The following is a 142,760-nucleotide window of genomic DNA, read 5'->3' on the forward strand; positions in this document are numbered from 1 at the left end:
TGAATCCAAGGTGTTAAAAGGACTTCTCTGTCTTTGTTCAAGCTCCTGCCTCTAACTCAAGACATCATCATCAACAACATCATTATTACCACAACAACTCGCTATGTGTTTAGTATGTAAGACCACTCTGCTAAGTGCTTTACATACATATCTTAGTTAGTCCTTGCAAAAGTCCTACCAGGCAGGCACTAGTAATCACTTTACGAATAAGAAAACTGAGGCTCCGTTCCCACCCTCCCACACACCAATGTTACCAATTCAAATTCTTCCCTTCAGCTTTGCCTCAGGCATCATTTCTGCTAGGAAGTCATCCTTGATCTCCAATTTGAGTTTGGTGGCACCTCGAAATTCCTGTGGTAGCATCTGATTATGACACTCACCACACTGTAAAATCTGGGTGATGTCTTTCTACGTCTGATGGCTGTTCCCAGACTCAGAACTCCTCAAGGGGATGGAGCACTTCTTATCCATCTTCGTAACCCCACTGTGGCAGGCAGATCCTGGTATAACGTGGGTGCCCTACAGATGTAGAACTTTGCTGAAAAGGAAAGAGATGACACGGAGAACTAGCAGGCCCAGAGCAGGTACACACATGCACAAAACCACAAAATCCATGACGGACCAACTAAAACCTGCAGTCTGATGCCTTTTGGCTCTAGCAAGCAGCACAGCATAGATCTCCACAGGCTGACCACCTCAGATCGGAGGCCGTGGTCCCCGTGCGGGGCCTGGCTGGAAGATACTTAGACATTATCTCTCTTGGTACCTGGCCATCACCTGCATCCCCAGAAAACCGAAGGATGCTACACTCATCTAAAGAGACTCCCTTCACTGCACTTGTAAGTTCGAGAGCTTTTAACAAGATGAAAAGTGGCCAGATTGTCCATTTGCCACTGGAAAGGGGAAGGAATTTGAATGCTGATTCTGTGCTAGGCACTGTTCTACATATTTTTATTTCACTTAAAGACAAGTATTGCTACACTTCCTTGGAGGAAAAGCTGACTGTACTAATTGTAGAGAATAGGAGTGTGTTCAAATTTCTTATTAAAGCCTTCCTCTGGCCTGGAATTTTGTGCAACAGCTTGTTGAGAACAACTTACAACAATGATAGCTCACTGGACAGTAATTCTTTCTCTGACTTCACCCTCATACTCAGTTGGGTTGTATTTCGATTTTATTTTTTTTAAAGATTTTTATTTATTTATTTGAGAGAGAGAGAGCATGAGCAGGGGGAGGAGGAGAAGAGGGAGAAGCAGACTCCCCGCTGAACAGGGTGCCCGATGAGGGACTCAATCCTAGGACTCTGGGATCATGACCTGAGCCAAAGGCAGACGCTTAATCAACTGAGCCACCCAGGTTCCCCTACATATTTTTTAAATCAATATATTCTGTGCCAATTTTCTCCGAATCTAAGTTGGAGATACCTTTCCTTTGTATTTTAATTTGAGAAAAGAGAGTTTTAGGTATTAAAAAAATTCTAAATGACTTAGCTTTTTAGGATAACATATCTACAGATCATTTTATTTCTCCTGGTTTAATTTCTCAAGTCCAAATTCATTTGGAATAACTGCACTTCCCAGGTTGAAGTATTTCCCAATATCTCACTGGACCTTCAAAGTGTTTTCTCCTATAATCTTAGATCCTAGGTAACTTTCTCTTTGAGTTACCAAATTGGCGCAAGAAATCGGCACAAGAAAGTTCAGAAGTTGGGGTCATAAATATATGAGGATCTAGCTAATTCCTTTGGCTAACTGGAGCCAAAGTTGCCTTGACTCTTCCTTTTGCAACAGGAAACCACATGGTGTTAGACAAGGCCAATGATAATTCAGTGGGAAATTAAAGAAGAGTATCTTTTGTTCTTTTCCTTAATATTTTTTCCCTTGGATTTCTGCCTTTTCACTATTTAATAGATATGTAAAGGATTGTGTGTTGTGTTGGAGGAGGGGTGGTAATATCCAAAGAAATATACCAAATTCATTATCCTTTCCCTCAGATGAAAGAACTTTATCATTTTTTTTTAAGATTTTATTTATTTATTTAAGAGAGAGACAGTGAGAGTGAGAAAGCACAAGCAGGGTGAGGGGCAGAGCGAGAAGCAGACTCCCTGCTGCAGGGCTCGATCCCAGGACTCCAGGATCATGACCAGAGCCGAAGGCAGACGCTTAACCAACTGAGCCACCCAGGCGCCCCAGATGAAAGAACTTTAAAAATTTTAAATATCTGGTAATTCACAGGAATGAAGGTTAAACAGGGACAGATATCTGACGTCATTAATTTTCTTCCAAAGCAACGAAAGTCATCTTATCAAAAAATATAGAAAGAAAACAAATGAACATTTATTTTTGTTTTCAAAAACTTTTAGTAAGATTCTCTGTCACAAGCTATTTTTTTTAACACACACTTAAAATTCTCAAGCAAGTTATATCAGGGATAAAGAACCGATATTAACCATGAAATGAGTACGTGAAATGGTTCTTTTATTGTAGAAAGTGGGGAAGTTTCAATGCTGGCTATATCCTACAGGTCAATACCAAGATTGATTACTTAACATTTTATATATTAATTATGTATAACTCTTCCAAGTGATGAGTGCTAACTGGATGGGGATACACGACAGAAAGTGCTCTCGAAGCTATGAATCAAAGTATGTTTATAAGATGGTGGCCTCAAAGGTATCAATTATAAAGAATCTGCCTCTCTGATTCTTTTTTTTTAAAAGATTTATTTATTTATTTGAGAGAGAGAGAGAGCATGCACACATGCAAGATGGGGGAGGGCAGAGGGAGAGAGGGAATCTCAAGCAGATTTCCTGTTTATCTCGGAGCCCAACTCGGGGCTTGATCTCACGACCTTGAGATCACGACCCCGAGCCAAAATCACGAGTCTCACCGACTGAGCCACGCAGGCATCCCTGCCCCTTTGATTCTTAGAAAATTCAGCTGAAATTTTTGCTTCTCGGGACAAAGAGACCAATACAAACAAACAAACAGACTATTATGAGATGTTTTCATATAGGTATTGAAAATAAAGCAGAGAGTATAATCTTACTTTGTCACAAAAATACGGTACTTTTACCAAACCTGAACAGAAAGCTCTCCACAGCTGGATTCTAAAACTATCTGGGTTCAAATCCTGCCTCTGCCACTTACAGGCTGTCTGACCCTGCACGGCCCTGTGAAGAAAATAAGAAATCTGCCTCGGAGGGAGGTAATATGTGTCAAGAAGCTAGCATAAAGCTTTGTACATAGGAGGTTTGCAATAAATATTAATCAATATTATCTTATAGCTGCCTGGTTCCAGGTGAGAGAACGAGGAACCACACCTGCAGTTCAGAAAAAGACAACGCAGCAGTGTGCCCAGAGAGGAACAGGAAACAGCTGAAGATTCCAAGGGGTGAGGTTGAAACAGACTGAAATATCTGGGTCAGTTCCGGGTAACCTCGAAGGAGAGACAGGAAAGCAGAATGGGAAACGTGACTGCAGGGGGGATGAGCTCAGGCGCTGGAGCCTCCGCTTGCAGGCTGAAGGCAGAGATGAAGGGGGATGGTAAGATCATGGCAAGTCGTGTCTCAGGAGCCCACCTACGTAGTTAGCAGTTAAATCTAGGAGGAGGTGCCTAGACCGCTTCCCCTCTGAGGCAGTTCCACACCTTCTGCTGTTGAAAACACCAAACCCCCAAGGCGCCTGCCTGGGTGGTGCAGTCAGTTGAGCGACAGACTCTCGGTTTCAGCTCAGGTCATGATCTCAGGGTCGTGAGATCGAGCCCCGTGTCAGGTTCCGCACTCAGCGCAGAGTTGGCTTGGGATTCTCTCTCCCTCTCCCTCTGCCCCTCCCCACCTCACTCTCTCTCTCTAAAATAAATAAATAAATCTTAAAAAAAAATTAAAAAACAAACAAACAAAAAACACACCAAACTCCACTAGCTCTGAGGTCCTAACGATTTTTTACACTGAGGCATTTCTTTCATTGAGATGGCATAGCTGGGCCAGAAAACATTTAGGGGAGAAAAACAACCAAAATGATTCATGGCAAAATGATTAGACATCTTCAGTCTGCCTAATAGATGAGAAAAATATGGCCATGTGGGTACCTACGAATAGGGTAAATAAACTTATTTACCAAATTGAGGATATTCGTATTGTGTCGATCAGGCTTCTTAAACTTTCTGTGACAAAGAGCCAGATTTTGTTTATCTGTGTGATGCTTTGTTTTCCCAATCAGTTCTGGACTATGATGTAGCCCGACCACACATGACCAGTAGGCAGCTCATGCTACATGCAAGTCACCAAGTGAGTTCAGTAACTCCTAAAGTTGTCTCTACTCTGTTCAAAAACAGGAGTCCAGGGACACCTGGGTGGCTCAGTCAGTTAAGCGTCTGCCTTCGGCTCAGGTCATGATCCTGGGGTCCTGGGATCGAATCCCACATCAGGCTCTCTACTCAGGGGGGAACCTGCTTCTCCCTCTGCCTGCCACTCCCCCTGGTTGTGTGCTCTCTCTCTCTCTCTGCCAGATAATTAAATAAAATCTCTAAAAAAGTTGAGGAAAAAAAAAAAGAAGGGTCCACTGATCATGTGTTGGATGTCTCAGAAATGTCACACTCTAAATAAAATTTTCTAAATGCTCATTCCAATTTTCTGTATTTGCCTTGTTGTGGACTAGCAACCAATAGTTAACAGACCAGCAACAATCTATGGACAACATGCAAATAAGCCCTACTATGGAGAGTTTGAAGTCAAATAATTGTGGTAAGAGATAGGAAAATCTCCATAATTTAGAGGCATTTTGACCTCCAGTTCAATATGGCTGTGTTTCTTCTCACTCTCAATATCCTGTTAGAATGATAGAAGGAATCTAAACAGAAAAATAACTTCAGGTAAACACGGAATGGAAAGGAGGGTGTTGCCAGACCCTCTGAAGAGTGAAAAATTATTGGAAGACATAAAGCAGGCTGACAGTATAAAGGTGACACCTCCCCTCCCCCAAGTGAGTTTCCCAAAAGGACCGTGGAATGACTCAAGATTAGAGATAACAGGATGGGGTAGAAAGAGTGGACTGAGAGCCACCAGCTTGGAGACTGATTAACAGTGGTGCGGTGAATTGTACGGATTGCCTACCTGCACTCACGTGCTCCTCCTTCCCAAGGAAATCACAGTTCTGTTTCACTCCTCCCCTAAGTAGAGCACATGCTTCTGGGAAGACCAATCCTCTCACCTTCAAGGGTGGGAGACATTGGCCTAAGTGCAACCTCACGTCCCTTGCTGGTGATTTGTTGAGGAAGGGGCCTGTCACTCAGGACTTGCCAATGAGATAGGGGAGTATGTGCTGGGTAGAAATGAGAAAGTACGCAGCCCTGGTGTGAAAAACAGCCTACCTATAACACAGGGGAGGGGAGCCAACCGTAGGACGAAACCAACACCATATACAGAAAAACTGAGAAACCAGCAGAATCTGGGCCTTTGATGACACGGTTGAACCTCTCAGCCAGCCAGTTCTGGGGCCCACCCTCTGGTTGGGTTCACTCTCAGTGAGACAAGATACTTCCTTATTCTTTAAGCCAGTTCATTTGAATGCTGTGTAGCTGCAGCCAACAGCATCTTAACCGACGTAAGCAGAACTAGCTAGCTAACTCTTTTCTCTCACAGTGATTACAGCTTTTGCTCCACAGTTAAAGACTCAGAGTAGAGTTTCTGAAGATAGAAACTCCCAGAGAAGATGTTGGTTCCTGAGAGGTGAACCCATTGCCCCAGTCAACTGCTGGCGTCCACCTCTGCACCCAGAAGGGAAGGCATTACAAACTCCGGGGATGGGGCGGGGGCGGCGTGGGGGAATCCTGCCCTCATCAGGAGCTGGAAAAAATATCTGCAAATCATAGATCTGATAAGGGATTCGTATCCAGAGTATATAAAAAAAGTTCTACAACTCAACCACAACAACAAAAACTGGGCAAAGGACTTGAATAGACATTTCTCCAAAGATACACAAGTGGGCAATGAGTAAATGAAAAGATGCTCAACGTTACTAGTCATTGGGGAAACGCAAATCAAAAACACAATGAAACACAACTTCACACACAGGAGGATGGCTATAATAAAGACAATAAATTTAATGGAAAAGAACAAGGGTTGGTAAGGATGTGGAGAAATTGAAACTCTAGTGCATTGTAAATGGGAATGTAAAATGGTCCAGCCGCTGTAGAAAACAGTACAGCTGTCCTTCGAAAGTTCAACCCAGAACTATATGATCGAGCAATTCCACTTCTGTGTATATAGCACAGGAGGTAAAAGCAGCGACTTGAACAGATACACACCAATACTCACAGCAGCATCACTCACAACAGCCAGAAGACTGACACAACCTAGTGTCCATCAACAGATAAACGAATAAACAAAATGTGATCTATACATAGGACAGGATATTATTCAGCCCTAAAAAGGAACGAAATTCTGATACATGCTATAACATGCATGCATACTGAAAACATTATGTTAAGTGAAATGATCCAGACACAAAAGGACAAATACTGTATGATTCATCTTATATGAGGTACCTATAATAAGCAAATTCAGAGACAGAAAGTTTAATAGAGGTTAGCAAGGGCTGTGGGAAGTGGAGTTATTGTTTAATGGGTATAGAGTGTTTGGGATAGTAAGACAGTTCTGGAAATGGGTAGTGATGATGGATGCACAACATAGCACATCTCCCAATCCTGCCTCCCACCTCAGCTGGAGGCAACCTCTAATTATTTTCTGTCTTTACAGATTTGCCTATTTGGGACATCTCATATTATGTATATATTACATTTCATGTCATAGATTCATTTTAAAGACTGAGTTATTTGTCTTGTAGATCTGTCCTGTAGATTTGACTGACATTTTGGACTTGGCTAAGTGTTTCCTCTTGGTCTTCCGGTGTATTTGTGCACACACACGTGCTTGTGTGTGTTGGGGTGTGCGTGGGAGGACTGATAAAGCAGTTGATTAGATTAGGTGTTAATATAATAGAGAAGAATACTTCAGGTAATGCCGTATACTTCCTATCCTATCATGGAGCATGTAATATCTGGTTGTTCCTCCTATGGACGCCAAAGTGATGAGAGGGTTTAGGTGGCATCAGATTGATCCCTCCATCATAAATTCCTCCACTAAGTTTTCTCTTTAACAGTCATTGGCCAACATGCTGCTTAGTTCCAGTAGGGTCACAAACTGGTGATTTTCTATCGTTCCTTCTGCATTTATTCATTGGACTTCTCCCATTAAGAACTTCCATCAAGGGGCGCCTGGATGGCTTAGTCGGTGAAGCGTCTGCCTTCAGCTCAGGTCATGATCTCAGTGTCCCGGGATCAAGCCCTGTGTTAGGCTCCCTGCTCAGTGGGGAGTCTGCTTCTCCCTCTCTCTCTGCCCACCCCCCACTTGTGCTCTCTTTCTCAAATAAATAAATAAAATAAAATAAAAAAGAACTTCCATCAATTGTTTGGTTACCCTGAAATGAAGTTTGAAAGGCAAGATAAATACTTGATTCTTTCTTTTTAATTTATTAATTTGCAGGTAAATTGGTGCCCTGGTAATCTCCAGTGGTAGACAATGAGGTTTGTTTGCTATATTTTGAATTCTTATTTAATTTTATGTATCTGATGTGATTTGGTGAATTACAATTATTATTCTTTTTCTGCTGTCTAGATTTTCCTCATTAGTCTTTGATAGCCTGGTTGTTTTCTGGTACAGTAAGATGTGCCAGGTTCACCTTAATATATTTCTTATCCCAAACCTGCAATCAGCCATTTTTCCAAGGAGTCCAGGTTACTTTTAGTTGAAAATCCACAATTTGGATACTTGAGTGCTCACTGCTACTGCATTGTTAGCGCTTTTAGGTCTTTTCAGAGTTAGGAAGGTTAGGACAGAATTAGAGAGTATGTACTGGTTTTTGAAAGAAAAAAAAAAATCATAAATTATACTGGTGTTTCTATTGCAAAGTTAAAGACTACTATGTCCCTTTTCTCCTAAACTGAAAATCTTGGTTCTAACATTAACATCATTACTTATTTTTTTATCCTGTAATAGACCTATAATAGTTTAAAACCAGCAATATCAGTATTATTTAAAATAGCAAGGGGGCACCTGGGTGGCTCAGTTGTTAAGCAACCAATCTTGGTTGCAGCTCAGGTCCTGATCTCAGGGTGGTGAGATCAAGCCCCTCAGCAGGCTCTGCGCTCAGTGCGGAGTCTGCTTGAGATTCTTTCCCCCTCCTTCTCCCTCCCTCTCTTTCTAAAGCAAATAAATAAAATCTTCTAGAATAGATAGGATAGATAGATAGATAGATAGATAGATAGATAGATAGATAGATAGATAAAACAGCAAGAGGGCTCCTGGGTGGCACAGTCAGTTAAGCATCTGACTCTTGGTTTCAGCTCAGGTCATGATCTAAGGGTCGTGAGATCGAGCCCTGAGCTGGGCTCTGCAGGGAGTCTGTTTGGGTTTCTCTCTCCCTCTCCCTCTGTCCCTCCTCACCACCCCCATGCATGTGCTCACTCTCTCTCTGTCTCTGTCGTTCTCTGAAATAAATAAATTAATCTTAAAAATAAAAACAGCAAGACTACTGAATGCAATTTAATATTTCTTTGTGGGTTTTTGTTCTTTGAATATACCACATTATGGATGTAAACTCAAAATACTGCATATTAAAGTCACTTCTAGTAATGATTTTGTGTGGTTTTAGCATCTTGATATATAGTTGATACACAGGGTCATTTGTTTCCAATTCTGGGGATTTCTTTGTACTCCTTTTTAATTTATTTTTTTTAAGATTTTATTTATTTATTTGAGAGAGAGTGAGTGACAGCACGAGTGGGGGGGGGGAGGGCCAGAGGGAGAAGGACAAGCAGACTCCTTACTGTGTAGGGAGCCTGATAAGGGGCTTGATCCCAGGACCCTGGGATCATGACCTGAGCCGAAGGCAGATGCTTAACTGACTGAGCCACCCAGGCGCCCCTCCTGTTTTAATGTAAAAACATTTACATGGTTCCAAAATCAAAACTGTAACAAATTAACTTCACAAAAGTTGTGTTTATCACTGCCCAATGCCCTGAATCTTGTTCTCCCACAGAGAATTTTATTGTTTTGATTTGTATTTTGATTTATTCTTTGAAAATATAAGGCATACATAGAGATGTATATGTATGCCTCTTACACAAAGACTGTGTAAACAGTACTCACATCTTACTTTTTTCATTTAAATTATATCCTAGAGATATCTCCATATAATGTACAGAAATTTTCTCACTCATTTGTATAATTGCATGGTTAAGAGACATCTTTAAAAAAAAAAAAAAAAGATTTATTTATCTGAGAGAGAGAGAGCACAAATTGGAGGAGGGGCAGAGGAAGAGGGAAAGAATCTCAAGTAAACTCCCTGCTAAGCGTGGAGCCAAAATCAAGGCTCAATCTCAAAACCCTTGAGATCAAGACCTGAGCTGAGATCGAGTCAGGAGCTTAACCGACTAAGCCAATCAGGTGCCCCTTGTAGACTTCTACTTCTTCCTTTCCAATTCTTCACAAATTCTCCTAATACCCCTCGCTCTTTCTTTGGCTTCATCTCTAGTCTGCTTTTCTTCTCTTCTGTTTCCCTCCCCCTCCTTCCTTTCCTCTTTCCTAAGACCAGAAGATCCTCCTTTCTCTCCCATGAAGCCTGGTGCGGGAGGAGGATGAGGAGGCCCTGGGTTTCATGTCTAACTTGGCCGTGTCCTCTGTGGTGTGGGAGTGAAGAAGTCACAAGTGGTCAAAGAGTGAACATTTAGGAACTAAATGGGTTAAAATCAGGCTCCACACTTAATAATCTCTGTGCCTTAGTGTTCTCATCAGGAAAAAGGACAATAATAGCAGCTCCCATAGAGAGTTCTTGAATGGATTAAATAAGATACTGTTCGTACAATGCCTCCTTCAAAGTAGGCACTCAGCAAAGAACATGTATTAGGGAATATGGTTGAGACACAAGGGAGGGAGTAGAAAGGCCACACTCCAGTGTTTTCTCCCACTTTCCTCCCCTCTGGCCTAAAATCATAGGAATGGGGTGATGGGAAAAGATGGGGAGACAAGGGTGTGGACAAGGCAACATACTAAATCTTAAATCTTAATCCCCAATTTCGCTGCTGGATCTAAATCAAACACTTTGACATGACAGTTTTTATTTCATATCTCTGATTTGATGGTTTATTCCAAGCAATAACTTAGAGTATTTGAAACAAAAATCTCGAAGAGAGAAATGCTCTTAGACGGAACCTCCTTGAAAGGGACACAACTAGATTACTCATTGGCTTCTCAAGAGAAAGGGAAACCTGATGTCATTCCTCCCCTGGCCCACTCCAATAGCAACACAGTTTCAAATTCTCAGAAGGTAATGAAAGTTCCGGTAAATAAAGCAAACTCCCAGGGGTGCCTGGGTGGCTCGGTTGGTTAAGCGGCTGCCTTCGGCTCAGGTCATGATCCTGGGATCCTGGGATCGAGCCCCGCATCGGGCTCCCTGCTCCGCAGGAAGCCTGCTTCTCCCTCTCCCTCTGCCTGCCTCTCTGTCTGCCTCTCTGCCTACTTGTTCTCTCTCTCTCTCTCTGTCAAATAAATAAATAAAATCTTTAAAAAAAAAATAAATAAATAAATAAAGCAAACTCCCCAAAACTCATAGGGGTAGTGTGGTGAACGGGGCAGGGACAGTTTTATCTAATTAGCGACTTTTCCAAATATTGTATCTTTTTCTGCATAAAAAATATGTAGAGCATTTATTCCTAATGGTAGGTAACTGCAGCTCACTTGGACGGCGTCTTCCATGTAGGCAGACAGTTTTCAGAACAGGTGTTCATTGTATCACTATTGCTATCCTTATAATCACTCCTCTGGTTTATAGAGGGGGGTGGGGAGCAAGCTGTACCGTAGTCCTCTACGAAAATGCTTCACTTCCCTGTCATCGGTCAAACTTGATCATATCCAATTTCAGTGTTGGTGAATCTGCACTTTTAAGTAATAAAGAACACATTCTGGTCACTGCTAAGAAGATACGTCATCAGTCTTCCTGTTAGTATGAGTCATAACACAGAAGAATTTGATGATTTGCAAGAAGAAACCACAGTTCACCAACAAGCACTCCAAGTCTTTAGGCCACAAAAGAATGGAATGAGCAACAAATTTTACTCTAAATTTTTTTGAGCACCTACTGTATACCTGCACTAGTCCAGGATTTGTGAATATGCTCTTAAAAAAGAAAATACAGGGGCACCTGGGTGGCTCAGTTGGTTAAGTGTCAGACTCTTGATTTTGGCTCAGGTCATGATCTCAAGGTTATGAGATGGAGCCCTGCATCGGGCTCCGTGCTTAGCGTGGAGTCTGCTTAAGATTCTCTCTCTCCCTTTGCTTCCTACCCCCCCCCCCCCACCCTGCTCACGCGCGTATATGCTCACTCGCTCGCTCTCTCTAAATAAAAGAAAAAAGAATATTATGTGCCCACAGCCAGAAAGCAAGCAGCAATACACCCGAAATGATCTGCTTAAGGGATCTTAGAGACTGAACACAGCAATTTGGATATAGTTCAGTTTCCAAAGCCCCAAGAAGATGAAGAGCATGAAAAGTAATGTCAGCTGAGCCATTTCTATGTGCCAAACATCGTGCTGAGTTATTTTCACGCACTGTCTCACATGTTCGAGGTAGCTATTATGATTTCTACCCTACAGAGAGGAAAACCAAGATTAAGAAAATGTTCTAAGATCCTGAGCTAGTAAGAGATGTAGCATATGAACACAGACATCTCACTCTGCCACCTCTGTGCTCATGACCTGTTGGGCTTCATCGGGGGGTTGGATTCTGCCAAGTTTGGCTTCTAACCGCATTTCTCCTTTTAAAGGGTCACTTACCCTCACTACCTTGACTTTATAATGGGGCAATAAAGTCTAGTTTCCAGGATGTGGTGAAGATTCTCTGAGCTAACATTTACAAAGATCCAATGCAGGGAGGGCAGAGTTCAGCCCTCATGATATGGATGGGGGAGCAGAGGACCCCATCAGCTATGCCCAGGTGCATTTGAAGAGGGACAGCATTGTTACCACGGGTAGTGATAATGCGACTTGAGGCATGAAAAGAATTGGGGCACTCTAGTCACACTGCTGACCTCGCTGTCACTGACTTCTGAAAAAGGAGGTTCACACACACTGGACTCACTTTAATTCCTACCCAGATTACTTCTGCCTTTGTCCAAAACTGCTCATACTGGGAACACTGGAATCATCCACTTCTTTCATTGTCATGAAATTTGTGTCAACAACCACGGCTGCGTATTTTCTATAGATGCGGTCAGGTCTCCTACCACAATGTGTCAGAGCACAAAAGCTCAGAGCACTCACACCTATGCAGGACGCTCTTTTCTAAGGCTTGCATTCTCCTTCCAATGATAAAGATACAGCGAGTCTATGAAATACCTATTCTGTTCCTGGTTTGAAATTCTTACAGAAGGTTTGTGATGAGATTCTCCATCTACAGGAAGCCGGACACAGAGCTACTCCAGGCAGCCACTTCCGCAGTTTTGTGCTTATAATCAAGTGTTATAAGGTAAGAGGAAGAGGGGAAGGAGTTGAGCTCTTAGCAAAAGGACTGCGCCTTCCAGCCAGCTGATGTCCTGCTAGCATTTGCCCTGAAAGGTAACTGCAACAGGAGAGCCATCTGCTACCATCCGCCTGTTTAAGAAAGCCAAATCTCTCTCCATATCCAGTCCATTCTGGGCTGAGCACTGATACTGAATTTTTATTTCTGAGACCTTACATGCCAGCTCATAATTAAATCTATCATTTGTCACAGACCTGTATCCTCTGAAACAAATAATAAGTTATATGTTAATAAAAAAAATAAAATAGCCAAGACAAAAAATAATAAATAAATCTATCATTTGTTAATTGAATGCAATTCTCATTTCTATTGTCAATCAGCGTAACTAAATTTTCAGGTAAGAGTTTGTTAGTATCTTATACATGCCCCAGGAACCTGGAAATCAGTGGAAACCAAGTAGAGTCCCCTCTTTTCATATTTAATTGTAGGTAGTTTCCATTGGTGTCTCCTGGGTCTTCAGGGTTCTGTCCACAGGACTGCCTCATGTTCCCTTGGACTAGACTTCCCTAATGGCCACCCTCATCATAATGTCAACATATATCGAGTCCTTACCATGCTTGAGATGTGGTGTAATTAACACACACATACTTCACATGACTGACCTCGCCCAATCCATACAACTCTGTAAGGTTGTTCTTGTTACCCCATTTTACAGCTGAGGAAGTTGAGCCATAGAGCGGCTTCTTGCCCACAAATCAAAAAACTAGAAAGGGATGGACCTGGGATTTATAACCATGTTTTGTGTGGCTCTAAATCTTGAGCCCTCAACCAGTCTGCCATATATGCTCTCCCATGACTAGGACCTGAAAAAAACTTCATTCCCATCTGTTTCACTAAAACTGTGGCCCAATAAATTGCAAGTTACAGACTATTTATTAAATTATAAGAGCGTGAATTCAGTCTAAAGTGAATGACAGCTGCCTGAATGGGGATGAGTCCAAATTGTCTAAATTAATCAGGTTCAGAAATAACTGAGCTGCATTTTGATGGAAAGCGATAGATGTGAGGAAATATGGGTCTCTCTTCTTTTATTCTTTTCTGTGTGCCTTTGGGTAAGTAGCTGAGTAGCTTCTCTGCCTCTGGAGTTGTACTGGATACAGTTTAAGTTAGTGTTTTTCAAAGTGCATCTCACAAGCATTAGTGGGTAATAAAATCAATTTAATGAACCATAATCATTAAACTTTAAGAAATTAAATAGGATATGGGATGCCTGGGTGGCTCAGTCAGTTATGCATCTGCCTTCAGCTCAGGTCATGATCCCAGGGTCCTGGGATTGAGTCCTACATCGGGCTCCCTGCTTCTCCCTCTGCCTCTGCTCCCCCTGCTTGTGCTGGCTCTCTCTCTTTTTCTCTCTCTGGCAAATAAATAAATAAAATCTTTTTTAAGAAAAAGAAATTAAATAGGATAGTAGAACATAAAGAATAAAAAAGTTACTCACATATAGTAAGAAGTACCTTTGATCAATTTTTTGTTTCAGTTGTGTGTGTGGGGTGTGTGTGTGTGTGTGTGTGTGTATGTGTGTTAGATAATAATGTAAAATATATTTCCTTTTTTCTTTAGATTTATTTATTTGAGAGAGAGAGCACACACAAGTGGGGGGGGGAGGGGCAGAGGCAAAGGGAGAGAGAGAGTCTCAAGCAGACTCCCTGCTGAGCACAGAGCCTGATTCGGGGCTTGATCCCATGATCCTGAGATCATGACCTGAACTGAAATCAAGAGTCGGACACTTAACTGACTGAGCCACCCAGGCACCCCTGAAATATATTTCTTTTGGAGGATCATAGTCAAAAAGTTTGAGTAACACTGGTTTGGTTCTCTACCTCAAAGTGAAGGATTGTATCCAAGAGTTATGATACTTTAGTCACACTCGAATTTGCAGACTGTAATTCTCTATAGTTGGTTAGTGACCAACTCACTGGTAAAATTCAGCAGAGAAAAGAAAGAGGGAAAAAGAGAGTCAAATGGAATCTAATGATGTTCAGTGTCTCCTTGATACCCAAAGATCTTTTTCTCATCAATAAGAAGTTAAATATATTCCGATTGTGAAATAATGTTTTTCCTCTTTAATTCATGACTATTGTCATATTTTCACTGCTTTAACATAGTCACAGAAAGGACATCTATTACTTTCTTTGCTCAATAGGATTCCATGAGTGATAAGAAACCAGAGTAACACAACTAATCTAAGGTCTGCAGGTCATGATTTGTCAATACTTAGGCAAAATCCTCATGAGATACTTGGTATATTCCTCTGATTCCATTTGCTTCACAGCTGCACTCCTCTCATTTGATCCAATATGACAAACTAATGTAAAAACACGACAATCTAGTCTCCTAAGTAAACTAGACCACATCCACCTCTTGATCCATCCCTCTCCTTATGTAGCTGAGAAGAGTCTGTTTCTTTTTGAGCAGGTACCAGATCAGACCATGGTGGTCAGTGTTAGTAGGCGGCCAATGGAGTACTTGGAGGGTCTCCATAATGAAGCCCTAGGGCATTAATGGTCTCCACAAAGATCCCTCCCCAGTACAAATGAGATACAAGGTCTTGGGAAGGAGAACTAATAAAATGTCCTCATAAAAGCAGCAGTTCTCCAAAACTCAAATCTAAACGCACCAGAATCCTCAGGGAGCTTTTCAAACATAGATTCCTAAGCCCCTTACATAGACAGTTACACTAGGTACATATCTAATTTGGTAAGCCTGAGATAAGGCTTAGAAATCTGTATTTTTTAAAGGACAAACAGCATATATATGGGAAACTGTAAAAATCATAACTGTATGGTTGGAAGAGTTTTTACATAATGAACATACCTAGGTACCCAATCATACGAAGAAACAGAACAGTCACGCATGTTTAGAATCCCCTTCATGTTCTTTTTTGAGACTCTGCCTCTTCCCCCACAAGGCTGGCCAGTATCTTGACTTCGAACAGCATAGATTGGTTTTGACTTTTTTTGAACTTGGTATAAATGGAACTATACAATATTTACTTTTCCGTGTCTGGATTTCTTTGCTCAACATCATGTGAGTTTGTGAAGTTTATATTTGTGGCCTGTTCATGCTCATTGCTGTTCTGATGGTAGACATGCAGGTTCTTTCCAAACTGGGGCTGTTACAAGTAGTGCCACAATAAACATTCTTACACATGGCCTTTGGTGCACATACATATGCATTCTGTTGGGTACCTACACTGGGCCAAAGACTAGCCATGTGTTTACCTTTAGTAGATACTGACAAACAGGTTTTCAATATGACTGTATCCAGTGTGAATATTTTAAACTATTTCGCAGTTGACTTAATGCCAGGTTTGGTAACCACCGAACTAAAGCATGAGCATTGGAAGGCAGCCACTACGCTGACCTCTTTCTACCACCCCCAACGTATTGGACAGTATCTTACACATAGTAAGAGATCAACAAATAATTGATTTAAACTTGACTTAGATTGATTGCGCTACATTTTCCCCAAGTATTAATCAATACTTGAGGAACATCAATGCTCTCACTTCACTTTATATTCTGGTCATCTTTTCTTACAGTTTTACAGAATAGTGTTCTAAATGGGACAGTAAAAGGAGACATTATCTTACCAGAGCTGTCATCTGTTTTCACTTTATGGAGCTCCCCTGGGGCCAAAGTCCCTCAGATCCAACTAGAAAAAAATTCTTAGGGCTACTCCTGGCTTAACTACAGACACATTCTGTCATGGACTGAATGTCTGTGTCCCCCTAGAATTTATACGCTGAGGCCTTAACCCACAGTGAGGCTGTGTTTGGAGAAAGGGTCTCTAAGGAAGTAACTAAGGTTAAATGGGGTCAGCAGGGTAGGACCCTGATCTGATAAGATTAGAGTTTTAATAAAGAGCTCCTCCTCCCAGCCCACTCCCACCACACACACAGGCCAGTGCACCACGAAGAGGTCACGCGAGGACAGCGCGAGAAGGCATCCAACGGCAACCTGCGGGGAGAGCTCTCACCAGAGACCAAGCACCCAGGCACCCCGGTCACGGACGTCCTCCCCAGAACTGTGAGAAAATACATTTCTGCTGTTGTGGAAGCCCCAGTTTGTGATATTTTGTTACGGCAGCCCGAGCAAACTAAGACACACCCCCGTGCAACTTCACAAGCATTCACTGAGCCTCCTGGGTTGGAATGCCACCTGAAAAATTTAACTAGGTTCCAAAAGAAAAATGAAAGTTAACTTTCAGAGGCACGCTTTAGCAAACGATTGCAAAGCCACCTGTTCATTGATTTCCAGGGAAGGAGCTTTCTCATTTCTGCCTCCATCCAGGAGACAGACCCTTAAGGGGCAGGTTTAGATTGGTCCAACCAAATCCCCAAGTTCCAATACCCACAGTTGGCAATAAGAGCAGATGATGCTGGCAAGAGCTACCAGAAAGAACGATTCTATACAGAAAGTCTGAAAGTGATGACCAAATATGCTTATGTCTAAAATACTAACGGGCGATTTCAAAACAATACTTACAGTACAATCCCAGTTTTTTAAAGCCTATTATCTATCTATGTATTTCCATATACTCATACCTTCAAATAAGAAAAGAAAAAAAAAGCTTAAATGGGGAAGCAGAGAGTCTCTTATATGTCAATAAGCCTGGAGCTCTGTTAAGCCTTTATGGAAGGCAACTTGACCAATAGCTTTCAAATTTTATTTATTTATTTATTTATTTTTTAAGATTTTATTTATTTATTTGACAGAGAGAGACACAGCGAGAGAGGGGACATAAGCAGAGAAGTGGGAGAGGGAGAAGCAGGCTTCCCGCTGAGCTGAGAGCCCGATGTGGGGCTCGATCCCAGGACCCTGGGATCATGACCTGAGCCGAAGGCAGACGCTTAACGACTGAGCCCCCCAGGCGCCCCTAGCTTTCAAATTTTAAAATATGTCCTTTGACCCAGTAATTCTAATTCTGGGATTCTTCTTACAGATGTATTAGCATATAAGCTCAACCCCAAACGTACAAAGATGTTTATTTAAAAAAAAGAAAAGAATGTAAATGCTCATCAATAATGGAATGGTGAAAATAAATCAGGATATACTCACACAGTGGAAGACTGCACAGTCTTCAGTGAGAATGCAGGAGGACGTACTAATGTGGAAAGCTGTCTGGATATATTGTTAAATGAAAAAAGCAAGTCGCAGAGCAATATTTATAGTATGATCCCATTTGTATAAACTGTATAAAGAAACTTCCTGTGGATGACTCTGTGTGGGCAAAAGCACAGGATGTAAGTCTGGAAGAACAGCGTCGGTCATGGTTACCTCTGGAGAGAACAGTGGGATAAAGGGTAAAGGGTGTGTATTAGTTTGCTAGTGGTATCACAAAATACCACAAGCTGGTGGCTTAACCAACAGTAATGCACTTTCTCAGTTTTAGAGGCTAGAAATCCAAGATCGAGATGCCTAGGGGTTTCTTCTGAGACCCCTCTCCTTGGCTTGCAGATACAAGGACCTCTTGCTGGGTCCTCATGTGGCTTTTTCTCTATGAATGCATCACCTGGTGTGTCTCTACGTGTTTAAATTTCCTCTTCTTCTAGGGACACCAGTGAGACTGGATTAGGGCCCACTCTAACAGCCTCATTTTAATTCAATCCCCTTTTTAAAGACCCTATGTCCAAACAGTCACAGTCTGAGATACTGGGGGTGAGGACTTCAACATAAGAATTTTGAGGGGGACACAATTCAGCCCATAATAGGGGGATGTCCACATTTTGTCTATATTGTCTCCGTTGTTTTTTTTTTTTATGATGAGCACATATTTCTGTTGTAATTTTTTAAACAATAAAAAAGAGAAAAAATTGACTGGAAGACAAATGTTAACAGCACAATATTAATAGGAGTTACCTCTAAGGATTATAGGTGATCTTTATTTCCCCCGCCTGTGGTTTTTAACGTTTCTCTCTAATGCTCTTCAATGAACATGTATTACTTTCTAATTAGGAAGCAGAATAAATGTTCTATTTTATGAAGTATTTTAATGAAATAAATAAACCCAACAGCTTCCCCTTCGAAAGCCTGGAAATCAGACATATTCACAGACAGTTTAGAACTGGCTAGTGATCTTCAATAATTTACAGCGACACTTGGGTTGCGATAAGCTATTTGAAACACAGGATCATTCAGGGATGGCGTGTGATTCTTAGGTTGTGCAAACTGGCACACCTTCTCTCAGTTTCCTCAGATACAGAAGCAAGGTGAATCTAGTCTTCACTTAGTACTGCCTTTTCAAGCAGTTATTCAAATTACAGATTTTCCAAATGAGTACTGCATTATGCCTAAGGTAGGAATTGCACACTTTTTTTTTAATTTACTAAATTTCATTCAGTAATGAGTCTTGTTCCCAACACCAACAATGTCCTGTTTTTTTCCCAAGACATGTACAACATAGTCACGAATTAAATAATCCCATCCTGTTGTGAGACCACCTGTGGAGAAAGGTGTCAAGAATAAGAAAATAGTCTGTGACTCCAGTACTAGCTATTCAGCCTCTGGGTTTAGAGCTCCATCAGAAACACCCGTGGGATGCGCGGACTTCTGAGTTCTGCTGCTTTTCCTCACAGCCTACGGGAGCGACCTACCGTCAGGTGATGGGTCTGTCAGTCTAGCTCTCAGGGAGTTCCAGTCTGCAAGTGGAGAAGCACAGGATGCTTTGAACAGAATTTCCTAACAAGGAAATTGCTGCATGTTCCCCATGCGGTAATTTGAAGGATGAAGCAATGATGTCTTCCAAAGTGGCATCTTCTTTCTTTTTTCCTCCTTTTTTCCTGAGAAGCTGCCTCTAGTGCTGATAATAGTGGATCTCCCAGAGGTGGAAAGCAATCTCAAGTAACAAATAACTGGAAATTTTGATAGTTTTCTTTTTGTGGTCAGTAATATCAACAGTCTTCTTCCGACTGGGGAACCACTCCTAATTCCCAACTGTTCATTCATCCACTGGAATGGAGCAGACTTGGAAATTCCCAACCTCCAGTGTTGTCCGGGATCAATTTCGTCAACCATGCCAACTCTTGTCAGCCACAGCGATTCCCATTTACCCGTGCCTTTTGGAAATGGGCAGGGTTTCTTTTCCCTTCACATTTTTAGGAATGGTAAAGTCAAAACAAACATTTTGGAGAATGACTGTGGATGGAAGATGAAGGAGTGAATGGCATCCGGAATTACATCACCAAATATGATGTTCCACAAACTCTTTGGCAATAGCAACATTATATTTACAAATCCTTCCTTCCTGTAAAACTAAGCTAAAAGTTGGCTTACATTAGCAATCTCCTAAATGCCTATTCCAACTTTACCCCAACTCTATTCAAGCTGTGAAAATTAACCATGTTTGTCTACCTGCTGGGTAAAAAGAGTGGGACAGAAAGAAAAATGGCAGATAGCCAAGTGATTAAGAGCTACTGTTTGTTCTCTTCCATCTTTCAGGTGTAGAACCTATGCCACTTTGTCCCTAGAGAATAAGAAGCAGGCTCTTTGCTGAGTTCTCTGGCAAGACTGGGGAGGTACCCTGTGCTGCTGATTAGCTGAGGCGGTTCCATGTGGGCAACTGAGCAGCACAGTTTCAATGAAAGAAGACAGAGCGAGAAGGAGAGAGGAGGCTGCTGGACAGAGTGGACTGGACCTTGGCTGCTCTTCCTGGTCCTACCCTGGCAAGCAGTGAGGTGAGCCCCTGTTCACCAATACTAAGTAGTTCTGTACAGTTTTCCAAGCACTTGTACATACAAGAACTCATCTGGTTTTCTCAACACCCCTGTGTTGAAGCAATGGCCAGTATATACAGTAAATATGATTTTGTATCATATCCTATTAGGTTTTCAGGCTTTGGAGTCCCACTATTGGGCTTCAAATCTTAACTCAGTCACTTCCTGGCTATGTGACCTTAAGTAAGGTAATTAACTTCCCTCTGCCCGGTTTTTCTCAGTCATAAAAGGGTGATAGCAAACATACTTACTTCATAGGATTGAGGTGAGGATTAAATGAGATAACACAAGTCCCCAGCACGTGGTCCAGCACCATAGTAAACCCTTAATAGATGTTAACTATTATTTGCAATCGGTGTTTGCTTGTATGGTTTCTGTCTTGGGTATCATGCCTAGAAAGTTCTTTCCTTCCCTAAGATTAAATATTCACTCATATTTCCTTTGATGATCTTATGTTTTACATTTAAATCTTTTTAAAATTTTATTGTGCTAAGAACATTTAACATGAGATCTACCCTCTTAACAAATTTTTAAGTGTAAATACTGGATGGGTAACAATAGGTACAATGCTGTACAGCAGATCTCTAGGATTTATCCATCTTGCTTAACTGAAACTTTATGCCTACTAATTAGCAACCCCCATTTTCCCTTCCCACATTCCACTCTTTGATTCTATGACTGTGACTATTTTATGTACCTCTTATACGTGGAGTCATGTATATAGAAGTACTTGTCCTTCTGTGACTGGCTTATTTCATTTATCCTAATGCCCTTAAGGTTCCATGTTATGGTCTTAGGTTTTATATTTCAATCTCAGAACTTATTTGGGTATATGGAATAAGGAAGGAAACCTATTTTACTTTTTGCCAAAAGGTCACAGGGCATAATATTTTAAACAACAAAACCGTGTAATACACAATTTACAGCAAGAATAAGGACAAGGGGATATTCCTTCATAATGAGAGCAGATCAATTTAATCTTTTAAAGATAATTTCTACATAGAGTGCTCTCTTCAATAATTTCAAAATGAAATTAGATTTTATTAGTTCATCTTGATTTCCATCATTTAAAAAAAACCCACATTTATGTATCTTCTCTAAATATTAGCAAAAGAAGAATACTCCAAAAGGGAATGGAGGTAAAATGAGAAAATTATGGCATGCTGGTGGCACCAACTAACTTCTGTCTATTGCTGGCAGGAAGGAGCTATAAAAAATCGGTACTTCCATACAAATGAATTAGAAATGGACCAGAAAGATAAGGTAAAAGAAAAATAAGAGTAAGAGCATAAACAGGAAGCAGCAATGAAGTTAATCTAAAAATATCACAGTATTTTGTGCACTTGCTATGAGTGGGCCACAAGTTATCTCTTTCAACTATCAGTACAGGATCCAACATAATCTCAATCACATAATGCAATGATCTATACAAAAAAGAAAAAAAAGAGCAAGGCAATTTCTTAGAGCATAATACACAGAGGTGGATATTGTTGGTTGTCTTGCCAGAATCTATTCTCCCCTTGATTCTTCCTAAGAGAAACTCAATTTTGTTCCGGTCTCTACCCACTCCTCATGCAGCACTCATAACTGAAGGAATCTGATCCCAGAGGTGGACCCACAGTACAAGCCAACCAGTGATTGGCTCAGGAATGAACATGATTGCATTTCGGCACATAAGACACAAGGAGATGGTCGATGTAGACTTTGGGGAATTTCTTTCTTGGCCTTAAGAGAGAGCGGTGAGAAGCCAGTGTCTCTTTCTTGCTAAATGTGAAAAGAAGCTGCAGTTGCTGCTGGCATCCATCTTGAAACCATGAGGGAAACAAGCCTGAGGACAGACCAAACATATGAGAAGAGCCAACAAGATGGTTGAAAAGAAATGGACTGAAAACCCTGATCACACTGCACCTGAAATCTACACTATTCTAGCCATCTACCCATAAAAGCCTCATTGTTTACTAGTTGGATCCTGGTGTCTGACACCTGCAATCCAGAATGTGTTGATACATACTCCCTCAAGTGTATGAAAACATGCTCTTTTTCCTAAACTAGCCCTCTAAGTCAAATTGAGAGCGCATAATAACCATCTCCCATTCAACCATCCATACCACAAATAATTCTTGAGCATGTATTATGTGCCTACTGTGCTAAGTTCTGGGAATGTAATGATATAATGGTGATGTAATAAGGGCTATGAAAGAGTACTTTCTACTGAGGGAAGGGGGTCTAACCTATTCCGGGAGCAAGAGGCCTCCATTTAAATAGAAACATGAAGGAGACATTTGCCAGAAGACAGAAAATGGAGGAGGAAGGCTGTTCCAGGCAGAAGAAAGAGCATACATCAGACATACTGGGAGTGAAACGAGTCCAGTGGAGCTGGAGCTGAGAGAATGAAGTGGAGAATAGGATGAAATGAAGCCAAAAAATAGAAAGGGGCCTCCTAAGCCATATAAAGGCCTTTGAGCTTTAGCCTAACGGTGATGGAATACCCTACAAGAATTTTAAGCAGGAGTGATGTAATGTACTTGCACTAAAAAATTCTGACAAGGGGTAGACAGTGGAAAGTGGAAAGGGGCAGTAGCGGATGCTGGAAGTCACGTTACGAGGCACAAGCGTGGTCAAGGTGACAGATGATGATGAAAGGGACGAGATTGGCAGCTATGACCAAAAAAGAAGTACACTGACAAGAAAAATGTATGGGAAATGTAACCTACAATATTTGCTGATAATTTAGATCTGAGGGATGGGCAAAGAGGGGAGTAAAGAACAACCCCAGGTTTGTGACTTGTACAACTGGGTCAAAGATGGTGCCCTTGGATGAAACCAATAGGCTTGAAGGAAGTAAGAAGTGATAATGAGTACAGCTTGGAGGTCTGTTAATTTTGTCCAATACTTTATTATGGAAAGGTCCAAATATATAGAAAAGTTGAAAGAACTGCACATTTTACATTCATATATCCACCACCTGGGTCCTCTAGTTAACGCTGGATTGCATTTTGTTTATCACATCACAACCAATCCATCTCATTTTTTGATGCATTTCGAAGTAAGTTGCAGAAATTAGCATATTTAACCTTTAAATTCTTCAGCATGCATACTATCAATTAAATATTTGTTTACCACTTTCTTTTGTTTTTTAAAGAAAGGCAGACTGCCACATGCAGCACCTCATTTGGATGTGTCTGGAGTCTCAGAAGCTTGACTACCCTACATTCTCCTACAAATGGACCTGGGGAGCTTGTTGGGAGGTTCTAGCAGGGGAGCATAGCTACTTGTATACCCTGGACCTAGGAACGGTTGTCCTCTATCAGGGAAGGTCATCCTCTTTGACAGAGTTTGCAGTTTTGGGAGGGACGCACATGGAGCGGTGAGGGAGGAGGGGGACACCCGCCTCACCAGCCAAATCAGCCGAATCAAGCCTGGTGATCAGTTGGGTGACAAATGGTGCAGCTGGAGAGCCGTCACATCCTATGGCTCTTCTTGAAGTAAAATTTACAGGGAGTGAAATGCACGTATCTGAGTGTACAATTTGATGAGTTTGGTAAATACACATCTGTGTGACCTAACCTTATCAGAACACTATCATCACTCTAGAAAGTTCCTTTATGCAACTTCTCAACAATTTTACTCCCCAATACTCCAGAGGCAACCACTGTTCTGATTATTTTTCACTACTGATTAGTTTTTTGTCTGTTCTAAAATTTCATTAAATCAAAATTTCATTAAAAATCAAAACACAGTACTTAATCTCTTGTGTCTGGCTTCCTTCACTTAGCATAATGTTTTTGAGATCCATCCATGTTGGCACATGGATCAGTAGCTCATTCCTTTTTATCACTGACCGGTATTCCAGTTGTATGAAGATTGTGGTTTATTTTCTGTTGCCCTGTCTATTGTACCTCTTTTCCTCTATTCTTGCCCTCTTTTATGTTAATTGAATACTTTCTAGAATTCCATTATAATTCATCTATTGGCTTCTTACATATACTTCTTTGCATCATTTCCTTAGTGATTGCCCTAGAAATTAAACAGATATCCCAAACTTCTCTTAACTCTATTTAGACTTAATATAATACTACTTTATGTAAAATGTGTGATTCTTATAACTCTATATGTCCACTTACCTCCTTTGTTCTTAATGCTATAGTTGTCATTTGTATTCATCTATGTTGACATTTGTTTTTTTTTTCTTTCAGCACTTTAAGATGACTGGCCTCCGTCATTTCTGATGATGTGTCCACAGTCACTGGAATCTTTGTTCCTCTGTATATAATGTATCATTTTCTTCTGAATGCTTTCAATATTTTCTCTTTATTTTTGGTTTTCAAAGTTTGGCTATGATATAGCTAGACATGATTTTTTTTTGTATTTATCCTGATTGGAGTTCTTGAATCTCTAAATAATGTCTGTTACCAAATTTGGGGACATTTTTGCTATTTATTTCTTTAAATAAATGTTAGGTCCTGTTTTCTCTTTATTCTCCTTCTAGAGCTCCAATTACCGATGTTAGACCTTTTGATACTGTTCCACAGGTACCTATGACTAATTCATTTTAAAAATATTTTTCCTCTCTTTCCTTCAAATTGGATAGTTTTGATTGCTATATCTTCATGGTAATTACTTTTCAGCCATTTTTATTCTGCTGTTAAGATGTCCAATACATTTCAATTTATGATAATATATTTTTTAGTTCTAGAAGTTCTATTTTGCTTTATTTCATAATTTATTTCTGCTGAGATTTTCCATCTGTTGTTCTATAATGATGAGCACATTTCCTTATCTCCATGAGTTACTATAATAGTTCTAATAGCTGTTTTAAAATATTTAGCAGCTAAATACAACATGAGTCATTTTAAGGTTGGTGTACATTGATTCTCTTTTTTTCTTAGTATAGAATCACATTTTCCTATTTCTTTGGAAGCCTAGAAATTTTGGATTTTATGTGGACACTACGAACCTTGTAGAGGCTCTTGATTTTGTTATATTCCTCTAAAGAGTGTTGATCTTTTTTGTTTGATCAGGCAATTAACTTAGCTGAGCTCCATGTCTAAACTCTGCCTTTTCCTTCATAGACAACAGCTAAGGTCTCTCTTCAATACTTCTAGCCTTGGCTAGTCTTCTTGGAGTCTACCTCAAGTGAAGAGGTCAAGTAGGTGGTTAGTTGAATACACGGATTTAGATCTCAGGAGCAAAATTTGGACTAGAGATGAAACATTGAGAGGAATAACCATATAGATGGTAGGTGAAGCCAAGGGCTTTCATAACACAGACTGGATAGCTTAAACCACAGAAATTTGTTGTCTCACAATTTTAGAGGCTAAAAGTCCAAGAGCAAGGTGTTGATAGCATTTGTTTCTTCTGATGTCTTTCTCCTTGTCTTGTAGAGGGCCATCTGTGTCAAAATTTCCTCTTCTTATAAGGACACTAAATTCCCAGAGTTAGCATCAAACCCCACAGCCTAGTGGTCAGTCACTAATCAAAGTTCCAGGGCTCCCATACCTCCAAGCGACCTGCTACAAATTGATAGTTCCCACAAACCCCTCCTCAGGTTTGATAATTTGCTAGAATGGCTCACAGAACTCCAGAAAGCACTTTTCTTACTATTACTAGTTTCTTATAAAGGATACAAATGGCCAGCCAGATGAAGACATACATAGGTCAAGGTCCAAAAGGGTCCTGAGTACAGGAACCTCTGTCCCCAGGGAGTTGGGAGTACAGCACACTCCTGGCATATAGATGTGTTCACTAATCTGAAAGTTCTCCAAACCCCATAGTTAGGGGGTTTTATGGAGGTTTCATTATATAGGCATGATTGATTAAATCACTGGCAATTGGTGATTAACTCAACCTCTAGCCCCTCTCCCCTCCCTGGATGTCAGATATAGGTGGGGGGAGGCTGAAATTTCCAACCCTTTAATCATGACTTGATCTTTCTGGCAACACATCCCCATTCTGAAGCTCCCCTGGGGTCCCCAGCCATCAGTCATCTCATTAGCATACAGAAAGACACTTATGACTCAGGTAAGTTCTTATGGCAGGAACCAGGGACAAAGACCAAATAGATATTCATTATATCACAATATCAAAACCATGTTCATGGACTGGAAAACTCAGCATTGTTAAGGCATCAGTCCTCCCCAAATTGGCCAACAGATTCAGTGTAATCAGAATAAAAAAATCCTAACAGGCTAATTTTTGTAGAAACTGACAATCCACTTTTAAAGTTTATATGCAAATGAAAAACTTCTAGAATTAGCCAAAATAATCTTGGAAAAAAAAAAAGCAAAACAAAGTTGTAAGACATCAAGTACTGAATTTAGAAACTGACTGTAAAGAAACAGAAATATTACCCTTATGTGCACCTGAGACTTGACATCTGTTCCCCACACACCAAGGCATCTTTTGTGCAGTAAGAGAACATCATTGAGATAACCTAAGTCAAAGCCTTCCCAGAGATGCAAGTTGTGATGTTATCGTATCATCCATAGTAGAGAACATAGCCAAAGCAATAAAAAGTTCTTGATCTCAGAAGAAAATCACTGGCCTACTGTAGATTGATTTTCAATTCTGTTTACCTTAATCCACTATTTTTCAAAGCATATTACTTGGTAATGGTGTTTCACAAAAAGGAAAAGGAAAGAAGGGAATTCATTTTTATTTTTTAAGATTTTTAAAATTTATTCATTTGAGAGAGACAGAGAGAGCACACAAGCGAGGGGGAGAGGCAGAGGAAGAGGGAGAAGACTCCCCGCTGAGCAGGGAGCCTGACTCGGGGCTCCATCCCAGAACCAGAGCCCAAGGCAGACGCTTAACCAGACTGCCACCCAGGCACCCCGAGAAGGGAATTCCTAACCAAATAAATTTGGAGATTGCTGAGTTCAACAAATCTTAATTTACTGCCACAGAACTTCCCAGAACCTTTAATATGCTAATGTGCACTGTAAGTCTCCAAGATGGCAGAGAGTAGACCTTTGTGCTTGAAACCCTTTTAAAAATTGACTAGTGTTCAATGGAACAACATACTTTGAGAAATCTACCTCAGGTCAATGGGAAAATGCTACAAATATAAATTATTTTTTTCTGACTCAAGAAGGAAGAAGTAATCCTCAAGCTTATTAAGGCAAGCCTTATATTTTAGGTGATATGAAGCATCCACTTTTTTTTTTTTTAAGATTTTATTTATTTATTTGAGAGAGAGAGAGAGAGAGAAAAACAGCACGAGAGGGTCAGAGGGAGAAGCAGGCTCCCCGCTGAGCCAGGAGCCTGATGCGGGACTCAATCCCAGGATTCCGGGATCATGATCTGAGCTGACGGCAGTCGCTTAACCAACTGAGCCACCTAGGCACCCAAAGCATCTACTTTTTAACAACAACAATAACACCAAACCATAGACTAAGCAGCCAGAAGATGTGCTTTCTTCTAAATATCTCTGTGAAGTTGGGCCAGTATTGCTTTAATCCCTTCTAATCCAATTTGTTTCCTAAAGCTGTAAAAGCAGAAATCCCCTAGTCACAGAGTTCTTTGTGGTGGCCAAATATAAGCATATTTGAATAACACAAAATTAAAGAGAATACAAATGTTAGGATGGAAATCCCCGGACTGTCTCATTAGAAATTCCCTGCAATTGTCCTCGTTCTTGCTCTTTGAGTACTGACCACAGTATGACCTTGGGCTTGGTTCCAGTGTCCCCACAGGCAGAGAAAGCTGAAAAGTGCATGTTGCTGGGCAAAGCCACCAGGGATGGGGCAAATCAGCAAAGACAAAGAAGGGTCCACTTTGTGGGCCTTCCCACCCACAGCTGCACTCCCTCACACGTCCCCTCCTCAACCAGGCCTATGGGAATAATTGTGTGGGAAAAAAAGCAGGGAAGGATCTTTAAAGCACCTACAGTTATTATAAAACCCCAAAATAATCCAGATGATTAGCCCTAGAGGGAGAATTTGAAAAAAGGCTTTACAGTTGGTGAGAGTACATGCTCCAAAATATCTTTCACCATATTTTTTTTCATTTTATCTTGTCACAGTGAATCCCAGTCATTAAACACTCATTCAATGCACACTCATTTTAGAAAATTGGAAATATCTCTAGTAAGGCTGAAGTGTGAATTTATTCAATGGGGGCACTTTCCTCTTAATACTTGAAATTACTTGCACTGGGAATAGGACTGTGATTGGCAGTATAGGGAGGGTAAGACCTTTGGTGGGGAGGGGCTTGCATGTCACTGGAGGAGGGCATGGTGAACAGGTACAGAGTAGACATTCATACAGGGACAGAGAAGTACAAAAATGGAAGTGGGAAAGGAAGATGCTAGAGACAAATTATCCAATTCCAAATGCCTACTAAGGCTTATCCTTCTCCCATTTCTTCTTCCTCCCTCCTTCATCTTATGCTGTCCTGCTCAAGGGAACCAGGAAAGTTGGGACCAAGGTTAGGCTACATCGTGAGTGAATTTAGTTTTTATAAGCTAGTCTGACAAGCTAAAACCCACCTCCCATTATGATGGCCAAGCACATTCCAAATTCCAAGGGCCTCCTCACAAGAGAAACCTTTTGGGATATAACCTGTCCATGAGCTGGGAATTTCCAATAACATCCAGTCAATACATATTGACTAGGTGCCTACAATGTGCAGGCCTTGCTAAGTGCTGAAGGTACAATAGAGAGTAAAAGACACCATCTCTATTCTCACAAAGTTAATCATCATATTCGTATTACAAAGGTTATTCAGAGGTGCAGAAAGTGGGTTGGAGGGAAACAAGATTGGAGCCAAAGATCAGTTAGGAGACCCCTTCAGAAATGCAAAGAAAGATTGGTCTTCAACCTTCATTTCTGAATGAAAGGGTATTAGCAAGACAGTAGTCTTGTGTATTTTCAGTGGAACTTGTACTTTGATTAGTGGAATAATGGGCACTCTGTGCCTCTAGGATTATAATGAATAATTGGTTTGGTTTTAATATTCTACACCAACACCTGTCGGTCTTTGGTTGAGGACTGCTCCCTCTCTAGCTCTCAGGCAGAACGTCCAGGTGCTATCAGTCAGAGGCTCTGTCCTATAACTGGAGTGATAAGGGGAGGACAGTAGGGTTAGGGCATATATATCTGCTACCCCCCCCTCCCCCCGCACTGGGGTGGGCAGTGACCTCTATATCCCTCCGCAGTTTACAGGAAGACCATGAAACCAGGGACAGTGTCTTAGGCCCAGCTACTTAGACACCTCTCTCAGCCATTTCTTTTTTTTTTTTTTTAAGATTTTTATATATTTATTTAACAGAGAGATAGAGAGCACAAGTAGGCAGAGAGGCAGGCAGAGGAAGAGAGAGAAGCAGGCTCTCCGCTGAGCAGGGAGCCCGATGCAGGGCTCGAACGCAGGACCCTGGGATCATGACCTGAGCCGAAGGCAGTCGCTTAACCGACTGAGCCACCCAGGCGCCCTTCTCTCAGCCATTTCTAACCATCTACCTGGGTATTCCACATGCTCTGGTGACCCACATTTTGTGAAACACAGCTCCAGTCCTTTGCATAGCGCTTAGCAAAAGTAAAAATTGGCTGAAAGAACTTAGAGTTTGTTTATGGAACAGCATGTGTTCATATTCTCCATCATGTCTGTCTTTGTTTTAGTTTTTAATTTTCTCTCCTCTTAATCATGTGACTTGGTTTTGGCCAGTGGACATTAGCAAACACGACTCAAGTGGAGACCTGGTAAGGGTTTGAGCATTGCAGCTTTCTCTCTTGGAATACCGCCACTGTTGTGTGGGGAAGCCCAGTCCAGACTCCTTGAGGATGAAAGATCATGGAGAGAGAAGTCCAGCTGTCCCGGTCATCCCAGCTGAGTCCAGCATGCAAGGGACCTCATGAGAGAGCCCGGGCAAGACCAACAGAAGAACCACCCAGCCCTGCCACAGGATCAGAAGAAATAATTGTTTTGTAAGCCAAAGTTGGGGATATTTTGTTATGCAGCAACTGGTAACTGAAATGTATGACTTGTTTTCAAGGTCCTCCTCCAACTGTCATGGAAGAGCTCCATATCAGTCCTGAAGGTCTTTGGCCAACTCTTCACACTGCTATACCTAGGTCTACCATGCAAGAAGGAAGAGCATGAGCTCTTGAATCCACCTTCTGACATCAGAGCCTTCTGGGCTATGTAGCTTTGGAAATTTACTTGACCTTTTCATGTATCAGTTTTCAGCCTTAGAGTGGTGTTTCTCAAAATGTGGTCTACTTGCATCAGAATTACCCAGGGTTTTGTTAAAAAGTAGGTTAAGGAGCTATTCTTATAACAGCCCCAAACTGGAAACAATGTCAACATCCATCAACTGGTGAAAGGATATAAATATTCATACAATGAAATACTTCCCAGCAATAAAAAGCAAAAAACAAAACAAAACATAAAAACCACTATTGATATACTGAGCATGATAGATTTCTTACCTGCAAATTTAAACTGGGCTAGTTCCTTGAATGAAGGAGATTAAAAACTGGGAGGGTGTAGGGACACCACTTTCTTCCCACAGGGTAGACTAAGAAGCAAAGAAAGGGGGATTTCAGAGAGGGAAGACTGTAGGATCTCAGCAGAAAGGAGCTGCCGGGGCCCGACTGCTTCAGGTTCCCTCCAGAGGCCCAGCTCTATGCCTGCCTTGCATTCCGTGAGACACCCCTGCATCCTTATGACAAATTCCCCGTTTTCTTTAAACGGACTTGACTTACATAGTGGAGTGTAGCGCTGTAATGTCTAACACTGTGTTTCCCTACTCCCTCTGTAGATTTCCCTGAGAAATCCCTGCCCCAATTTTCATGAGGTTCTAGTAGGACAACCCACCATGGACTCTCCTCCCAAGGGTGAGTGCATAATCCAGGCTGGCCGATCTGGGCACCCTGTTTCCCTGGCCACGATGACTGGCTTGTGTATGGGAACAGGACCCAAGCAAGGCCAATCAGTGTCTTCACTAGAACTGATAGAGGGAGCTGGAAAGAAGTTCTTTTTCTGCTAAGGTGGCTCGACTGAGACAATGTGAGCTTGGGACACTCAGCCACTATTTTACCCTCTTTGTGAAGAGAGCTTGCCAGGAGGAAGAGAGAGAGAGACCGAGACAGAGACACCTCTGAAGACATGAAGCTTTAGATTCCATCCTGCCTAAAGTCAGATCCATTTCTAGAATGTCCAGTTATGTCAGCCAATAGATTTCTTTTATGTCTTTGTTTAACCCAGCTGGAATTGGGTTTCCATCCCCTGCAACCAAAACGACCCTGGCTTATATAAGTTCATTTGTATTACTTGCCACCAAAATCCCCACAATGGAACAATATATACAAATATGGGATTTTATAAAGCCTCAGAGTTTAGACACTTGTCCCTATAGAATTAACAAGACCACTGTTTTGGCAGGGGTTTTCAAGTAACCTCCACAACTCCTCCAGGTCCACCTGCGGCAGGTCCTTCAGCCTTTGGTCTCTCTTATGGGTTGAATTTTGTCTCCTCCACCCCAAAAAAGAGATATGTTAAAGTCCTCCTCCAGTACCTCAGAGTGTGAGCTTATTTGGAAATAGGATTATAGAAGAGGTGATTGGTTAAGATGAAGTCATACCGCAGGAGGGTGGGTCCCTCATCCAATATGAGGGATGTCCCTCCATGAAGATAGCTACATGAAGACAGAGACCCAGGGACAACAGCAGGTGAAGATGGAGGCTGCATCTACAAGCAGGGAATGCCGAGGACCACCAGAGCAAAGAGAGAGGCATCTGGAAGGGATTCTCCCTCGGAAGGGACCAAATCTGCTGACACCTTGATTTTGGACTTCTAGCCTCCAGAACTGTGAGTGAAGAAATTCCTGTTATTTGAAGTCACCCAGATCGGAATAGTTTGTTACGGCGGCGCGAGGCCACTGATAGTCCCCAAGCCAGGAGGTGCTGTCCGGGGGATGGCTGCCGGTACACAGGTGCTGCCTTCGCTGCCTGATAGGAGGCTTGTGATTTTCTTTAGGTCAGAACAACTGTCCTTAGACCACCTTCCGACTTCACTACTCCCCTTTCCTGCTCTAGGGTCACTGGAGGCCTAGATGGAAACTCTGATAAGGTGGCCAGAGTCAATCCAAATGGAACTGAGTCCAGAGCCCAGTGTCCAAAGGACTCAAACATGTGAGGAAGTGGCATTCACGACTGGCTGCAAGGTGGGGATGAAGACAGTGAGAACCACATGCCTCGACAGAGCCCGCGGCAAGACCGGCGCCCCATGGCCGGCACCCGAGGCCCCATTCCCTGCCTGTGTCTGGGCGGTGTGTATGCTAACCAACCTGGAGAATGTGGGACCCTCCTTCTCTTTTCCCAACAGCCAGCCCCACAACCCAACACTACCTCTGGACAGCCAACCCAGGGCACAGGAAAGCGCGGGAGACGGGGGGCCGGACAAGAAGTGATGCACGCACAGAGCCTGGCATCTCCGTCCCAAGGACAACCACCCAGAAGACCCCAGCCTGGCTACCTGTTCTCTGCAGCAAACTCACAGAAGATGGGGATGACTTAGCACAGCGCAGGATGAAAGGCACCCAGGCTAAGAGCTATGCGGTCCTGCTGACAATGGTGTCTCAACAAGCTGCAACAGAGATTCAGATGAGCTGGTAATGGTAACCCAAGTATTTTCTCCTCTAGAGTGTTTCTTCTGAAAAGACCATCATCTCCCTTCTCACTCACAAACTCCTCACTCTGCCTTCTGGGAGGCCCTTCTGCCCTGGACACTCCTGGCCCTCCGGCTAATTGTGGGAGACGCTGCTGAGTGTTTTCAGGCCTTTGTGGCGGGGAGGAGAGTGGATGGGGAGCCATTTTCCTACAGACAAAGAATAACCTGAAGAGCAACAAGGGGCGAGTTGTGGTTTTAGAAAAAAAAAAAATCTCCTCCTAGGAGATGTCAGATACTTGATTCCCGGCAACAGCTCCATTAAATTGGCATTTATTGATTTAATGTTCAAGTGAAGTCGGTGCCAAGGAGTAGAGCAAACTGTTCTTATCCTTTAGCCCACACAGGTTTTAGTGACCGGAATTCCACAGGCAAGTGAACCGAGGTCAGGCTTCTCTGTATGACGCAAGCCTCCCCCAGGCACTGTGGGTGACCAGCAGCTTCGTCCCTCCTCCCCTCACCCCAGCCCTTGCCTTGCCCCTGCCTCAGTGTCCTGTCTAGCCCCCACTCCTCCCTTCACTCAGCTCGAGCCCAACCTGAGCTCTCCGTTTCCAGAAATCTCTGGGTATCTGGATCTAGGGAAGATGTGGAAAGGATCACACCCCATCAAATTCCTCCCCAGCTTAAGAAAGGTTAGTGTATCCAAGGACACCAAAGTGGAGATTGTCATGGAGGAGAGAAATGAAATCCTGGGTTTGGGATTGTTGGGTTTGTTGGGTTTTTTGTTTTGTTTTGTTTGCATTTCTTTCAGCTTTGGATATAGCACTTAAAAATGTGTCAAACCTTGAGACTGGAATTATCCTTAAGGACAACCCACTCCCACACCATAACCATGTGCCAACATTGCTGTAGGCCCAGTGGAAATTCAGTCAAAAGACCCCAGGGGAACACATAGTAGAGTTCTTGCCCAGATGCTCTGTCCCCAGTGTTCTTCCACACTCCTGTGCCCCATCCCTGTCCCTCTGGGCATCTCCTTCTAATGCCCACCCCTTGATGGTTTAGAGTCTCATCTCACTCCAGGTACATCTCTTTTGCACTTTTCTAAAGGAAAGAAGAAATAGGAAAGAAAAAAAGGACTCCAATTTATGCCCTTCACTATCTCTTTTTTTCTTGCTGACTCTCTAAGAAAAAACTCAGTGGCCCAGAACCATCAGTGTCTTTAGTGGCCCAGAACTATAGTGTCCAGGTAGGAATGATTCAGAAGTATACATCCATGGCCATGGTCAGTCCAGTCACTGTCGATTTCACTTAGTGCAAGAAAAAAAGAAAAAACTAAAGTAAAGGCGGGGACAGACCCAGGCCCTTTCTGGGAAGCAATCAGTAGAGGGAGAGAAAATCAAGAAGGGGAATTCCAAGTACAACTGGGGCCACCAGACATTCTCAGGTCAGTGGTGTGAAGGGCATCCCTGTTGATGCAAATGAACAGCATCTTCTTCCAAGTAATCACCTGGGAAGGCAATAACCTTATTTCAACAGAGAAACTCTTTGTAAGCTCTATGTTGCCTTTAGAATTTATACTTTATTATTCCAGACGTTCTCAGCAACTGCAAATCCTTTTAGGACATATCTGATGACAGGAAGGAGTTTAAAGTCATTTGGAGTAAAGCTTAACTAGTAAGCTGGGCAATTGCCTTTTAGGTCAACATCCAGGTGTGGCTGGTTTAGTCATCATTTTTCTCTTATGCCCTGCAAAATTGCCCAGAAGGGAGGCCAGGCTGGTAGGGCAGTGATCATCATGCCCGCCGCCACTCAATGGGGCGTTGACAGTGTTAGATCCAGTGTACTAAGTACCACTGACTAGCAGGGTCAGTGCCACTGGGAGGAAAAAGTCATTACCCTCTGAAGACCTTTACTTTTCTGGGTGTGTGGCAGCCTTGCGTTTGGGTCCTGAGTCTTTTCTCCAACCCCCATCTCCCACGCAGTTCCCCATCAGAGGTACTTTGCCAGTCTTCCTCAAACCTTGCGATCAAGGCCAAGAGTAATCCCCCCCACATACCCTCTATTCCCCTGCAGCTCAGAGCCCCGCCCCCTTAAGCCGCCCTTAAACCACCTCAACAACAGAAAATAGGTAAAGCAAAAAGCGAACATCCCCTCCCCAGTCTCACATGCCTAGGCTACTCCTGTTATCGGCCTAATGTTTCCTTCTGGACGTTTCTCTTGGGGGACTCTAAAGCATGCTCTTTTACCTAAATCAACACACATACCGGGAATGCTAGACGGAGTCCCTTGCAGTAGCTACACAGGCACATCTCCGCAGAGCCGTCAGCAGGTTGTGAATGCCTCGGGCCAAACTGCCTTAAATCCTGAGTGTGGAGATCTCTCGGTCCAGCTCCAAGCCATACCAATCTCAGTCCCAGTGGGACCCAGGTGGGCCGTGGGACAAGCAAAGCTGCGCTGCTGGGCTTGCCCAAGAGCCGAGTGGCCGTGCTTGCTGGCCAACAGCCAGGAACGTGGGGCCGGGCTCTGCTCTGAACTCTGTCCTGGGGTGAGCTCCTCTGCTCTCCTACCTACTCACCTGGTGAAGACAGAGCTGGTGTAAGAGGGAGCCAGCTGGGAAGGTGCCCGGGGAACCAACCTATACTGTAATGAAATAGGGAAAATTGTACTGATCAGCACTCTGCTCAGGGAGTGGCCTGAATGTTGTTTAAAGCAATATTCTGATTAACTGCAGGGAGCTAGGGGGGACATAAGGACATTTCTATAGTATGTGTCTGTTGGCTTGGTCTGCCCAGCATCCATTTCCTTGCCTTTTGGCACAAGAAATCATAGTTTCCTTGGGGAACCACCTCCCCACGTTCAGTGCACGTGGTTTGGGAGTGGGACTACTCCAGGCTCTAGGTGTTGGCATGTGACCCAAGCATGGCCAATCACAGCAACCAATCCCTCTGGTTATAGTCATTGATTACTGTTTGGGCAAATGACCAAAGTCAATTCCATGATACTCAACTCTTTGGGGATACTTCTGAGAACTGTTAGACTCTTTCTATTGGAGCAGCCAAGAACTCCTAACAGCCTCTTGCCACCATCGGTGGGGAGATCCTGCTAGAGAACAGGGAAGGAGAAGGACCCAGGAGAAGGACCAGAGATACGAGAGAAAAGTGATGAGTCTTGATGACATCATTTAAGCCTCAGGACCTAGCTAGGACCAAAATGAGATGTAGCCCTGGCCTTTTCCTTTAAATGAGTCAATACATCCCCATTTTTGCTTCAGTCTGATTGTTTCCAGTCATTTACACTCAGGAAACACAAAACATCCTGGTTAGTATGGCTTCCTAAGTCAACAAACATGATAAAGCTGGGCTCTGGTTCCACTGAGATGTGGAAATCTGGGGTGCTCCTTTTCTACCCTCCCCTCACAGAAGGTTCATCTGCTCATCTCTAAATAAATACTAAACAAATATTTAAATAATACCCATTTAAAAAAGCACCAAGGTATGGCCAGCTAGAGAAATTCATACATCATGGTTCAGAGCTAGGAAGCACAAGTCCTGTGTGCACGTTCCATCTCTCTACTCATTGTGTGGCCCTGAGGACGTCTCACAGCTTCTATAGGTCTGAACATAAGTCCTGTGAGGCTGACATAAGTTTGGAGAAGTGTTTAGAAATCCATATGGCAATGACAATTGCAAATCAAGGCACTGGCCAACTTGGAAGGCTGAGGCTTTGTGGAGGAAAACATCCTGAGGGAAGAAAGTATCAACTGATCTCAAAGTGAGGAGGCTTAGCTTGGACGACATTTCACCACCAGCAGATCAGTGATGCCAAATGGAACTTCACCTGTTTGAGTGACAACTGCGAACGTCCCAATAACTGAACTGACCTCCAGGACCCCATACTTCTCTCTCTCCTCACCTACCCCGACACAAGCAAACATTCCGGAACATTCCAGAATAATCACATGACCAAAGTAGGTTATCGACAGGAGACCACTACTGGGAAGAACATAATTACACAATGTAAGAGTCATTCCAGCCTTTTCAAAAAAATATGGGAATCTCAGCTCTTTTAAACATCTAAAATTTTCACAAACCTGTTTCTCCACAATAGAATCTGTTGGTTGAGAAGGTATTTAATGGAATAAGAACGAATTCAGTAGGGATGCCTGGGTGGCTCAGTCGGTTGAGTGTAGGACTCCTGGTTTTAGCTTGGGTCAATCCAGGTCCTAGGATCGGGCCCCAAATCAGGCTCGTGCTCTGTGAGGAGTCTGCTGGGGATTCCCTCTCCCTTTCAGTCTCCCTCTGTCCCTCCCCCACCCCATCCCCCACTCATGCACACGTGTGCTCGCTCTCTCTCTAAAAATGAATAAATAAATCTTTTTTAAAAAGAATGAATTCAGTAATCTTTACACAATGAATTTATACACTATTCATAATAGCAGTAGTGCTTAACATTTGGAAAGAGAGCCACACGAGATCTGCATCAGTTGTATTATGTGTTCAGTGTTCACAGTCCTTTTGGGGCCAAGGATTCCTTGCAAACGGATTAGACAAGTAGGACAGCCCCTGAGGCACTGGGGCCGCCCACCCACTGCTGTTCTCCCCGGAGTCCCCCTGGTTTTGCCAAAGCTGTTTTCTTGGTATTGTTAACAGAGGCGCTGGCCGCATGCTCCTTCAGCCTGAGGTTCAGCTGTCTTCCACATCCCTTTGCACCCCTCTTCTTCAGGTAGGTGGACAGGAAGTTCAAGTTCTCTTCGCTACCTCCTACTGTGGGTCAAATTCAGGGCTCTGATCGAACCTTTGCTGTCTCAAAAACACTATCTTCCACCTGCTAGTAGGTGATGACCCCATCAGAGTTCTTTCAAAATCCAGATGTTTGGGAGCTCAGGCTGGCCCTAAGAGTACCGCCAACCATTTCTCCATGGACCCCCTCCCCTGACCTATTACCAAGACCTGGGCTAATCAGCCACAAGGCTCTGGCACTCTGGACCCCCAGTCAGAACTTCTACACACATCTTCTGACCTCTTCTTCCTGAGAGCTCAAGAGCTCTACTGCCATGTTAAGGTTCTGAGCCAAGAAGTAAGGAACTGTCAATGCAAAGCTCAGGAAACCAGGGACACCGTAATTACGACATGATGGGAAAAAAGTCCCCGCCTATCCCCATACTTGACCCTTGTAATTCTTCGAAGCCCTGACAGGAAGAAAAGATGGTACAGGGATGGGTGGGGCTGGTGGTTGCTGCTTTGAAGCTCATGTGTGTGGGTGACTGATGCAGTAAGTCTGGGGCAAGGGTTAGACATGACTCTGGATTTCCCACCAGGTTCCCCAAACTACTCAGCTTCTCACAAATACTCCAATCAAGAATGGAAGAGTTGAAGCCAGATGTCCACCAATAGATGAATGGATAAAGAAGATGTGGTGTATACACACACACACACACACACACACACACACACACACACCACAATGGAATATTATGCAGCCATCAAAAAAAATGAAATCTTGCCATTTGCAATGATGTGGATGGAACTAGAGGGTATTATGCTAAGCGAAATAAGTCAATCAAAGAAAGACATGTATCATATGATCTCACTGATATGACAAATTCTCAATCTCAGGAAACAAACTGAGGGTTGCTGGAGTGGTGGGGGTGGGAGGGATGGGGTGGCTGGGTGATGGACACTGGGGAGGGTATGTGCTATGGTGAGCATTGTGAATTGTGTAAGACTGATGAATCATAGACCTATACCTCTGAAACAATACATTATATGTTAAAAAAAAAAAAAAAGATAGCAGGAAGGGAAAAATGAAGGGGGGTAAATCGGAGGGAGAGACAAACCATGAGAGACTATGGACTCTGAGAAACAAACTGAGGGTTCTAGAGGGGAGGGGGGTGGGGGATGGGTTAGCCTGGTGATGGGTATTAAAGAGGGCACGTACTGAATGGAGCACTGGGTGTTATGCACAAACAATGAATCATGGAACACTACATCAAAAACTAATGATGTAATGTATGGTGAGTAACATAATAAAATAAAATTAAAAAAAAAAAAAAAAGAATGGAAGAGTTGATCTTTTCCAAAAAAATAACCTTAAAAAGTACCAGAAGACCAGGAACACCCAAAGTCTGATCTGCAGTATAAAAGCACTATGTGTTTTATATATATATATATATATATATAATTTTTTTTTGGCAGGTATGGAGAGTCCTGTGGTCAAGTCAGCTTGAAAAGTGGTAGGATGAACAAAGACAGTTTCAACTGTCGGACTTCGCAGAGCCTTTGCTAAGTTAACGCACATTGTGATGCTCAAACCTGAGCTGGAGATTATAGCGATGTCCACACCTCTAACAATCCTTTCCAGGGGAAGCATCTGATGATGCTAGCGTACCATACAGCATGCTCTGGAAAGTGCTACAGTGGACCAGATCTGGTCAATCAAAACACTGTGTAGTCAGGAGAGGGAGACACAACTCGGAGGGATTTTTTTTTTTTTTAAGTATTGGGCAGAGACAGTCTCTCTGTCCACCATGGTTGCTGAGAGAATAGAATATTCAACAGAATGCCTGCAGGAGGAGGACAGCACTGAAGAAAGCAGGCTGAGGTGCGAGAGAGCTGAATTCTAACGACATCGTAGTTCCTCAGGTGGGTCTGGTGTATGCAGTAGCTCTAGGATCCAACGGCCCTGAGGCAGAGCCCGCCTTTTCAGTTCACCCTGACTGGACAGATCCTAGCACTCTGCATTGGAACAAGGTGAATTTCATGGAGATGCCTGCAGGCCCTCTTTTAAACTCCAACATTTGTCATGGGGCAGTTTGACCCCAAGCCCATGCGGGTGCCACCATCTCATCTCTGGCCTTCTAGCTGAGCACATCCACGTACCAGATGTTAAAGATAAACCCCGTGACTCATGCTGATGCTAACCTGTTAGGCTGAAGCCTGCTTTGAACCTTCACCAGGGACCAACAGCTAGCATTTAGTACATAACCATTATGTTTAAGAAATCTTCTCTATCCTAGGGTAGATGGTAGACAATTCCCATTCTGCAGGTGAGGAAATGAGCCTCAGATGCAGGCCCTGCCCAAAGCCACACATCAGCTAACACAGCTAGGGTTCACACAGGACTCATTCCTACTGTGTTAGCTGCCCAACGCTCTACTGAAACTCGAGAAACCAAAAGCTTTCCTCAGAAATTACTGAATTAATCTTTTTAAAAATAAAGGCTTTCAGGGCGCCTGGGTGGCTCAGTCAGTTAAGCGTCTGCCTTCAGCTCACGTCATGATCCCAAGGGCCTGGAATCGAGCCCCGCGTCAAGCTCCCTGCTCAGCGGGGAGTCCGCTTCTCCCTCTACCCCTCGCCCCTGCTTGTGATCTCCCTCTCTCTCTCTCTCTCAAATAAATAAAATAGTTTAAAAAATAAAGGCTTTCAAAAATAGCTTTAAAATCATAGCCATATCAAACCTTAAAAGATGAACTCACTCCATCCCATCACAGGTTGACAGCGGGGACAATTCAGGAACAAATGACTGAGGGTGGTGAGTGCCAAGACAGGGGAGGCCCCCGGGGTCTGTGAGAACATGTGGCTGGGGATGCATCATGGGATGGGGTCCCCCTCAGGAACTGCTGAGGCTTTCGGTCTAAGAGTGTGGCTCAGGGACAGGGGAGGGCTCCCACAACTTTTTACTTTCTAGGCCTCTTAGGAACAGCATTATCAAACCACACATATTAAAATGTAGCCACATATAATTTCTGAAGCTTTTTATAATTTTGTCTTTTAAATTGCTTAGGGAGCCAGCAACTCACTTAAAAGATGATTAGCTATGGCTCCTTGGCAGTCATGTCTGCTTAGAAATGCTTGTGAAGAAAGAAACTCTCATCTCTGTTGTTCTCAATATTTAACAATTTAGCAAGGAAATGTTTCATTTTGTGGGTATTTAATAATTTTTGCTCTTTTCCTTGCATCATTTGGAGCCAGGATTTTTTTTTTCCTGGTATTTTTCAAACATTTCCATTCGTTCTTCAAAGCTTACAGATCTTAGGCAAGACGACTTCAATTGCCTAACAGGTAAAATAGCAGGAAGGTCAAAACAGAGCGTGAGACTGAGAGAGGAGTATGTAGAAGGTCCAGAACCAAGTGAACTCAGCATTTAAAACAGCCTGAGGTAAGCTGTCACAACCTGAAGTTGGATCCCTCCATGTAGCATGCCAGGCACCATTTGAAAATATATGGTGCCCACCAATGTCTTTCCTTGAAGACCTATGAAGAGCTTCAGGATGTTCTACCATACCCCTTCCTTTAGGGCATCATCTGCTCCCCAAGACCAGTTGCCCAAATGGACACCAGTGAGTCCAGCAGCAGGGCCGACCATTTTCATGGCTGTGGGGACAGGGTATTCAAGGAGTGGACACTCAAGATGCGTCTCCTTGCTGGGCTGGTTCCTTATCCTTTGTCTTTGAGCTGGCCTCTGATTTGTAGAAATTCATAGGTTTGAATATAACATTTCCCAAATGGTAGCAGACATTATTAACAAATTAATCAATCTGAATATTTTTGGGTGCAAAGCTCTTTAGAAGGTTGGGAATGGGGAGGAAACAGAAACAAAGTGTTCTGAGACCTCAGGGAAAATATCTTGATATTTATAAAACAAAAACTCACACCAACTAACCTACCTGCTGCCCCAAATAAACATATAGGAGAATGGGGGAGGGCTGGCGGGATAAGTAGGCAATGGTGGGCATCTTTCTGATTTTTTTTGGCACCATCTCACACATTGACCTCAACTCCAGAGAGGAAACCAAGTGCGGGGACGTAAATTATTTAATGTCGTAACAGCTGGTCAGCAGCCAAGCTGAACCAGAAAGCAAGCTGCGCCCCCTTACCTCCTGAGATTACCACCACATCCCCTGCAGACCCCACGGAAGGGTCTCAGCAGAGCAGGAGCCACAGCCAGAACCACCAGCATCAGAAGGACCAGGAAGAGAGGGAGTGGCCCCTCCACCAAAACTCTTGACCTGGTCTGGTCAACAGGGCTGACCCAGAGCCTGTGCTCAGGTTTGGGGTCAGACTATCTGGCAGGTGTGGGCCAAATATGACGAGGAATTACAGCAGTCCCCGACAAAATGAAAGCTTTTATTTGCTTGAGAAAAGGAGTGATGTGGCTTGGCCTCTGTAAGATGCCAAACACTGATAAATTATTTCACTCGAATGGCCTCTTAGACTTAGTCAACTCGAGTCCAGAAAGACTCGGCTTGCCTATTGACATTCCCATTAACCATCAGTCCTTGTGAAGAACAAGCTAGGGTGGTCTGATCGTGGATACTCTGACCGAGCGCAAGCTGCTTCTCATCTACCCTGGAGTCAGGTGAGGAACGACGGAGATGTGGGTGGGGCATCTGGTCTGTGGTGCTGCCTCCTATTCATCACAGACTGGCAAACATTGCCCACACTCTCATCCACAGCTCTCCAATTAAGTACCAACAGGCAAAGCCAATGGAAGCCCACATCCTAATCCTCACACCATGACCAAAGCCCCCAGTAAATCCATTTCATCAGCCCGCCTTGGTCCCTGACCTCACTCAGGTGAGTCCACCCCCACCTTAGGCAGGGCCAACCCTGTGGGAAATTCCTTATTTCCCTGGTGTTTCCTTCTCTCCATCTACCTTTGATCTTATCCACTTCTCCCAGACTCCTCTACTCCATCCTGCCTACTTCCGAAGGTTCCACTCAGCATAAAACTATCTGCCACCATGGGCCTCACTGAGGAGGCCCCCAAAACAAAAGACCGAGCAGGAATTGGCCACCTCATGGGGTTTTGTTGTCCAGTGACAATGAGAAGACAGGCACCATGATGCAACTTAAGCTTTGGGGTTTTCTTGTTGGGTCTGTAATCAGTGATGTCCTTCACCACTTTTTTTCATAAAAGATTAAAAACAAACAAACCATGAGGTTCAGCTGGCCTATGAGGGCAATTTGGATTTCCGCAGAGCCTCCTGTTACTCTTTCCCCATCAGTATGGTATGCTGCAATATCCTGGCTTCCTCCCACCCCTTATCAACTGCCTTGATGAATACGGTAAAGTAATTATGATCAAGGAGGCTGGCTGGTGTTTACACAGAATGTAGTTGAAGGGTGTTGAAAGACAGAAGTAGGCAGATGATAGGCAAAAAGCAATGTTCTGCCATGACCCCCGACAAGGTCACAGGAGCATATGCCCTTAAAAAAAAAAAAATCACTAGCCTCACTGAATTCAGAATGGTCTGTTTCTGTCCAACAGGGAACAGAAAAACCAAGCCTAAAATGCTAAAATCTCTCTTCAAACTACCCCAGGGGCAGCTGGGCCAACCAGGAGCGAATCTAAGAACAAGGCAGAAACTGGAGGGGCCCAATGTCAAAGACGGACCAGCCACCTGCAGAGAATGGCTTCTGCCCAGTGAACGGTATTGCTTCTCAAGGGCATTTGAGAAAGGGCTGGGAGCGCGCTGTATAAATAAATATTACATTTCTCCTCCTTTGGCAATATCATCACCAGTACCAGATATTCCCATTGCAGAAGGAGGGCTGGAAACACTGGACCCTCCCGTGTTCACAGCAGAGAGCAGCACACACCCCTTCTACTGTTTGCAGTGATCTGCCTGGAGTCCACATGCCACCCTAAACTGACCAACAATACCATTTCCAGAGCTTGCGACAACAGACAGAAAGCCCCTGAGGACAGTATCTCTCGTGTCCAAAGCAACGTGGCCCCTCAGTTCCGAATTTAATCATGGGCAGATCTGGGTTCAAACGTCAGCAGCAGTAAATAAGACGGCAGCAGCGTGTGTGGTAGGCAGAATTCTCAGATGGCCGTCCAAGATTCCCAGCCCCCGGCTATTCAAACACAAACTCAGGTACTGTTGTGATCAGGGGACCTTCAAATAGAGAGATTATCCAGGTAAGACAGGAGGCATGTAAAAGCAATTAAAGCCATGAGTTTTCTTCAGCTGGTACCACAAGAAAAAGTCAGAGTCAAAGCGCGAGAAAGACTGGATGCAACAGGATTCAATGTACCGCTGCTGGCTTGAAGACAGAGGGAACCAAGTTACAAGGAATCCAGGCCGTCTCTACAAGCTGAAAGACGTCCCCAGCTGACAGCCGGCCAGAAACAGGAATTCCAGTCCTAGAACCTGAATTCTGCCAACAACCTGAATGAGCTAGAAGCTCATTCTCTGCCAGAGCCCAGCCCAGCTGACACCCTGACATCAGCCTTGTGAGACTCTAAGCAGAGAATCCAGCCAAGCCCACCAGAACCTCCAATCTATGTAACTGTGAGAGGGTACATAGGTATTGTTCTCAGATGCTAAGTTTGTGTTCATCTCTTACGCAAAACACAAAACTAAGTGGAATGCCATGATTCAAAATGGCCTGGCTCTCTGTAATGTTAGGCTTACATCTCCGCAACTTCCCACACCCTGAGTCATGAGAGCGCAGACTTCCTCTGGTCCCTTTTCCCCGAAAAATAAAAGGGTACAAAGATTAGGGAGGCAAAGACCTTTCCTTACTTCAAACTACCCACCGCCCCCAGACGGAGAATACCATTTGGAATTCTCGTAGAAAGAATTATCTTTCCCTTCCTACCAACTGCAGCCGCATACACGTACCAAATGTAGACTCTGTTAGTTGTCAGGGGCAACCCACCATGGGCTGAGTGTTCCTGCATGTTCCTGCTGAGGAGGCCCTTCCCTGGGCCCTTTCTCCTAATAGTGTTCACAGCACGCAGCCCTGAGCGATGCAGTAATGTCCCCATCTGGAAGAAAGAGCAGGCTTGCTGGAGAGGAGCAGTCCCCGAGTGTGCAGACTCCTTGGCCGTGATGCAAACCCACTGCATGCTCGGCATCTCCTTTCCTCTCCTCCCTGCACATCATCACTGTGGGACTTGGGGGGCAGGGGAAACCGATACAAACATGAGGCCCATGCTGCTCGCTGTGCTCTAGGTAACAAAGTTCTCTGTCTCTGACCCAAGATCCGCAGGTCTTCCGCTAGCATCCACAACACAGTAATAATCTGACTTCGTAGCTTGCGAGTAGGGTCCAATTCCAGACTCTGACACTATTACATGCAGCACTTTAAATGAGGAGATGTAATGTCTTTACATTATAAATTTCAAAGGGATAAAATACCCTTTGTGAATTTTCTTAAGAATATAATAAAACCTACATCGAAGAGCTATATGAGGATAAAGAAAATGTACCGCACACGTTAGATAGAGAAAATATCCAGTAACTTTAATTGAGCCCTGCCCTCCCCAGGCACTCCTCGCCCCACATACACATACGATGAGCCAGACAGGGGGGTAGCACCTGCCTTCCTGATGTCAGTCCATTCAGAAGACGAGGGACAAGTGAGCTTCACAGACCAATTCTGACCTGTGTGGAGCAGTGCACTCCACCCCGTATTATCTCACTTAATCCCTACACAGACACCGAGGCTCAAAGCAGTCAGTCCTCGCAGGAGGAACGCTAACAGAAGCCCAGGGATGCAGGTGTGAGGCTGTTTGAGCAGCACAACTGTGTCCTGAAGGCACACTCTTCATCCAGGTGAGCCAAGGGAGCGCTCGTCACGACTGGGCCTCCTGAGCAATGTCCGGGCCACTGCAGAGGTGGCTAGAAACCACATGATACAGAGATGTCTTTTATTTAAATATTCTGATTTTTTTTTAATGGGAAATTAAGAAATCCTTGATGCAGAAGCATATCCTGTCCTGTATGAATGTGGACTTGGTCCCTTTGGGCATCCGTGGCAGCTTCTGCTTGTCGGTAGGCGCTGGGGCCTTAGCTGGTGACGGTCTCACTTGAGGGTCTTGCTAAGGTTGGAGAAACCAACACCAACACAGGCCATCAGCACTTTATCCCCACCCTTGAGTTCTTCACCACATGGCTTGGTTTCAATTTTAAACATAATCTGGAAAAAACTCTTCAAATGCCGCAAAAACTCTATCCTAAAAAGGAAAAAACAAAAAAACAAAAAACGAGGGAGGAGTGAAAAAGAAATCCTATTTTCAAAAGAAGTTCTCCTTCCCCCACCTAGAACCCAAGCCTTTACTTTCACAGATCAAGAATATCTAAAATTAAGAACATCTCAATCAAAGTTCATTAAATAGTATTTATTAACAGCCTGCCATTTTCCAAAGCGGATCTGGACAGCCTATAGAGATGCACACAATACAAGATAAATTAAATACATTTTTTAAAGGTCCGAGGTTAGTACATGACACATAAGTCATCAGGCCCCACACAGTCTGAGTGGACACAAATTCAGCATTAGTCTATGAGCAGCTCTTGCAAAGAGAGAAACGTGGACTCCCATAACTCACAGCATCATGACATAAAACCAAGCAGATGCCAAAATAGAGAAGTCTCTCTCTTCATTCCTCAACCTCAATATAACCTTTCCATTCACTCAACACACATTTACTGAGTGTGTACTAGGTACCAAGCACTGTTCTTGGTGCTGGGGACGTTGTAGTCAACACAAAAATCCCTTCTCTCATGAAGTTGTCAATGTAGTGGGGTAGACAAGTTAAATACTCCTTAAAAGTACTATGGAAATTTAAATAAAGTAAACAAGGCAAACGAGTGGGAAGAAATATGGGTATAACAATATTTGTGTGTATATGACAGGCCATAATAAACAAGATGGCCAAGGAGGAGCTCACAGTAAATGTGACAATGGGTTTCATAGGGCTGTTTCTCATCATCTCCTTTTAAGACAGAATGATGGCTTCATCCCAACAGTACCTTGGGAACAGCAATTCCATGGAAGGATCATTGTACAGGTAAGCAGGCTTCTACTGGTCTGCCCCAGCAGATTCACCATCTCCCCAGCTGGCCTGACCATAAGACTCACCTGGAAAGTTCATTAAACACACAAGTTCCTGAAGGTTCTATTCAACTAACAACTGGTAGGGAGCAGGGTCCACATGGTAGAGCCTGGAAGCATAGGCCAACACAAAGACGGCCCCTCCCCACCCTTTACAGCCCGTGTCTCCTCAGTGCACAGGGGCCAGAAATCTATTGTTAACAAGGATCCCTGGTGATTCTTTTTTTTTTTTTTTTTAGGATTTTATTTATCTATTTGACAGAGAGAAAGCGAGCACAAGCAGGGGGAGTGGCAGAGGGAGAGGGAGAAGCAGGCTTCCGGCTGAGGAGACAGCCCGACGAGGGGCTCGATCCCAGGACTCTGGGATCATGACCTGAGCCGAAGGCAGACACTTAGCCGACTGAGCCACCCAGGCGCCCCTCCCTGGTGATTCTTAATCAGGCAAGTTTGGGAACACTGGTTTAGTTAAGAAGAGATGGTCTGCGTCTCAGTAATGAAGTATCCAGCAACCTTGTATCCTTCTGTCCCGCAACTGAACCATCCAAACTCCCTACCCTAGCCAGATGGTTCTAACCCTGCCTGCACATGGAATCACCTGAGAAGCTTTCAAAATACTGATTCTAGACATAAAGACCAACAGGAAAGAGTTGAGAGTCAAGAAATAAACCCACACATTTATGGTGAATTGATTTTTTTTTCTTTTTTTTTTAAAGATTTTATTTATTTATTTGACAGAGAGAGAGACAGCAAGAGAGGGAACACAAGCACGGGGAGTGGGAGAGGGAGAAGCAGGCTTCCCGCCGAGCAGGGAGCCCGATGAAGGGCCCGATCCCAGGATCTTGGGATCATGACCTGAGCCAAAGGCAGACACTTAACGACTGAGCCACCCAGGCGCCCCTGGTGAACTGATTTTCAAAAGGGGCACCAAGATAATTCAATGGGGAAAGAATTATCTTTCAACAAATGCTGCTGGAACAGCTCCACATGCAGAAAGATGAAGTTGGGCCCTTTCCTCACATCATCCACAAAAATTAACTCAAAATGGATTAACGACCTCAACTTAACAGCTAACACATGAAACTCACAGAAGAAAACACAGGAGAAAATCCTCATGATCTTGGGCTGGACACTGGTTTCTTAAATACAACACCAAAAGCAGAGTGATAAAAGAAAAAAACAGATAAATTGGATTTCATCAAAATTAAAATCTTTTGTGCATCAAAAGACACTATCAAGAAAGTGAAAAGACAACTCCCAGGTTGGAAAAAGAAGTATTTGCAAATCATGTATCTGGTAAGAGTCTGGTATTGAGAATATAAAGAACTCTTACAACTCAATAATAAAAAAAACCAAATAATCCAAGATGGGCAAAGGATCTGAACAGACATTTCTCCAAAGACATACAAATAGCTAATAAGCACATGAAAAGACACTCAACATCGTCAGTCATTAGGGAAACGAAAATCAGAACGACTAGGAGATCCCATTCCACACCCCACAGAGTGGCTACAATCAAAAAGAGAGACGTCACATGTCTGGGCGAGGATGTGAAGCAATTAGGTGCCTCAACACTGTCGGTTGCAATGTCAGTACGGTGTGGCCCTGTGGAAAATAGTCTGGCAGTTAAATCTCAAGTAAAGACTTACCATATGATCCAGTAATTCCCCTCTTAGGTACAGGACAAGAGAAAGGAAACATACACCCCCACAAAAGCTTGACACTAATGTTTGTGATAACATTATTCATAACAGCCAAGAAAGGAGGAACAACCCGAATGCCCATCAACTGATGAATGGATAAACAAAATGCGGGGTGTCCGTACAGTGGAGTATTATTCGGCCTTGAAAACGAGTGGAGAACTGACCCACACACAGCACAGATGAACTCTGAAAACACTGTGCTCAGTCCAAGAAGCCAGTCACGAAAAACCACATACTATATGAGTCTGCTTGTATGAAATGTCCAGAACGGGCAAATTATAGAGGCAGAAAGCAGATTAGTGGTTGCTCAGGCCTGGGGGTTGGGGGGAGCAGGAAGGACAGGGAACACCCGTGAATAGGCAAAGGGTTTCTTTGTGCAGTGGTGAACACATTCTAAAATTATGGTTATTCTGAAACTGGGGTTATGGTCACACAACTTTGGGAATATACTAAAAACCACTGAATTGTACACTTTATTCTTTTTAAAGATTTATTTATTTATTTTAGAGAGGGAGAGCGCAAGTGCAGTGCACGTGCCTGTGGGGGAGGGGCAGAGGAAGACGATCCTGAGCAGACTCCCCCCAGAGCGCGGAGCCTGATGTGGGGCTCGATCTCACGACCCTGAGCCAAAACCAAGAGTCGGACGCTTAACTGACTGAGCCACCCGGGCGCCCCTGAATTGTACACTTTAAAAGGGTAAACTGTGTGGTATGTGAATTATATCTCAATAGAGCTGTTCAAAATGAATAAATACACGGTATTTGTGAAATTCAAAAGTAGTGGGCCCGGCTCCCACCCTCACACAGTATATACCCGAAGGAGCGCAAAGCCTACTGCGGTGAATTGCGCACCCCTCCTGTCCCTCCATCCTTCAACCTACGAAGGAAGGAAAGGGGGCGGCACAACTCCTCAGCCGGTCTGGCTGACATGAGCGGCACCTCAGGGACGAAGAGAAGAAACAGTAACGCCCTGCACGGTAGGTCTGGTGCGTGGGGCGCGCTCGCACAAAAGTCCCTCGCTTCTCTGCTCTCTGTTCATCTCCGTCTTCAAAGTAACATCCCATCTGGCAACTCTCCTAGGAAAGCTTCCTCGGCCAGCAAGCTGGGTGGTTTCCACGGCGCTCCTGGCTCTGCTCGTGGGGTCTAATGAATGCTCTGCAGAGCTGTCTCGCAACTGGCCGCGCCCCCTGTGGCAGAGCACCTCCCGGGCAGAGACTGAGTCTGCTGCCGAAAGCCATTCTCCCTGCCGGGCGCTCGACCAGCTGCTCAGCCAGGAGGCACCGAAGGGAGAGGGCGTTTGACAAGTGCCGCCCTCATTCTCAGCAGGGAAGGGAAGCCCGTGCCGGCCGTGCCGGCTTCCCTGTCTTCCTCACCAACTGAAATGTTCCGTTCCGTGTTCTCTGTCCGGGCCCCACCACGTCCCCCACCCTGTCCTAGGAGAGAAAACAAACGCGTCGAACCCACAGATAAACAGTCGGCATCTGCGGGCAGCGCTTCCAGCCGCCTCACCCACTTGTCTGTGCTCTGGGGAGAAAACGGCCTGTGCTGTCGCTGCCTGGGGCGCGCTCGGCTCCCAGCGCCGTCCCGGCCAGCCGTGCTGGGAATCGCTGGGCTGGGCTGGAAAACCCACACGCCCCCCGGCAGCCGGCAGAACCCCCGAGGGGCCTCCGGGCGCCCCCGAGCTCCTGGAGAAGGATGGAGAAACACAGGCTTGAGCGTGCAGGCCCACACGTTCGCAGCCGCGGGGCGTGTGTAGCCTTTGGAACAGCCGCCAAAGCAAAGTCGGGTCCACGTCCTACAGGATGTTCTGCCAGCCCCGCTGCCTGTCTGAAGGGGTGGGGGAGGCTGCAGAATGTCCTCCGCCCTCCAGCTGGGTCTCCAGAAGCCGAGAAATAACCACAGACGATGTGAAATCCTAACTGCCTGCTGAAGGAATTCGACAAGTCCCATCCACGCTGCCCTGCGCCCTTCCCCACGCGCAGCTCTGCGTGGCCGCGCCTGTTCCTCCTGGTGCAGGATGCCCGCCCCTCTCTCCCCAGCACCACACTGCGGACTCCCGCCTCCTGGACACAAGCACAGGGCCACGCGGGAGAGGAGCTGTGGCTCACTGACGGCCGCTCTGGCCCTCGGGGGGCACGGTGACCACCTGCACGGAGTAACGGGCAGCTCTGCAGACCGACCATTTTAGACAACTGGAATTCTTTCTATACGACTCCTGTGTGAAGGATCTGAACTCCTGACTTAGACAACTGTATGGTGAGCCATCGGGCTCCTTGCTCAGCGGGGCTCCACCCCAGGACCCCGGGATCATGACCCGAGCCGAAGGCAGACGCTCAACCGACTGAGCCACCCAGGCGCCCCTGTAGTGAGTTTTCTTGTTATTCAGGAAAAAGTGAGGATTTATTTTCGGAAAAAACAAAACCAAAAACAACAATACTTTTGTAGAAAAATACTTTTCTATGAAAGCCTCCAGTCCATCTGACAAACTTTCAGAGACTTCTGGAGCACAGAGATCATTTTTCCTGTGCATTTTCAAAGGGTGGGTTGTTCCCACCACCACTGTTGGTCAAAAGGTGAAGGCCACTGGGCTCATGGGCACCTGCCCACTGAACCCCAACTGCCTGGGACTTGCCAGGCGGCCCACCCCACCCCTTGAACACCACACCAGGGGGGTGCCAGGATCACAGGAGAGCCCTCTGTCCAGGAGCTCCACAGACACAAAACCCAACAGAGGGTCCTGCCTTCTGTTCCACCAAGTCACTTCGCTATTACGGTTACCTGCTTCTCAGGCCTAAGGTGCTGCTCTGGAAGTTGAGGGGAAAGTTTCAGGGGCAGGAAGAGCAACTGTTCAGTGGGACCCCATAGTCACCACACACCAGCTTTTAAAAAATACATGGGTGGTGCTTTTTCTGCCCAACAGTGGCTTCCCTGAAGCCCGCTGACCTCTGTTCCAAGGATGAATGCTCATGGTGAGTCCCCAGCCCAGCTCGGCCGAGGCCCCACATCTCCCCCAGCCTGACTCTGCTCCCTGTCGCCTTTGTAAGTGAATTTAACTACTTCTCTCTTTTCATCTGAAAAGTAAGGATGTCCCTGGCTTTTCCCACATGCCAAATACGTTCTGGGGCACAAACGGCATAACAGAAGGGACGGGGCTTTGCAGGACCTCCAGCACTCCGCAGAGGTAAGGTGGAGCGGGCCGCGCTAGCTTGCAGAGAGCAGCTAAGCCACTGAGCCCAAACCGCCGGGTGCTCTCTCATTTGGTCTCACGCTGCTGTGCTTCAGACTGGGGGAGCCCACTGCCCCGATCAGTCTGTGTGAACAAGGACGCTGGGCTCTCACTCCCCCCCAAGCACTTCACACGCAGTGGAAAGAGATCATTTATTAAAGTGAGGGGAAAAAAAACAAAGTGGCATGGTTTATTTTAGACTTCTAACTAAAGATAGAAGGAGATCATTTTACAATGAGGACTCTCTGAAAAGATGCAGCAGGGCACCCTGCCTGAGACAGGGAGGTGCCTGGGGCCCAGCGATGTGGATGGAATCCCAGCTCTTACACAAGAGCACAGTGCGTCAGGGAAGCAGGGACTCTGGACGAGACTGTCTCCGTCAGAACCCCACTGGCTGACCTGTGTGCCCCCAGGGGACAGGATTCCACCTCTCCAGCCTCAACCCCTTCACCTGTAAAATGGAGCATGAAGAGTACCTACCTGCCTTTATCGCCCCCATAGGGTCATCATGAAAACTACATGAGTTCGCATTTTAAAGCGCCTAAAACAACATCTAGACCACAGTAAACACTGTAAGTGTTCATTAGATAAACCGACCCTACAGAATTCTTGGAATCGCAAATAAGAAATGTGTGGTGTTTAGTAACATGACTGCAGGAGGTTGGTCATAATGAATACCGATTTAGAGATAGCTGAGCAGACAATTTACAGTGACTTCAGGCTCGAGAACACCCAAAGCAAGTTTCCTAGGCCTCCTGGTGTCCAAAGAGACCTTACGGAGAGACTGGACTTCCCAGGCTGAGGGGACGCCCAGGCACAAACCTGCTTCCGGCATGGACTGAGCTCTGGGAGGCATCCTGCACGGCTGGAAGGGCTGAGTACCTGACCTCGTTCAAGCCTCACTCCATCTCCACAAACCCACGACTTCAGGACCATTCACCATCTCTACTGATGAGACAAATGCTCAGGGTGCTCAGTGCCTGGTCCACGGTCTCCCAAGCCCCGGGGCAGAGCCAGACCTGAAATCCAGGCAGGCAGGACTCTTGATACCTGCGCACACGCAGAATGCAGCACGCTCTGGAGACCGCAGCCTCTAGTCATGAACAATTGCCCAAAATGCTAAGATGCTCATTAATACTCATTTTTCTTGCTGTTCACCCTGCCTTTAAATAAAGTGTAAATCCTTCCCTAAATTCTAAAGTTAAGCTTTTTGAGGGGAAGGCAGAACCACTGTCACCAACTATAACCATCTAAAACTCAATAAATTCAACAGAAATAGATTCTACACATACTAGCATGCCATTTAATACTATTTTATTCTACTGAAAAAAAAAAATCTCTCTGGCCTTCCTGAAGAATTTCACACATATAGACTTACTTTCTCAAGTAACACGAAAACCACCAACAGCAATCTCCTGAAGTAAGACAGGGAAAAGGAAAAGAAAGGAAGAACACTGAGACCCTTATTTTCCAGAAAGGATTTGAAAGCAACACTGCACGAAAAAAACATCCTCCTTAATCCCAGTGCTCTGTAAACAGACATTTGAAAAGCTATTTATAAAAATCAAAATGTGCAAAGTGCCAGAATACATTTCTTTAAACCAAGGAGGGCCTTGCTTCTGGTTTTCGTTAAAAATCAGGTTTCAGAAAACAAATTTTTATGACTTTATCTGCTCTTAAAAGTAAGTGTGACAGTTTGATCTCAAAAGCTCTTGAATCTGACTAGGATAAACTGCTCCCCCCCCCCCCCCCCAGTATTATCTTCCTGATTGTGGATTTTGTCCCTTTTCAACCTTAACTGTTCACAAATACAATGTTAACTTCGCTTATCAGGTCCCTCAAGGACACACAGTTCTTCCCGCCTTTGCCCCTTCATTACTTTGGGCCACTGGAGCCTTCCATGAGGAAAATGGGTCCCAATCAGATACAGCTACCAAAAATAAACTCCCTAACCCCCACCCTTGTGCTAGTTTACCAAAAAGAAGGTTGGCTGTCCCCTCCCTGACATGAAGCCCTGGGAGGCAGGTAATCCAGAGGACAAATGTCCTGTAAGGCCTAGACCCAAGTCTCAAAACACATAATTTTGCAATGTGTCCAACTCCTCTAAAGCTCCATTCAGAGCAGACCACTTTGTTTTCCCAGGAGATGTTATAATTTTAGGCAAGGTCTCTGGAAGACAGGACACTGCAATTAATGTTTGGTGAGGAGTGAGTCGAGGAGGACAGGACACAGGGACTTTTAAAAATGCCCAGTCATATCTTGACCATCTCCACAGGGGCTGCTGACATGAAAAGATTATAAAGGCCCTGGAGCCAAACTAAAAAAAAAATCTCCAAAAGAAAAAAAGAAAAAAAAAAAGTGTGACGGAAAAATAAAAATATACATTCCATTTTTCACATAATGTTCTGCCAAACCCCATGCCCCATGACCGCACACGTTTCTAGACACAGTCTCACGCTGCGCGAGCAGTCAGGCCTGCGGCTGCCCCAGAGCGGAGGTCGGGAAGCTGCGAGAGCTGCTAACCAGCCGAAGGGGGCCGTGGCGGGCCGAGACTGTCGGCCCTGCCAGCAAACTCTCCACGGGAAGCAAATCTCTGCACTCGGGGTGCTGAGCTCCCAGCCCTGAACCGCTCTCGAATTGCTGGTGTTACAAAGTCTATCTTAGTATTGTTGATTCCTGGTGTCAGAGTGCCATTTACTCAATTTCCTGTTTCCTGTGCTGTGAAATACTTTACACGAGCTATCGGGAGATAGTGTGGTCCTCACCACCCTCCTGCTTATCAGTCTTCCCCCTCTGTTAACAGAATGTACTCTCTTGCATCTCCTTGTTCCAAAACAATCTCCCACCAGCAATCAAAAAAAAAAGCCTCCATAAGAATCTCCTCCAGTCTCCTGCTCTCCCCAGTCATGGCGGAGCGTGCCCCTCTCCCAATGTGATGGCACCACCATTCTTCAGTTATCACAGTACTGTACCTTTCAGATATACAGCATCGGTACCATGATAACCGAAAAAGGACAGTTCAGTCTCATATCTACCTGAGTATCTCCGCCCACACGAGGCCCACCCAGCCCGCTCCCACCCACAGATGACCAGGTAACGATATGCAGTAGATATTCACATACACACACACACAGATGTCAGTGCTCAGAGGCTGTTACTATCAATAAGCAATGCTTCTCCTCTGCTGTGTATCATTTAAGTCTTGTTTATCATTAAGTCTGAGCTGCTCTTTTTGCCTCAGTGGTCAACTTTGGATGACACCCATGGCCTCAAACTCACCTCTCTATTTTCCCCACTAGTCCAGCGGCAGGACTATGAACTTTGCTTCCTCGTTCATCTTTCCAGCCAGCTCACACCCTATCATCTTGGACAAAAAGATAGTCCTCTTGGCCACAGGGAAGGAAGAGGGCGATTTAAAAAACTAACAAAATCCAAGCTGTAACAGAACCAGGAGTTTACCTCCAAAATGGAAACAAAATCTAAAGCACAGACAAGAGAACGGCCCAGTATTTGTCACGTAACTCTGATGACCTGGGAACGACAGACGGGAATGGTGAAGCTACAAGAAAGAATGGAAAGCAGGATCCTTGTTAAACAGCAGGTTTAGGATGACAGGCTCTGGCTCTCTATGCATCAGCACAAGCCGGGCTTCACAGAGACGAGCTGTGTGGCGCACAACACCTGTGTCGTTCTGGGCCATTGGAAGACTAAACCGGCCAGCGCAGTAAGGCTGAAGGGCAAGGACTCACGTGTAGGGAGACAGCGGTCCGAGCAGGACTTTGGAAACATCCTGCTGTCCAAGGGTCATGAGCAACAGAGCCAGGCTCTGGTTGGTCGAGTCCACACATCCACCCTGTAAACACAAACACCTTAAAGATTAATCGTGGTGCCAACCAGAAAATGGAAAACCAACAAAACAGAGGGAAGGAAAACCGCAGACACCCAGAGGATCAGAACCACGGAAGAGGAGACTACAAAGTTCAAGCAGTAATAAAATAGAGGGCAGGTCTTTGAGGAGTAACCCTTACACCAGCTGACTTTAGGGAGTGAAAGTAACAGTTAATAAAAACAACTGTAATCACGGAGACTATGCGAATGAATGGACACTCAGAGGTATCTAGTGAAAAATGAAACCTTGCCTTTGTAAGGAAAGAAGAGGCAGGACATACAAGCAAAAACCCCTAATCAGCTCTAGGCAATGTACAGTTAATTACCTAGGGCTATGTGAATGCCGCCTCTCTTTGTGATCTGTTCTGGAGCTAATCCGACGTGAATTCAGTCACCTTCCACGGGTCTCACCTATGCACACATTCCGTTACACTCAGATACTGCTGGCCTGTTCCAGGAGCCTCTCGGCTCTCTCCCTGTGTGTGCCTTAGCGCTGGTGAACTACTGCGCTCAGTCCGTCCCTCCTCACTGCTTGCTTATGCATTACTCCCCGCCACTTTCCCTTCCTTCTCCTCCACACCAGAACACAGCTGCTTTGGTTGTCTTCCTTCTTTTCATTCTTGAATTTCTCCACTGTTTCTGCCATTTTGCATCTGCCGATACATGCATTACAGCTGTTGACATCTGTGCCCTTCAAAGTGTCTTTATTTCTCATCATACTTCCTGGGAGAACTTGATTTACAACAATTCAAACTTGCATTGTGCACAGTGAAGGCAGGATGACCCCAGTCTCTACGTATTTTGTAAGCATCAAGGTGAGACACCCTGTCTCTGAGCGCGGCTCTCCCGGACTGTGATCGGAACGGGTAGCCCCCCACTGCTGCTTCTGTGGCTGCACCTGTCCTCTCGGAGTGTGTGCAGTGTAGGGAGTAAGTCAGTGCTCAGGCGCGGACACCCGTTCTCTGCTGCTGGACTTCACGCGTGACCACGGAGTCAGAGTATAAGGGGGTTTATGCTACAGCTAGCCTTGAGGAAAACCCACTGCTCCCCCCAAACTACGAGAGATACTATAGGACAGTGTTTATCTCACTTAGCAAATCTTAGGACAAGAAGGGTTACAGCTTATATATTTCCATCTAAAAAGGACAACCTGACCCCTGAGGAAGAGGAGGCCCAACAACACTAACTCTGCCTTACAGAACTTGCTCCCTCTCCTAACTGCCTAAAATTAAACTGTTCTCCATCTCTCCTTCTTACCACTGTGCTGCTTTTCTACCATCCTCACCGCTAGGTTTCTAGTTATGTGCTGGGGCGACGTTTCGGTGTGATCACTGTTATGTGTGCGCGGGACACCACGGAGGGGGTAGTGGAGTCATCCCCAGGGCACAGGCTGCAGTCCTGGTACTGAGTGGCTTCGCTCTCACTGCAGCGATGAGAAAGGAGCAGGAACAGAGACAATTCAGGCGGAGCCAGCGCTATGCATTCGTCGGGGGCTGTGGGCACTGGGGCTGCCAAGGCGGGCAGAGGGAGACTCTGGGGACAGGGACCTGAGGTGGCCCCGGAGCAGGAGAATGGGGCAAACAGGACCCAGGGCCAGCAAGGAGCAGCCGAAAAGCTGCTACACACTGTGCAGACGGACGAGAAATGGTCGGGAGAAGGGAAAGGACAGACTGAGGCAGGGATTTTCTAACCGGGCCAAGGGTTTTGACTTTATCATGGGAAAGTGAGAAGCTGGAGAAGGTCTCTGAATGCAGGAGTGGAAAGATGAGATCAGTGTCTCAGGGTGAGATCTGAACAGAAGAGATGTTCGAGAGGTGGGTGGGAGGGAGGAGAAGCAGATGGGGCAACAAAAGATGAGCGAGAAAGGCAGTTCCAGGGAGCCTGCCACAGAATCAAGGGGGCTCAGCCACCGAGGAGACAGAGACGGAACGAGGGATCAGCGAAGAGGATGAAAACTTTGATAAAAAATAAGCGGTACCCTCAAAGGGATGGATTTTTATTACTCATTTAAACCTTGTCACATCACACACCTATAAAAAATGATTCATAGGGTCCCCTGGGTGGCTCAGTCAGTTAAGCATCTGACTCTTGACTTCGGCTCAGGTCATGATCTCAGGGTCGTGAGACCCAGCCGAGCCGAGCCCCCACACCGGGCTCTGCGCTCAGCAGGGAGTCTGCTTGTCCCTCACCTCCCCCTCCCACCTCCTGCTTGCACACACACACTCACTCTCGAATAAATAAAATCTTAAAAATAATTATTCATAAAAGCATAAAGCACTTTCATCCTTTTAAAACTTAAAGATCCTAGACGTATATACAAAGGATGTTTTCTTAGTGATTAAAAACAAAGGCAGAAAACCTGGTCCAGGCATAAGAAAATGGTATAAAATAAAACTTAACTGGAGTGTAAAGAAAAAATAAAATAACCGAATCCAGATTGTATGTCTTCTCTCTCGTGGACTGATGGGCTGGCTGTGCTTTTACCTAGAGGCTTATGATCCACTATTTACGGGGATACAAAATGGGCTCCCACTGGGCTATTCTGTGACTCGATGCTTCCAATGCCCCCAGGTCCGCTGGAAAGAGACAGAACATCCCCCACAGTCAGGAAGGGGGCCTGCCAGCCGCCACAGGACCCAGGAAGGGACACCTGCACACGTCAACAGGGGCTGGAGGATGCACGTAAAACACACAGGCTCTCCCCACACAATCCTAGACGACAGACTTCCTGAACTAAGTAACGGGCAGCACAAGCTCTTGATCATTATTCCCAGCTTCCAGTTACTACCTGTCTTTCAAAAATCACCAAATTAAAAAAAAAAAAAAAATCACTAAATTTAGCACCAACCATTGGGCTGATTTAGCATCAAAAGAGCTGAGGCCAGACCCTGACCACACTCTTTTTGGAGGATTTCATCTGACACGGTGCTTCCTTCCTCCACTACTTCCCAGCTGAATGGTGAGTACAGGGACATACAAGGACAGAGACATTTCACTGAAGACATACTTACAGGTTCTGTCTTCATCTTAATTAGGTGGACATGAAATAAAGCCATTTAGGACCTGGAAATCCTAATTAACTCTGAAACAGTTCATTCTTACTTGTTCCACCTTGTGACCAATAACATTTTCAAGAATGCTGACTTGGATGAGGGGAGTAGACTGTTTATAAGCTGTTTTCCTGAATGCGGCCTGTAAAGGGATCCCATGACCCAGCCATCACCTTACCACAGTTATCAGTGACAGTGGCAAAAGGAAGATGTGAATGAAAAAAAAAAAATCACCACTGTACCTGCCTTACTGGTTTTATTTCGCTGGGCTCACATGTGATTTTTGTTGCTTTCAACAGGGCAAAACTTCCCTGGGAGACTCCAGGAAGGACCCACAGAGAGGTCTAGTAACTGAGAATAAATACACAGACAAATACAGAGATGAAAGGCTCTTGAGCTAGACAGAAAAGACAGTTGACAAACACCGTACACCATCTAGTAGCAAACCACCCAGAGTACAGTTCTCACCGGTGCTCAGTTCAAGAACGTGGGGCCTCGCCTACACAGTAGAGAAGTGAACATCCCTCAAAGCCTGAACTGGACTCTGCATTTCAAGGACGAAGTTTCAGCTTCCAGATTTGGAACCAAGGTGAAAGATAGTGCAGAAAAACAGAAACCTTGGAGCTGCCAAGGTCAGAAACCTTGTGACTCTCATCTAACCAAACTTATGGGATCTTAAAGAATATATTCAGGCGGCTTCATCTTATTTTCTCCTGCTGTCATTCTTCCTTCCCTTCCAATCTCTTCCTTGCTTCTTTTAGGTCAGCTCAACTGCCTTTTAGGACACAGTAAGTGTGTGTGCACGTGCACGCAGAGAATACTCTGGCAACTGGAAGGACAGGCTGGTCCAGGCAGGTCTGAGCTGTGTCCCACAGCAGAGCTACAGAAGCAAAATGGCAACTGGTGAAGTCCTGTCTTTTGCCGCATTCTGATCTTTCCAAGCCCCTACTGTGCACCGACGCAGGACTGCCTTCCCCAGACAGCATTCTGGGCCACAGCACACTGCAAAACCTAGCCCATCGATACGATTTTCTATCTGAATTGTCACATACAAATCCAGATTTCCGGCTTCTCTTGAAAAAGCTGAGAGCAGCGAGCCCCTGCTCCCCTACAGCAGGGACTCGAGGAGCTGAGAGACAGTGCTGCATCGGTCAGGGCAGTGTGTGCTCTTCAACTGGCCAATCACCACCAAACCGGCTTCATTTTTTAACCCTCTCTCTTTTGTATGACCCTGTTCTAGTTCCTTCCTTTCCCCATTAAACTTACCTGCCCTGTTTCCCAAACCAGTGGGGCTGGATCTCTGTCACGGACTAGCTTACTTAATCCATTCAAGTAGTTAATGCTAAACTGCTGAATGGGTAGGAACAAGTTAACTCCTTGGCTTAAGCCCTTGGAAGGGAAAAAAGTCGCTAAGGAATAAAAATGAGAGACAATGATGGCTTTGCTCCCAGACCTGCAGAGACAGAGGACATACCCTATAGATCTCTTCGAGCAGCAGCTTGGCACAGTTCCTGCCGAGGTCCTCCGGAAGCACTGTTGCTCCCTGGCCCTGGGGGTTGGAGGCCAGTTCAGCACTGAGGAAGGTGCCATTGGTGGTCTCGGCAACCAGTGACAACCCAAAGCCAGGAGACCTGGGGATTCAAAGGCACAGACATGAGTAGGGTTCATAAAGTGGGGGGGGGGGGGGTTTCACATTCACCAGCAAAAGGAAAGGAAAAGAGAAGACAAACTTCTCTTTGATGGCATTCTCTCTGGCCACAGCAAGCCTTCCTAGAGGTCCTACTAGCTTATGCTAGAAATATAAACGACTTAGTGAGAGCACACAGGGCAGAACCAAGATTACGCTCAAGTCTGCACGGCTTTTCCCGTTGGCCCTGCCTTCCTTCCCCCCACTCCAACACTGTGAAAGATCATACTGTGCGAGCCTGTAATGATCAACATATAAAGTAACATGAACAAGGGACACCAGATATTGAGCACCTACTTATGGCCAGTTTGAGCTAGGAGCTTTGACACCACAACTCTGCAGAGTAAACATTACCACCCTCATTTTACAAATGAGAAATTAAGCAACCAGCACCAAGGCCACACAGCTAGAAAGTGACTGAAATGCATTTCAAACACAGGTCTTCCAGACTCCAAAGCCCGTGAAAGTTCTCCACCACAGCACTAGGCCTTCAACCAATCCAGAAGATATGAGTGGCCAGAGGCCACCGATGACAGCTTTCTTCCGAAATACCAGGCTGCTCCCCCGTAATGAAAAGTACCACATGGGCCAGAAAGGGCCTATAGACTTTTGTTTGAAGAACATCCCTCACTCAGAATTCATTTATTTTTTTTTAAAGATTTTATTTATCCATTGACAGAGAGAGAGAGAGCACAAGCAGGGGGAGCGGCAGGCAGAGGGAGAAGCAGACTCCCTGCTGAACAAGAAGCCCGATGCCGGGACTCGATCCCAGGACCCTGGGATCATGACCTGAGCCGAAGGCAGATGATCGACTGAGCCACCCAGGCGCCCCTCAGATTTCATTTAATCTAACCAGTGAGCTGGCACCGTGTTCTCTCCTGTTGTGTTCCTACCACCAACAGCCAGAAGCTAACTAACACCAGCTGACTCACTCACTCATGCATCCAACAAACATTTGGGGAAAAGCTGCTTCCATGGCCAGGACACTGAGCACACGGTAAACACAGGAGTTCCTGCTCTCACAGAGCTCAGTGACAACCGGTTTGGCACAAAATCAAATCAGTCCACGAACAATAACAACAGCACCTCTCCATAAAATTTCCAAGTCTGACATCACAGACGTCTACTTTGCCCAGTGCCTTTTTAAAAAAATATGTATTCCCAGCAGTATATTCGACATGCAATCACTACACGTGTCCCCTTTAACACAATTCAACATCCATGTTCCTAAAGCACTCTGTGTCCAGCACAAAACTAGCCAAAACATCTGTTTCAGAAAAACTACTCAGCCAAGGGTTAAGGACACCTGCCAAGGGAAGGGGGTGAGTGAGAACAAAGGTTCTGGGGCGCTCCGAGTCATGCTTTACCGCCTAATGCCGTGCCGCCCAGCCATCCCACCACACGGCCATCTCGAGCTGCCTTCGAGCCACCTGACCAGGAGGAAGGAGGGCGTCCAGCTCCGCGGTACAAGTGGTGCCATGCAAACATGGAGAGCAGGAAACAGACGGAGGCAGAACCAGGAGGTAGGCTGCCCTCACTGCTTTCACCTGCTCACTTACAGTTCCCAAGAACTTCTGAATTTTTCCATCCATGTGAAATCTTTGAGGTGTGTGTAGTTGTTATTACAATAAGCTTTGTATTTAATCAAGACTGTTCCATATAACACTGTATTTGTTTTAGGAAAAACACAAGAACACACGAAGCCATGTGTGCATTACGCGAATTTTCTCCCTCCAATCTGGGGTGTGTGTGTGTTATCTGGCCTGTTTCAAGTTATGATGACAAAGCAGCTGGTCACCAGGTGACCTCACTGAAGATCTGCCTTAGTAATTTGCAAGTGACAGCCTCCAAAACTTCCCAATTGGTGAGCGCCGGGGTGGTTCAGTCGGTTAAGTGTCTGCCTTCAGCTCAGCTCATGATCCCGGGGTGCTGGGATCGAGGCCCACATTGGACCCCTGCTCAGCGGGGGACTCTGCTTCTCCCTCTGCCCCTCCCCCCTGCTCGTGCTCTCTCTCCGCTCTCTCTTTCTCTCAAAAAAATAAGTAAATAAATAAAATCTTTAAAAAAAAAATTCCCAATTGGTAAAGGACTAGATTTTTTTGAAAGTCCTGACTGTGAGAGCTTTTTTTTTTTTTTTAAGATTTTATTTATTTATTTATTGGGGGGGTGGGGGGAACGGGAGGAGAAGAGGGAGAGGGACAAGCAGACTCTGCATTGAGCATGGAGCCTGACACGGGGCTCAATCTCACCACCCTGAGATCATGACCTGAGCTGAAATCAAGAGTCAGACGCTCAACCGACTAAGTCACCCAGGCACCCCCTGACTGTGAGGATCAAAACGGGACAACAGACAACTGTGCATACTGGTCAGAGTGCGGACACAGGCCGCCCAGAGCTGCCGCTCCCCACAGCTCTAGGCCGTGGCCACAACACACACTGTCAGTCTCAGAGTTCAATAAACCTCATTACATGGACACCCCCCTGAGTCAGAAGAGGAAAATGCCCACTATGACTTCACCATTTCCTAACAGAGAAGGAAGAGCACCACTTGTCCTCTGTAACTGGAGATTTAGAAAACACAAACCTAACATCATGCATTGCTTTCACGTGTAATTTTTTTTTTAAGTGGGGCTTGGAGTTGATGACCCACAAATCTCCATCACGCCCACGTCCTGATCCACGTATGAGCTTCCTACTCACCCTCAGCAGGGATAGGACTGGACCACACGCCGGGGTCAGCTGAGTCGATGGCGTTAGGAAAAGCTGCACCATCGTGGGGGCAGCATGGCCTTCAGGCCTCCTCTGCTTCAGCCTTAGTCACCCTCGCGGAGCCAGGGGCCAGACAAAGGCGGCACAGTGGAGACCAGGCCACCCAGACAGCTGCTGCTGCGGCTACCTGTCCCCCCCCCATGGCTCTGTGGTCCCCTCCCCCAGAGAAGGGCCGAGAAGGGGAGAGAAAGGCGGGGAGTGAGGAGCAGCATGAGCATTTCTGCAGGACCTACTGTCTGCCAGCCACTGCGTTAGCGGCTTACCTACGTGGTCTTTCAACATGTACCGTAACCCAGCGATGCCGGCATTATGACTCCCATCATGTGAACAAGGAAAATGCTGGCGATATCTGAGCAGTGCACCAAAGGTTTGGGACCATCACTGACCTTTCCAAACCCAGAGAAAGGGCCAGCCCGGCACACAAATCCTTTCCCAACTGTATCCTCTGACACCCCGCCCCCATTGCTCTGAGTTACGAGCTGCCACCACATGGCTGAAATCACCTTCGTCTGCCCCATGGACCTTGTCAAGGTCAGAAATGCCGTAGCACACTCAGCCCTCCTGTGCTGTCTCTCCTTCTTTGGCTGAAGTCAAAGGAAAGCTCAGACAGAAGGGCTATGAGAGAGGAGGGGCTGTGCTGCTACTTAGCAAAAAAATGATTTCTGAACCCCCAATAGTCGATCTCTGACATTCTTATTTTTAGGAGACACGACCTGCAAGCTTCAGACTGTAAGCACTGAAATGATTCAGCAAAAACAAAAACAAACACAGAAAACTCACACACAAGTAAATTTGGCAAAACATTCACTGTTAACTACAAGTAGTAGGAACACACAGGTGTTCACTGTGCTAGCCTTTCAACTTTTCTGTATATTTAACATTTTCATAATAAAAAAAAATTAGTTTTTAATTGCTTCCCTAACTTACTGGTTGCTAAATATACAAGCAAAGCCTAAAACAAGTATTTTCATTACACAGATCATCATTAACTTTTTATTTTCTAAAGTGAGGTTTTCCACAAAGGCTTCCCCTAAACCCGAGTCAAATCTGCAGTAACAACTTCCTTTGGCTCTAGGGGTGCTGTTCCCCCTGATGGAGGGAGAAATCAACTGGCACAGACCAACAAAGGGTATTTTCCCCTAAACTGTTATTTACTCAGGGTGGAAGAACTTGTTTGCTTTAATTTTTTGTGGGAACAAATGGGATTTAAAGCTGGAAGCACCGTTTATTAATAGCTGGGTTTTAACTCCCCCAGGCCAGGGTCTGGACCCCTCATCCCCAGCACCGGCCACTATGATGCTTCCCACGTGATAGGTGCTCAGAAGATGCCCGCTGGTGACAACAGCAGTAAGTCGGGAGGAAATTAATTCTGAAATCACTCTTCCTCTGGCTGCCGACACAGAGCTGGCAGCTTTCACTGCAATCGGGACAGGAGTGTGAAAAGGCTGGGTTAGCTGCAGAAATAAGCTCTAAAAAAAGCACAGACACTTACTTCCCAGAGCTGACTCCTTTCATGTGGTCTGTGTAAATATAGATATCGGGTATAAACTTGTTGAGGATGCTCCTTGCAGAATCCACGATCCGGTTGGCCATCTGCGGTGATACGCGCACGGAGTACCTGCAATCCACGGTTAAGGGTGCCATTCTGCTTGGACTCCACACAGAGAAAGGTCTGTTATAAAGCTAGCAGCTATTTGTGGAACTGTAATAAAATGCCATTCTAATGCCATTCTATTTTCCAACTGTATTTAATTGCTTAACTTTGTCATAATACCTTAAGTCGATTTTTTAGATCATTGTTTTTATTTATTATTGTATTACTATATAGTTTTTATATTATTGTTATAAAACAATCACAATGAAAAACACACAGATGTAGAGAGTTGGAAAGTATAAAATAAGAGTTCCCAACCCTGCTCTAGAGTTCCTACCCAATGCCCCTCCCCTCTCCGAGATATGGTTCAACTCAATTTTGGAACAAAAGGAGACAACAGCCTGCCTGTCTGGCATGAGCCAGGCTCCCTTTGAAGTGTTCTCCGACCCTCCCCACTGCTGGAACCAATGAGTCTTTCCCTTGCAAACCTAAGGCCAGAACAGACACACTACACTGGGGCTCACCTGGGCCAGTCCCAATCCACCCCTGGTCTGTTGACAGGAAAAGCAGAAAAAGATTAGTGAAAGAGAGTACAGTAGCTGTTTATAAAGATCTTAATAGGTTTGTTGCAACTCACAGAGCTTATTTTCAATTATTTGTCATTTACTCCATTTGTGGATAACACAGGCTCCTCACAACTGCTACCTTATAATAAAAGTATTGATAATTAGCACATTTACACCACGGCACCCCCAGAAAGAAAAGGAGGAAGATAAAAGCAACTCAAATGAAAAGACTGGTGTTTTTTTGTTTTTTTTTTTAATTTTTTGAGAGAGAGCGCGCACATGGCAGGGGTTGGTGGGGCAGAGGGAGAGGCAGAGAGAGAATCTCAAGCAGGTTCCATGCCTAGTGTGGAGCCCAACGTGGGGCTCAATCTCACAACGCTGAGATTATGACCTGAGCTGAAATCAAGAGTTGGATGCTGAACTGACTGAGCCACCCAGGGGCCCCGAAAAGGCTGATTTTTAAGGAAACAGAAACAATTACCTAAAATTAGAGACTGGCTCTCCCCAATGCCACGAATCCAAAAATAAGTGAGTATGGAGCACTTTCGATGTGCAACGTTCAGTCAAGAGGTGGCTACATACGTGGGACAAGGGGTTAAAGAAAGAGAGAAGTAACAACATGTGATCTTCCCATTACCCTGACACAAACCCCACATGGCAAGTCCAACAGGGGAAACAAGGTGTGTGGTCTGCCTATTCCAACCCAACTGTGCAAAAATTACCATCAATGACAAATTCCATTTTCATTTGAGCTGCAGAAATGAAATGCTCAGAGACTGCAAAGACCTTGGCTGGCATCTAGCTCCCCTCTCTGATCCATCCCGCACCCTCCACTGAAAGATCAATCTTCCTCATGCTAGTGAGAATCCGCAGTTCCCTCAGTCTGGACCCTCCCAGACCTCACGGTCAGTCTGTCTGCTCAGTGTTCGTCCCCCCACCCCGACACCATTACCCCCACCACTCACCCAACTGTTCAAATTCTCCAACCTGAACCGCCTTCCTTCATTTTTCCTTCCTTCTCCGCCACACCCTCCAGCCAGAACCAGACCGTGGTCTTCACTTGACCTTACCGTACGTCTCCCTTCATCTACACACGTCCTTGCCCATCAACCAAGACCATGCCTTCCATAAGAAGAGGGGCTCTGCTTCCGTATGGAGCAGAGCTCTCTGATGACTCTCATACCCTACTTTTGTACTCAGCAATACTCAATAAATATTTGACTTGACTCAAAGGACAAACCTGAAGTGAGGAAAGAGCAAAGAGGGATTTTTCAATACACACACAAGGCCCCGTTACATCACCACCTCTCTGTCCAGAATGTACTTTTGGCCACAGGCAGCTTAGACAAACAATCCTGGGTCTCATACCCTTTGGACTGGGTGGGTGCTGTCCTTCTGAGCCTGATGCTGCCCACTCTCCTAAGGAGAGCACAGATGTCACCATCCTGACATATAGTCCCACAGCATTCATGGCTCCCAAAATTCTTTCAGGTACATTAGCAATTGATCTTATGCTCACAGTGACCCCATGAGCCACAGCCATGGATTCCTACTTCCAGGGCTTAAACTGAGGACAACCAGGTCACAGAAGTGAGATACAAAATTGAACAGATCTGACTTCACAAAGACAACCTCCTCCCTCCAACCCCCACAGACATGTGGAAACCGGGTGAGTAGCTGTACCAACTCAGGGCCAGTGGAGTCCTATACCAGAAACCTGGCAGTGGAGATGGACAAGGTGGCTATATGCCAGAGTCACCATGGAACCATCCGGCTTGGTGTGAAGGACCTACCGAGGAATGGCTAAGAGTTCTAGAATCAGACCATCTGTACTCAAGTGCCAGCTCCAGCAAACTGCATCATTCTGGGTCTGGTGTGTGTCTACCTCCTCATCAGTAAGAGAAGAATAATCACAACATTCTCCTCCCAAGGTTTGGAAGCTCAAATGAAATAATGCATGTAAAGTGCTTAGTGGTGCCTGGTGTGAGGTAAGAGCCCAATGAACGCCGGCTATTGCTTTTCTTGCAGTTAGTCCAAGATTCAAACCCCCAAGCAGAGGTTCCTATCCTTTCAGAAATCAGAGACCCCTCTGGGAATCTGATGAAAGCTATGGACACTCCCTCAGGAAACACACACGTCATTTTGCAGACAATTTCAGGGGACTGTGAATCTCCTGAAGCCCTTATATGAATACCATATTAGGAACTCATATCCAAGAGAGACAATTTCACAGCTACAGGCCATATGGAACTCCTACCCTTATCCCTCCCTGGTGTCCCAGGTCAGAGAAAGTACCCACAAGTGAGCAAAAGTGTGTGTGTGTGCGTGTGTGTGTGTGTGTGTGTAGAGACAAAGAGGCTGATTCTCTAAGTACCTGTCCTACAATCAGAGAAAGGAAACCAGTTTGTCCTACAAATTCCAACTCACTCCCATCTTCTGTCTCTACCCCAGCTTCTTCATTTGACTCTTATGTACCAGATCATGAGCTTCTGGGATAGTGCCACAAACTGAAAAGAGAGTGCTCCCTTCTCCCCACCCCCCCTCCTCAGGCAGGGGGAGAATGAGAGTGGGTGGCATTAAATAAAAGGTAACCACACTGTCCAGTCACTGCTGCTGGCAGGAACCAACACCGGCTCCCTCCCACGCCCTGGACAGCCGGTCCAAGAGGGAAAAGATGCGCTCTGGGGGGTAACTCAGTTAAAGCCACAACCACCCACAAGAGCAGGGCCAGTTCTCCTGACCCAAGCCCTCCTATGGGGAACGCAACCTCCAAGCTCAGACCAACAGTTAACCAGACTTGCAAGTTAAAAAAACCTATAAAACCAGCTAAAGCTTTTTTCCAAAAGCAGCTCTTTTTTCCCAGGCCCCAAAACTGGCCAAGAAGGTGATCTCAATTCAAACCCACATTCCACTGAGGTGTTTGTGAAAGGGGCAGCTCTGGAGACCAGCAGCTGGAATGTCTGGTTTGCAGACAAGAATCTGAGCAAGGCCACTTGTATCTACTTTCCTGGGGAATTGGGAGGAAGACTCTACAGGTCTGATGTGTCAGGAAGATTCAGGCGTCCGAGCCCCAGCCCCAAGCAAGGGGCTCTCCAGTGTCTTCCTGGCACCGGTTCTATACCGGGAAGGCTTAAAGAACACCAGAGGGAGAAGCCAGGGAGGAACAAAGTTACACCCCAGTGCTCGGGGCTCTTTTCTGTTCTCCTCTGTGCGACCCCCAAGGCTTCCCCATTTCTCAGCGTCCTCATCGAAGGCTAACTCATGAGGCTTTTGCACACCCAGTACTCCAAGTACCGTGGGACCCCAGTAGGCAGTCTCTGTGAAACCTGCATAGTCACCACAAGACTATGTCAAAACAAACAGAGCACACTCTGGAAATCACATTTCCAGACTACAGGGAATGGATTCCAAGCAGAGTTCACCACCACGCTAGAGCTATTAAAGGGAACAAATCTCAAATGAGTAAAAACAAACTCAGTCCAGAGCGTGCATAGGATTTTGTGTGCAAGGCCGTCAACTGCAGCATTTTCAGCAACAGAGGAAAAGAGAAAGCAAGTCAATGACCACCAGCAGGGTTTCATCCTGGCTTCTTTATATGGTAAAATACAGTGCGCCTGTTCGCGAGAATGAGATTGAGTAAGTGCCAAGGGTCAAGTAGAAAAGGCATATTTGGTTAAAAAGAAAAAAAAAAAAAAACGCTACCTACTTGCATTTCCATTTCTCTATGGAGAACATCACCTTAGAAAGTCAGTTTAACCACATGCGTCAATCTGGGGGCTCCCAGGACAGGAACTATATCTCCCCCCGCTGCCCACTCTCTCATTTTTACCGGGGAACGGCCCTGAGACACACCCCAGGAGAGCCGAGCAGAGAGAACAGGCCGCCGCCCAGGGAAGCTCTGTTTTACATTCCTCTTATCTTGAGGATTTCTACAAACTTCAGGCAGCACCCTTTTATCTCAATGACGGCTTTCTGTGCCTGTGGCTGTGCCGACCACCCTATTCCCCTCACCACTTACTGTTCAAGCTCATCAAGGCCTCTCCATACTTCTCCTCCAAGTAGGACCACCCCAAAACCTCCTGAGAAACACAAAACTTGACTTTTTAGCACCTAACCCACCCCTGAGAAGCACACACCCTGATCTACCCCCTTTGTCAAAGTCCCACCAGGAAAGCCATCACCCAACCCCATCCAGCCCCCTGGCCTCCAACGCCTGCCCTCCCCCAGATCGGCACCTAGAATTTTACTACTTTCAATATCTGAAACCCCAAAATACAATTCCCCCAACACAAGTTCTTGTTCGTCTACCCAGCACACATACCTACTGCCACTCAATCTTTAGAGCTATTTACATTCAATCTTTGAATCTGGTAAGCGTTCCAATCCCTTGACCAGATGTCCCTCTACCCCATCCTACTGCACCAGTCACTCTCTGCCATCCGCACCCAGCCCCGGATGAAACTGACCCTCTGGCCTTCTCGTCCCCTCCCTCTGGGCTGCCAACTTCTGCCAGACGCAGCCACATGGTCACCCAGCCGACACAATGATAAAATCTCATCTTCAGCTGAGCCCTTACTGCTGTCCCACAGCCTTGGTCTTCCCTTCAGCTGCTGTGCCCCACTGTGACAGCACACCTTTACACCTGTCACACGGTCTTATCATCCTTCCGCTAATGCCCTTATCCATGATCCCCTCCTAACTCCTGAAAAATGAAAACTGCTCCCAACCCCTTCCGATCACCTCCAGGTGGCTCAATCTAGAGCCATCTTCGACCCACACCCTCTCAAATAATAATAAAAACAATACTAGCTGCGACGCACCAAATGCTTCCTCACACAACAGCCAGGTGCCTCGCCCTCTACATCTACTACCTTGTTCAACCTTCGCTGCAGCCCCACACCGCGGTTATAACACACCCGGTTAGAAGGGAGTCAACCAAGGCGTGGGGCCGAAATCCTGCCATCCATGGGCAGCAAGGCCAGAGTCGGAACCCACATCTGAACCCAGCACCTTGTTAGTGTTACCCCGCTTCCTCAGCATCCCCCCCTCCTAGAGGTCTACTCTACTCAGACAATGGAAGTACTCCCATCACCACCATCACCATCAACCTTCTCTTTAAGAAGGGAGGGGATCTTCTCAACTCTCTCCCTGTGGCAAGTTCCCACCTTTCCTTCCTCCTGCTTCTCTTTCCTGTCAAGATTCTTGAGAGCAGCCCCCACATTGCACCATTTCCCCGGAACTGGTCGTCAGGGCTGGCTCCTCCTCTCTGGAAGGAGCTCCTCCCCAGCCGTGTGCTGCCCAGAATGTCCTCCATCCTAACGCTGACTCCTCTGGGCTCCTCAGGGCTTCTAAGATGCTACGTTTTCTTTATTCTCCTCTCAACTGCCTGACTCTCCCTGGTCCCCCTTCCTGGGAGCATTTTGCTTTTGCTTTCAAGTCTTAGCGATGTCTCAGGGATCCACCTGCCTCTCTCCGCATTCTACATGATAGCGACTCCAAGTCACCCACTTCTGGCTCTCACCTCACCCCCAAGTTACAGATGTACATTTCTAATTTCCTTTCTAGACCTATCTCCCTGTAACCATTGTGAAGGGCTCTCAAACCCAAAAGAAATAAAACTGAACTATCACCAATGCCCCCACCCCACCTTACACTGCCCCAAACATGTAGCTACTATCAGAATGTACATCTCTCTCCAGGTGCCAGGGGACACAGCAGACCATCCAAAAGGACTCCTTATCCCTCTATTACAGAGCCAGGTGGGGACGGCTTCCCACGCATGCTGCCCCCAAGCTCTCTGTAAACTTGCAGCCCTCACCTGTGCTCCAGCCACTACCCTCACCATCCTCTTCGGGCAAAATGACTCCCTAGTATCTTTGCCTCTAAGTGGTCACCATTAGGTGTAAGATTTTTTTTTTTTTTTTTTACACTTGTACCTTCCAAAGTTTCTACAATGAGCCAAGCGTAGCCGGAAGTTCTTTCAGCACCACCGACGTTATCCTCTTACTATGGAAATTCTCTCTCTAGAAAATTACAGACTTTGGAATGAAAGCCAACTGGTCAGCATGGCCTTCAATCTTCACTGGCTCCGGCCCTATCTTTCACATCCCATCTTCTACTACCGAACACCAGTGACAGACCTGCCCTCAGGCCACACCGCACGGCCTGCCACTCCCAGAACCAGGGTGCACCACTGCGTCTGCAGAGGCCCACACTCCTGCCTGAAGCACCCCTTCCTTGCTCCACTTCACAGGCCTCTGTTCCTCAAGGCTCAATCCAAATGCCCTCCCTTCCTCTAAGAAAAAGCAGAGGTTCAAAGACTGGGCTGCAGTAAGACAGGGCTCAAATCCCAGCCCTGCCATTATGAACAGTGTGATGTGGATGCAAATTTCTTCAGCCTGTGAAGCCTCGGTTTTTCCATCTGCAAAACAGAATGCAAGTAAACTCAGAGTCACTTGGAGACTTAAAAATAAAGAATATAAAATGTAAATGGATTAAACTCCACAATCAAAAGAAACAAAAGTGGCTGAATGGGTAAAATAAAATTCAACTATATGCTGTCTATAAAAGACTCACTTTAGATATAAGGACATATATAAGCTGAAAGTGAACATATTCCATGCAAATGGGAACCAAAAGAGAGTAGGACTGCCTATACTTCCATCACACAAAACAGACTAAGTCCAAAAAGACTTTAAAGTCACAGGAGACAAAGACGTTAATTATACAATGATAAAAGGGTCAATTCAACAGAAAGATATAACAACTATAAACATATAAGCACTCAACATCAGATCACCTAAATATATAAAGCAAACATCAGCAAATTTGAATAGAGAAACAGCAATACCACAGTAATAGGAGACGTCTTACCCCATTTTCAATAACGGACAGAACACCCAGGAAGAAAATCAGTAAGGCAACAGGTGACTTGAACAATGTTATAAACCAAGAGGAACTAAGAGACATCCACAAGACATTTCACTCAACAGTAGCGAGATACACATTCTTCTTATGTGCACATGGAACATTCTCCGGGATCACACGGCAGGTCACAAAACACGATGTAACAAGTTTAAGAAGGCTGAAATCTTATGCTAAGCGAAATAAGTCAATCAGAGAAAGACATGTATCATATGACCTCACGGACATGAGGAATTCTTAATCTCAGGAAACAAACTGAGGGTTGCTGGAGTCGGGGGGGTGGTGGGAGGGATGGGGTGGCTGGGTGATAGACATTGGGGAGGGTATGTGCTATGGTGAGCATTGTGAATTGTGTAAGACTGATGAATCACAGATCTGTACCTCTGAAACAATACATTATATGTTAAAAAAAAAAAAAAAAGATAATAGGAACGGGAAAATGAAGGGGGGGAATCGGAGGGGGAGAGGAACCACAGACTATGGACCCTGAGAAACAAACTGAGGGTTTTAGAAGGGAGGGGGGTGGACGGATGGGTTAGCCTGGTGATGGGTATTAAGGAGGGCACGTTCTGCACGGAGCACTGGGTGTTATACGCAAACAATGAATCATGGAACACTACACCAAAATCTAATGATGTAATGCATGCTGACTAACATAATAAAATAAAATTAAAAAAAAAAAAAAAAGAAGGCTAGGGGCGCCTGGTGGCTCAGTCGTTAAGTGTCTGCCTTTGGCTCAGGTCAGGATCCCAGGGTCCTGGGATCGAGCCCCGCACTGGGCTCCCTGCTCGGCAGGGAAGCCTGTTTCTCCCTCTCCCACTCCCCCTGCTTGTGTTCCCTCTCTCGCTGTGTCTCTCTCTGTCAAATAAATAAATAAAATCTTTAAAAAAAAAAAAAAAAGGCTAAAATCACCTCAGGCACCTTTTCCAACCACAATGGAATGAAACTAGGTATCAGTAACAGCAAGAAAATGGGAAAATTCACAAACAGATGAAAATGAACGGATTCTTGAACATGGGGTCAAAGAAGAAATCAAAAGGGAAATTGGAAAATATCTAGAGATGGGCACCTGGGTGGCTCAGTCGGTTAAGTGTCTGCCTTTGGCTCGGGTTGTGATCCCAGGGTCCTGGGATCGAGCCCTGCATCGGGCTCCTTGCTCAGCAGGGAGCCTTCTTCTCCCTCTCCCTCTCCCTGCCGCTCCCCCTGCTTGTGCTCTCTCTGCCAAATGAATAAATAAAATCTTAAAAAAAAAAAATCTAGAGACAACAAAAATGAAAACACAACATACCAAAATTTATGTGACGAAGCAAAAGGAGTACTAAGAAGTAATTTTATAGTGATAAGCACCTACGTTCTTTCTACAAAAGAAGAAAAGATCTCAAATAAACAGCCTAACTTCACACCTCAAGGAACCAGAAAAAGAACAAACTAAAATCCAAAGTTAGCAGAAGGAAAAAAATAATAGAGTAGATATAAATGAAACAGCAAAGTGAAAACCACTAGGAAAAAATAATCAACAAAAGTAAGAGTCAGTTTTTTGAAAAGATAAACAAATTAACAAACCCTTAACTAGCCTAAGAAAAGAGAGAAAGAAGATGCAAATAAAATCCAAAATGAAAGAGGAGACATTACACCTGATGCCACATTTTTTTAAAAATCATAAGCTACTATTATGAACAATTACAAGCCAACAAACTGGACAACCTAGAAGAAACGGATAAATTCCACCAAGTCTGCAACAAGATTAAAGCTTGTAAGTAAGGAGACAGAATCAGTAACCAAAAACCTCACAAAAAAGAAAAGTCCAAGACCAGATGGCTTCACCAGATTAATCAATTCACTGATGAAGTCTACCACACATTTAAAGAATAATTAATACCAATCCTTAAACTTCCAAAAACAATGAAGAGGGAACACTTCCAAATTCATTTTATGAAGCCAGCGTCACTCTGATACCAAAGCCAGACCTTAAAGACACTACAAGAAAAGAAAACTATAGGCCAATATCCCTGATGAACACGGATGCAAAAATTATCAACAAATTTTAGCAAACTAAATTCAATGATACATTAAAAGGATCATATGACATAACCAAGTGGGATTTATCCCTGGGATGCAAGAATGGTTCTACATACGCAAATCAATTAATGTGATACACCACATTAACACATTAATGAAGGACAAAAATCAGATGATTGTCTCAACAGATGCAGAAAGAGCATTTGACAAAATTCAACACTCTTCCATTATTAAAAATTCTCAACAAATTAAGTTGAGAAGAAAATTACATCAACACAATAAGGACCATACATGAAAAGCCCACAGCTAACATCTTCAATTGTGGAAAACCCAAAACTTTTCTTCTGTAATTTGGAACAAAGCATGGATGACCACTCTTGCCACTGCTATTCAACATGGCACTGTAAATCCTAGCCAGAGCAATTAAGCAAGAAAAAGAAATGAAAGGAATCCAAATTGGAAAGGAAAAAGTAAAACCATCTATCTGCAGATGACATGATCTTATATGTAGAAACCCCAAAGATGTCACCCACCCAAAAAAAGAACTATTGGAATAAATGAATTTTTAAAAGTTGCAGGATACAAAAATCAACTTACATTTCTGTACACTAACAATAAACTATCTGAATAAGAAATCAAGGAAATAATCCTATTTACAATAGCATCCCAAAAAACCTAAATACTTAGGAATAAACTTAACCAAGAAGGTAAAAGACTTGTACACTAAAAAGTATAAAGCACTTATGAAAGACATTTTAAAAAACACAAACAAGGGCACCTGGGTGGCTCAGTTGGTTAAGCGACTGCCTTCGGCTCAGGTCATGATCCTGGAGTCCCGGGATCGAGTCCCGCATCGGGCTCCCTGCTCGGCAGGGAGTCTGCTTCTCCCTCTGACCTTCCCCCCTCTCATGTGCTCTCTCTCTCTCACTCTCTCAAATAAATGAATAAATAAAATCTTTAAAAAAAAAAAGAAAAAAACACAAATAAATGGAAAGACAGCCCTTGTTTATGGACTGAGAGAATTAATATTCTTGAAACGTCCATACTATCCAAAGTGATCTACAGATTCAATGCAATCCTTATCAAAATCCCAATGATTATTTTTTATAGAATAATAGATATAGAAAATAGATACATAAAAAACAATCCTAAAATTTATATGGAACCAAAAAGGACTCTAGATAGCTAAAGCAATTCTGAGCAAGAAGAACAAAGCTGGAGGAATCAGAGCTCCTGATTTCAAAATCTATCACTAAGCTACAATAATCAGAACAGCATGGTACCAGCATGAAAACATGCAACTCAATGGGAACAGAGATAGATCATATCTTCATATCTGTTCAACAGACTAACACCACGTAGAAAAATCAACTCAAAATGGATTAAAGATAAACTTAAGACCTAAAACCATAAAACTCCAAAAGAAAACACAGAGGAAAAGCTTTTTAGCACCAGCGATGCTTTCTTGGATGGAATACCAAAACAAGGGCAAAAGAAACAACCAAGTGAAAAGGCAACCCACAGAATGAGAGAAAATGTCTGCAATTCATACCTCTGATTAATATCCAAAATACATAAGAAACTCATTACAACTCAACAGCAAAAAAATAAAAATAAAATAACCCAGGGGCACCTGGCTGGCTCAGTGGGTGGAGCGTGTGACTCTTGTTGATCTCAGGGTTGTGAGTTGGAGTCCCACATGGTGTAGTGATTACTTAGAAATTAAATCTTAAAAATAAAATAAAATAAAACCCGATTAAAAAATGGGCAAAGGACCTGAATAGATATTTCTCCACAGAAGACCCAGAGATGTTCATACCTTCATGTGGAAAAGTGCTCAACATCACTCATCATCAGAGAAATACAAATCAAAACCATAATGAGCTATCACCTCATGCCTGTTGGAGTAGCTACAATTAAAAAAAAAAAAAAAAGATAACAAGTATTGCGACAGTGTGAAGAAAAGGGAATCCTTATACACTGTTGATGGGAATGCAAACTGGTGCAGCCACTATGGAAAATAGTAGGGAGGTTCCTCAAGAAATTAAAAACAGAACTACCGTTTGATTCCACAGTCCCACTTCTGGGTCCATATCTACAGAAACTAAACAAACTCCCACACTCATTTCAGCTTTATTCACTATAGCCAAAACATGAAAGCAAGTTAAATGTCCAATGAAAGATGAACAGATCAAGAAAATGTAATATTTACATACAATGGAATATTATTCAGCCTTAAAAAAAAAAAAAGTAAATGCTGTCATTTGCGACATGGTGAACAAGGAAAACAGTGTGCTACGTGAAATAAGCTAGACAGAGAAGAATAAATACTGCATAATTCCACTTACATAAGCAATCTAAAATGGTCGCACTCACAGAAGCAGAGAGTAGACTGGTGGTTGCCAGGGGCTTGGAGGGAAGGGGAATTGAGGAGATGTCAGTCAAAGGGCACAAAGTTTCAGTTATGCAAGATGACTAAGTCCTACAGATCTACTGTGTACCATAATGCCTGTATTACATACTTAAAAATTTGCTAATTATACTGGGGTTTAAAAAATAAAATTTATTTTATTTTTTTAAGATTTTATTTATTTATTTATTGAGAGAGCATTCGAGTGATCAGGGAGAGGGGCAGCAGGAGAAAGAGAATCCCAGGCAGACTCTGCGCCGAGCATGAAGTACTGTGCCCGACGCAGGGCTCAATCCCACGACCCTGAGATCACGACCTGAGCTGAAATCAAGAGTTGTTCGCTCAGGGCACCTGGGTGGCTCAGATGCTTAAGTGTCTGCCTTCAGCTCAGGGCGTGATCTCAGGGTCCTGAGATCAAGCCCCATGTCGGGCTCCCGGCTCAGCGGGGAATCTGCTTCTCCCTCTGCCTCTGCCTCTCCCCGTGCTCATGCTCTCTCTCTCTCTCTCTCAAATGAATAAAATGAAAAAGAAATCTTTAAAAAAAAAATAAAATTAAAACGAAAAGTCAGATGCTCAACCAACTGAGCCACCCAGGCGCCCCAGTAAATTCTTTTCAAATTTGCTAAAAGAGTAGATCTATGTCAAGCGTTATTATCACAAAAAATTAAAAGTGTAAAAATAAAAAAAACTAGAAGGCAAAAAGTAACTTTTGGAGGTAACAGGTATGTATATGGTACTACTATGCTGCTGGACTCACAGGTGTATATTCATCTCCAAACTCATCAAGTTGTACACGTGGAGTACGTATAGCTTTTTGTACGTAAATCATATGTCAATAAAGTGGTTTTTTGAAAAGAAAATAAGTATATTATCACAGTGCATGCAGAGTAACCACTTAATAAGTAGATCTTATTCCTGCCCTCCTACATCTTCCAGACAGAGTGTGCCATCCTCTGTCTTAGCTCCCCCAACCCACTGTGCATCCGTCTACACCATTTTACACATTATATCAGAATTACATGTTTGCACGTTTCCCTCATCAGACAACGAGCTCTTCTGAGGGAGGGACTGCAGTGTATTGGTGGCCCCTAAACCAAAGCCTTCAGGAGAGCAGCACATACCCGGGAGTTGTTTGCTTCAGCATTAACTAAAAAAACAATAAGGAATGGATCAGTCTGGTCATGGTGAGACAGATAATAAAACATCATATCTCAGCCAACAATTACAATTTCACTGTTAAGATTTCTCCAAGACTGTTGTCTAAAACGTAAATAACTTGGGGCACCTGGGTGGCTCAGCTGGTTAAGCGACTGCCTTCGGCTCAGGTCATGATCCCGGGGTCCTGGGATCGAGCCCCACATCGGGCTCCCTGCTCCGCAGGAAGCCTGCTTCTCCCTCTCCCACTCCCCCTACTTGTGTTCCCCCTCACACTGTCTCTCTCTCTCTGTCAATTCAATAAATAAATAAAATCTTTAAAAAAAATAAATAAAAATAAAACGTAAATAACTCTGGGAAGAAGCAAATTGTTATGAGTCATTCTTATCTTCATGAGGCAAGTAAAAGATCAGAAATCTAAATCAAATGCAAAGGATACGCAATCCCTCTGATCCGCTTGATTTTCCCTGGATCTGTGAGCTGGACAGGCTTGAGGACCTTCCTTACGGGACACGAAAAGAGCACTTCCCCTCCTCCTCCAGGAGGCATTCCCCGCCGCACCACCTGCGCAGGTGATGAGAGAGAAAAGGTGAGGAGGCGGCAGAGTGGGGGACCCTGATACCCAGCCTAGCTGGTTTAGGCTAAGGGGCTCTTCCTCAGAACTCAGCTCTTTCGTAGCCAACGGGTCAACCCCTTCAAGACCATCGAGAGGGCACGTGCTGAGCAGGGACCCCGAACGGCAGGAAGAGCAGTGGACACAGGGCCAGCACGCCCCAGGGGTCACTTCACCCCTGGCACCTGTTCCCTCATGCTTATGATGAGCGGCTCAACCGCTTTCTTAACCATCAGGAACCGTTCCTCCTTCCTATGCAACTAACTAATCTAGCAAAATTCATTTTATTAATAAAAATGAAGTCATTTCCCTTGTTTAAGACATTAACTTAAGAAGTAGAGATGCTAAGCAGCTTAAGATACCCAGTTAACTTAGTGATGTAATAATTCCTTCCAACAGCAAACAAACAGATGCTTAAATCACTTCTAAGTTTTGAAAACACTGAAAACTCTCTGGGGCATCCAGGTTGGGAGGCCCGGGACGCGAATTACATCTGGGTGACCTCGCTCAGAGAGTGCGTGTGGCCGGAAGCCTGGTGCGGCTGCTTCCCGGCGGAGCTGCCGTGAGGGATAAAGGAGTCCGTCCCTGTGCAGCGCGCACAACGCCGCTCACCACAAACGAACTGGCGCTGCCACTGCTCGGGTCCCTTCTCGGCGCAAAGTCTGTCACGTTTGGATCACGGCTCCTGTGGGGCTGCTCGATGGTGACTTCAAACGTGACACACACAGACACACTGTGTCCTACAGCTCTTCCAACGAGTTTATAAGAGAATATTTTACACACGTTTACAGCCAACAGTGTACACACTCTTACCTTTAGCTCAAATGATTCACCGTCAATTCCAAACTGCTTCAACAGAGGGAGGGCTGTTGCCTTAAGGACATCAACCTGTAGAATTATTCCAGGAAAAAAAAAGTTTAATTAAACTTTGAGGGATGCCTGGGTGTCTCAGTCGTTAAGCGTCTGCCTTCGGCTCAGGTCATGATCCCAGGGCCCTGGGATCGAGCCCCACATCGGACTCCCTGCTCGGTGGGGAGCCTGCTTCTCCCTCTGCCTCTCCCCCTGCTTGTGTTCCCTCTCTCACTGTCTCCCTCTCCCTCTGCCTGTCCCCCCAGTTTGTGCCTTCTCTTTCTCTAATAAATAAATAAAATCTAAAAAAATTTTTTTAAATAAAAAATAAACCTTCAGAGGTGGAAAGAATAAAGAGCCCGTGAAAGCAGGGTGAGGTCTAGCAAGCAGGTAGATGATGCGGTCCTGTGAAGAGGAAGCACGCTGGCTTACAGCCGAGGGAGTGGGCCAGCTCTGCTCCCAGGTAAGACGGCAACTTTACGAGCTACTGGCTTCTCCGAGCCCCTTCCCTCACTTCATACATTGTACACCTACCCTGCGGGAGGGTCACATGCATCATGCAAAACGCATCGAGAAACTGCTGAGTTCATCCAAAAAACAAACTGGGACTTCTGCTCATTCTGTTCTTTTTTTTTTAAATTTATTTGAGAGAGAGCGAGCGGGGGGGAGGGGGCCATGCAGGGCAAACAGGAGAATCCTCAAGCAGACTCCCTGCTGAGCTCAGGGCCCGCTGTGTAGCTCGACGCCAGGACCCTGAGATCATGACCTGAGTCAAAACCAAGAGTCAGACACTTAACCAACTGAACCAGCCAAGGGCCCCGACTTCTGCTCATTCTTATAGGCATAAATGCTATAGAAGAAAATACCAGCCTTTTTTATTACTCTTTTTCCAACATGGTTGTTTAATGTTTAAAGCTGGTGGCACTCTAAGCCAAAACAAACCAAATGAACCTGAGCTGGAGCGACCTGGAATCCTGCCGATGCCCACCACACAGGCAGCTAAAGGGGAGGTGGTGAGCCCACAAGGGGGTGGGGGCAGACGGGGAAGGGCAGCCGCAAACTCCAGGAGCGGCACAAACCTGTACTGTGACGACAATACCCACAGTTAATGGCAAGGCTGTGCAGAGTGCTGCTGTTATGTCCTCCTCACTCGGAACTCCTGGGAGGCCTGGGGTCCTCTGCTTACTTATCTGCGGACTCCCCCGAGGGAATAGGATGACATTCAAATCCGGCCAGCTAATAAGTCCGTGAACGTCATCTCAAGAGCAACTTGGGAAGAAAAATCACTCCCTCACTTGCTCCCAATGCAACAGAGCTGCTCCTCGGCCTGCAGGAGCTGACCCTATCTGCAGGCGGCGAGGGCAGGCAGGGTGAGCGGGGCGCAGAGGGAATAGTCTGGTCCTGGTCCAGGCTCTGCCTCCAGCTAACTGTGTGGCCTCAGATCAGAAAATCCCACATGTCTGAATTTCCCTGTCTCTAAGGTAAGGGGCTCAGCCTGTCTCCAAGCTGCTAAGATTCAGCACAGCGATATTCCAATAAGGCTTCAGAGCACAGAACGGGCCCCAACTAAATATTCTGATACCACGAAACTAACCAGAGGCAGAAATGACCTATGAAGCCTAGGAACACAGTCAGAATGGATCAGGTGGGGCAGAAGCAGTTACGAGGACAACTCATTAAAGATTAGCTAATTTCGTTAAATATTAAAGCTAAACACACGTTAAAAACTTAAAATATGCATCTGGGGTTGCCAGAACAGAGCAGTCAGTCTAGACTAGAATGAAGGGCAACTGGAGGGAGGCTAACCCAGACTCTGGGAAAAGTGGGGGGGGGGGGGGGTACAGGCTGCTCTGAGGGCATGACTCCCAGGAACTAGGCACCCACCAGCCCTCCTGGGGGAAAGAAAGGCGGGAAAACAGGGCATCACTTCCGGCTCAGCCTACCTATACTTGGAGTCAAAAGGACGCGGTCAAATTGACTCTGAAGGCCAGCCAGAAGCCCCAGTGTAACCGGAGGTGCGCTCCTGTCTCCCGACACTCTCCATTTGACACGGAGGGCAGGCATCGTGGTGCATGGGACCAGGGCCGGAAAAGCAGACAGGGGCTTGAGTGCCTCTCTGCCTCTCACCAGCTGAGACACCTCGACACTTCCCCACATGCCCAGGGCCTTGGGTGCCTCCTGCATAAGGTGAGGGGCTGGACTGGACACGCTCCCCTGGCTCCACACACTCTACTTTTAGCAGAGCGAGGATGGTCTGCAAGCCCTGCTTAAGGAAACGAAGCTACAACTCTGTAATTACAGGCAGAAGTCTGACTCAGGCGGCACCTGAGGGCAAAGGCATTCCCCTTCCATCTAGTCCATCAGTCATCAGACAGAAAAGTGACCAGATCCAAGCCAAAAAGAAAAAGGGAGAAAACCCACTCCCAGCTACCTTGTCTGAAACAGTAATAAGAAACATCCACCTCACAGGGTTGGTAAAAGAATTAAATAAGTAAGGATGCATACATATGAACACAGGTTCACCCAGAAGAGTGCCCAGCACACAGTAGACGTAACTGGACTTCTTTTCCCCTCCCAGGAGGGAACTAAAAAAGACTGGAATCTTCACTTGCCTTTTGACCAGTGGCTCTGGAGCAGAATTACTGAGAATCAGAGGAGACCTCCTGAACTTTTATTCTCCTCAGATTTTGTCCCCACTTCCTGTCCTTTTGTCCCCAGGGGAAAATGTCCCTATTCTTGCACAAGGCTCACCCCATCACTTCCACTGTTGACCCTCACCCCTCCAACTGTTGGAGTCAGCCTTACAAACACCCCCACTCCTTTTATTTTAATTGTTCCTTTCTCCACTACAGCATCTCCTCTGCCCACAAGCAAGATCAAGCTTCCCCTCATTCAAAAAACAAAAATCAAACCAAACCAAAACAAAAACTCAGCTCCTAAAGAATCATCCTATCTAACTTTCTAGAAGAATCTCCCGGTTTTCCACGGTTCTATCTGCTACTCATTTCCTCAATGCATGCCTGTCCTTACAGTCCAATGACACCACTCTCTCAAAGGTCAATACAACTTCTCACTGCCCAATCTCCCCACCCAGCCCTAAGGGAGCTCCTGCAAAAACTGGCTCTGTGAGGCACCCCCTGCTTCTTAGAACTCAACTCCGATCTCATGGTCACTGCCTCCAGCCCCTCTTCTCCCGCTCACACCTTAAACATTCATTTCCTCTTCTTCCTCTATTCCCAGTCTCAGGAACCATGCGGCCCACAGAGGCCAGAAAGGGAATTTTAATGGACCATGAGGTCAGCTAAGATCTGTGTCCAACCAAAGAGCTCACGATTTATCCAAAGAGGGCAGGGCCACGCAGGTCCAGTGGATGGCCACCCAGTGCTGCCACATCAACCTACTATAATATAGAATCTGGGGTCTCAAACATGAACCACCGATTCGTATACACACACCACCACCACACTGTGCAAGCCACAGGAAGAATACCTGTAGGATTAATTCAGTCAAAAAGCCACCAGTGTTCAACCTTGGCACTAGTTAATCTCATTCTCCTAGGGACTTAACTATCAATAGGTAAGATCCTGATGACCTGTCTCTGAGGCTCCAGACAATAATTTCTAACTGCCAGCTGGACATCCCCATGTGAATATCCTGCCAATACTGCAGAGAAGAGGATCAAAATTAAACATATCATCCATCATCCTACCACAATTTTCCTCTTCCCTGTGTCAAATGTTATCTGATCTCGATCCTTCCAGTCAAGAATAGAAATCCTGGAATAATTTATAACCACTTCCTCCTATCCCATCTCCAATCAGTTGTCAAGTTAAGAAGTCTCTCACTCCACAACGTCCTTCAGATCTGTCCCTTCCTTTTCACTTCCATGCCCATAATGTTCAATCTAGTTGATGCCTCTCCAATTCATCCTCATCTTCCTAAAATCTGAGACTGACTCTGGCTTCCTTTCCTTAGAAAACCCTCCCCAGCCCTCAGCACTTTGCTTATACCTCTGACAGGGGTGACCCTGTAGTCTCCCTAGCTGCCTTCATAGTTGTCCACCTCATGAGATCAAGTTCCAGAAGGGAACTCTTCAAATTCGTCCTTGCGTGCGCAGAGTGGACATGAACGGGGGGGAGCCATACATTCAAGAGAAAGCTTGAAATGAAGAAGCCACAGGCTGAAGAAGTTACACACATCCAGGATTAGATGTATTTATTTATCCTGGTCTGGAGCCAGGTACTAACCAAGGGCATTTTAGCAGTGCAACTAGCAAAAGCAGAGAGCTCTGCAACATGTGAAAATAGATTTTTTTTTAAACACTCTGCATGCAAGGGAGTCTGGGTGGCTCAGTCGGTTAAGCATCTACCTTCCCCTCAGGTCATGATCCCAGGGTCCTGGGATCGAGTCCCGCATTGGGCTCCCTGCTCAATGGGGAGCCTGCTTCTCCTTCTCCCTCTCCCTCTCCCACTCCCCCTGCTTGTGCTCCTGCTCTCGCTCTCTCTCTCTCTCTGTCAAATAAATAAATAAAACCTTAAAAAAAAAAAAAATACCGTATGCAAGAATTAAGTATTATTTCTGCGGAATTCATCACTTAACCTTTGTCATTGTTAATATATAAAACCTTTTTGAATAATGCCAGTGGAAACAGCTTTTAAGATTATTAGCAATTATAGAAAAAAAAAAAAAGAGTGGAAAACTGAGACACGTAGTGCCCAAGTTTCCTGCATGCTTCACCCGAGTTTTTCCCATTATGCAAGGCTCCTCCTCCCCCCAACTCCATTCTAAAAATATAGAGGCCGAGCGCCTGGGTGGCTCAGTCAGTTAAGCGACTGCCTTCGGCTCAGGTCATGATCCTGGAGTCCCGGGATCGAGTCCCGCAGCGGGCTCCCTGCTCAGCAGGGAGTCTGCTTCTCCCTCTCCCGCTCCCCCCTCTTGTGCTCTCACTCTCTCTCTCAAATACATAAATAAAATCTTTAAAAAAATAAAAATTAAAAAAAAAAAATAAAAGTATAGAGGCCTCCTCTCATGCTTTTAACTGAAAGGCGGTTTCCTAGAATCTTCAGAAAAGGCAAGAAAAAAAAGCAATCATCTGAAATTAGTTTAAAATTCTAAACAGTTTAAATAAACAAATCTTTAAAAAAAGTGGGGGGGAGGAGGGCACCTGGGTGGAACAGTCGGTTGAGCGTCCAACGCTTGGCTTCAGCTCAGGTTGTGATCTCAGAGGGGAGACGGACCCGTGTCAGGCTCCACACTCAGCCGGGAGTCTGCTCAGGATTCTCTCTCTCCTTCTCCTTCTGCCCCTCCCCCACCAAATAAATAAATAAATCTTTAAAATTCTAAACACTTATAATGCAACATTCCTTTACAACCGAGAATTTCAGATCTCACACTGTACTCAGGATCCTAAGAAAAGAGTTTATGTACCTGAATTCCCAAGAACTGAGGAATAAGTCTTTAGCACCTAGCAACACATTAACCAGGTTTATACCTTAACAGATATCTGGGTGAAGACCAGCGTCTCTGCTTTAGAACTCACTGCACCACCCAATTGGTCCTTCCTGGTTAGGAAAGCTACACACTTCACATTCTGCCTCAGACGACACCCCCTCAATAGTCCTGGTCCAGTATCAGTAGAGATGAAGACAAGTGTCCTTGGTAACGATTTCACACCATGGCCCTCAGCTTTACGATACCGTCTGTGGTCAGCAAAGAACCCAAAGGGGGGGATCCTTCCCTCCATATAAGAGAAGTACAAGGCAGGCCTGGACAGAAAACTGCTCTAATCTCTGTCTCCGTCTCTGTCTCTGTCTCTGTCTGTCTCACACACACACACACACACACACACACACACACACACACACACGACAAAACCCATCCTAGATAGGCATTAAGACAGCTGTGGTGGCCACAGTGAAAACCCCACATGTATATTAAACTATCCTCCCCACACATGCAGGAAAATTAGGATGCTTAATAAGAAGCTTGCTGGGGCACCTGGGGGGCTCAGTTGGTTAAGCGTCTGCCTTCAGCTCAGGTCATGATCCCAGGGTCCAGGGATGGAGCCCTGCATTGGGCTCCCTGCTCAGTGGGGAGTCTGCTTCTCCCTCTCCCTCTCCCTCTGTTCCTCCCCACTGCTCGTACTCTCTGTCTCTCTCCCAAATAAATAAAATCTTTAAAAAAAAAAAAAAATAAGAAGCTTGCTGGTGCCCACAAACCATACAAGTGCATGTATACCTTCCCTGCCCTTGCCCTTTTTCTAAAGCTGCAAACTCTTCTGGGGAGAAGAAAAGTCCTAAAATTTATGGTTAAAACCTGAGTAAGTCAAGATTATGCTATAGCAACCAAGGAGATATTATTATTTTCTGTCTAAAATTCTGGTCTGCTGCCTTCCAGCCGCAGCCAACACATGACCTTAAGAAGATTCCACTCTCCAGCACTTGAGCCAACAGAGCCGTATTTCATGTCAACCATGATGAGACTGCACGCATCTGTTCTGAAGGCTCTTAGACACGACAATGAAAGGCACCTTGATGAATGTGAACAATCGTCACTGAATCTGATGATTGCAAGCCTTGGTTCATCTGCTTCCTAGAGTGATTAATGTCTAAACCTCAAGGTAAATAACAAAACAAAGACACTCAGCAATAAACCTGTGTTTTATCAGGAACTTATTTCTCTAACGCTGGGTTGCTGCAAGAGACAAAACTACTCACTACTGACTACTCACCGAAGGGTCAACCTGGTCATTGGTTACTCCTCGCAGAACGATTCTTAACGGGTGCTTCATAAATGGAGCCAGGCAAAGAAGACTCTCCAGGTAATAGCCAATGCTGCGAAGGACATTACAGTCATGTTCCACAGACCCACCATACAGGAGACCAGGCTGGTAATACAACGTCGTTCCTTGCACCGGAAGAAGAGCCACATTCAGCAGAAAACAAAAAAAAAACAAAAATAGAAACAAAACAAAAAAGCACTAAGTGTCACAAAGGCAACAAAGGCAGTAAATCCCAAGGGGAAAGTCTGACAAGGGCATCCAAGCAGTTCAAAATGCCATTCCTAAGAGCCCACACTTCACTCCAAAAGCTGACTCATTACTGTCAAGCCCCTGTAACAGTAATAAACTGTGAGTGTAATTTAATAAATGGTAATTAAGCCCTCCCTAAGCATCTGAGTTGCCAAAGTCGCGGCAGGGCACAGAGGAGAGATCCCAACAGGCGCTCTGGTCTTCCAACAGCACACTCTGCCTGTGGGTGGGGGGCTTTACAAATGACATGCCGAACCATCACACCAGCAACCAGCTTCTTCTGGGCCCTTGAAATGAGATTTCCCATGAACTGCACTCACCAACAGGCTTCCTAGAGAAGGCAAGTACTTGATGGCACTTAATTCTGTCAATAGTAGCTATTTTAATTTAATAGCAACAAACGGAAAGATCTAAAATTACTGAATAGCTTTAGGAGAAGCTCTATTATTTTTATTCACTCTTTCTCATATTCGTATCATCCAAAAAGTTTCTTATTGGGTGTATGCATTAGGGTGAAAAGCAAAGTAAAATATTCTAGATTACTGGGGGGTGGGGTGGCGCATAAATGGGTGAACAAGGGATTGTTGCTGCTCAAAATCTTTTGCCACTGTCTTCTGGCATAATTTACCAATAAATTTAACATTAGAGGAAAGAGATCTAGGCTCGGTCACTCAAAAGGAAAGCAGCTCTTTGGAGTTATGTAAAATAAAAAAATTTACATAAAATAAAAAAAGAAAAATTTATATAAAATTTTAAAAAAAAGACTATATCATCCCTAAAGTCTGCAAATCTGTGCCTGCAAATTAACCAAGTGAGAAATTGGTCAGATCATCAGAATAAAGGCTTCTACTCTGGTGGGGCAGGGGGCATGAACTAGAAGCAGGATTGTGTAAAATGTCTTACTTTCCAAGTTAAGCTGCAGATATGACCAGAAAAGAATTATGAACCCTCTGAATCCCCGATAAAAATTGCTGAAAAAACCATTTTTTTAATTTAAAATCTTTTTTAGATCTCCAGCAATTTCAAAGTCAGTCAGTCAAGGAAGACTCGAGGAATCATAGGTTGCAAAGGGCATCTGAAGTCTCATTCCTGAAACTTTTTTTTTTTGAAAGATTTTATTTATTTGACAGAGAGAGAGACAGCGAGAGAGAGAACACAAGCAGGGGGAGTGGGAGAGGGAGAAGCAGGCTTCCCACTGAGCAGGGAGCCCGACATGGGGCTCAATCCCAGGACCCTGGGATCATGACCTGAGCCGAAGGCAGACGCTTAACGACTGAGCCACCCAGGCGCCCCTCATGCCTGAAACTTGTTCTCCGTAGGGTAGAGCCGAATGCAGCTACAGATCAATGAGTCTCATGTGATGTAGGGGCCACTTATGAGGCCAACCCTGTCTTCTTTCTTAAGACAGCCAACGAATGAGGAAGTGCACAGTTTCCTTTGTGGACTATCTGTGCACAGGTGAATAGTTCATGGAGTCAGCCAAACAGTGTTTGCCATGGCTTCCCATACAAGGTCGAGAAAAGAGTTTCTAAGAGCCAACAAACAGCTAGAAACAACCTAAATGTTTATCAGTAGGGAGCAGTTAAATAAATTATCATGCCTCCATACAACAGACTACTAGGCCCACTGAAATATTGAGATGGGCCTGCATGTGCCCGGCAGGGAAAGTTCTGAGACATCTGTGATAGTGAAGAAAAGCGGCTGCGGAGCAACATGAAGAGCGTGACCTTGCTGGCAGCTTGAGGTACAGAAGCATCCATGCAAGCAAAGGCGTATAACAGAGACCAGGGCACACACCCCAGGCTGTGCCCACGGCTGCCCCTTGGGGAGGGAACGGAAGAAGAAACAGGTGAAGGGATTTGCACATCTTTTGCATACACTTGTGCATACTTATTTTTTTTAAGATTTTTTTTTTTTTTTTTGAGAGAGAGAGAGAAACGCGCTTGTGGGGGCTAGGCAGAGGGGGAGGGAGAGGAAGAGGGAAAGAATACCAAGCAGACTCTGTGCTGAGCGCGCAGCCTGATTACAGGGCTCGATCTCACAACCCCGAGATCATGACCTGAGCCAAAACCAAAAGCTGGACACTCAACTGATTGAGCCACCCAGGCGCCCCATGCATACTTATTTTAAAAGACAAAATTAAAAAAATAAAATAAAATTCAGCACATAACGACTACCTCACAGAGTTTGCTGTGAAATTTTATTGCGACAAAATAAATAAATGGACTTTGAAAAGTTATGCATAAACTTTAGGTGTAAAGTATTTTTGTTGTTGAAAAAGAGGAGGTGCCTGTTTGTTGATCTGAAATTTCCAGCTTTCTAACTTCTTTAAATCAAATGTGCGCCCCTTATATTGGCAGATTTCACATACATCTCCGCACAACTCTATCACAGACAGGAAACTGGCTCTTTGCACCCGAGTATGTATATGGTCAAAAGGCATGAGAAGTAGAGGAATAGTTAAGTAGTACATGTGGGTGCTTTCAGGAACGGGAAGAAAGAGAGCTTACCTGTTTGGTTTATTTCAATCCGAGAACCATTAGTTATTTTGTCCAACAGCCTTATGAAGCTGGCTTCAAAGTCTGTGGGGAAAAGAGAAAACAGACTGGCTTCACGTGAGGTCACCATTTCCAGAGCTGCGGTGGAAGGTACGTGACTCCCTGCGTCACGCCCAGGTTCCTGTCAGGACCAGGGCGGGACCACTGGCTGAGGACACTAAAGCAGCTGAATAGCACTGGCTAGCACACAGATGTTTGGTGGGACTATCAGAAACAATTCACCTTTCATATCCCACAAAAAACAGCAACTCTACCAGCAATCTAGTGGGGTATTAATTTCAGCAGCCTAACACCCATGTAAAGACCTGCTCTTCTGACCTCAGGGGTGCACGCCAAATAAGGGAGAAATAGCAGAAAGTGAGGAAGCGTTTTAAAGTCCATTTCTTATCTGTTCCAGAATACGTGAGAGGGCAGATGAAATTGCGGGTCACTCCTCAGTCTCAGAAGCAGTAAGAGGTCACTGTCTCCCCCACTCAACTCTGTCCCTTTCTCCCTTCTGCCACCCTACTCATCTAGAGCTATCTAACCAGTTCCATTTTTAATTTCATTACAAAGGTGCTTGAATGTACAGTATTACTACCACCTTGTTCTTAACACATGAAAACAGACTGGAAGAAAAAACACACCGCATGTTAATGAATGGATTTCTCTTCATGGTAGGACTTGGTACTTTACATGAATTTAATTTTCTTGTTTAAATTCTCATGTATAAATTTACTTCAATTTCTTTTATAGACAGATTGTTATCCAAAAACATAAAAGATGGTCATTATCAAAAGGGGGGGGGTAGAAAGGGAGGAAATGGATTTTCAATGTGAACTATGAGAGGAGGAAGAGAGAAGACTCGGGCAGGAGAATCTGTCCTGTGGCCTTCCCCTGAGTGGATCTCACACACACACTCACACACACTCACGCTCACTCCCTCCCTCTCTAGAGTCAACCCCTTGCCCGTGAACAAGGGCAGGAAGACCGGCTCTCCCGCACCAAAGGCATGGTGACCACGTGGCTATTTAGGCAGTTTCCACCCCCTGCAAGAAACTAGCAGAATTTTTGAGCTCAGACGACAGCAGGCACCTGAACTGACCCCAGAGGGCGAGCACATCAACTCAGCAATGCTCATGCACCTGTTCTGTGACTGAACGCTGCCCCACAACTCCTGTCCCCGGAGATGCTGCAATCTGTATGGAGAGCCCTGGGCTAGACGTCAGAGGAAATCCAGTAAGTCCCGAAACCAGGAAAAGCGGCTACTTCCAGCAGGTTGGCATTAAAGCCTCCCGCGCAGCCAGACATTCCCTCGCCTAATCCTCAAAGCCCCGCGGCAGGGAGTGCCGTTCCCATTTTACAGAAGGCTGAGGCCCAAGAATGAGACTGGCAAGTGACAGAGCGGGGGGCTGAGGCCAAGCCCCGACTTCTCCAGAGTCCGCGCTCCTAACCACACCAGACCAGTGTGCCGAACTCCGTTTAATCCCTCAGCGTCAACCACCTCCTCTAGAAAATCATGGAACCTTTTAACTGCGGGCAGAGTGATCTACTGCAGGATCCTGCAGACCATTTAATGGGTCCCCAATCAACATTTATTTTTAATGAAATCAGAGCAGAATAAACAATGTCAGAGTTAACCCTACATAGGGCACTGTTCGTGAAACCTCAGTGGGCTTTACAATTATCTGTATATGTACTGGTTGTGGTGTTAAGTAGCATCACAAAAGTTTGAAAATAAATCAACTACGAAATTGTTTCCATGGCCTCTTAATATAGAATATTCTGTTTTTAAAAAAACCAGGCATGATCCAGACCACAGTGCCACTTTCCACCTATCTTTCTAGCAAATGCAATGGGCTCTGCACAGAAAAAGGAAAACTCTTGAGGTGGCTAAGCTTTTGAGGTGGCTAAAGGGGAGAGAGGAACGGACATTTATGAATAAAGTCCACGATTAAACTCCATAGCTTTTACAGATTAGGAAAGAAAAAAAACAAAACAAAAAGAAAGCATAACGTCAGAATTTTTTTTCTTCTGCAATCCACGGGGCACTTAAGCATGAACACAGTCAGTTAAAAATGCCCAGCAGAGGAACAGGGCCAGGAACAGAATGGGCACATAAAGAGACCTCCAGGCTGGACCATCCCCTGGTCACAGCAAATGGGTGATTCAGAAGCAGTACTTCAAAGAACCAACCAGAGCTAGTTCCAGAATCCTGGCAACAGTGAAGATATAGCTCCATCACGTGGTATGAAAAAGATCTCAAGTTCACCTAATAATAGTAAGACTGATGTCCTCAAACTTCATTAAGACAAGATGTGTAGGATTCCTTACCCTTTCACTTCCCACACATCCTCTTTGACTCTTCCTCCTCAAGACTGATCTTGGGGATACAGAAGTTCAGATATCTAAAAACACCAGGGAAAAACATCCAAAACCAGGCACAATTTTACTGCACTGTTTGGGAATACATAACTAGGCCATAAAGCTATAAAGACAATTAACACAAATACCGTACTGGTCAGGAAAGCGGCTACCAGCAGGGGTAGAGGAGGGAATCGTGCCAGGAAGAGGCCCCGTAGGTGCAACAGTGTTCCGTTTCTTGACTTGGATGGGGTCACATGAGTGTCCATTTTATAATCTTTTAAGCACTACTTTTATGTTTCATGCATTTTTTATGTTATTATATTTGACATTTTTTAGAAGTTTATACTATTAGGACCTTCAATCTCAGAATTCCTTAAATACTGCCTGTGGTACCTAATGCACTTCCCTCCTCAGCCCCTCAAGAGGTGAGCTCATCACTTCTTTAAAGGGGCCAGTAACTCTGTAACACAATGCCTGACCCATTCCTCACTAAGAAAGGCAAACTGTCTCAAGAGCAGTGAGGGAAAGAATACAAGCTAAAGACCTACACTTTTAAACAAGGAGCAAATCTCAATCAATACAGTTTCAACTTAAAAGTATCATAACAATTTAAATATCTAGAAACAGTAACTGTGCTAAAATAAATTTCTAATATTACATACATGTCACATATAATATAAATGTTAGATGTATACATATTGGATATATATCAGAACACTCTGCAGCCTTAAAATTAATAAGGAGAATTTTTATGTACTGATATAAGTCACCTCCATGATATACTGAGTGGAAAAAAGTAAGATGCCGCTGGCCATTTGTGTGAAAAAAAGAAAACGTGCATATGTATTTGCTTATTTATGAAAAAAAGAGCCCTGGGAAGAAACACAACAAACTAGTAACACTGACTGCCTCACAGGGAAGGAAGGATGGGAAAGAGACAGAGACACACTGTGTAAACCCTCTTTGCTCCCTCTGAATTTCACACCATGTGTATGTTTTTTAAAATACATAAAATTTAAATTAAAAAATACAAATAAAGGTACTGTAACACAATTTTTTTTCAAGATTTTATTTATTTATTTATTTGACAGAGAGAGAGAGTAGAAGCAGGGGGAGGGGCAGGCAGAGGAAGAAGGAGAAGCAGACTCCCCGCTGAGCGGGGAGCCCGATGTGGGACTCAATCCCAGGACCCTGGGATCATGACCTGAGTCGAAGGCAGATAGATGCCCAACTGACTGAGCCACCCAGGCGCCCCGTCTATAACACAATTTAAATAGCAAATAAAACTGCTCTCATTAAATAGCCTATGAAAGATCTTTATAATACTATACAGCCATTAAAAATATTTTAAAATAATTATTTAATTACATGAGGAAATGCTCACATTAAGGAAAAAATATAAAATATATACAATGTGATTTCAATTTCTTTAGAGAAGTACCTAAAAAATAAGACAACAAGCCATTAATACATGAAATTAGAAATCATTCTGGGACGCCTCGGTGGCATCTGCCTTTGGCTCAGGTCACAATCCCAGGGTCCTGGAATCGAGGCCCGCAACAGACTCCTCAATCAGCAAGGAGCCTGCTTCTCTCCCTGCCTGCCGCTCCCCCTGCTTGTGCTCAGTCAGTCTCTCTCTCTCTTTCTCTGACAAATAAAATCTTAAAAAAAAAATCATTCTTATCCTCATTATATCCCAAAAGGTAGATATTATAAACACACACACAATTTTCAGAATTAAAAGATGTCCATTCACTTGGAAATAATGCATAAAACATACACATATCTTATGTATAGTATGTAATTACACGATTCCTAATAAATTATATTTTAACTGAAACATGTAACATCTTTCCTGAATTGTCAACACGTCAAGAAAAAAAACTACAGAACATACTAAAATATTTTAAGCAGAAATATCAATTTTACCAGAATACACAGCAGTCAACCAAAAAAAAAAAAAATTTACCACTCTAAATACCTTAGTAATTAAAAAAACAAAAGCAAGAGCAAAATGAACTGAGATTTTAGAAATGGAATAGAATTACAAGCCAAAAAGTAAATGAAAAAATAATCACAAAAGAGATTTAAAAAATGGAAAATATAGCAGGAAAAAAAAATCAAGCTAATTCATTTAAAAAATACAACACAGATCAATAGTCTCATTCATCTGTACGAAGAAAGAAAATGTAAGCTAATAATAAATAACATAATTAATAAAAGATTATGAGCTTGGGTGCCTGGGTGGCTCAGTTGGTTAAGCGACTGCCTTCAGCTCAGGTCATGATCCTGGAGTCCCAGGGTGGAGTCCCGCATCGGGCTCCCTGCTCAGCGGGGAGTCTGCTTCTCCCTCTGACCCTCCCCCCTCTCATGCTCTCTCTCTGTCTCATTCTTTCTCTCTCAAATAAATAAATAAAATCTTTAAAAAAAAAAAAATATTATGAGCTTTTGTGATAAACTATTCTCTGATATTTACTAATACATTTGGAATTAATATAACTATGTAAAAAGATGATAAATCAAACAGATAAAACAAACAAAAAGATACAAAAAAGAGAAACCCAAAACTAAGAGAATGAGAGAATTTATCAATAAACCAAAAAGAGGGGGTGCCTGGGTGGCTCAGTCAGTTAAGCGACTGCCTTCAGCTCAGGTTATGATCCCAGGGTCCTGGGATAGAACCCAGCATCTGGCTCCCTGCTCAGCGGGGAGTCTGCTTCTCCCTCTCCTCCTGGCTCCTGCTCTCTGTCGCTATCTCTGCTCTCTCTCTCTAATAAATAAAAATCTTTAAAAAAACAAAAAAACTGAGAAGAGCACTGATAAAGTTGCTGAAAAAATTTTTCCCAACATTCAAAGGAAAAATTCGTCTATTACATATTCCAAAGAACAACAACAAAAGCATGAAGAGATGGCTTCAAATGCAGAATAGTTAAGAGCATCACATGCAAGAAATAAAAAATAAATCTCAGGAAACAAACTGAGGGTTGCTGGAGTGGAGGGGGGTGGGAGGGATGGGGTGGCTGGGTGATAGACACTGGGGAGGGTATGTGCTATGGTGAGCGCTGTGAATTGTGCAAGACTGTTGAATCACAGACCTGTACCTCTGAAACAAATAATACATTATATGTTAAAAAAAAGAAAAAAGAAGAAGATAGTAGGAAGGGAGAAATGAAGGGGGGGAAATCGGAGAGGGAGACGAACCACGAGAGACTATGGACTCTGAGAAACAAACTGAGGGTTCTAGAGGGGAGGGGGGTGGGGGGATGGGTTAGCCTGGTGACGGATATTAAGGGGGGCATGGAGCACTGGGTGTTATACGCAAACAATGAATCATGGAACACTACATCAAAAACTAATGATGTAATGTATGGTGATTAACATAACATAAAAAAAAAGAATGGACATAAAAAAATAAATAAATTGAATTTAATAAAAAAATAAAATAAAAATGATAAATTTCCCCCCAAAAAAATAAATAAATAAATTACAAACTAACTTCATTTAATAAGAACAAATAAAATATCCCCACATAAAGGCTTAGAAAAGAGCCCATAACACATTTTTCAACTATCCACGACAGTTAAGAAGAGGGCCTCCCAGGAAAGGACCACACGTAAGGCACAAGGAAGATGACAATATTATTAAATATAAAAACAGGGGATGGGGGAGAATCAAGTAACTAGCTTGACTGCTACTGAAAAGGCATCTGAGAAAATTCAGATTTTTATTACTTTAAAAAAATCTATTTCATTACTAAAAAATCTATTTTTTAGTAAAATTCTGTTTTAAAAGTATGAAGAATGAATTCACTGTAACAGAGTTTACATATAAAACAGAAGCCTCCGGCGCCTGGGTGGCTCAGCTGTTTCGCGTCTGCCTTCGGCTCAGGTCATGATCCCAGGACCCTGGGACTGACCCCTGTGTCAGGCTCCTTGCTCAGCAGGAAGCCTGCTTCTCCCTCTCCCTCTGCCTGCCGCTCCCCCTGCTTGTGCTCGCTCTCTGTCAAATAAATAAAATCTTTTAAAAATAAATAAAAATAAAAACAGAAGTCTTAGGTGGTGCCTGGGTGGCTCAGTCGGTTAAGCATCTGCCTCTGGCTCAGGTCATGATCCCAGGGTCCTGAGACTGAACCCCATGTCGGGCTCTCTGTTCAGCAAGGAGTCTGCTTCTCCCTCTTCCTCTGCTCCTGTGCTCTCTTTTTCTCCCAAATAAATAAAATCTTAAAAATAAATAAACAAAAAAACAAGAGAAGCCTTAGAAGTTCCAGAACGTCTTCATTGGCCTTGGGGTAGACCAAGATTTCTTTAAAAAGACACAGAAAAATTTATAAATTGGACTACATTAAAAGAAGTATCTATTGCTCATCAAAAGAAACCATTAAGTGCAAAAAAACAAGTCAGAGCATAACTAGATATTTGCAACAGCTTAACAGAGAATTGTGCCATATTAATAAAACGTAGTAGCATGCTACAGCAATGAACACCAGCTACCGCCTCTCCAACAGAGATGACTCGAAAGACAGCAAAGAAACCAGACACACACAAAAAATACATACTCTATAACTCCATTATATAAATTACGGTTAATATTTCAGAAATGCAATCAATGGTGTAAAAAGTCAACTTATTATTTACATTGGGAGTGGGAGAAAATGGTGTGATGGCACAAGCATGGAAGGGTTTTAGGGTTGCTGGTCATGTTTTATTTCTTGGCATGGGTAGCATATCCACTTTGTAAATTCATCAAGCTATCCATTTATGGTCTGTGCACTTTTTTTTTTAGAGGGGGGAAGGGACAGAGAGAATCTTAGGCAGGCTCCACCCCCAGCACAGAGCCCAACACCTGGATCCCATGACCCTGAGATCATGACCTGAGCCAAAATTAAGACTCAGCCATTAAACTAACTGACCCATCCAGGCACTGGGGTCTGTGTACTTTTCTTAGTATGTAGTATCCTCTGCTAAAAGTTTATTTTTTAAAAATAAAAATCAAGGGGCACCTGGCTGGCTCAGTCAGTTGAGCGACCATCTCTTGGTTTTGGCTCAGGTCCTGATCTCAGGGTCCTGAGACTGAGCAACCAGGGGCTCCGTGCTCAGTGTGGGGTCTGCTTGAGATTCTCTCTCTCTGCCCCCCACCACCCCTCACCCCTGGCTCACACACATGCTCTCTCTCAGATGAATAAATAAATCTTTAAAAAATAATAAACAAAAATCAAATTCAAAGAAAGAGTACCTTTAAAAATTATGAAAAAAGCAAAGAAACCCAATCATCTCTCCAATTTGCCATACTACAAATGCCATTAAATATATCTCAAAAAAAAAAAAGAAAGTGTCAATACAAGGAAGAAGCAGCAATTAAGGGAAAGGATATCTTACCAATTAAGCAAGAGGATTTCACATACTTTGATTTGACCCCACATTTTAAAAAAGCATAGTCTTTGACCCAGCAATTCCACATCTAGAACTCTATCCTGTAGAAATAGAAGTATGCTAGGATATATGTACAAAAATTTTTACTGCTGCTTTATTTGTAATAACAAACACTGAAGATTACTTTTTTTGTCCCATGCCTTCAAATGTTCCTAGATATCTCGCTGTGCTTATATAAAAACCTATAAAAGTGGGGCACCTGGGTGGCTCAGTCGTTAAGCATCTGCCTTCGGCTCAGGTCATGATCCCAGGGTCCTGGGATCGAGCCCCGCATTGGACTCCCTGCTCCGCGGGAAGCCTGCTTCTCCCTCTCCTGCTCCCCCTGCTTGTGTTCCCTCTCTCACTGCGTCTCTCTGTTTCTGTCAAATAAATAAATAAAATCTTTAAAAAAAAAAAAAAAAACCTATAAAAGAAATAAAATCAACAAAGGGAAATTTAATTCTCTGATTTATGCTATTTTATGACCTTTCAAGTTTCCTATTTGTATACAAATTTTTCAGTTCTAGTATTTTTCTTTACAAACGCATTGGGAAGAAAAGTCATACAATCACATCAATTGGTGTAGAGTAGGCATCTGACAAAATGCAACTCATTCATAATAATAAAAAAAAACTTCCTAGAAAAATAGGAATAGAAGGGAACTTTCTCACTGATGAAAGCATCTGAAAAAAAAAAAAAAAAAACCATACCACTAAAACTACACTGAGCACCAAAACAATGGACGCTTTCCCCCTAAGAGAGGGAACAAGGCAAGGCAGTTTGCTCTCATCGCATACTTAACATGGTGCTAGAAGTTCCAGCCAGCACGGCACGGAGAAGGAAATACAAGGTATAAAGTTTAGAAAGAAGAAATAATATTATTTCTTTTTGCAGATGACATGTTTATCTACATAGAGAATCCCAAAGAATGTACAAAAAGACACCTAGAGCTAACAAGTAAATTCAGCATGGTTAGAGGATAAACATCTTCCCAAAAATGAACTGTATTTCCATATACTAGTATTGAACACATGGAGAATGACATTAAAAATACTGTATCATTGACAATTGGTCTGACAATTGCTCGAAAAAGTAAAATATTTACGTGTAAATCTAACAAAATGTTTATAGGACTTGTATGCTAGAAACTACACAATGCTGGTGAAAGAAAGCAAAGATCTAAATAAATGGAGAGATATACTATGTTTATGGATTAGAAGCCTCAGTAAAGATGACAATTCTCCCCAAACTGACATATAGGTTTAACACAGTTCCTGTCAAAATCTTAACAAGATTTTTGTTTAGATAAAGACAAGATTATTCTAAAACTTATATTGGAAAGGCAAAGGAACCAGGATAGCTAAAACAATCACAAAAAGTAAGAATAAAGCTGGAGGTATCAGTCTACACGATTATAGGCACAGTAATCAAGTTTACATGGTCCTGGCAAGGGGACAGACATATAGATCAGTGGAACCAAATAAAGGTCCCAGAAAGAGAGCCACACAAATGTGCCCAACTGATTTTTTACAAAGATACAAAAGCAATTCAATGGAAGAAAGATAGCCCTTTCAACAAACAGTGCTGGAGCAACTGGACATCCGTAAACAAAAAAAAAAAAAAAAAAAGAAAGAAACTCAACCTAAGTTTTAAACCTCATACAAAAATCAAATGTAAAACTATGAAACCTTTAGAAAAAAACATTGAAAATATTCGAGATCTAGAATAGGCAAAGAGATCTTAGACTCAACACCAAAAGCACAAGCCATAAAAGACAAAGTTGATAAATTCTATTTGACTAAAAGTAAAATCTTTTGCTCTGCAAAAGACCATGTTAAGAGAACGACAAGACTGGGGGCGCCTGGCTGGCTCTGTTGGAGCAGGCGACTCTTGATCTCAGGGTCAGGAGTTCAAGCCCCATGTTGGGCGTGGAGCTTACTTAAGAGCGAGAGAGAGAGAATGAAAGACAAGCTGCGGAGAGGGACACAGTATCAGCCATCCACATATCTGACCAAGGACCGGAACACGTAAAGAACTCTCAAAACATAAGCTTAAAAACAGATTAGTTGGTACGGGCGCCTGGGTGGCTCAGTTGGTTAAGCGACTGCCTTCGGCTCAGGTCATGATCCTGGAGTCCCTGGATCGAGTCCCGCATCAGGCTCCCTGCTCGGCAGGGAGTCTGCTTCTCCCTCTGACCCTCCCCCCTCTCCTGTGCTCTCTCTCATTCTCTCGCTCTCAAATAAATAAATAAAATCTTTAAAAAAAAAAAAAAACAGATTAGTTGGCAATGAACAAAAGATGTCGGAGGAGGCTATGCTGATGGCAGATGGGCAGAGGGAAGGATGTTGGCCATCATCAGCCATTAGGAATATGCAAATTAAACAAGACAGCACGACCAGGACGGCTAAAACCAGAAACCCCCTAGCACAGCGGCCCCAGGGCGCAAGGAGGAGCGCAGGCGCAGCACGAGGCACACAGGCTGCGAGCCCAGAGGAGGCGCCCCCAGCCCAGGGCTGGTCCTTCGTGGAGTCCTTCCTCCCGCCTCCCAACGTGCGCGCCCTCCTCCCGCTCCTCGGGGCCCCTCGGTGAAGGCCTCCTGCTGCAGGCTGAGGGCCGCCTCCCCAGCGGTGGCTTGTCTGCGCTTCCTGCGCCCATCCTGGCCACCCTGTGTGGAGGCCTGGGTCGGGCCCGGGCTGCCGTGGGCACTGTCCCCGCCTGGTCCCGGCCCGGTCCCGGTCCGTCCGCGGCGGCGCGAGTGTGGCAGCTGCCCCGTCTGGCCTGCGGCTCCTTGCAGGGAGGACTGCCACTCACAGCACAAGTGGGCCACGGGCTCTGTCCTCCTCTTCTCTTCCGGCCTCGTCCGCTCCCGGGTTGGGGGCGGCGGAGGATAGAAGGGCACTCCTCAGCCTCCTGATCCTCCTCTGAAACCAGGTCACACTCACCGGTGTTCTGGTGGGAGTTCACCACCTCCTCCCTCTTCTTTCTGAAGGCCATCATCGGCCTTCACATCGATACCGTCACCCATCCCTGGCGACAATCAAGGAAACGTTAACCCGTCCCCCCAAATCTGAGAACATCAGGTTCTACAAGAAAGTGTGATCAAGATGGGACTTTTCCAACATGTGACCTCTGGTGCGGACAGGGGTGGGACAATGACCTTGAGCTGCTGCCTCTTAGCCCATAACCTTTGGGGACCATCCAGAAACAGCCCAGCGGACTCTGCAGAGGCCAGGAGGGCGCCTCAGTGCCGCCAGCTGCACAGGCTTAGCCAAGTCATTAAAATGTTGATTTTAGAAGAAGTAACACATTTTAAAACCCTTGGGGGAAAAAAACAGTGACAACACCAAATGCTGGCAAGGGTGCACAGAACCCGAATCACTTACACATTGCTGGTGGGAATATAAAATCGTAAGGCCACACTGGAAAACACTTTGGCAGTTTCCTAAGCATGCAAACTACCATACAGCCCAGCGGCTACACTCCTGGGCATTTATCCCAGGCAAAGACTTATGTTCACAGAAAAACCTGTACACAAATGTTTATAACAGCTTTATTCATAATGGCCAAAAAATAGGAAACAATCCGGATGTCTTTCAACAGGTAAAGGGTTAAAAAAAACTGTGATACTTTCATACCATGGAATACTGTTCAGCAATAAAAAGGAACAATCCTGAAAAAAAACTTAAATCTTCAGAGGATCATGCTGAGTGAAAAACGTCCACCGCAAAAGGTTACTTACTATATGATTCCACTTATATTCTTCGAATGACAAAATTATAGGAATGGAGAACAGATTAGGGATTGCCAAGGGTTAAGGAGTTGGTGGGGCAAGAAGGAAGATGGTGTGGCTGAGGAAGGGCAACCTGAGGAATCCTTGTGGTAATGGAAATGCTCAATACCTTCACTCTCATCCCTGTCCATTTCCTGGCTGTGATACGGTACTACGGTTTTTCCAGATGTTCCATGTGGGGGAAATTGGGTTAAGTATAGACAGGATCTCTCAGTATTATTTATGACAACTGCATGTGAATCCATAACTATCTCAAAATTAAAAGGCTTACTTTAAAAAAAAAAAAAGATGGTGCACAGTTCCATCTGGAATAGCATTTTACAGCTTCCAAGCAACAGCAGATCTGAAAGCAGACGATTAGGATTCCTGGCATTTGTCTTTCAAAGATGAGTATCTCGGGGCGCCTGGGGGGCTCAGTCGTTATGCGTCTGCCTTCGGCTCAGGTCAGGATCCCAGGGTCCTGGGATCAAGCCCTGCATTGGGCTCCCTGCTCCGCGGGAAGCCTGCTTCTCCCTCTCCCACTTCCCCTGCTTGCGTTCCCTCTCTCGCTGTGTCTCTCTCTGTCAAATAAATAAATAAAATCTTAAAAAAAAAAAGATGAGTATCTCATTTTGGGCACCCAATAATCAACATGTGACAGCAAACTAACAGTCAACAGAGGCACAAGAGGGCAGGTTCCCAATCCACAAGACAATAGTCAATCAACTATCCTTAGTAGAGTCATCAGGCTTCCCCAACTCTAGTTACTAATTAGTAACTCTGAGTCTCAGACCATACTAAAACAAAATACAGGTGCATCCATGCGGTATAGTAAGAAATGTATTTGGTCTTTGTCCCCGATTCCTGGCACAGAGCTCCTAAAACCCTTGGAAATTCCAAAATAATAGGAGTGTCTCCTAAAATTTATTCATAAGGAGCCCCTTTTGAGTACACTTGACTTTATGCTGATGAGTTGACTTAGGATAGGGCCCCTACACAACCTCAGGATGAGACTGGTCACCAGAAACACCATGTCATTAGAGGGCTGGAACTTTAAGCCCTACCTGCTGGCCTTGAGGGAAGAGGAGATTAAACCCTATTAAAACTCTTGCACAAGGAGAGAACTTCCAGGCTGATGAATGAACACACGTCCTGGAAGGGTGGTGCACACCCTGGTTCCAGAGGGCAGAAGCTCCTGTTTCAGGACCCTGCAGGACCTGGCCCTACATACCTCATCTGTGTGTGCTCAGCTGTATCCTTTTTAACATCCTTTACAATAAACTGGTGAATATAAGTGTTTCCCTGAGCTTTGTCAGCCATTCTAGCAAATCATCAGACCCGAGGAGGGGACGGTGGGAACCCCCGATTTATACAACCAGTTGGTCAGAAGTACAAGTGGCCTGAACTTGCGAATGGGACTTGTCCGAAGTGGGGGCAGTCTTGTGGGACTGAGCCCTGACCGTGTGGGGTCTGCTGCCATCTCCATGTAGACAGCGTCCGAACTGAGTTCAATCTGCAGTACACCCAGCTGGTGCTCACTGAGAACTGGAGAACTGCTTCGTAGGGGGAAAACCCCGCACACCTGGGAGAGTACTGAGAGTAGAGGAGAAAGTTTTCCCTTACAAGTCTCCTTCTAGAAGATGCAATTTATGAACAGCCAGATTTAGCCCCAAAACAGCACATCAGTTCACCAAAAGATGTTTTCCTTTCAAAGGACCTCTATGTAGCATGTTTCCTCAACACATTTTAAGGAATTCTTTTGATTAAAACTCCACTTGCCCCTCCCTTTTCAGAATCTCATCTGATGAAGCCATGTGCAGCACTCCCCTGGGCCCACATAACTCCTCTCTCCAATTTCACAGGGGAACACTGTGAGGCTTAGTCATGGGACTGGCTCAGGGTCCCACGTCCTAACTGTTAAACCAGTGCTCCTGCCCAAGTCCATCTTTCCCTATTCCCACTTTAAACAATTATTCTCGTGGAATTCTTTCCATTCTTACCCATAAACTGTGAACTCAACCTAACCCTGCAAGACACAGCCCTCATGAAATCCAGAGCCGGGGGCGCTATGGACAGCTGCCTTCCGGAACGCCGAGGAACAGCCGAGTCCGGCATGCGGTTAAACGGGAGAACAAGCCCTCCGGGCGGGAGCCAGCTGCATCCTCCTTCCAGCTCTGCCACTCAGTGGACTCCAACTTTGCCGGCTAGCTCACCTAACTATGCCTTGGCTCTCTACCTGCAGGAACCCAGTGGCAGGACAAAGTATTTACTTCCTCCTCGCTGAACAGCAAGAGTAGAATGAAACACAGTTGTCTGTGTTTCTCAGAATGAAGCAAAAACTACACATGTGGTTGTGTAATTTAGTAAAAACCATTCCAAGATCATCTTTCTTTGGGGTTCAAAATCTTCTCATTATACACAATCTGCACTGGAAGGAGGCAGTTTTATTTAAGAGATTAGCTTGTCTGCCTGCAGTCACAGAGTTTGACCTGTGTCTCATCCCCTTCTGAATCCCTGTGCAGCTTTCTTGGTCCACACACTGCTATTCCCAACCATTGGAGATATGGGGAAAAGAAAAGAAAAAAAAGGCATAATAATTAAGTTTCATATGCCAGGGGTTTCAACATCCACACTATTGACATTTTGGGCAGAAGTAGTCTTTGTGTGAGGAAGTTGTATGGTGCATTGCAGGATGTTTATTGGTATCCCTGGGCTCTACCCACCAGATGCCAGGAGCAGCCTCCCAGTTGTAACCACCAAAAATATCTCCAAAAACTGCCAAATGTCCCCCAGGGGAGCAAAACTGCCTTGTGTGAAAACCACTACCTTATACATAATACACACAAATACTTGGAAGACATCACCCAAAAGGAAAACTTTAGACTGAAAAGAGAGGACAAAAAGAAGGCATAATTCTCTTTAAATATGTGAAAAGTTTCCAGACAGAAGCAGGAACAGGGGCTCCTGGGTGGCTCAGTCGGTTAAGTGTCTGCCTTCAGCTCAGGTCATGATTTCAGGGTCTTGGGATCGAGCTCTCTGCTCAGCGGGGAGTCTGCTGCTCCCTCTCACTCTCCCTCTGTACGCTCGCTCTCTCTCTCTCTCTCTCTCTCTCTCTAATAAATAAATAAATAAATAAATAAATAAATATTTTTTAAAAATCTAAAAAAGAAGCAGGAACAGATTTCGGACGCCAGAGAGCAGAATTATACTCGTAGGTAGAAGTTACATAATAATAAAACCAGCTAACATCATTTTTAAAAGATTTATTTTTTATTTGAGAGAGAGAGTGCACAAGGGAGGGGGGGGGGAGAAGGGGAGAAGCAAACTCCCTGCTGAGCACAGAGCCAGAGATGCAGGGCTCAGTCTCAGAACCCTGAGATCATGACCTGAGCCGAAATCAAGAGTTGGACGCTTAACCAAAAGAGCCACCCAGGCGCCCCAAAACCAGCTAACGTTTATTTTTCCTACATGCCTGGCACTGTTCTGTGTACTTTAAGTATTATTTTATTTAATCTTTACAATAACCCAATGAAGCTGGTGATGTTGGCCTCACTTTATAGATGAAAAAACGGAGGCTCAGAAATGTTAAAGAATTTGCCTAAGGTCCAAGAGCTAATAGCAAAAGCAGAAGCAGGACTCAAACCAAGGTCTAACTCTGAGACCAAGCTCTTAACCACCAAGCTACTACAACCACAACAAATTAAGGATTTTACTTCAACATAATAAATAAAGAACTCTTTGACTTACAAGCTGTTCCTTTCACCAACCGTGATTCTGGCAGCCACCATCGCATCTGTCCAGACCAGAAGCACACCCAGAAAGTCTTCCTTCATAACCCCCAGGGAAGCCTCTGCCCTAACTCCCCTGAGTCCCTTTACAACATTCAGCTCTTCCTACTTGACGTTACTCAAGCTACTCTGTCAAGCACTTCCTACTCAGAAAGCTCCTCCAGAAGTGGGGCAACCAGCCTCTCGTGTTTACACTCCCACAAAGCCTTGCACACACTGGGGCTCAGGAACCTTTTCTAAGCCACTGCCCCTGAGGCAAAAGGCCTCCACAGCCCCCACCCTCCAGAGCCCACACCAGGAGGGATGATTAAGCAAGCACCTTCGAGAGATGCAATTTTTATACTTAAGCTGAAGATTTTATTGGATATGCTCTGAGTTGTTTCCAATTCTCAGAATCTGAGTCAGAAAAGAGTCAGAAAGGGAGAGATGACTGTCAGCAGAGCCTCCTGGCGACATCTTTAATCACACTACCAAGGACTCGCTTGACTATGACCACATAACCCCTGGGGGTTATGAAGGAAGACCTTCTGGGTCTGCTTCTGGTCTGGACAGATGCGATGGTGGTGGCCAGAATCACGGCTGATCCCAGGGTCCTGGGACGGAGTCCTGCATCGGGCTCCCCGCTTCTCCCTCTGCCTGCAGCTCCCCCTGCTTGTGCGCGCCCGCTCGCGCTCTCTCTGACAAATAAATAAAATCTTTTAAAAAAAATTTCTTCGAGGGAACTGAGATATTTGTGTGTATATATATGCATTCATAGATACACACACATGTATGTGTATATACACATATACATACACACACGTGCATATTTACATATATAAATACATGTAGCCCCTGATACACAACCGCTGAGCAGGGAGCCGGACTCGGGGCTCCATTCCAGGACCCTGGGATCATGACCTGAGCCAAAGGCAGACGCTTAACTGACTGAGCCACCCAGGTGCCCCCCTCTTGAAGAAATTAAGCGAACATCTACAAGATTTCTGAGGACCTGAAACCATCACAAGGAGATCTAAGTCAGGAGCCTCTGTTTTTTCCCTTGGTGTATTAATAAGGTAAAGCAAATAATGCTCCACGTAGTGCTCCCCATAAAATACCAACACATCTGCCAAAGAGCACTACCTCCCCCAAGCAGTGGAGCTTGGCATCCTTTCAGGAAAGTGCCAAGTGGCCAAGCCCTGTTGGAAGAAATGAGAGTTCGTGTGTGTGGCAGTGAAGAAATGTTCACAAACAGCGGACGGTGGGGGGGGGGGGGGGGAGGACGCATCCTTCGGAACATTAAATATTAGTCTGGAGGCCACCTGTCAAAAGACAAACACTAAATTGTATCTTACAAGCACTATATTTCCTACAGAAATCCCAGGTTTCCAGGCCAAAGGACTTCTATTGCTATTTAAAAACAAACGACAGGGCGCCTGGGTGGCTCAGTTGTTAAGCATCTGCCTTCGGCTCAGGTCATGATCCCAGGGTGCTGGGATCGAGTCCCACATCGGGCTCCCTGCTCCGCGGGAAGCCTGCTTCTCCCTCTCCCACTCCCCCTGCTTGTGTTCCTGCTCTCACTATGTCTCTCTCTGTCAAATAAATAAATAAAATCTTTAAAAAAAAAATAAAAAACAAAAGAAAAAAAAACCTATGCCCACTGTTCACAGAAGCAGAAGCCTGTCTTACCATATCTAGCTAGTGGCAAATTCTCTAGAGTAAACTGGAGGTAAAGCGGAGAGCTGGCTGAGAATGCCACAGAGCAGAGCAATCAAGCAACTGCTTTGCCCACGCCGATTTAAAATAAGGACAGATGTTGAGAACACCTGGCAGAAACCATGCTAGGGGTCCCTCCTCAACGTTCTCAGTGTTTCTGAGCGGTAGAGAGAAGAATCATGTACCAACACAAGCCCTTCCCACGGTCACCAGGTACGGAGGGTCTTTCTTTCCTAACGGTCTATCTCCATCAATGACATTGCGTTTTCCCTTTATGTGCAACCAATCACCATTCGAGAGAGGCAGAGATGTAACCCTCCAGAACACGCAGACACATGATGAAATGGGCCGGCCACCTAGTACAGAAGTCGGTGCAAAAGTGAACACTTCAACAGGACCGACAGAGCTTCCAAGACCAACCACAAACCCTCTCCTTCAATTTGCAGATAGGTTTTCCCTTTTTCCTTTGAGTGAATCTCCCAATCTGAGATAACCAGACAGAAGCTTTCAAATGCATGTGTCTATTCCAGGGGACCAGCTGAAAATCGGCACCACTTAACTTGATGTGAGTTTAAACAGGGCCTATTCTTTCATCAATCCACCTCTGTCGGGCAAAAAAGTAGTTCAGCGCTTGTCATCAAATCTGACTGAAGTCAAGGCAATTAGGCCCATGACTTAAAAAAAAAAAAAAATTATCACAAAGCTTCTGTCCTGCGCACATCCCAGTTACAGCTAAAAACAAACACAAAATTTTAATTTTTTCTTTAATCCACACCCAAGGAGAGGTGTGAGGGCAGCTGAGAAATCATGGCGACGGGGACAGCCGATGTCCGAGGGGGCAGCTGCTCTGAGACGTGTTTTGGGCTAGGGCACGGAACCGAACAGTGGTACTTTTCTCCCCAAACCTCTCTCCATCTTATATCTGCCCAATCACCACATTCCGGTCCGGCAAACTGCCTTTACCCTTTGAGAGGCTCGCGGCGTGAGCAAGAGGGCTGAAGGCAGGCGAGGGGGCGATGCCGAGATCTGTTGCAACACGCAGTGCTGGAAAACGTGTAGCTGTTTACTAGCAGCGCCCGGGAGACGCCAGCGCAGCGCGGCTGAGCACACCCCTCGGGCCCGACCCCGCCTCCCCCCCCAGTCCAGGCGCGCTCGGGTGTGGGGGCGACGCGGCGCTCGGCCTCCCCGACGCGCCCGCGAGACGCGCAGGCTCCCCGCGCGCCGCCCCCAGGGCATCGGCGCCGCACCCCCGCGGCCCCCGCGGCCACCCCGCGCGCTGCCCGCCCCGAGTTACCTCGGAGGCCCGGGTTGTCGTCTCTGGCCCGAATCTTTCGGATTTTGACGGGGCGCCCACTCAGGGTGGACAGGACCAGGCGCTGGCGCAAGAAGTTGCAGCCAGCGTAGCTGAGGGAGTGCGCCTGGGTCGCCATGTGCGCGCCCTCCGCAAAGGGGCGGGCGGCCGGGGCGCGGCGACTTCGGACGGGCGCGGGGGTCGCGACCCCGGCGGCGGCGGCGACAGCGGCGGTGGTGACCCGGGCTCTCTCCCGTAGCCCCGCAGCCCCCGGCGCGTCCACGTGGTTTGGAACAGGAAGACGGAGAGACGAGACACCGGGTCAGAGGGGAGAGGGGCGGAGTCGGTGGCCGTCTCCCCGCCTCCCCACCCGACCGGGGGCGGTTCCCGCGTCGGGTCTCGCCGCTATTGGCCCGCGCAGGATCAGGGCGGTGCCCCTGAGGCGCCGCCATTGGCCCGCGCTGGAGCTGGGCGGTGCCCGGGCCGCGCTGCCATTGGCCCGCGCTGGAGTAGGGCGGTGCTCGGGCCCCGGCAACAGCGCGCGGCGGGAGGGAGCGCGTGCCGGGGGCGGCCTGGGAGCCAAGCGCGGGAGCTCCCCTTCCACGGTAGTGTCCGTGCGTTCTCTCCACTGGTGTGCGGGCCGGGGAGGCGACGGGCTGGGGTTGGGTGCCTACTGCATGCCCGGTACTTAGCCTCAGTACTCAAGGCAAACCCTGGATGTAGATGGTATTATCTCCCCCGCCTTTTTCCTGATAGAGGAGAAGATGGGATTAGCGCGCTTACCCTGTTGTGGACTCGGTGCTGAGCGCGCAGCCGGGGCAGTCCTCTCGCTCCCAGCTGTAACCCTGCGAGGTGCTCCCTTACACGTGAGGAAGGACGCGAGGAACATTGCAAAGATGGCCGTGGCCCCGTGCCTGGGGACCGGAGTCTTGCGATACCAGGCCATTGCTTACTTTATTATGAGACACCAAGATTTGCCCCTTGCACATCGGTCCCTTTACATGCACAGCGCTTCCTGCCAAGTCAGGTCCTCCCATCCCGCGTGGCTCAAAATGGGTAGTTGTAATAACTTCACACATAACACACACAGACTCTGCTTTTCCCTCTTTGGTGTCTTTTAATCCTGCACACCAGAATCTTCCCAAAGATTGGATTATGTCACTCCTCTGCTCAAAAACCTTAAGAGATGTGCAGACATCTATCAAATGACTACAGATTTATGAATCCAATATCGTAATAACATGGGTTTGCAACCGTCCTTGGATAATGTCACCAGATGGTGAGTTCCAGAACATTTGGGGGGTAAGGGGCAGTGATCTGCAAGGGTTGGACCTTGAGTAAGATTAGCCAAGGTAGCAAGCCTTGTGTAGATAAGACTCAGTTATGAGGAACCACCAGGGAGGTCTGCACTCCCATAGGGTGACAGGTTATTAACCCTGAAGTCCCTTGAGGGGGGTGGGTAATCCACTAGTATTACTGCCATTTCTTAAGACTGCCTTTCAGGAAATTGGCGTGTCTCCTGATGTGAGCATTGAAAGGTCCTGGACCTCAGGGCCTCCCTTCAATCCTGCAGTGGCGTGTTCCAAAGCAAGAACAGGCACCATCACGCCAGGAGTGGATTTCTTTGTGTATCATCTCATTTCAATTACTCAGCTACCTATACTCTGTAGCAAACCCCATGGGTGCCCTGTTCATATCCCTTAAGCTCTTATCATTTTCAATGCAAACCTGTTAATTTTCCTCCAGCAGCACCTGTATCTGTTTGTCTGAGGGTTTTTCCCACTTGCATAGATCTCAGCACACCAAAGGTGCTGAGGAATTAATGTTCCCCAGAGTCTTCAACCAATGACTGATGGGGGTTGATGTATAAATATCCCAGCTCCTCAACCCTTGGATGAGATAGCTCTGTAACATAGATTCTATAGTGTTTCCCCAGGTTTCCCTAGAGGTTTTAAGCTCCAGTTGCCCACAGTGGTAACTTGCTTGATTAACTTTTACCAGCGTCCTTCTTTCCCTGTACACGTCTCAGCTCCCTTCTGATATTTCCTGGGATTAACTCCTAAATAAACTACTTTCACTCAAATTATTGCCTCAGAGTCTTCTTCTGGGCAACCCCAAAATAAGTTCTGATTTTTAAAACTGGAGAACTGAGGTTCAGAGAAAATAAATGACCTGCTTAAAGTGGCATAGCTAATAAATGACAACCAAAATATGGGAATGCGAGCTGGTGCAGCCACTCTGGAAAACAGTATGGAGGTTCCTCAAAAAGTTGAAAATAGAGCTACCATATGATCCAGCAATTGCACTACTGGGTATTTACCCCAAAGATACAAAAGTAGGGACCCGAAAGGGTACGTGCACCCCGATGTTTATAGCAGCAATGTCCACAATAGCCAAACTGTGGAAAGAGCCAAGATGTCCATCAACAGATGAATGGATAAAGAAGATGTGGTATATATATACAATGGAATATTATGCAGCCATCAAAAGGAATGAGATCTTGCCATTTGCAACGACGTGGATGGAACTGGAGGGTATTATGCTGAGCGAAATAAGTCAAACAGAGAAAGACATGTATCATATGACCTCACTGATATGAGGAATTCTTATTCTCAGGAAACAAACTGAGGGTTGCTGGAGTGGGGGGTGGGGTGGGAGGGATGGGGTGACTGGGTGATGGACACTGGGGAGGGTATGTGCTCTGGTAAGTGCTGTGAATTGTGCAAGACTGTTGAATCTCAGATCTGTACCTCTGAAACAAATAATGCAATATATGTTAAGAAAGAAAAAAAGAAGAAGAAGAATGTAGCAGGAGGGGAAGAATGAAGGGGGGGAAATCGGAGGGGGAGAAGAACCATGAGAGACGATGGACTCTGAAAACCAAACTGAGGGTTCTAGAGGGGAGGGGGGTGGGAGGATGGGTTAGCCTGGTGATGGGTATTGAGGAGGGCACGTTCTGCATGGAGCACTGGGTGTTATGCACAAACAATGAATCATGGAACACTATATCTAAAACTAATGATGTAATGTATGGGGATTAACATAACAATAAAAAAAATTTTTTAAAAAAATGACAACCAAAATAGAAACTCCGTCTGCTTATCTGTCTCTCTCCCTCTCCCACTTTGCCTCCCTCTCCCTCTCTCTTAAGTCCTATATCTTTGGAACCCTGAATCTCCAATAAAAAGCCTGGCTACCATGAAGCTGCCATGCCAGAGAAACCGCACAGAGAGTTGACTCTTCCAGCTGACAGCTAGCATCAATCATAGACAAAGGGTGATGGAGCCTTCAGGTGATTCCAGTCTCCAGCCAGCCTCTGATCAGTTTTTGGAGCCACTCTGGCTGACACCATTTGGAACACAGATAAACTGTCCTCGCTGAGTCCTGCCCAAACTGTATGTTCCTGAGCTACATAAATGATTGTTACTGTTTTCATCTAAGGGTTTGGGGGTAGTTTGTTACACAGTAACAAATAACTAAAACTGCATATCCCTGAATTCCCTTCCTTGCATAACTCTAGGTGTGCAAAACACAAGAAACATCTTGCATGAGATTTGGAAGACAAAAGTGAAGTCACAGCCACATTGTTTATGTTTGAAAGGTCGCTGCAGGGTTCCAGGCTCTCTTGCAGCTCACATACTTATATGCTACTGATCTTGCCTATTGGGCTGGAGCAATAGTTGGGCCCATAGCTCCTCCGGTTCTCACCTGATCCTGCTTTAGCAACTCCAACTGCTGGGCCAATGTACATTTACACCATCCTCTGCTGGTCACTCCCATCATTGAGGTTGGAGATTTGCAGGCAGTGAGGACTGATGCAGGTTCCAGCACATCCTACTGACTGGGTTCTATCAACAGGCACAAAGACAACAGCCTCACAGACTGTGAAACCAGCCCCCACAATTGTATCAGGTCAAATCCCTATAGCAAATCTCTAGTGAGTGGTCTGCTTTTCTGATTGAACCCCGACTGGTACAACAAGCTGTAATTGAAAGCCTATTGACAGTAAGGGTCTCTGCTAAAGGCTTTACATACATAATCTTATTTGGTCCTCACACCAACTAGCTCAAAAGTTGGATTATAAGTATATAGGAGTTTATGATACAATTCTCCCTACTTTCATTTATATTTGAAATTGTCCATTACAAACTTTTTAATCTGTTCATAGATTTTTCTTTCACACTAAACAATAAATGACTTATATCTTGCCTTGTAATCACTTCCACAAATAAAGATAAGGATAACGATAATATAAGGATAAAAGTGTACTTGGCTCAGCAATGGGACATTGGATTCAGAGACCAGAATAGAAATGGATTCTTCCCAGTCCATAGAGAAGGTCGCTCAACACCACATTCCACCCACTCTGCTATCTCATCATCTCCTTTATTCAAACCATAATGGTCCTACAGGCTTTTTCTCACCTCAGCCTGGAACTACTGCTTACACTGTTCCAGTTTTAGGATGAATTTCTGTGTTCTGTGCTCTGCCTCTGGGCCCCCACAATAACTATTCACAACTACATTTTTGCATATATATCCTTTTATAACCTGTTCATGTGCAGCCTTTCTAAAAACACTTAGTGATCCAGTGAGCACAGAAACCACGTTCTATCATTTAGAGCAGAAATAGTGGGGCACCTGAGTGGTTCAGTCAATTGGGTGTCTGACTCTGGATTTCGGCTCAGGTCATGATGTCAGGGTGGTGAGATCAGGCCCTGCATCTGGCTTCACGCTCAGGGGGGGTCTGCTGGATATTCTCTCCCTCTCCCTCCACCCCTCCCCCTGCTTGCACTCTCTCTCTTGCTATAAACAAACAAAGCAAGCAGAAACAGTGTCTTATCATCATATCCTCAATGTTTAGCACCTAGCAGGAGTTCAATAATGTGACTAGAATCAATTACTTAATCAATTAATTGAAAGATAAATGGAGGGCACCTGGGTGGCTCAGTTGTTAGGCGTCTGCCTTCAGCTCAGGTCATGATCCCAGGGTCCTGGGATCGAGCCCCGCATTGGGTTCCCTGCTCAGTGGAGAGCCTGCTTCTCCCTTTCCCACTCCCTCTGCTTGTGTTACCTCTCTCGCTGTGTCTCTCTCTGTCAAATAAATAAATTAAATAAAAAAAAAAAAAGATTTGAAAGATACATGGACAGCCTAAATCAATAAATTCAGAACTGTCTAAACCAGTGGTTCTCAAACCTTAACATGCATCAGAACTGCCTGGAGGGCTTGTTAAAACATAGATTGTCGGGGCGCCTGGGTGGCTCAGTCGTTAAGCGTCTGCCTTCGGCTCAGGTCATGATCCCAGGGTCCTGGGATCAAGCCCCACATCGGGCTCCCTGCTCAGTGGGGAGCCTGCTTCTCCCTCTCCCTCTGTCTACTACTCTGCCTGCTTGTGCTCTCTGTCAAATAAATAAATAAAATCTTTAAAAAAAAAAAACAAAAAAAACCCAAAAAAACATAGATTGCTAAGGTGAAAAACTGAGAGCTTTTTCTCTAAGCTTAAGAAAAAGACAATGATGTCCACTCTCAAAACTTTTACTCAACATCATGTACTGGAAGTGCTAGCCACAACAATCAGACGAGAAAAAGAAATAAAAGGCAATTGAGTTGGTAGGGAAGAAGTAAAACTTACTATTTGTGGATGACGTGACACTATATATAGAAAATCCTAAAGACTCCACCAAAAAACTATTAAGAGTAATAAATGAATTCAGTGAAGTTGAGTCTCTCTCTACATACACTAATAATAAAGCAGTAGAAAGACAAATTTAAAAAATAATCCCATTTAAAATTATAACCTCCCCCCAAAAAACCTAGGAATAAACTTAACCAAGGAAGGAAAGACCTGTACTCTAAAAACTATAAGACATTGATAAGAGAAATTGAAGACAACATGAACAATGGAAAGATATACCATCCTCGTGGATTAGAAGAATTAATGTTGTTAAAATGTCCATACTACCCAAAGCAATCTACAGATTCAATACAATCCCTATCAAAATATCAACAGCATTTTTCACAGCACTAGAACAAAGAATTCTAAAATTTATATGGAACCACAAAAGACCTCAAATAGCCAACAATCTTGAGAAAGAACAAAGCTGGAGGAATCACAATCCCAGATTTCAAGATATACTACAAAGCTAAAGTAATCAAAACAGTATGGTACTGCCACAAAAACAGACATATAGATCAATGGACTATAATAGAGAGTCCAGAAGTAAACTCATTCCTACATGGTCAATTAATCTAAGACAAAAGAAGCAAAAATATACAATGAGGAAAAGACAGTCTCTTCAACAAATGGTGTTGGGGAAACTGGACAGCTACATGCAAAAGAATGAATCTGGATCACTTTCTTTTTTTTTCTTTTTTTTTTTTAAAGATTTTATTTATTTATTTGAGAGAAAGAATGAGAGAGAGAGAGAGCACACAAGAGGGGGGGAGAAGGAGAAGCAGACTCCCTGCTGAGCAGGGAGCCCGATGCAGGACTTGATCCCGGGACTCCAGGATCATGACCTGAGCCGAAGGCAGTCGCTTAACCAACTGAGCCACCCAGGCGCCTCTGGATCACTTTCTTACACCATATACAAAAATAAACTGAAAAAGAATTAAAGGCCTAAATGTGAGACTTGAAACCATAAAACTCCTAGAGGAAAACATAGGTCATAACCTCTCGGACATTGGCCTTAGCAACATTTTTCTAGATATGTCTCCTCAAGCAAGGGAAGCAAAAGCAAAAATAAACTATTAGGACTATGCCAAAATAAAAGGATTTTGCACAGCAAAGGAAACTATCAATAAAACAAAAAGGCAATCTACTGAATGGGAGAAGATATTTGCAAATGATATATCCAATAAGGGGTTAATATCCAAAATATATAAAGAATGTACACAACTCAACACCAAAAAAATGAATGATCCAATTAAAAAATGGCCAAAGGATCTAAATAGACATTTTTCCAAAGAAGACATACAGATGGCCAAAAGACACAAGAAAAGATGCTCAAAATTACTAATCACCAAGGAAATGCAAATCAAAACCACAATGAAATACTACCTTACACCTGTCAGAATACCTAAAATTAAAAAGACAAGAAATAACAAGTGTTGGCGAGGATGTGAAGAAAAAGGAATCTTCAAACACTGGTGGTGGAAATGTAAACTGGTGCGAACACTTTGGGAAATAGTACGGAGTTTCCTCAAAAACCACAAAATGGAAATACTATATGATCCAGTAATTCCACTACTGGATATCTACCTCCCAAAAAACACAAAGCACTAATTCAAAAAAATATGTGCACCCTTATGTTTATTACAGCATTATTTATTATTGTTGCAGCTATACAATAGCCAAGATATGGAACCACTGTAAAGGTCCATCAATAGATGAATGGATAAAGAAGATATGGTATATACACACAATGGACTATTTCCCATAAAAAAGAATGAGATCTTGCCATTTGCAACACCATGTATGGACCTAGAGGGTATTATGCTGAGTGAAACAAGTCAAACAGAGAAAAGACAAATGCTATATGATTTCACTTACATGTGGAATCTAAAAAACAAAACAAAGGAAAACACAAAACAGAAATAGACTCATAGATACAGAGAGCAAACTGGTGGTTGCCAGAAGGGAGGGAATTGGGGGGATAGGAAAAATGGGTGAAAGGGAGAAAGAGGTACAGACTTCCAGTTATGGAATGAGTAAGTCATGGGAATGAAAGGTAAGTGTAGGGAATATAGTCAATGATATTATAATCGGGTTGTATGGTGACACATGGCAGCTACACTTGTAGTAAGCACAGCATAATGTGTAGACTCGTCGAATCACTATGTTGTACACCTAAAACTACTATAACATTGTGTGTCAATTTCACTTAAAACACACACACACACACACACACACACACACACACACACACACACACAGATTGTTGGGTCTCATCCCCAAAGTTTCTTCAATACATTTGGAATAAGGCCTAAGAGTTGACATTTCTACCAACTTCTGAGGTGGTGTTGATGCTTCTGGCTTAAGAAACACACTTTGAGAAGCTTAAAAAACAAACAAAAGGCGTACAGGATGCCTTCTAGTGTACCAACCTACACATAATGGGAGTTGCCGAAGAAGAGAAGAAAGACAAAGGGGCGGAAAGAATATTTGAAAAATACAGTGAGCAAATCTTTCCAAATTTAATGAAATACATAAATCTACACATCCAAGTTGTTAAAGTCACTACGTAGAAGTTGAGCCTATGGATGAGAACCCCATCCTGGCTGACACCTTGATTACAACCTGGTGTGACCCTGAAGCACAGAACCCAGCTAGGCCATGCCTGAACTCCTGCCCCCACAGAAATGGTGAGATAGTAAGTATGTGTTCAAGGGGCACCTGGGTGGCTCAGGTGGTTAAGTGTCCACCTTTGGCTCAGGTCTTGATCCCAGGGTCCTGGGATTGAGCCCATGTTGGGCTCCCTCCTCAGCGGGGAGTCTGCTTCTTCCTCTGCCTCTGCTCCTTCCTGCCCTGCTCCTGCTCATGCTCTCTCTCAAATATATAAATCTTAAAAAAAAAAAAAAGTATGTGTTCAAGCCACTACGTGTGTGGCTATTTCTTACCCAGCTACAGAAAATTAATACACTGGGTTTCAAACCCAGGTCTGTCTGTCTCCCTCATTCTTTGCTCTTTGTCCCTTTCCTGATTAGTTAAACATATTCTGAAAGGTGTTAACTGAGGAGTTGGTAGAGATTACAGACTTACAGAGCTCCAAGAAGCTCACAGGTCATTAGTCCAGCCCCCCTATGACAAGCAGATCCCCCTCTCTCAAGGGAACACCTAAGAAGGTTGGGATATTGAGCTAGAAAACAGTGGCCTGAGTCCCACTAACATTGAGATGATCACTAGGGATAACTATAAGTAGTGCTTTTAAAGATTTTTTATGATTCTTGGAGACCCATTGATTGTGATCTCTAGTCTCTGTTTTCCTATAATTGTTAGCAGTAAGAACACTGGTAAAATTTGAAAACATCTGTGTGCTTGTTTCAGAGCCTTTGGAACAGGGTGGGGTGAGGAACTTGAGTCTTGTTTCACAGACAACCATCTTCATTGACTGTGAAAGTGACAGTGACCAAAAGTGAAGTGACCGAGTGTTTATCACCTGCTCATACACACTCGGAGCAGAATTTTCAAGGCACCATTGCTAATCTTGAAGCCATATCATAATTATGAAACGTTATGATTTATAATTTTGAAACTTCAAATGTGAATTGAAGCCTAATACACAAATGTAACATTGTTACATAAACAATACAGCCCTGATTTTCTAGGACAGTTGAAAGTTCTCATATTTCATTCACTACCTCTGTCAAATCACACTCATCACTCATCAAATCACATGTTCCAATATTTGATTCAGAACCATCTGCATTACAATTTTTCACTGTTACAAAAATACTTAAGCATAAAAAGGAACTTATTGATCCATGAAAAGTCAAAGGGTACCCAAATGTCCACTGTACTGACAAATGGATAAACAAAATAGAGTATATCCATACAGTGGGATATTAGTTAGCAATAAAAAGGAATGAAGCACTCTACATGCTATATCATGGATGAGCCTTGAAAACATTAGGCTAAGTGAAAAAAGCCATCTATGCAAAAAAAAAACAAAAAAAAAACCCACCTATTGTATGGTTCCATTTATATATGGAGTGTCCCAAACAGGCAAATCTGTAGAGACCACAAGTAGATTAGGTGGAAACAAAGATGGTCATTGGAGGTGGGTGGGGGGATGGGGTAACTGGGTGATGGGCATTAAGGAGGGCACGTGATGTAATGAGCACTGGGTGTTTTTTGCAACTGATGAATCACTAAACTCTACCTCTGAAACTAATAATACACTATATGTTAATTAATTGAATTAAAAATTTAAAAAAGATTGTCATTGGAAAGTCCAGACTCATGTTCCACCAGCTTAGCAAATCCAGAGCCAAGAAGACACCTCTTTCCTGACGGCACCAGCAAATCTGGAGTAGAGGTCTCACTGCGTCATGTACCCATTCTGAACCAGTTGCAGTAGTCTGGGGGAATACATGCTCTGATTGGCCAAACCTGGGACACAGGCTCATGTCCTTTGTGGAGAAAGTCTTGCCATGCCTCTCAGACTACAGGAATGGAGCACAAGAGGAGTGGCTCCCCTCAGGAAAACAACAGCGCTGTCATCACAAGAGATAACAGATGCTAGACGGGCAAAAACAGTACACGACCACCTCACCAAGCCTACCAAAGAGTCTCATCAACCCAGAATCTCTTCATGAATTAGTGGAGTTAAAACTTCGTAAGATGTGGAAATCTTTCCAAGTCAGTTCAATTCCATGAACATTTATCTAACACCTACCAGCGTGCTAGGGGTCCCTATGCCGGGAAAGGTACAAGGATACAGGTGAGAGACTAAGAACGCAGAGGTGAGTGAGACTCAGACCCTCTTCTCATGTTCATAGCCCGATATAGGGATTCTTGAGCTTTATTGTACAAAACAATTTCACCTTGGGGATCTTATTAAAGATCCTTATTTCTGGGCCACATTGTAAGATTTTCTGGTTTGGGAGGGGTGGGGTTGGCTCTAGAAATGTCTTCAACCATGCACCTGAGGTGATTATGCTGCATGAGGTCCAGGGACTACTCTTTATGGGATTCTCTGATACGATGGAGAAGAAAGACATGCAAAAAGGAAGGGACAGTACATCAGAGAGTTGCCACAGGACTAGGGTGAATGCCTGAGAGGCAGGGAGGACGCAGTGTCCTTGTTTAGCTTATATTATGCATTTTGCACAAGATATGGTTTCCTATAAAGGAAACTATGGGATTACATCCAGCCTACTATGAATGTTTCTGATTATGATGAGCCTGGGGATATTTGGAAGATGAGAAACTAAGAGTTGGCTTCTGTTCATTTGCTTGTAACAACCCTGTATATTTGTTCTCCTTTAATTCCAGTGAGAATTTTTAGCGATAGTGCAAATGAATTTACCCTTCAGAATCTGTCCTATCCCGGGTGCCTGGATGGCTCACTCAGTTGAGCGACTGGCTCTTGGTTTCAGCCCGGGATCCTGAGATCGAGCCCCTCGGTGGGCTCTGCGCTTGGGACTCTCTCCCTCTACCTCTGAGCTTCCCCCCTGTTGGCGAATGCGTGCCCCCCCCCCCCCCCCCCGCTCTCTCAAATAAATAAACCTTAAAAAGAAAGAATTTATCTTACCCTTTAGTACTTCCTTAACTGAAAGTTATCCTTCTTCATCTTTCTTTCTTCATCCTTGTTTCTTTCAAATTGTTTCAATATATCATTTTACTTTTATTTTATTTTTTAATTTATTTGTCAGAGAGAGCACAAGCAAGGGGAATGGCAGGCAGAGGGAGAAGCAGGCTCCCCACTGAGCAAGGAGCCCAATGCAGGACCAATCCCAGGACCCTGGGATCATGACCTGAGCCGAAGGCAGACACTTAACGGACTGAGCCACCGAGGCATCCCTCATTTCACCTTTAAAAATAATTTACTGTTAAATACTATTAGGGTTCCATTTAGATTGACTCTTTTAATAACAAGTAAGGCGGTATCTTAACCTCGTTAGATGTAGGTACAATCTCTCAATATATCTGCAGTCTTTTTTATACTAGCATAGGTTTCTGAGACTAGAGTTTCTATCACTTTAGGATGTCATAGGCCAATAAAATAAAATAAAAAAATTTAAAGAGGCCAATTGTGATGGTTTAGAATGTGTCCACCAATTCTTTATAACTCCCTTCAATGGGTGGATCCTAATTTCCTTTCCCTTGAGTATGGGTTGGGCTTAGTGACTCACTTCTAATGAATAAAATATGGCAGAAGTGACAGTAAGACTTCTAAGACCAGGTCACGAGAGGCACTGCAGCCCCTTGCTTATTCTTTCTCTTGGATTGCTTGCTGCGAGAGACTCTAACTGCCATGCCATTAAGACACTCCGCAGCACTATAGAGAGGCCCTGTAACAGGGACTGAGGCATCCAGGTAATAGCCATGTGAGTAAGCCATCTCGTAAGAGGATCATCCAGGCTTAGTCAAGCCTTCAGGGGACTGCAGCTCCAGCCACTATCTTCACTGCAATCTTGTGGATGCTGCTGAGCCAGAACCATCTGGCTAAGAAGATCTCAGAAACTATATGAGATGTTTGAACCTGCAAACTTTGGTAACAATTTGTTATGTAGCGGTAGAAAATGAATACACTGATAAAAAGATGCTACCCTTTTATTTTAAAGTAAAGAACACTTCTTTAAACTATCATTTGTTATCACCATCATTTTATTTTTTTTAAGATTTTTTTATTTATTTGAGAGAGAGAGAGAACATGCATAAGCAGGGGGAAGAGAGAGAGGCAGAGGGAGAAGCAGACTCCCCGCTGAGCAGGGAGTCTGATGTGGGGCTCCATCCCAGGACCCCGAGATCATGACCTGAGCTGAAGGCAGGTGCTTAACCAACTGAGCGACTCAGGGTGCCCCTCATCATCATTTTATATAATAAATGATTAAAATCCTTTAACTTGTTATCACGCACAATTTTAACATACCAGAGAGTGAACCCTCATATACTTATCTACCCAGTTCAACAACTATTAACTCATGGCCAGTCTTATTTCATGTAGACCCCCATCCATCCACCCATATCCATTGTAAATTATTTTGAAGGAAACCCAGACATCATAACATTTCATCTGTAAATATTTCAGCATATACCTCTAAAAGATAAATACCCTTTTATTTGCTAAAGAAACTACTTCGATTGTCTTTTAGAGTTTCCCACGATCTGATCTTGTTGATTGCATCCCTGTGATGTCACTTGACCTGTTACCCTGTCACTATATACATAATTATACGTAAATTGATTATTTGATCTAAAGCGAGATTTCTCAAGCCCAGCACTATTGACATTTGGGACCATATCTTCATGGTGGGGAATTGTCCTATGCTGCGTTGGAGGTTAAGCAGAGTCTCTAGACTCTAACCATTAGACACTAGTAGCATTCTCTCTCCTAATTGTGATAATCAAAAATATCTCCAGACAATGCCAAATATCTCTTGGAAGGCAAAAGTGTTGAGAGTCACTGATTTTTACTTGCTGGTATTGCAGAGGGCATACTTTATAGGTAGGATATGCACTTCCGTCCTGAGGCATAAATGTCTAGATATCTGTTCTTTTTGTGTGCTTATTGCTACTGACGATCATTGCCTACCTCCGTTAATTCATTAGGGGATGCAAAATAGTCATATTCTAATTCAGTGATTTCTTCTTGTTTATTAACTGGAATACTTCCATAAAGAGAAGCTTCCTCTCATCAACTATTTGGTTACCTAAGGTGCAGTTCATAGAGGAAAGGTAAGATCTCTTCTTTTATCTCCCAGTTTTCAAAATAACAAGCTCTGCAATGGTCTCCACTGGGGATTTGCAGGTATATGAGCTGGTGAATTCGAGCACATTTGATGTGTTTCAAACCACTGCAGTTTGTATTCTTAAAATTGTTCAACGTATCCCCTCTCTCCAGGAAGAGACCATTCAATCTGGTTGCTGAGCCTTTTTGCATGACTCAAGTATTCACTGATAAATTTCTTGCCTTCTTGGATCACATGATGTTCCAGGCTCAACCTGTGTATTTCCTGTGCCTAATCTGGAATCAGCCATTTTTCCAAGAAGCTTGATTTCTTTTAGTGGGAAGTGGTAATTAGAGGCCATAACCTGGGCACTCCTTAGCGACTTTCTTTTTATTTCTAGGCTTTCTCAGTAGACAGAGCTGGAAAATACTTCTTTTCTTTTTTAAGAAAAAAATATACTGAGTTCATAGCGGTACTTCCAATTCAAAATCAGGATTTGAGTGAAATTAAATTAACCTCGTTGTTCTTACGTCTGTTCCTCTTTGATTCCATAGCGAAAATTTTGCTTTCCGGCACCTCCAACATAATTACTCCATTGTTTTCTCCCATAAGACATAAAAAATTGTCTCAGAACAACAATACTAACACTACCATTGCAAAGCTCTGCGTCTGAACACTAACCCCGTCCCTGGTACATGGATTTCTGTTAGTTTCCGCTTCGGAAGTTTGCCTTTTCTTAGACGTGACCACGGAGTTGGGACTGATGAGGGCGCAGAAGGCTAACTAAGGACAAAGCACGAGCTGACACCCCGCAACCTCCCCCCAGCACACACACTCCTGGGTGGGATACGGGTCACATTCCTCCAAGAAGCTCCCAACTATCTTCATGTTAATGCCTTGCTAGAGGGAAAAACAATCTTTTTTTTTTTTTTTAAGATTTTATTTATTTGACAGAGAGAGACACAGCGAGGGAGGGAACACAAGCAGGGGGAGTGGGAGAGGGAGAAGCAGGCTTCCCGTGGAGCAGGGAGCCCGATGTGGGGCTCGATCCCAGGACCCTGGGACCATGACCTGAGCGGAAGGCAGATGCTTAACGACTGAGCCACCCAGGCACCCAAGGGAAAAACAACCTTAACTTGACAACAGCAAGGCCTCCGGGATCTTGTGAGTCTTCTTTAACGCATGAAAATCCTTTTGAAACCTCCCTTTTCCTTACCTCCCCCAACTCCCAAGGATATAATCAGTCACCCCTCACAATCCTGGGGCAGCAGCTCTTTCTGCCCACCGGTCCTGTCCCTGAGCTTTAATAAAACCACCATTTTGCATCAAAGACGTCTCAAGAATTCTTTCTTGGTCATCGGCTCCAGACCTCACCCAACCAAACCTCACCTATATTACCAGACTACACAAGGACTACCTCTTACTCTGGGGCCTGGAGCCTGCCCTCTAACTGCAATAATGCTGAAACTGCTTAAGAGCACAAAGAACAAACTGTTCCGAAGCCCCATGAAGCATTTCAAAAGTTCTATTCACATCTGAGTTTTAAAAAATTATAAGCTACATGCCACTTATATTATGAACCATTTCTATTTGCCTGCTAAAAGAAGGCATATGCATTTTGCTGCCCACCTGATTTTAGGGGTGACCATGCACTTTGCTTTGGCCAGTGAAATGTGAGCAGAAATGACATGCGTCACTTCCCTCTGAAGCTCTTCCTTCCCTTTAACAGGGTGACTGCCATTTTTCCAGGTAGTAGATGCTCCATTAGCCTGGGTCCTGGAGTGAGGACAAATAGGATGCAGTAGTCAGTCCACCATGGACATGGAGCCTAAGTGAGAAATAAAGTGCAATGCTCTGTCCATCACACAGCCTTCCTGGACCACAGGTCCCAGAGAACAGTCTTCTAGAATCTTCTTGAAAATTTCCGTGGGTAGACAGCTTATGTCACATGAAGCAGTATGTTCCATTTCCTGACAACTTTAATTGTTCTTTATATATCAGGCTGACTTCATTCTTCCTCTTATCGTGATGCATTGCTTCTTTGAGTAGCATTTAATTCCTCTTGCTACAAAGCCCCAATGTCCTACCTTCTCATGGTGAAATATGCCCAGTTTTTTTGCAGTAATCCTCAATGTCATTATTTCCAGATGATTCTTTCCCAGTCACTCACCTCTGGGCCATCCTTCAGTCTAATAACCAAGAGGACTATGAATTTGGCATGCAATATTCTCTACTCCCCTCCCCACCCACCCCTGCTACTTCCCCAAGCTGGTTTCCTCCTCTAATGGAAGCCCTACCCACAATAAAACAAACCCCTAAAAGACACTTTTGATGTGAAAATCCTCCAAGAGATCAAAACGACATCAAGAAGAATAGCTAGTAGTTAGGTTTGGGACTATAATTACAAAAAAGGGACAAATCCCTGAATTTTGCCTTCAGGGGGAATTATTGGAACAATGGACTTACTGTATAATTCCAGCCCAGCGATTTTTGGGACCAAGCAGTCTGAAACCAGAGAAGGGAAACCAGCTGCAGAGAATTCCAAGAAACATCAACATGTGTGTACTTCTTGGAGGGAAATTTCCAGTGATTTCTGGGAACATTTAGTAACTTCTGTGCTCACATATGTTTGGTGTGTAAAGGCAAGTGGTTACCCCAAAGCTATTCACTCAGAAATTGACACAGTGAGTCTTTATATTTTTGTTTAAAAAAAGTATCCCATATTTTTCCTGATTTATAAAAATACCACACGCTGTCATAGAAAATTTGGAAAACACGGAAAAATATACATTACACGCAGTTAATTAGTTATGACAGGTACTCATACAATGAAATCATTGCATATTCAATAGATAATGGCAAAGCTATTAGTGGTCATGTCTGATGTAACGAAATTAGGGCTCAAAACTATTTGTCCTTAATATGTAACAGGTTTAGAATTTTGAAGCTTTAACTCTCTCCTTTCTGCTGGAACTATAGAATTTATTTCAATTCCTTGACTTTCTGTGCAAGGAAATCAGGAATCATAAACCTGATGACTATGTCATGGCTGACCACGTTGTCAAAGAGGCTTTTCAAAGAAGTCGACAGAGTGTGGCTGTTCTCCCGTGGCCCACAGGAAATATTTAGAGTCATTTCAAACTCAACATGCCTAAAAACTGAGGTTTTCCCTAGTCATGCTATTCTGTTTTCAAAGAGATGAAGTAATGCTATTTTTCTGGCTCACCAACTTACAACATCAGTGACTCTCTCCCTCCCAACATATTTTGGAAGATAGGAATTCCTCCTTTAAACTCTCTCTAGGATTCCATCCTTTCCTCTTGCATTTTATCCCGTTACCTTAGGCCCCATCAACTGGCAGGCTGTTAGTAAGGAAGATCCATAGATGTCCATCCAGCTGCCTCCATCATTCCCTCTAATGTTCTAACGTGTCTTTATGCTTTATCAGTCCTTTTTCCAGAATGTGTGAAACTCCTCCTTGCAAATCTAAGCTCTTTGGCCTAATGCCACTCATCTAAAAATTATTATCTACTCTGTGCCAGGCACCGTGCTGGTAGGAAGGATACAATGATGCACTGAGCAGCTCCCCTGCCCCACGGTGCCATAGTCTAGTGGGGGAGACAGATAACAAAGTGAACAACACAATAAACACATGACTTGTGCCAAGTGCCTGAAGGAAATGACCACGGTGCTGTGCCCAAGAACCACGGTGGGGGGATGGTTACTGGTTGCTGGGAGATGTGTAGATTGGTGGGGGAGGGGGCGGTGAAAGAGGAAATGGGGAGATCAATAAAGAGGCTCCTGTTGGGCAGCCGATGATGATGGTTTGGATTATCGTGGTGGCGGTGAAGAGAGGAGACACAAAGGGGAAGGGGGAGGGCTGAATTGAAGATCACATCCAGCTTTCTGGTTTAAACAATTGGGTAGATGGTAAGTTCCAGTTCTGAAGTGAGGAATATGAGACAAAAGTAGATCTGGGAATTGAAAGCAAAAGTCCCATGGTGGACCTAACCAACCATCTAAGAAGGAAGAGCAACCAGCCCTGGAATCACCATAGTAACAGCCACCGGAGAGCAGGCTCCCATGACCTTAAACCCAGCTGTCCCAGAGAGAATCCGATGCTTTGGGCAGCCAGTGGTCAAACAGTCGTCATCCCAGCTGGAGATCCTGCCCAGAACAGCTTTGACCTTGGTCTGTTGAGTCATATTCTACAGCCTCCGGGGAGGAAGAGTCTAGCCACAATTCTCCCCCAGCAGCACCTGCTCCTAACTACCCCCTCTCCCCTGGGACTTGAGCAGGAGAGACAGAGAGAAGGGGACTTTTTCTGAAGAGTCCCCCATCAAGCAGTGGCACCTTCTTTAGACTATCTGTGGAATAGAAAGAAGGGGATCTCCTCCCTCCCATCCTTCCAAGGCTGGGACCCCTTCCAAGAGGAAGGATTGCCCCCCACAATTTCCTGTCGATCAGGAGAATGTAGATCTGCCTCTCTCTGATCTGGAGGGGGTGCTCCACCTGCTACAAGCAGAGAAAGGCAAAGTCTGGTCACGGCCATCCTGGGACTGAGTCCTGGCATCCTGTCTAGTCCAGCCTTGTGGGCCAAAGCCTGTCCCATGGGTGCAGGACTTCCGGCTGGATGGCTCCCTGCCCCACTCCAGGCAGACCTCCCTGGACAAGCTGAACCAGATCTGCCTCCCTGGCAGTAACACGGGTTGTGTGGCCTGCGGAACCTGCTCCTGGCTGGCTGCTCTCACCCCAGCCATCAGGGTGAGGCCCTTAACTTCCTGGAGAGAGACATTACTGCTAGGGCTGCCGGCCTTATCATTTAGGCTGCCCAGAATGTGCAAACTGTGTTCTCTGAGGCCCAGTGTTCAGTCTGCTCAGAGATCACGGGTGCTGCCCGTAGGTGGGGCAGGCTCAGTTCTCTGTCCAGGGGACAGCTCCTTCACGCCCAGAGCAGCCCTTCTTCCCAGGCTGGAGGAGGGAACATCAGACAAAGACAGGAACATTAATACTGGCCACCTGACACACGCCTGCGCGGTGCTCCCCAGCCTCCGGGCCACTGACTCCATCTAGAGGTAGCCATGGAGGTAACCCCTTATCAAGAGAACCATCGGACTCATGTGGGGGGCCTGGGAGGAGGCACTTGCCTGCGGTTGTTACCAGGAGCAGGCCATGAAGTCCTAACCTTGCTTGGCCTCCCATTTAATGACTTTGGAACTTGACTGTTCAAAGAATGAAAAGAAAGGAAAAGGTGAATTGTATTTTCTCGCATTCCTTTGAAGCACTTCCATCTAGTTTATACTGGGTCGTTCAGGACTTAAAACTCAGTACTTATTTCTACTTGATAGTTATTGTCCTTAATTTGTGTGAAGCCTTTAAATTGTGCCTTCCCTGGGCACCTGACTAGCTCAGTTGGTAGAGCAGGTGACTCTTAATCTCGGGGCCGTGAGTTCAAGCCCCACGTTGGGCGTGGAGACTAATTAAAATTAAATTAAAATTAAAAATAAATAAACTGTGCCTTCCCAATAAGATTGAGACTATGCCCCTTTGTGCTCACCACTCTCTCCTTCGTTTGCCTAGAGCTGAAAATACAGCAAACCCCACCCCTGGTTCACTGCAAAGGAAAACAGCTCAGCCCCTAGCTCTGGCCTTCCCTGATAGTCTTCCCTGGCCCCATGCCAGCCCTATCAGTTATTTGCACATGGATGCCCCTGGGGGGCAAGAGGGAGGCTGGAAGGGGGAGGAAGGGTTGTCTGTGGGGCCCCTGTCCCTTAGGAGAAAGAAGTACTCAGCTCAGGAGGAAGACTCAGGCTTTCAGACTTTGGATTGTGAGGGAAGCGATTTTGAAAAGGTTAACCATGGGGGCACCTGGGTGGCTCAGTGGGTTAAGCGTCTGGCTCTTGATCTCAGCTCGGGCCTTGATCTCAGGGTCTGAGTTCAAGGCCCCTCTGGGCTCCTTTGCTGGGTGTGGAGCCTACTTAAAATAAAAGGGTGACCATACACGTATGTGACAGTCCGTAAAGAAAACCGGGAAGGACTACCAGAAATTACAGGAGGGCTCCACCCTCTCGCTGAAATGGCATATTCTTTTGAATGCTTTGGGTAATTTCACAACACTCGGTGCTCGCTAGGAGCAGCTTTCCATCATTGGGGATGGAAATGAGGGTAATCAGGAATATCTTCCGTCTGCATTGCCAGCTCAGATCTTCTCTGTGACCAGCCTCTTTCCCCTTTGCTTGTCCAAGTCCTCATCCCGTCAGAAATCAATTTATTCATGCAAGTGGGACAATGATAGGCAAATTGAGCAGAAAAAAAATAATAATAAATTCAACTACGCAGCATTTGAGGCTTGAATTCCAGTAAAACAAAACTTCCCGTCTTCCTCCTCCCACTCACACGAAAGCATTTACGTTGACACAGCGCCATCTGCTGGCACCCCGGCCCAGTGCCGCTCATTTCACTCACTCATTGCAGAGCACTAGTAGACCTGCATGAAAGCATGGCACTCTCCTGTCACAAGTCAGAATCATCTCGGGGAGTACATATATTTGTTTGTTTATTTATTTATGAGAGAGAGAGCAGGAGCAGGGGGAGGGGCAGAGGGAGAGGGAGAAACAGACTCCCCACTGAGCCAGGAGCCCCACTTGGGGCTCGATCCCAGGACCCCGAGATCATGACCTGAGCCAAAGTCAGACACTTAACTGATTGAGCCACCCAGGCGCCCCTTGGGGAATCTTTCAAATGGAGACTCCTATAGGCTTTGCCTTGCAACAATTCTGAGTTGGTGGGTGTAAGGTAGGTCCCAGGAGCCTATATTTTAAACAAACTTCCTGGGTGATTCTGAAGCAGGGAGTCCATGAATCACATTTTGAGAAAAACTAAAGATGGAGAAGTGATAGTGCAATCCACTCTTACAATGTAATCTGGTAAATGCCACAAAGTATAGACAGAGTCTGTTGGGGACACAGAGAAGGGACATCTAATCAGACCAGGGAAGAGACTGGAAAAAGCTTCCCAGAAGGTAAGATTCCAGACAAATAGAAGTTGACAAGATGAAGAGGGGGACAGAGGATCCAGACAGAGGGTGTGGCATCCACAGAGGCAAGAGGGCGTGAAACTGCACACAGGTTGTGTGGGAAGCTGGAGCCAAGCGTGGTTGAGTCAGAAAGGAAGGACCTGGGATACTAAAATCTAACTTTATCCTCAAAGCTCTGGGGAATGCGGAAACTGTCTAAGCAGGAGAATGATGAGGCCAGACCTGCGTTATAGGAAAGCCCCTCTGGGAGCAGTGCCTAAGGGTGCAGGACTAAAGGAGGGGACGCATCGGGCAAGAAGTGGCAGGTCTCTGCGTGGAGGGTCTGGCATGGGACCAGGAGGAGGAAGCAGACACAGGAAGAGCTAAGGGTGTCCAAACAGTAGAACCTAAGAACCAATACACTGGGCGGGGGGCAAGTAAGAGGACCTAAGGATGATGCCAAGGGTTTGGCTTGGAAGACCAGATGGCATCATTTCCAAAGACAAAGTACACAGAGCCAAAGACAGGGTTGGGGAGGGTCGGGAAGAATAGGAGAGACACAAAAGGGAGGGAGGACACGAATAGTGTTCCTTTATAGTGTAATTATCCCTGCCCTCCTCTGCCACTTACTGTGTGATCTTAATTCCTCCCTAACCCCACTGTGCCTTGGCTGTGTTTCATCTGTAGGATAGGTACCATAATAGTATCTACCTCATAGGGTTGTTGTGATGGTTAAATGTACTAACACATGCAAGGTATTTAACAGAAGTGCCTAGCACATAGTAAGACTCAACTGATGTTATTATTTATTGTCAGATTACTAACTAATTGGGGTACACTGAGCCATTGCTCCCAATGCTGCGCTCTCTTTTAGAACTGCATACCCAGGGGCGCTTGGGTGGCTCAGTCGGTTAAGCCTCTGACTCTTGATTTTGGCTCAGGTGTCGTGAGATTGAGCCCTACGTTGGGCTCCGCACTGAGTGTGGAGCCTGGTTAAGATTCTCTCTCTCCCTCTGCCCCTCATCCCCAGCACTCTCTCTGTCTCTCTCTCTCTCAAAAAATTAAAAAAAAAAAAAAAGTTTAGAATTGTACGTCCATGTCCTTTGCTAAATGACTTCGCAGCACCTCCCCCTAGCACGGAGTGCGTTCCCTTGTTCGGCATCCATGCCTGCTCTGGCCAATGCAGCGTGAGTGACACTGGGACCCAAGCAGAGGCTTTAAATGTGCTCGTGAGATTTGCTTTGCTCTTTCGTGTGTATGCCATTCACCAGTCACAACCTCGGTGGTCACTGGGCCCGGAATGACGAAGACCACAGAGCAGCCCTGGGTTAGACCTGCAGCCTCAGTTTAGGGGGTTGGGGGGCAGTCAACCCACAGGCTTGTGAGCAAGAAAATCAATGTTTGCTATGTGTCACTGAGATGCGAATGGTGTTGTTACAGAGCGTTATTGCAACAACTGCGAATACACTGATGGAGGAAAACATTTTCTGGCAAATTTTTTTACACTTATTCAAAGACTCTGATGTCTCCCTACTAAGCATCTTGAACTAGCAGCATGAGCTGCCCGGGGACCCTAGGTCTCTGACAGTACACCAGGCTTTCTCAGCCTTTGTTTGTTTTTGTTTTGTTTAAGATTTTATTTATTTATTTGAGAGAGAGTGCATGAGTGGGGGAGAGAGGCAGAAAGATGGGGACAAGCAGAGTCTGTGCTGAGCAGGGACCCTGACGCGGGACTCGATCCCAGGACCCTGAGATCATGACCTGAGCCGAAGGCATATGCTTAACTGACTGAGCCACCCTCAGCCTTTGTTAAGAGCAATCATCATAGAGGTTTCCCAACTTGTAGCTGCTGAGGGGTGACTTTGGGTGTCTTCCTGTCCATGAGAAGAGAGGTACTGAGCCGGAAAAGTGGCAGGTGCCCAACCCACTTCTGCTTATACCTTTCCTTCCCCTTGGCCAAGCTCAACTCAGGGCCCTGACCACAGAGTGACCCAACAAAGCTAAATTTAATTATATGTTTGAAACACAAGTGGCCCCAACTTGTCCTCCAAACATCCTAAGAACAGCAGTATTCCCAAGGCCATACGCTGTGTGGAAAGGACCCACAGGAGTGGTCAGGGAGTTCTGGGGTCTTTTTCCATTCCTCAGTTGTACCTGATAACCCTGCTTTACTCTAGACAGCAGTGTGGAGAGAGCACTGAGTCAGGAGTCCAAAAAAATTGCTCTGCTGCCTACTTGGCTGATATGGAGTATATCACTTAAACTGCTGCCTCTCAGTTTTCTGTCTGTAAAATGGGGATGATAGGACCTGCCCTCCAACCCTTCCCTAGTTGTTGTAAGGATAAAATGGAAAAGTGCTCTCAAAACCGTAAAGTGAGGGGTGCCTGGCTGGTTCAGCTGGTAGAGCGTGAGACTCTTGAGCTCGCGGTCATGACTTCCAGCCCCACATTGATGGTGAAGATTACTTTAAAAAATAAAATAAAATAGGGGTGCCTGGACAGCACATTCGGTTAAGCATCAGCCTTCAGCCCAGGTCATGATCTCGGGGTCCCGGGATGGAGCCCCAGGTCGGGTTCCCTGCTCAGCGGGGAGTCTGCTTCTCCCTCTGCCCCTCCCCCCCCGTGCGCGCTCTCTCTCCAATAAATTTTAAAAATCTTTTAAAAAGTAAAGTAAAATGTACGTATTTTTTTTTTAAAAACCTGTAAACTGAAATCTAAATGTAAGTCCTATCACCTGGAGCTTCGTGGGGGGCTGGGGGGGAGAAGGAAGAATACACAGGAACAGCACCTCCTTCTGTGCGTGTCAGGAACTGCAGCACAGCGAGGCGCCCCCTTACGCCCCGGGAGGAGTCTGAGGCTCGGCATGCCCCGCTTTTCTCCTACTTGAGGTTCCCTCCATCCGTTGCTTTAAGACTTTCCTCCCGGTCTAACCTGTACCACTCACTCTCCCTTCCCCCGCTTTGACCTCAGTCTGGGCCGAATCCTCCGCCTGAGCTGCGATCATTTCTTACCCGCAGCCGGGCTCCGTGCCGCACGGTGCGCCCTTCCCGGGGGAACTCGTGACAGGGGTAGGACGCGTTAGGTCCTGGCAGAGTTCATCTTTTCCCGTGTGGGTTTTTTTTTTTTTTTTTTTTTGCTTGCTGAGAAATCAATGTGCCTCGCCTGCTCACCCACATATTCTGTGCTGTTCTCCAGACAGTGAATTAATTACAAGCCCAGGGCAAAACTGCAAAGACTGCTTGTCTTGTCTTTCCTTTCTGCACAGGGTTTGTTTTGTTTTTGTTTTAAGCACCAAGAGCCCAGGACCAGGTTGTTCTGGAAACCCTTCCCAGGACACGCAACTCCTCACGGGGCCCCAAGGCACCGCGGTTTTATTTACTGGGACTAATTTGAGTAATTAATTTTTTTAAAGTTATTTGCTACATGATGGTAATGTGCTAACATGTTCGTTAGCAGTCTCTGGAATCTTGGGGCAAAGGTGGGGGGTTGGGGGAGATAAAAAGAAAGAGAACTTCAATTTCAAATAAAAAGAGTTGCCGGAAGAGATGATTTGTGGACCGAGACTGACATTTACAAAAGGATGGAGGGCGCCCACATGGGAAGAGCCTCACGGCCTGCTCTGAGACTGGGCCATCACCCTCTACCGGCAGGAGAGAAAGGCTCAGCAAGGCTAGGAATTCGCTCAGGTCTGTAGAACCACGCCTAGGACTCAGCTCTTCGACTCTGCACCTCGTTCTGCTCTAGGGAATATCCCATGAGGCAGAGGTTGCAAATACCGACAGAAAAGAGAGATTGATATTTAAAAGAATTGGCCACAGATTTTAATTTTCCTTTGTTTTATGGCTATTATTATAGTATTAGTATTATTTACTTGATTTGTTGTGCAGCAGTCTTTAAGATCCTCGTCTCCTGCTCACTAGAAGGAAGACTCCGTGAGCGGAGGAGCTTTGCTGTGTTCACTGCTATATTCCTAAAACCAGGCCCGACCTTCCGTAAATACTAATTGAAACCAAAAAAAAAAAAGAATCAATCAATATGAATAATAAAAACGCGATGTTATCAATTATACCACAATAAAGCTGAAAAAAACAGGCTGAGAAAAATCCAGTCATTTTTTTAAGTGATGTTATGTTAAATTGGATTTATTTTTATTTAAGATTTTATTTATCAGAGAGAGCGAGCAAGCACAAGCAGGGGGAGCGGCAGGCAGAGGGAGAAGCTGACTCTCTGCTGAGCAGGGAGCCCGATGCGGGACTTGATCCCAGGACCCCGAGATCATGACCTGAGCTGAAGGCAGACGCTTAACCGACTGAGCCATCCAGACGACCCTGGATTTGTTTTATTCTTAATATGAGATTTGGGGGGGATAAAAATTATATAGGTTCATTACATTTTTTTCAAATGAAACAGAAAAGGGAAAAAAAAAAATTAACACATGACACCCATTAAGACGGCAACACACAGAAAAGAGGCCACGTGAGGACAGAGTAAGAAAGTGGCCATGTGGGCACCTGGGTGACTCAGGTCATGATCTCAGGGTCCCGTGATGGAGCCCCGCCATCTGCTCAGCAGGGAGTCTGCTTCTGCCTCCCCCTCTGCCCGCCCCCCCCATGCTCTCTCTCTCAAATAAATAAATAAAATCTTAAAAAAAAAAAAAAGCGCCATGTGCAAGCCCAGAAGAGAGCTCTCACCAGACACCGATCCCGATGACACCTTGATCTTGGACTTCTGGCCTCCAGAGCTGTCAGAAAATAAAAATTGAAGCTGCTCAAATTATGGCATTTTGTTATGGCAACTGGAACAGACCAACACAGGATATATGTCTACATTTCTCTTGAGTAAATACCTAGGAGAGATTGCTTGGTTTTACGGTAGACATGCATTTAACTTTACAAGAAATTGCCAAACTGTTTTCCAGAATAGCTGTATCATTCTGTGTTGTCATCAGCAATGTATGAGAAGTGTAGCCTCACATCCTTGTCAGTATTTGTTGTTACCTGGCGGGCTTTTTTTTTTTTTAATTTATTTTTATTTTTTAAGATTTTTTTTTTTTTCAAAAGGGAATTTGAATTTTGTTTTGTTTTAAAGATTTTGTTTATTTATTTGACAGAGAGAGACACAGCGAGAGATGGAACACAAGCAGGGAGAGTGGGAGAGGGAGAAGCAGACTTCCCACGGAGCAGGGAGCCTGATGCGGGGCTCGATCCCAGGACCCTGGGATCATGACCTGAGTGGAAGGCAGACACTTAACTGACTGAGCCACCCAGGCGCCCCAATACTGAGTGTTTTATGCATAAACACGGTATGTCTAACCATTTTTTTAGGTCTCTATAATTTTTCTTGGAAATATTTTGTAGTTTTCAGTATTCAGTCTTTGCACTCAATTTGTTAGAATTACCCCTAAATATTTTTTTATTTTAATATTACCACAAAGGGCATTTTAAAAACTGTTTATTTGTAATTGTCTGTTGCCAGTGCATAGAAATCCCATTGTTTCTCTGTGTTTGATCCTGAATCTTGCACCTGGAACTCATTAATTCTAATAGCTTTCTTGTAGATTTCCTTAGAATTTTCTACATACATGCTCATTTTTTTTAAAAGACTATTTATTTATTTATTTGAGAGAGAGAGAGCACGAGCAGGGGGAGCGGCAGAGGGAGAAGCAAGCTTCTCCGGACTTGATCCCAGGACCCTGAGCTGGAGGCAGATGCTTAACCGACTGAGCCACCCAGGCGCCCCCTAAATGTTCTCATTTTAACACTTCCCCACATGTCTACATGCATAGGTATTACATTAATGTCTTAGAGATGTATCACCCCAATAGATCATATTTTATTGTTTAATCAATAAATTAATTTTTGTTTATATCTTGGAAAACATTTAGCATCAGTATAAAAAGCCTTCCTCAGGGCACCTGGGTGGCTCAGTCGGTTGAGCATCCAACTCTTGGTTTTGGCTCAGGTCATGATCTCAGGGTCATGAGATAGGCTCCGAGCTCAGCACGGAGTCTGCTTGAGATTCTTTCCCTTTTCCTCTCCCTCCCTCTCTGCCCCCCCCCCCGACTCTCTCTCTCAAAATAGATAGATAAATAAATAAATAAATAAAATCTTCTTTTTTTTTAAGCTTTATTCATCTATTTGACAGAGAGAGAGAGAGCACAAGCAGGGGGAGTGGGAGAGGGAGAAGCAGGCTCCCCGCTGAGTAGGGAGTCCATGTGGGGCTCGATCCCAGGACCCTGGGATCATGACCTGAGCCGAAGGCAGACGCTTAACTGACTGAGCCACCCAGGCGCCCCTAAATAAATAAAATCTTTAAAAAAAAATCCTTCCTCTTTCTGTTTTTGTCCTCCCTCCTGAATGCCATTACATAGCATTTCATTATATGGATGGACCACACTTGAGTTGACCAGTGCTTCCCACTTTAAAGGGTTTTTTTGTTTGTTTGTTTGGGGGTTTTGTTCTTTAATCAGGAAGGCAACTTTCTCTTCTTCTTCTTTTCTTCTTCTTTCTTCTTTCTTTCTTCTTCTTCTCCTCCCCCCCTCCTCCTCCCCCCCTCCTCCCCCTCCTTCTCCTCCTCCTTCCCCTCCTTCTTCTTCTTCTTCTCCTTCTCCTCCTTCTCCTCCTCCTCCTCCTTCTTCTTCTTCATCTTTTGACCCCTTTCCTCTCATTTCTCCCACTCTCCATCCCTGCCTCTGGCAACCACCACCAATCTGTTCTCTGTATCCATGAGCCTGGCTTTTTGTTGTTGCTGTTGTTTGAAATTCCACATAGAAGAGAGATCATACGGTATTTGATTTCACTTAGCATAATGCCTTCAAGGTCCATCTGTGCTGTAGCAAATGGCAAGAATTCATTCTTTTTATGGCTGAATAACATTCCATTGCATATACCACAATTTCTTTATCCATTTGTCCATCTGTGGATGCTTAGGTGGTTTCTACATCCTGGCTACTGTAACTAATACTGCAATGAATATGAGCGTATAACTTTTCAAATTTAGTGTTTTTGTTTTCTTCTGACAAAAACCCAAATGTGGAGTTGCTAGATCATATGGTAGTTCTAGTTTTAATATTGTGAGAAACCTCCATAGTGCACAGTGTTTTTCATAGTGGGTGCATTGACATTCCCACCAATGGGGCACAAGGGTTCTCTTTTCTACACCTCCTTGCCAATGTTTGTTATTTCTGGTCTTTCGCCAGCATCTTATAGCCATTCTGACAGGTGCGAGATATCTCCTTGTGGTTTTGATTTGCATTCCCCTGATGATTAATGCTGTTGAGCGTCTTTTCATGTACCTACCTGTTGGCCATCTGTAGGTCTTTGGGAAAATGAAATTCCATTGTATGAATATACTTCATTTTATTTATCCATTCATCTGGTGAAGGAGGTTTGAGTTGTTTCTACCTTCTGGCTATTATGAACAATGTTGCCATAAACACTCAGGTACAAGTTTTTGCAGACATAAGCTTTCAGTTCCCTTAATTATATACCTAGGAGTGGAACTGGGTCATATGGTAACTGGATGTTTAATTGAGAAATTGCCAGATTGTTTTCTGAAATTACTGCATCATTTTATACTTCCACCAGCAGTGCATGAGAATTCCCGTTTCTCCACATCTTCACCAACACCTGCTGTGATCTGACTTTATTTTAACCTCTTCCTTACTTTTCTTTTTATTTTATTTTATTTTAAAGATTTTATTTATTTATTTGACAGAGAGAGAGAGGGAACACAAGCAGGGGGAGTGGGAGAGGGAGAAGCAGGCTTCCCGCCGAGCAGGGAGCCCGACGTGGGGCTCCATCCCAGGACCCTGGGACCATGACCTGAGCCGAAGACAGACGCTTAACAACTGAGCCACCCAGGTGCCCCACCTCCTTACTTTTCAATTTTTCTTTTTCCCTACCTCCTTCACTTGCTTCCCTATTTCCTCTCCTCCCTTGCACAAATTATCAGAATTTCTAATATTACTGCGACCTTAAAATAGTTCCACCAAGGAGCCCTTTCCCCTGTGTTTTCTTAGATCCTAAACTCCTCTTCAGTTAAAAATCGCTATTGACCTCTAAACCCACATTCCTACTATGCCCATCTTTGAATTTCTTTTTCTTTTTTTTTTTTTAAAGATTTTATTTATTTATTTGACAGAGACAGACACAGTGAGAGAGGGAACACAAGCAGTGGGAGTGAGAGAGGGAGAAGCAGGCTTCCTGCGGAGCATGGAGCCCGATGTGGGGCTCGATCCCAGGACCCTGGGATCATGACCTGAGCTGAAGGCAGATGCTTAACGACTGAGCCACCCAGGCGCCCCAGCCATCTTTGAATTTCTAATCCTTAGCAGCCAAGCCCCCATCTAAATGGCATTGTACTCCATCAATGTTTCTAAGGATCTCAGGGCTTCAAAAGATCCTTAAGTTTCCTAATCTAGGGGCGCCTGGGTGGCTCAGTCGTTAAGCATCTGCCTTTGGCTCAGGTTCTGATCCCAGGGCGTCTGCCTTCGGCTCAGGTCATGATCCCAGGGTCCTGGGATCAAGCCCCAAATCGGGCTCCTTGCTCAGCGGGAAGCCTGCTTCTTCCTCTCCCACTCCCCCTGCTTGAGTTCCTTCTCTCGCTGTGTCTCTGTCAAATAAATAAATAAAATCTTTAAAAAAAAAGTTTCGGGGTTCCTGGGTGGCTCAGTCGGTTAAGCGGCTGCCTTCGGCTCAGGTCGTGATCCCAGGGTCCTGGGATCGAGCCCCACATCGGGCTCCCTGCTCAGCGGAGAGCCTGCTTCTCCCTTTCCCTCTGCCTGCCGCTCTGCCTACTTGTGCTATCTCTCTGTCAAATAAATAAATTTTAAAAAAATCTTAAAAAAAAAAAAGTTTCCTAATCTAATTCATTTTGTTTAATGAAGGACGGAGGTGGAAAGAAAGACTGAATGAAAAGAAGGTGGGAAATAAGAAAAGAGGAGGGAAGCAGAGGGAGGGGAAGAGAAGGAGCACGGAGTATACGCCTGACATTTTACATACATCACCTTATTTAAATCTCACAATGACCCCATAAGATCAGTGTTATCCTCCCCCCTGTTTCATAAATGAGGCTACTGAAGCTAAGGGAAGTTAATTATTTTGTTCAAGGTCCCTCAGCTTGTAAGAGTCAAATTTAACTACCTACAACTCCAAATCCTGGGATCCAAGAACCTCTTGAATTTCAAGGAGGAGGATTACCCTCAAGGGTGTATGATTACCTTATCCCTTGGTCCTGGGACAGACATGCCCTGGATGGACCACAGCTTTGGAAATGAAGGGGCATTATTAGGAGAATAACACAGTATCTCATTTCTGAAAGGAGTCGGTGCTATGATGGGACTAGTTTTGTCTCAAAGGACAGGTGATGCCTCAGGTGAGGAGAACATAGGCAAGGAAATTGGCCAAGGTTATGGTATTTGTCACCTGGAAGGAATGCCAAAGTTAGATATGTGAGATAGTATGGAAAATCCCGAGAGAAAACTTCAGAACATGGGTTACCTCAGTACCAAAGGAGGCTACTCATATTTCTGCAAGCTATTCGAAGAGCAGCAGTGATTTATAAAAATAGACAGAACAAGGTCATTACACAACCAAGTTCATTTGTTTCGTTTTGCCTTTGACTTTTAGGGCTTGCTTCTGAAAACATTTTTAAAAATTATGTCTTGGGGTGCCTGGGTGGCTCGTTGGTTAAGCATCCAACTCTTGATTTTGGCTCAGGGGGGTGATCTTGGGGTTGTGAGATGGAGCCCCACATCGGGTTCCCTGCTCAGCCGGGAATCTGCTTCTCCCTCTGCCCCTCCCCCTGCTCGTGTGCTCACTCTCTCTCAAATAAATAAACTCTTAAATAAAAGAGAGAGAAGTCTGATCTCCTTCTCTGTCTCTCTGCCCCATTCCCTCCTCCCCCTAGAGGTAATAGGTGTTTTGCTTTGTTTTGTTTTGTTTTGTTTTGTTTTGTTTTTTGTTTTAAGTAGGCTCCATGCCTACCATGGAGCCCAATGCAGGACTTGAACTCACAACCCTGAAATCAAGACCTGAGCTGACAGGTGGTGATCTGAGGGTCATTGGTTGGAGCCTGGAGTGGGGCTCCATGCTCAGGGCGGAGTTGGCTTGAGATTCTCTCTCCCTCTCCCTCTGTCCTTCCCACTTGTACTCTCTCATTCTCTCTGAAATAAATAAATCTTAAAAAAAAAAAAAATAGAAGAAAGAAAGAAAAAAAGAGAAAAAGACCTAAGCTGACATCAAGACCTGAGGTGAGATCAAGAGTCAGATGTTTAAACAACTGAGCCACCCAGGCGCCCCTAGGGTGTGTTTTTTTTTTTTTTTAACTTATTTGTAAGAGAGAGAGAGAGAGAGCACGCACGCATGAGCAGGGGGGGAGGGGCAGAGGGAGAAGCAGGCTCCCCGCTGAGCAAGGAGCCCAATGTGGGACTCAATCCCAGGACCCTGGGATCGTGACCAGAGCCGAAAGCAGATGCTTAATCCACTGAGCCATCCAGGCATCCCTTCAATTGCTCTTTTAACTTTGTTTTTATCTTTCTACTTCCTTTTTTTTAAAAAGTAATCTCAATGACCAAGGCAGAACTCGAACTCATGACCCTGAGACCAAGAGTCGCATGTTGTACTGACTGAGCCAGCCAGGCAACCCTTATCTATTCTTTAAAAAATATAAGGTATATTCATCTCCTCTTGCCCCTCTAGTTAAATGGTAATATATTACCTTCAGTTTTGCCACCTTGCTTTTTTTCACTGGAGATCATGTCATAGCAGTGTATAGAGATATTTCTTATTTGTTTTTAGAGCTGTGTAGTATTCCAGTATGTGAATGGGTCCTAGTTTATGAAATCATTCTGTTATGGATGGACATTGGGTTGTTTCCAGGCTCTTGGTATTACAAATAGTAACATTGGTTACCTTGAGTAACCTTATGTATTTGTCTTTTTGTATTTTTGTCAATGTATTTTTTGGCTTGATTCCTAGAAGTGGGATTTCTGGATGGACAGGTAAATGTATATGCAATTTTGCTAGATATTGCCAAATTTCTCTCCCCTTGGATTAGACCATTTTTGCATTTCCACCAGCAAAAAATAAAAGTGTTTGTTTCCTGACTACTTTGTCAACACATTTTGCTGTCAACCTTTTAGATTTTTGCCAATCTGATAGTTGAGAAATAGTATCTCACTGTAGTTTTAATTTACATTTCTTTTGTTACAAGTATGATTGTACATTTTTTCATATATTTAAAGGTCCTATATTCTCATTTATTTTTTTTGTGAATGTGTGTTTATATCTCTTGCCTATTTCCCACAAGGGGATGGTTTTCCTTTTCTTCTCCATCTTTTTAAGCCCTTCATATATTAGGGATATTTAGAGTGAGGGGCTGGAGGTGGCTAGTGGCAGCTTACAAGTGCTGACTGTTAAATCGTCAGGAATTCTATGACCCAGTTGATGCCATATCAGTACAGTTGAGTGCATTTCGGGAATTTAAAATCTGTTTTGGTGGGAATATTTACACCATGGTAATTGGCAAGTCCTATGAATCAGGAAGTCCTCCTTGCCCTCCAGGACACAACCATTGGACATGAATCTTCTGTAAGTTGGAAATATTTTTTCCCAGTTTTTAACTTGTCTTTTTGTTTTGCTTATGATATGTTTTGCTATGCAAAAAAATTTTATTGTTGCTGTTGTTTTGGATAATGCAAATTTCAGTCTTTTCCTTAATTGCTCCTGGATTTTGAGTTCCGGAGTTTCTCCAATTCCTCCATTACTGAAGAATCCGCTCTCACTTCCTTTAGTACTTACATAGCTTTATTTCTTTAAAAAAAACTTTTTAAAATCTTTGACCCATTTGGAATTCATCTTGTGTGGAGAAACAGATATGATTGTCTGGCTATCCACTTACCCCCATAATATTTATGAAGAGCGCCTTTTTCCTCCATTGATTTGAGATGCCACCCTTATCACATATTAAATTTCCAGATGCAATTGTTTTTGGATTTTTCTTTTTTTTTTTTTTTAAGATTTTATTTATTTATTTGACAGAGAGAGAACACAAGTAGGCAGAGCGGCAGGCAGAGAGAGACAGAGAAGCAGGCTCCCCGCTGAGCAGGGAGCCCGATGTGGAACTTGATCCCAGGACCCTGGGATTATGACCTGAGCCGAAGGCAGACGCTTAACCGACTGAGCCACCCAGGCGCCCCTGTTTTTGGATTTTTCTACTTTATTTTATTGATCTATGTATTCAGGTCCCAGTACCTAAATCTTATTATCCACGCCTTATAATGTTTTAATAACTGGTAGGGCTAGCCTCTCTTCATTTTCTTCTTTCTCAGGGCTTTCTCAAATATTCTTGCTTATTTAATCTTCCAAGTGAGCGTTATAATAAAATTGTCTTAACTCTAAGGCTCCTTCTTCTGTTGCTTTTGCCAAATGTTAAAAAAAATACGGCCTTGTATTTTCTGACTTGTGACTCCTCTGGTCTGTACCCCCACTTTAGTGGGGACCTTCTCTTTCTTTTCCCCCGATGTCCTTGTTCTGGGTAATTTGAATTCTACTCCCAGGCGTTTCCTCGCAGAGAAAGCATTTTGTAAACTTCATCTAGCACTTCTGGAAATCACTAATTCTGATGCTGAATAGCTATGGGATTTGGAACAAAACCATTTCCAGATTTTTTCAGCTATATACTGTAAATTAAAAAATATTCTATTTCATAGGCGTTTTGTTTTGTACAATTAGAAGTCATTTTCAGTCCGTTCTCAGTCGTACCTATCAGCGGAATTGGACTCCTGTAGGCACTCCCTCCGTGAAACACACTTGGCTGACCCCTCTCCTCCTCACACTCCTTCAGTGTTTCCTCCTCAGCCTCCAAATGGTGGAGCGCCCCAGAACTCAGATTTCAGACCTCTTCTCTCATCTAAACTCACTCCCTTAGTGAGTTTATACTATCTTGAGAATTTAACTGAGGACTTCCAAATTCTATATCTCCAGCCTGGACCTGCACCACGTCCTCAAAATGTGTACCTCTAACTGCTTCCTTATCAACTCCCAATGGATGTCTCCAAGGCGTCTCCAATTTAACTTATCCCAAAACAATTCTGATATTCTCCCCGCAGACCAGTTTCCCTTACAGTCTTCCCAAGCTCAGTTAATGACAATTCTGTTCTCGTAGCTGAGGGGAAAAACTTTCTGTCCACTCTCAAATCCACCTACCCCTGGGTTCACTCATGCGACCACAGGATGCAGCTCGGCTGGACCGGCTGGAGTGACAGGGCCAGGCGGTCTCTCTCCACACTGGTCTATCTCGGGCTTCTTCAGGCCTGGCTTCGGCAGGATTCCTAGAGGGCAAGCCCCAGCATACAAGCCCTTCTTCAATCTCTTCTCGACTTACAGCTTCTGATGTAGCAGTATGAGCTCCACGTCTTTGGCCCTGGAGCCAGGGAACTGGCCCCCCAGATGCCTATGTATGGTGAAATGACTGTGCCGGGCCCAGCTGCCAGGAGATTTCCCAGTGTGGCAGTTACTTACTCGTTTGTAATCAACACACTTTAGCAAAGCTGCAGTTAGTTGGCAGCTTTGCGGGGCCTATTGATGTGACCACAACACTCAGCTTTTCCTCCCCAATGACAGGATAATTCCTCAGCTCTTTTGTCTAAACGCTTTTTTTTCTAAGGCAAATTCCCCCAGGATTTTCTTTCGGGGCTCTTTTGCAGCTAAAAGCTCACATGTCCCCAGCTTTGGGGAATAGACGCCTTTGCTCTACACTTTCAGGTTTCCTAGTGTTTCATAACTTGTACCTGCCCAGACTTTTCCCGTCTTTTTTAGTTCTGTTTCGTAAATTTTCCAATCCTTTCATGCATGTTCTTTTTCTTTACATAATCCCTTCCTTTGATTTCCTTGGGTTATTTTCATGTCCTTTTTCTAACCACAGGAACTGAATGTTTAATTCATTTGTTTTCATTCTTTCTTAATCATATTACAAGCCATTAAATTTCTTTTTTTTTTTAATAGATGCTGACTTATTTGAGAGGGAGAGAGCACACAAGTGAGCACGAGGGGGCAGGGAGCAGACTCCCTGCTGAGCAGGGAGCCCAACTTGGGACTTGATCCCAGGACCCTGAGATCATGACCTGAGCCCAAGGCAGATGCTCAACCGACTGAGCCACCCAGGCGACTCCAAGCTATTAAACTATTAAATAAGTACACCACCTTCTACCCATTAAATCCCCCCATCCAGTCACCCAGCTCAGATACTCACCCTGTAGCTGGCATTGTACTTTACACACATTATATTTACAACCCATACTAATCTTCCATGCCCATTTCACAGATGAAATACGTACTCAGATGTCTGTCTTGGGGCGCCCGGCTGCCTCAGTCAAAAGAGCATGTGATTCTTGATGTCAGGGTCGTGAGTTCAAGCCCTACCTTGGGTGTAGAGATTACTAAAAATAATAATAATAATAAATTTTAAAAAATGTCTGTGCTGTGGTTCTATTCCTGGAACATTTGACCATTCAGTTTTAAGGCTTCCTCCTAGGCTGTGCCCGTCTCCCTCTATCTCCTAATTCAATGCTCATAGCAAATGCCATTTCTTCAAAGTAAAGGTTAGTCAAGCACTGACCACCTGATCTAAAACAGCCTCCCTCCACACTTCCACACATGCTATTTTATTCTGTTTATAGCACTACCTCAAATTATCTTGTTCATTTATTTGTTTCCTTGCGATGGTCTGCGTCCACCCCTGAACTTTAAACTCCAGGGGACAGACATTTTTGTCTGGTTCCACCGCGCGTTCCGCGGGCTCCTGAGAGTCGCGGGCGCGCACGGAGCGGGAGCAAGTATTTGTGGCCTCAGCGCGCTGCCCAAAGCACACAAGGCAGCGTGTGCAGGACCAGCGCTCCGGGACTCGCCGGAGCAAAAGCAACAGCTCCGTGAGAATCCGAACGTGCGATCGTGGGAGGTGGGAGGCACCCCGCACCCATGTGACTTAGGGCAGCTCACTGCATTTCAGCTGGGTGTCCCCTCCTGTGACAAGAGGAGCAAACGATCATAGGCACCCACTGTGATAAGACACAAATACCAACGTACCTCACAAACCAGCGTGAAAAAGCAAGAGAGGAGGAGGAGGAGCGGTGGCCCAGCAGCACAGGGGGAGGAGGGGACAGTCTGGTGACCCGGGATTGGTGGCGAGGGGGGCGCAGGGCTTGGGAGCGGC

General features: G+C 44.7%; 1 protein-coding gene across 2 annotated transcripts; it reads right to left on the reverse strand.

Moving 5' to 3' along the window:
* Nucleotides 1-44,511: 44,511 nt before the first annotated feature.
* Nucleotides 44,512-107,398, reverse strand: RCL1 (RNA terminal phosphate cyclase like 1). 2 transcript variants are annotated; one of them, XM_032427621.1, is made up of 9 exons: nucleotides 107,142-107,396; nucleotides 88,794-88,865; nucleotides 85,984-86,159; nucleotides 79,218-79,292; nucleotides 78,231-78,355; nucleotides 64,616-64,741; nucleotides 60,142-60,298; nucleotides 55,479-55,582; nucleotides 44,512-45,923 (listed from the first exon to the last, which is right to left on the reverse strand). In XM_032427621.1, exons 1-9 carry the CDS (start codon nucleotides 107,275-107,277, stop codon nucleotides 45,773-45,775), a joined length of 1,122 nt encoding a protein of 373 aa, XP_032283512.1. In that variant the 5' UTR covers nucleotides 107,278-107,396; the 3' UTR covers nucleotides 44,512-45,772. The 2 variants fall into 2 exon arrangements, with proteins under 2 accessions (XP_032283512.1, XP_032283513.1); XM_032427622.1 differs by lacking the exon at nucleotides 55,479-55,582 and having other exon boundaries at nucleotides 107,142-107,398.
* Nucleotides 107,399-142,760: the final 35,362 nt, after the last annotated feature.

This window comes from Phoca vitulina, unplaced genomic scaffold (genome assembly GCF_004348235.1).
Source record: "Phoca vitulina isolate PV1807 unplaced genomic scaffold, GSC_HSeal_1.0 scaffold37, whole genome shotgun sequence".
Classification (NCBI taxonomy): domain Eukaryota; kingdom Metazoa; phylum Chordata; class Mammalia; order Carnivora; family Phocidae; genus Phoca; species Phoca vitulina.

Coding starts and splice junctions, on each gene's coding strand:
- RCL1 (XM_032427621.1), bottom strand. CDS start 107,277: ATGGCGACCCAGGCGCACTCCCTCAGCTACGCTGGCTGCAACTTCTTG. Junction 86,160..88,793: donor GATTGAAATAAACCAAACAG/GTAAGCTCTCTT, acceptor TTCCGGTGCAAG/GAACGACGTTGTATTACCAG. Junction 45,924..55,478: donor GGACCGCTGTCTCCCTACAC/GTGAGTCCTTGC, acceptor TTTCCTTTTTAG/GATAGAGTTTTTGCGGCATT.